General features: G+C 42.6%; 1 protein-coding gene across 2 annotated transcripts; it reads left to right on the top strand.

Annotated features, from left to right (window-relative positions):
- The first annotated feature begins 36,169 nt into the window (after nucleotides 1–36,169).
- On the top strand, nucleotides 36,170–116,912 carry LOC128698112 (lysozyme C-like). Of its 2 annotated transcripts, XM_070097654.1 has the most exons (6): nucleotides 36,193–36,261; nucleotides 66,356–66,457; nucleotides 68,782–68,924; nucleotides 103,091–103,252; nucleotides 103,369–103,444; nucleotides 115,743–116,912. In XM_070097654.1, coding segments are annotated over exons 2-6 (477 nt in total). In that variant the 5' UTR covers nucleotides 36,193–36,261; nucleotides 66,356–66,455; the 3' UTR covers nucleotides 115,837–116,912. The 2 variants fall into 2 exon arrangements, with proteins under 2 accessions (XP_053646206.2, XP_069953755.1); XM_053790231.2 differs by lacking the exon at nucleotides 66,356–66,457 and having other exon boundaries at nucleotides 36,170–36,261.
- Nucleotides 116,913–144,179: the final 27,267 nt, after the last annotated feature.

The raw sequence follows: 144,179 nt of genomic DNA on the forward strand, positions 1-144,179 counted from the left end.
TGTTATATCAGGCAGGGATCTCAAATAGTACACAAGAACATCGTTAACAAAAGTATTTTTAAAATTAACATCATGTTCAGCTGGCCCATATACTCCTACAAAACCAACCCGTTGAGTACCCCACTCACCTATGACGTGTACCACGCGACCCCCCCCCCTGCCTCCCAATGTTTCATCATGAACGGGCTGGTCACTTTTATCAACACAGCCACACCACCTTTCAAACGACTCGAGTGAGCCATATAAACATCATAACCATCTATCGCAAACGAACTTCCAACTTTATGGTTATGTTCTTGTACGAAACATATGTCTACTGCAAAGCAATGCAACCACTCATCAACCTGCACTTGCTTTCTGTTATTTTCCATACCATTAACATTTATGGATATACACCTAACTTTGCTAACGGTGGCTTTCCTCGAGGGACCACCACACCCTTTTTCCCTTTACGTTGACTAACGCCTAAGGCGTCACCTTTACCTTGTACATTCTCTGTTATATTACTCGCTGTCCTGGAACCACGCAACCCCCCACCAGTGACTTCCGACCACGTCTTCTTCCCAGAACGCTGTCCAGGGGTCAAGACATCGTCGGAGTCGGGTGGGGTAGCCACACGCTTCCTAGAAACAGCATCCTCAGCTTTATCAGTACCTGTAATGTTCTCCTTGTGAACTTCTACCACAAACAGTATGAACTCTCGGACCTTCTACCTCACTTACGTTAATTAACTGATCGACATCCTTTAACTGTGTTCTCTCCTCATCTGAACACTCCAACGCAGGCACACATGGCACAGAATCATACTCCTGCGAAGCTAAAAGGTCGCTCAATGTCGATACAATGTTAGCTTCCATGTCAGCATCCTCTCTTGCTTGAGGGCTCTCATGTCCATCATGTTCTACCACATCATGGTTGACCGTATCAGGTAGAGTCATGCAGGATGACTCCACGAGCATGGCCCGATCCACCTCATCACTCCACGATTTCAGGCACGGTAAGTCCTCGACTACTTCATCTGCCAGAATCCGACGAGGAGCCTCACCATCCGGACGACGACCACGTCCTGATGGCAGCTGGCGCTTAACGCATTGTGCAGCAATGTGATCCAATGCTCCACAAAGGCGACAAGTTCATCTCTGTCCAGGATACGTAACATACACCTGGGTACAGAACTCCTCTAGGTTTATGTACGAAGGTATTGGTTGGCGCAGGGACATTTTCAACGTGAAAGACCCTTCTTGTAAACCAGCAAAGTGGCCATCAGACCACCGACCCATAGTAACCTGGTGGATCGTCCCATAGTATTTGAAGGCGTCACATATGTCAACTTCGTTAGCCTCAAAAGGCACGTTTCGCACACGTACCCACGTGTGTACCCACGTACACACGTATTGTGAAACGTCGTGTAACTTAACTGTGACTGCTGGGGTGACTTGCTTGCTAATATCCTGATACTGGTTGACAATCTGCTCGTAAGTCTTGGTATCACAAAACTTGACAAAAATCCGGGATAGTCCATTTAAGGCGACGCCACACAGGGATTCACGCTGGATGCCATATATATCGCTGATGATCATCGTCACTCATTTCCTTGCTGTCATCTGTGTAGGACCCTACTTAAACAAGATGGGTCCTACACAGATGACAGCAAGGAAATGAGTGAGCTACTCAAGTCCCAATATGACTCAGTTTTTAGCAAGCCGCTAACCAGACTGAGAGTCGAAGATCAAAATGAATTTTTTATGAGAGAGCCACAAAATTTGATTAACACAAGCCTATCCGATGTTATCCTGACGCCAAATGACTTCGAACAGGCGATAAATGACATGCCCATGCACTCTGCCCCAGGGCCAGACTCATGGAACTCTGTGTTCATCAAGAACTGCAAGAAGCCCCTATCACGAGCCTTTTCCATCCTATGGAGAGGGAGCATGGACACGGGGGTCGTCCCACAGTTACTAAAAACAACAGACATAGCCCCACTCCACAAAGGGGGCAGTAAAGCAACAGCAAAGAACTACAGACCAATAGCACTAACATCCCATATCATAAAAATCTTTGAAAGGGTCCTAAGAAGCAAGATCACCACCCATCTAGAAACCCATCAGTTACACAACCCAGGGCAACATGGGTTTAGAACAGGTCGCTCCTGTCTGTCTCAACTATTGGATCACTACGACAAGGTCCTAAATGCACTAGAAGACAAAAAGAATGCAGATGTAATATATACAGACTTTGCAAAAGCCTTCGACAAGTGTGACCATGGCGTAATAGCGCACAAAATGCGTGCTAAAGGAATAACAGGAAAAGTCGGTCGATGGATCTATAATTTCCTCACTAACAGAACACAGAGTAGTCGTCAACAGAGTAAAGTCCGAGGCAGCTACGGTGAAAAGCTCTGTTCCACAAGGCACAGTACTCGCTCCCATCTTGTTCCTCATCCTCATATCCGACATAGACAAGGATGTCAGCCACAGCACCGTGTCTTCCTTTGCAGATGACACCCGAATCTGCATGACAGTGTCTTCCATTGCAGACACTGCAAAGCTCCAGGCGGACATCAACCAAATCTTTCAGTGGGCTGCAGAAAACAATATGAAGTTCAACGATGAGAAATTTCAATTACTCAGATATGGTAAACATGAGGAAATTAAATCTTGATCAGAGTACAAAACAAATTCTGGCCACAAAATAGAGCGAAACACCAACGTCAAAGACCTGGGAGTGATCATGTCGGAGGATCTCACCTTCAAGGACCATAACATTGTATCAATTGCATCTGCTAGAAAAATGACAGGATGGATAATGAGAACCTTCAAAACTAGGGAGGCCAAGCCCATGATGACACTCTTCAGGTCACTTGTTCTATCTAGGCTGGAATATTGCTGCACACTAACAGCACCTTTCAAGGCAGGTGAAATTGCCGACCTAGAAAATGTACAGAGAACTTTCACGGCGCGCATAACGGAGATAAAACACCTCAATTATTGGGAGCGCTTGAGGTTCCTAAACCTGTATTCCCTGGAACGCAGGAGGGAGAGATACATGATTATATACACCTGGAAAATCCTAGAGGGACTAGTACCGAACTTGCACACGAAAATCACTCACTACGAAAGCAAAAGACTTGGCAGATGATGCACCATCCCCCCAATGAAAAGCAGGGGTGTCACTAGCACGTTAAGAGACCATACAATAAGGGTCAGGGGCCCGAGACTGTTCAACTGCCTCCCAGCACACATAAGGGGGATTACCAACAGACCCCTGGCAGTCTTCAAGCTGGCACTGGACAAGCACCTAAAGTCTGTTCCGGATCAGCCGGGCTGTGGCTCATACGTTGGTTTGCGTGCAGCCAGCAGCAACAGCCTGGTTGATCAGGCTCTGATCCACCAGGAGGCCTGGTCACAGACCGGGCCGCGGGGGCGTTGACCCCCGGAACTCTCTCCAGGTAAACTCCAGGTAAACTCACCAACACATTAATCAATGCGCTGGGGATTGTGCCCTTTATGAGGTCAATGCAAACAGTATTAACTCTCCTTCGAAAACCAGTCACCATTGTTGTTGTCGTCGCAAAACTCCTCCACCAGGTGTCGGGACTGAGGAGAGACAGCTGATGACCGCTCAGCACAGCGTCTGAGCAGAGGCTTGCACTATTGAAAAATTGCAGCACAGTTTTATACAACACTTCGTAAAATTAAGTTAACACAGTTCGGTTGGCAGGAGAGGAAAAAATTTGGAGTGTTGCCCGTGGGATACTTCTCCAGCTCGAAACCATTCTCTGCTAAGAGCTAGCAGTGTTTATTATGTTTGTGGATTGAGTTTATCTCTTTTAATTGCCATATCTTGTATCTGCCAAGCAATCATGGTACCCAGTAGGCATACAAGTGATGCTGAAAGTGACTTGGAAAGGTTTAAGCTTTTAAGTCTAGGAGTTACGAAGAAAATCGAGATATTAGACAAGCTTAAGAGTGGCTCATGTGTGGTGGATATAGTAAGGGTCTATGGCCTTAATGAAGTGTCAGTTTGTACAATTAAGAAGAATGAGGTGAGTAGATGAGCTGTAATGAATAACCCAGGATCTCATCTCGTGAAAAAAATGACACGTAAATCACAAGAAGTCAATAAAACTGAAACCTTGTTGCTTGAGTGGATCAAACAAAAAACAAAGAAAGGTGTACCAGTTAATTTCATCTTAATTAGGGAAAAGGCCTTACAGTTATTTAACCCTTAAACGTAGACCTACGTTCTCTCACGAAGCGCTCCGAATGTAGATCTACGTTTTTTTTTTACATTCTTTCTTATGGAGAAAATCAAGGTTGGAGCGCTATGCGCGTAAACGTAGATCTATGTTTGGACAGTTTAAGGGTTAAATCAGTGTGTGAGAAGGAAGGAAGGCCTGAAAAAGAGTGTATGTTTAGCACAGGCTGGTTCCACAACTTTAAGTTGCATAAGAAGTTACATGTATTCATTTTTCTGCAGAAAGTGCTTCAACTGATTATTTATTTATTTATTTATTTAATTTATTTATTTATTTATTTTAATGTCTTTGCAAACAGTACATTGAGATTGTGTATATACAATAGTGGGTTGCAATGCAAAGAGAGCCTCTGTTATGCCTAGGCATTATACAGCAGCAAGTAATTTCCCGGCTGAATTACAGGAAATTATTTCTGAGGGTGGTTTTAAGCCACATCAAGTATTTAATGCTGATGAGACAAATGTTTTTTGGAAGAAAATGCCAACAAGAACTTATATTAGTCAGTAAGAGAAAAGTCCACCGGGCTTCAAGACAGCAAAGGACTGCTTCACCTTGCTCCTTTGCGGTAATGTGTCAGGTGATTTCAAGTGTAAACCCATGGTTATTTACCGCTCTAAGAATCCTCGTGCTTTGAAAGGTGTAGATAAAAACACCTTACTAGTAATTTGGAGGTCCAACCAATCAGCATGGATGACAGAGGAAATATTTATTGACTTGTTAAAGCATAACTTTATTCCTGAAGTCAAGTTTTACCTGCACAGCAAGAACCTTGCATTCAAGGCTCTCTTCATTCTTGATAATTCCTGGATGTGACCCTACATGTAAAAGTTGTATTTTTACCTCCAAATACAACATCTTTAATTCAACCACTGGATCAGGGAGTCAATAAGTCATTCAAGTGTAACTACACAAAAAAAGCTATAAAAAAACTAGTTGCATGAATGGACTCTGACTCCAACCTGGCTGTAAAAATTTGTGTGGACTGCCTCCAAGTGAGTCGCCTACCCTGGCAAGCTCTGTTGACACCGAGCTCTGAGGTGGGTACCTCAGCCTCACAAGTGGCTTATAGGACAGATTTTCACAAATGATTGATGTTGCAAGAAACTCGCCTGCACGCACGTATAAAGGACTAACTTACTTGGTGTTGCAGCATATATCCTGATCTTCAACTTCCCTAAGCTTAGCCTTAGCCCCTTTGGACTTCCCCTCAGAAACCACGTGCAACCGGGAGCCTGAATTCCTGCAATATTCAATCGTTATTAGTGACCTGCCTGCACCTCAGAAATTTCTATATCCAAGACGGTGTGTATCCCCTAGTATAGCTATGCAGACACGGACACTAGCTTCCAGACTGACAGGAGACACTGGTACTTACTGGGCATGCACTGCCAGCTGCACAAAGGGCCTACAGATCAACTCACAATTTCCCTAGACACTGGCCAGAAATCTACGAGATAAAGTGGAGGTCTTGTCTTACTGTATGGGCCTGATGGAGGTCATCTACGGTACATCGAGGTGCCTCTACCAGATTTCCCCAGGTCTCGAATGTGAAGACATGTGGGGGGCGCCGTCTGCTGATCACGGCACGTCTTGTCCATTTGGTGTCTGTCTTAAGAAGGACGCTATTGTGTCTTTTAGACCCACGCCTCTATTATTTATGCTTCTAGATATGAAGCCAAGAATTCTGTTAGCTTATTGCGAACACTAATGCACTGTTGTCTTGGTTTCAGATTACTGCTAACCAGAACTCCTAAATCCTTTTTGCAATCAGTAGTATTAAGATCTACACTATTCAGTTCATAAGTGGCATCATTATTGTCCTGTCCAACATTTAGAACTTTGCATCTGTCTATATTAAACTGCATCTGCCACTTCTCCGACCACTGTATCAATCTATTCAAATCATCCTGGAGTGCACTAATGTTCTCAATAGAATGAACTGGACGGCCTATTTTGGTGTCATCAGCAAATTTGCTTATGTCGCTGTTTATTCCCTCATCTATATCGTTTATGTAAATTGTGAACAACAATGGGCCCAACACTGACCCCTGAGGAACACCGCTTGTGACGTGCCCCCACTCTGATTTCTCCCCATTTATGCAAACTCTCTGCTGACTATTTGTCAACCATGCCTCTGCCCAGGAAAAAATTTCTCCTCCTATTCTGTGTGTCTTAAGTTTCCTCAAAAGTCTCTGATGTGGAACTCTATCGAAAGCCTTACTGAAGTCCATATACACAATATCATATTCATTAACATGATCTACCTCCTCAAACACCCTAGCAAAAAAAAAAAAAAATAGTAAATTCGTAAGACAGGAACGCCCCTTAGTAAAACCGTGTTGAGATTCATTTATCAATTTTTTCCTAAGATTGTGTACAATGGACTCTACCAAATAATTATCGAGCTTGTATAACCCATAATTTGAGTTGTTTACTGTATTCCTTTCATGTTTCAAGAGGGAAGATTCAATTATGTTTCTTTCCATGACAGAACTGTTTGGCCCATGATGACACTCTTCAGGTCACTTGTTCTATCTAGGCTGGAATATTGCTGCACTCTAACAGCACCTTTCAAGGCAGGTGAAATTGCCGACCTAGAAAATGTACAGAGAACTTTCACGGCGCGCATAACGGAGATAAAACACCTCAATTACTGGGAGCGCTTGAGGTTTCTAAACCTGTATTCCCTGGAACGCAGGAGGGAGAGATACATGATTATATACACCTGGAAAATCCTAGAGGGACTAGTACCGAACTTGCACACGAAAATCACTCACTACGAAAGCAAAAGACTTGGCAGACGATGCACCATCCCCCCAATGAAAAGCAGGGGTGTCACTAGCACGTTAAGAGACCATACAATAAGTGTCAGGGGCCCGAGACTGTTCAACTGCCTCCCAGCACACATAAGGGGGATTACCAACAGACCCCTGGCAGTCTTCAAGCTGGCACTGGACAAACACCTAAAGTCAGTTCCTGATCAGCCGGGCTGTGGCTCGTACGTTGGTTTGCGTGCAGCCAGCAGCAACAGCCTGGTTGATCAGGCGCTGATCCACCAGGAGGCCTGGTCACAGACCGGGCCGCGGGGGCGTTGATCCCCGAAACTCTCTCCAGGTAAACTCTCCAGGTATACTATAATCTGGGCAGCATCCCAACCCGGTGGGTGATTACATGCACTAACGTGGTTAAAGATAGCGTTCGACTCCTGCCCTGTCCTGACTGAGTATTTATGCTGGGGAATTCTGGTTTCCAGAAATTTACCTGTTTGACCGATATATGAGAGAGAACACTGAGTACACATGACCTTGTAAACCTCACCAACTTTGTTGGAGGATGTTTTTAATCAGTCCTTGTTCCACTGTCCCCGTGTTTTTGAAAGCCAGGTTTATATTGATCTTTTTTAATGCCTCCCACAGGCAAGCCAGATTCTCATTGTATGGTAAAACTAGTATATTTTTTCTGACCATCACTTCTTTAGGTTCAGTTCTGTAGAAAGTCTTTTTTGCTGACATTAGTGCCTTATCGACAAAATCCTTAGGATATCTTAGTTTTGTGGCAATGTTGAATATCTTGCTGATTTCGTCCTCTAGTACTCTGGACTGCAGATGCGCAATGCTCTCAGAAACATTGTGAGGAACACACTCCTTTTTACCCTGGTTTCGTGTTGGAATAGTAGTGAATGTATGATGACACATTGGTGGACTTCTTATAAACTGTGAATTTGAATTTCCTATCGACACGATGGATTAAAACATCTAGGAACGGCAGTGTTATTTATTTCATGTTCTGTGGTGAACTTAATGGAAGGTACTAAACCATTGAGTCTGGGAAGAAACTCATCAGTGTTGTGATCATTAGACCACAGGCAAAGAACATCATCTTCATATCTGAACCAACTAGGTTTATCTGGGAGAATGTCTTTAAGAAGTCTGGTCTCATAGAATTCCATATATAGGTTACTGAGTAAGGGGCTAAGGGGATTTCCCATTGCCATGCCTTATTTTTGAGCATAGAATTTCCCTTCAAACACGAATTTGCAATCAGTGACACAAAGCTTTATCACTTCAATTATTGTTTGGTGGGGAAAAGCATGGGGAAGTTTTCTAGTTTCTCTTCGAGGTACGAAAGCAAGTCAGGGGCAGGGACTTTGGTGAACATAGCTGTGACATCAAAGCTCACTAAAGAAAAGTCATGAGGGGCATTTAATTTCTGGAGCCTCTCAGTGAGGTCAACATTATTTTTAATATGTACGTCTGAGATCTTACCAACCATGGGAGTTAGAAGTTTAGCCAACCATTTAGATAGACTATATGTTGTTGAGCCTACTGAACTAACAATGGGACTGGCTGGGTATCCTGGCTTATGGGTCTTGATTACCCCACATAGATATGGTAGAATTGCTGACCTAACCCACAGATATTTAATTAATTCATCATTTCCTTTCAATAACGTTTTAAGGTGTTTATTAAAATGGCTGTTGACTTTTTCAGTGGGGTTTTTAATGAGCGGTTCATACGTTTCATTATCACTCTAAATATTCTGTTTTGTACATAATAACAGCCACCTTAGATTTATCACCTCGTGAGAAGTGCAAAGTCTGATCATTATTGAGTTCTTTGTAAGCTTTTGTGAATCTTAATGGGCAATTGGGAAACACTGGTTGGAGTAAAGTCCCATATACCACACCTTTGCATATATTAAAATCATCAGGGGTCAAATCACCGTGTTTTTCCAGGATGCAAAACGATTTTGCTAAATCTACGTAATTAACGTCATTAGTTGAGGGCGCAAAACTTAATCCGAACCCTAGTGCTGCCTGTTGATCACTGCTTAATTCCTTGCTAGAGAGGTTCATAACAAACTCCGGATTCGCATGTGTAGTCCAACCACTCTGTGCTATGAGATTATTTAACTTCCTAGTGTGATTGCGTTTAGTGTTTTGTCTTACTCTTCTAAGTCCCTATAAATATAATCAAGCAAGTAGTCGTGCCAACCTGGGGGAATCTTATTAAAGAATACCCTCTTGGTTTATCTCATTTCAATGAAAAGTGTCTTCTTTCCATGTCTTACTAATTCAATATTTTTAATGAGCAGTAACCTGTGTAGTTGATGGAACGGTGTAGTAGCTAGTCTGACCAACCTGTTCTGCAGGAGGGATTTCGGTAGGACCTGTTCTTAGGCACTTATTTAGAAATTCTAACTTATGAGCAACTTTGTAGGCTTTGAGTAGTGAGCGTTTGTAGGATGTGAAAATTTGTGTGGACTGCCTCCAAGTGAGTCGCCTACCCTGGCAAACTCTGTTGACACCGAGCTCTGAGGTGGGTACCTCAGCCTCACAAGTGGCTTATAGGACAGATTTTCACAAATGATTGGTATTGCAAGAAACCTCGCCTGCATGCACGTATAAAGGACTAACTTACTTGGTGTTGCAGCATATATCCTGATCTTCACTTCCCTAAGCTAGCCTTAGCCCCTTTGGACTCCCCCTCAGAAACCACGTGCAACCGAAAGCATTAATTCCTGCAATATTCAATCGTAATTAGTGTCCTGCCTGCACCTCAGAAATTCCTAAATCCAAGAGGGTATGTATCCCCTAGTATAACTATGCAGACTCAAACACTAGCTTCTAGACTGCTCTGAGACACTGGTACTTACCTGGAGTTTACCTGGAGAGAGTTCCGGGGGTCAACGCCCCCGCGGCCCGGTCTGTGACCAGGCCTCCTGGTGGATCAGAGCCTGATCAACCAGGCTGTTGCTGCTGGCTGCACGCAAACCAACGTACGAGCCACAGCCCGGCTGATCCGGAACTGACTTTAGGTGCTTGTCCAGTGCCAGCTTGAAAACTGCCAGGGGTCTGTTGGTAATCCCCCTTATGTGTGCTGGGAGGCAGTTGAACAGTCTTGGGCCCCTGACACTTATTGTATGGTCTCTTAACGTGCTAGTGACACCCCTGCTTTTCATTGGGGGGATGGTGCATCGTCTGCCAAGTCTTTTGCTTTCGTAGTGAGTGATTTTCATGTGCAAGTTCGGTACTAGTCCCTCTAGGATTTTCCAGGTGTATATAATCATGTATCTCTCCCTCCTGCGTTCCAGGGAATACAGGTTTAGGAACCTCAAGCGCTCCCAATAATTGAGGTGATTTATCTCCGTTATGCGCGCCGTGAAAGTTCTCTGTACATTTTCTAGGTCGGCAATTTCACCTGCCTTGAAAGGTGCTGTTAGTGTGCAGCAATATTCCAGCCTAGATAGAACAAGTGACCTGAAGAGTGTCATCATGGGCTTGGCCTCCCTAGTTTTGAAGGTTCTCATTATCCATCCTGTCATTTTTCTAGCAGATGCAATTGATACAATGTTATGGTCCTTGAAGGTGAGATCCTCCGACATGATCACTCCCAGGTCTTTGACGTTGGTGTTTTGCTCTATTTTGTGGCCAGAATTTGTTTTGTACTCTGATGAAGATTTAATTTCCTCATGTTTACCATATCTGAGTAACTGAAATTTCTCATCGTTGAACTTCATATTGTTTTCTGCAGCCCACTGAAAGATTTGGTTGATGTCCGCCTGGAGCCTTGCAGTGTCTGCAATGGAAGACACTGTCATGCAGATTCGGGTGTCATCTGCAAAGGAAGACACGGTGCTGTGGCTGACATCCTTGTCTATGTCGGATATGAGGATGAGGAACAAGATGGGAGCTAGTACTGTGCCTTGTGGAACAGAGCTTTTCACCGTAGCTGCCTCGGACTTTACTCTGTTGACGACTACTCTCTGTGTTCTGTTAGTGAGGAAATTATAGATCCATCGACCGACTTTTCCTGTTATTCCTTTAGCGCGCATTTTGTGCGCTATTACGCCATGGTCACACTTGTCGAAGGCTTTTGCAAAGTCTGTATATATTACATCTGCATTCTTTTTGTCTTCTAGTGCATTTAGGACCTTGTCGTAGTGATCCAGTAGTTGAGACAGACAGGAGCGACCTGTTCTAAACCCATGTTGCCCTGGGTTGTGTAACTGATGGGTTTCTAGATGGGTGGTGATCTTGCTACTTAGGACCCTTTCAAAGATTTTTATGATATGGGATGTTAGTGCTATTGGTCTGTAGTTCTTTGCTGTTGCTTTACTGCCCCCTTTGTGGAGTGGGGCTATGTCTGTTGTTTTTAGTAACTGAGGGACGACCCCCGTGTCCATGCTCCCTCTCCATAGGATGGAAAAGGCTCGTGATAGGGGCTTCTTGCAGTTCTTGATGAACACAGAGTTCCATGAGTCTGGCCCTGGGGCAGAGTGCATGGGCATGTCATTTATCGCCTGTTCGAAGTCATTTGGCGTCAGGATAACATCGGATAGGCTTGTGTTAATCAAATTTTGTGGCTCTCTCATAAAAATTTCATTTTGATCTTCGACTCTCAGTCTGGTTAGCGGCTTGCTAAAAACTGAGTCATATTGGGACTTGAGTAGCTCACTCATTTCCTTGTATCAATCGCATCTGCTAGAAAAATGACAGGATGGATAATGAGAACCTTCAAAACTTGGGAGGCCAAGCCCATGATGACACTCTTCAGGTCACTTGTTCTATCTAGGCTGGAATATTGCTGCACACTAACAGCACCTTTCAAGGCAGGTGAAATTGCCGACCTAGAAAATGTACAGAGAACTTTCACGGCGCGCATAACGGAGATAAAACACCTCAATTACTGGGAGCGCTTGAGGTTCCTAAACCTGTATTCCCTGGAACGCAGGAGGGAGAGATACATGATTATATACACCTGGAAAATCCTAGAGGGACTAGTACCAAACTTGCACACGAAAATCACTCACTACGAAAGCAAAAGACTTGGCAGACGATGCACCATCCCCCCAATGAAAAGCAGGGGTGTCACTAGCACGTTAAGAGACCATACAATAAGTGTCAGGGGCCCGAGACTGTTCAACTGCCTCCCAGCACACATAAGGGGGATTACCAACAGACCCCTGGCAGTCTTCAAGCTGGCACTGGACAAGCACCTAAAGTCAGTTCCTGATCAGCCGGGCTGTGGCTCGTACGTTGGTTTGCGTGCAGCCAGCAGCAACAGCCTGGTTGATCAGGCTCTGATCCACCAGGAGGCCTGGTCACAAACCGGGCCGCGGGGGCGTTGACCCCCGGAACTCTCTCCAGGTAAACTCCAGGTAATATATATATATATATATATATATATATATATATATATATATATATATATATATATATATATATATATATATATATATATATATATATATCATCATGCAGACTGGCCTGCATGATGAATTAATTAAGTAAAAAATAATTTGATTAACCTCTACTCACGATAAGATTTGACACGAAGCTCTACAGAGAGCGAAACATGACTGAATGAGAGTCTACAAAGCTAATGACTCGATGAAGCTCTAAACAGAGTGAAAAACTACTTGATAAAGTTCTACACAGACCGATACATGTGAGAAAGCTCCACACACTGCAAAAACTAACTCAGTAGAACTCTGCATAATCATGAATAGATAAAGCTCTACTAACTGAAACATGTCAAGCTCTACACAGAGTAACATATGATAAAGCTCTACACATAGTGAAACATGACTTTATATAGCTTTACACAAAGCAAAACTTAATGAAGCTCTACACAGAACCAAACATGAAGATAAAGCTCTACTGAGAAACATGATAAATTTCCTCACTGAGAGTAACATGACTTGAAAACTTTGTTTACAGTGCAATAAATGACTCTACAAAAGCTCTATATAAGGATAAACAAAACATAATCAAAACTTTACATAAAACATGACTTTATTACTTTACACGAAGATGATGCAATAAAGCTCTATAGAGAGTGAATCATGGCTTGATGCTCATCAAAGAGCTTTAGCTCTAACAGAAGAAGCATCTCTTGACAGAGCTCAATTCAGAAAGAAACAAAAAAAGAGAGGATGAATGCCAACATAGAGCTGTGTAAAGCTTGATAAACCACTACTCAGAGAGCAAGATAATTTTAAAAAGCTCTATAAAACGAAACATCTTGATAAAGCTCAATGTATGATAAAGCTTTTTCCAGAGAAAAACATGACGGAATAAAGTTCTATACAGATTTGTATAAAGAGCGAAACATGATTAAGATCTACGTAACGTGAAACTTGATAAAACTATACGTAGATTGAAACTTGATGAAGCTCTATGTTGAGTGAAACATGGCTTAATAAAGCTCTACGTAGAGTGAAACATGGTTTGATGAAGCTCTATGTAGAATGAAACATGATAGAGTGCTACGTAGAGTGAAACATCACTTGATAAAGCTCTACGTAGAGTGCAACATGACTTAATAAAGCTTTACACGTAGAGTGAAACATGACTTGTTAAAGCTCTACGTAGAGTGCAACATGACTTGATAGAGCTTTACACGTAAAGTGAAACATGACTGGATAAATTGAAGATTGAGACACTTATGCAGCATATGGGAATCTTTATTCAACACTTGTTCAACCTTTGGACGAAGACCTACTTCGACTAGTGGATGGTACCACTATGACCCCGCCTCCGCCTGCTTCACGTCACCTCACTACAGTATATAAGCCACGTCTACGGCCCTATGCTGTACATTCTACAAGATTGATGGACTGAACACATCGACTCCAGGCTGAGGGACTGATTACCTCATACTCCTCCTCTCCTTACGCCTTCCTCTTTGTATTGGACTGATGAAGCCACTGTGTGGCGAAACGTTTCCTGAATAAAGATTCCCATATGCTGCATAAGTGTCTCAATCTTCAACTTGTCGGTTTTTCAAACCATTCATCACAACTGTCAGACACTGCAGCATCATGGGATCTTGTTACAAAGAATTCTTCAACACTTGTTCAACCTTTGGACGAAGACCTACTTCGACTAGTGGATGGTACCACTATGACCCCGCCTCCGCCTGCTTCACGTCACCTCACTACAGTATATAAGCCACGTCTACGGCCCTATGCTGTACATTCTACAAGATTGATGGACTGAACACATCGACTCCAGGCTGAGGGACTGATTACCTCATACTCTTCCTCTCCTTACGCCTTCCTCTTTGTATTGGACTGATGAAGCCACTGTGTGGCGAAACGTTTCCTGAATAAAGATTCCCATATGCTGCATAAGTGTCTCAATCTTCAACTTGTCGGTTTTTCAAACCATTCATCACAACTGTCAGACACTGCAGCATCATGGGATCTTGTTACAAAGAATTTTTCAACACTTGTTCAACCTTTGGACGAAGACCTACTTCGACTAGTGGATGGTACCACTATGACCCCGCCTCCACTTGCTTCACGTCACCTCACTACAGTATATAAGCCACGTCTACGGCCCTATGCTGTACATTCTACAAGATTGATGGACTGAACACATCGACTCCAGGTTGAGGGACTGATTACCTCATTCTCCTCCTCTCCTTACGCCTTCCTCTTTGTATTGGACTGATGAAGCCACTGTGTGGCGAAACGTTTCCTGAATAAAGATTCCCATATGCTGCATAAGTGTCTCAATCTTCAACTTGTCGGTTTTTCAAACCATTCATCACAACTGTCAGACACTGCAGCATCATGGGATCTTGTTACAAAGAATTCTTCAACACTTGTTCAACCTTTGGACGAAGACCTACTTCGACTAGTGGATGGTACCACTATGACCCCGCCTCCGCCTGCTTCACGTCACCTCACTACAGTATATAAGCCACGTCTACGGCCCTATGCTGTACATTCTACAAGATTGATGGACTGAACACATCGACTCCAGGCTGAGGGACTGATTACCTCATACTCCTCCTCTCCTTACGCCTTCCTCTTTGTATTGGACTGATGAAGCCACTGTGTGGCGAAACGTTTCCTGAATAAAGATTCCCATATGCTGCATAAGTGTCTCAATCTTCAACTTGTCGGTTTTTCAAACCATTCATCACAACTGTCAGACACTGCAGCATCATGGGATCTTGTTACAAAGAATTCTTCAACACTTGTTCAACCTTTGGACGAAGACCTACTTCGACTAGTGGATGGTACCACTATGACCCCGCCTCCGCCTGCTTCACGTCACCTCACTACAGTATATAAGCCACGTCTACGGCCCTATGCTGTACATTCTACAAGATTGATGGACTGAACACATCGACTCCAGGCTGAGGGACTGATTACCTCATACTCCTCCTCTCCTTACGCCTTCCTCTTTGTATTGGACTGATGAAGCCACTGTGTGGCGAAACGTTTCCTGAATAAAGATTCCCATATGCTGCATAAGTGTCTCAATCTTCAACTTGTCGGTTTTTCAAACCATTCATCATGACTGGATAAAGCTGTACGTAGACTGAAGCATGACTTGATAGAGCTCTACGTAGAGTGAAACATGACTGGATAAAGCGCTACATACAGTGAAACATGACTGGATAAAACTCTACTTAGACTTAAACATGACTTGATAAAGCTCTACACACCAAGACATGACTTGATAAAGCTCTACACACCAAAACATGACTTGATAAAGCTCTACACACCAAGACATGACTTGATAAAGCTCTACACACCAAGACATGACTTGATAAAGCTCTACACACCAAGACATGACTTGATAAAGCTCTACACACCAAGACATGACTTGATAAAGCTCTACACACCAAGAGATGACTTAATAAATCTCTACAAAGCAAGATGCGATTTAATAAATCTACTCAACAAGGCATGACATGATACAGCTCTACACAACAAGACATGACTTGATAAAGCTCTACACACCAAGACATGACTTGATAAAGCTCTACACACGGAGGCCTGGCCATGGACCGGGCCGCGAGGGCGTTTTTCCATGGAATAACCTCCAGGTATCCAGGTAACACAGCAAGACATGACAATATAAGGATCTACACAACAAGACATGACAATATAAGTATCTACACAGCAAGACATGACAATATAAGTATCTACACAGCAAGACATGTCAATGCAATGATCTACACAGTAAGCCATGACTTGATGAAGCTCTACACAGCAAGAGATGAATTTATAAAGCTCTACACAGCAAGACATTACTTGATAAAGCTCTACATACCAAGACATGACTTGATAAAGCGCTACACAGAATGAAACGTAGCTTAATGAAGCTCTACGCAGAATGAAACTTAGCTTAATAAAGCTCCACACTGAGCGATAGATGACTTATTAAACCTCTACCCAGAGCGAAACTTGACTTTATCTATGTATACAGAGATAAAGCTCTACAAAGAATAATAAAAAACATGATAAGCTCTACACAGACTAATAAAAGCCTGTCATAAAGCTCTACAGAGAGTGATAAATATCTTTGACTAAGCTATGTGATATCAGATTTAGATTGAATTTTGCCACCGAAGTGGCTAGTTTATTGTGCAGGTCAAATCCATCCTGTGGACGGTAGCACAAGAGCATATGTATATGTATACACAAAAGGCCTAGGAACTAGGCCCCAAAAGGGTTAAGAGGTGTACATATGGGTTTTTATTTATCTACATAACTATAGTTCACTTATCTGTTATAAGCAAATTTAGGAAATTTGCTTAGTATATCTGGTATCTTATTTTCATTAATAAGATATCTTGACATGTCACATAGGTTATTATAGTGTCTGTCTCTGTATTCCTCAATAAGTGGACAATTAAGCACATAGTGTTTCAAGACAGTGAGCATATGCCTGATCACATAATTTGCATTTAGTTTTATCATCATCTGAGTGTCTCCCAAACTGCCAGAAGTACTTGTAACCAAGCCTAAGCTTGGCCACTACATCAGTCATTACTTGTAACCAAGCCTAAGCCTGGCCACTACAACATCAGTCAGTACTTGTAACCAAGCCTAAACCTGGCCACTACAACATCAGTCAGTACGTACTTGTAACCAAGCCTAAACCTGGCCACTACAACATCAGTCAGTACTTGTAACCAAGCCTAAACCTGGCCACTACAACATCAGTCAGTACTTGTAACCAAGCCTAAGCCTGGCCACTACAACATCAGTCAGTACTTGTAACCAAGCCTAAACCTGGCCACTACAACATCAGTCAGTACTTGTAACCAAGCCTAAGCCTGGCCACTACAACATCAGTCAGTACTTGTAACCAAGCCTAAGCCTGGCCACTACAACATCAGTCAGTACTTGTAACCAAGCCTAAGCCTGGCCACTACAACATCAGTCAGTCTGTTCACATTGCAAGTTGCTCCATAAACATACTTATCTACGTTCATGTTATCAGAGTGGGTTATAGATCTACTCAGGCTTCTAACTGCATGTTGTGGGAATCATTATATTAGTCAAGAGCCTTCAATGATGACATAGAATCAGTAATGATGATAGAGTCAAGCTCAGTGTCATAGGATTGCCATTAGGATTGCTAACAATTCAGTTTGCAGTGTAGACGCCCAGTTGTTAATGTTTATGCCTAACTCAACAATTTTATTATCGTTCTTAACTATGGAGGTGGCAACAAGAGCAGATGCAGCCTTGCCAGAAGACTCCTGTTTAGATCCATCAGTGTATATAACTTGTGATAAACCATACCATGGGCGGGGATAGAACCCGCGATCAGAGAGTCTCAAAACTCCAGATTGTCGCGTTAGACGTCGCGTTAGAGTTTTGAGATTCTCTGATCGCGGGTTCTATCCCCGCTCGTGGTATGGTTTGTTTGCAAACGTGTCATTACGATTTCTTGAGCCATGTCAGCTTGTGATAACTTATTACTACCAGCTAGGCGAGAAATTTTTTCTTGAACAGTTGCTTTAACAAGTAATTTAAGGAAGTGATTACTAGCAATGAGCTTCTTGGGAGGGACTTGCAGGTATGTGATATTAAATGAACACATCTTCCATGGAGGGGTGAAATGCTCTTGTTGCCTACAGTGATACAGTTCATGCAGGTTATAAAACTTAATGCAATTGCACGTTTTCACAATTCATTTAGATCTGTGTGTATTTACCTCTAGACACTTGGTAAGATTTATTGTGATAGTGGTTCATTTCTTAACATTCTAATACCGAATACAGTGTTAATCTCACCAATCCTATCACTGATACAAGAAATACTAAGATCCTTCCTCATATTTAGAACCTTTGTAGATTTGGGACACCTAAGAATAATTCTGAGAGCTTCATTCTGCATTAACTCCAAGGGTCGGAGAGAACTTTCTCTAGCTAATATCAACATGGGAGCAGCATAATCAATTAAGGACCCAACATAGGCTATGTACATCATTCTCAGGATTCTCACATTAGCACCATAGTTGGGGTTGTAGCCAGCAACAGCTTTGAGAGCATTTAGCCTAGCTTTGCATTTCTTATTTAGTTGTGGTATAGTGGATTTGTTAAAGGGTACATCTACACCAAGATATCTGTAAGTTTTAACGTAGCTAATGTTTTCACCCTGCAAATAGATGGGTGGGGGATGTCGTTTGCTTGTTAGTATCTTTGTTATAGAGGAAGATATTATGAGGCCTAGTCGATTACAAATTACTTGAACTTCATTAAGAATGGTGCTCATCTTCTTATGTCCTGGTGCATGGATCATGATGTCATCAGCATAGCTTATAGCTGTATGTTTAGGTGAGGCAGGTAGAGCATTTAGGAGAGCATTAATCAGAATTTTAAATAGCATGGGACTAAGGACTCCTCCCTGTGGTGTACCTAGGGACATTTCTTTCGACTCACTTCTAAAGCCCTGGTAGAGGACAGAGGATACTCTATTTGACAGGTATCCTATTATCCAGCAGAGTAAGTTACCACCAAAATTCATTTTGGCTAGTTCATGTAGTATAACGGTTCTGTTCGCAATATCAAATGCAGATTTTAGATCAAGAAAAGTGGTGAAACTAGTAGAGGTGTGTGCAGTGAGAAAGGTGGAAATACAGTTCTGCGATAACAGCAGCTTGCCTATATCGTCATTTTTCTTCTTATGGGTACAGTAGACTACTGGTAAAAAACTTGGTGCTATCGTAAAAGTATTGGATGGTGTTAACTTAGGTGTCCTGTAATATCAGGTGGTGTGGGTCGTAATTATATGATGATTAGCTCAATTGTTCATTAAGAATGTCCTAATTATCCATTGAACGAGTAAAGGATTCAGTGGCTACTTGAGTACATGTTAATGAAGACTCATCAGTGGGTGAAGGATTTAATAGTTCGTTAAAACGTTTAATGAACCATTGAGCCGTCGGTTTAATGGCTTGTCAGGAGCATCTTATAAGTTCAGTGAATGTAATATATATGTCGTGCCGAATATGAAAACTGGTCAATTAGCAAGAACTCATTGAAAATTAAGTCCTTTCTGAAATTTTGTTTTATACGTTTAAAGATATATTTTTTTCATTAATGTTGATGTAAAAAATTATAATTTTGCACCTAAAGAATCTTAGAAAACTTACCTAACCTTATTATAACAAGAACAATTTATTTTAGCCTAACCCAACTAAATATATTTTAGATTTGTTTACAATAATTTAATACTTACTAAACAAACACACAGTGAAATATATTTTTTTCGTTAGGTTCAGAATGATTTTGACGAAATTATTCAATACACAAATTTTCGCTTGTCCTATATGGCAAGATGAGCGTTGCTATTTAAGCCAAGATCGCAAGTTCTGCCTATTCGGCACGACATATATATATATATATATATATATATATATATATATATATATATATATATATATATATATATATATATATATATATATATACATATATATATGTTGTGCCGAATAGGCAGAACTTGCGATCTTGGCTTAAATAGCAACGCTCATCTTGCCATATAGGACAAGCTAAAATTTATGTATGCAATAATTTCGCAAAATCATTCTGAACCTAACGACAAAAATATATTTCACTGTGTTTATTTAATACTAAATTACTGTGAACAAATATAAAATATATTTAGTTGGGTTAGGCTAAAATAAATTGTTTTTGTTATAATAAGGTTAGGTAAGTTTTCTAAGATTCTTTAGGTGCAAAATTAAAAATTTTTACATTAACATTAATGAAAAAAATATATCTTTAAACGTATAGGAGAAAATTTTAGAAAGGACTTAATTTTAAATGAGTTCTTGTTAATTGACCCGTTTTACATATTCGGCACGACATATATATATATATATATATATATATATATATATATATATATATATATATATATATATATATATATATATATATATATATATCATAGAGGTACCAATCATGCAATAAATGTTATTTTCGATACTGTAGCAAGTCTAAAGCATCAGGGGAATCTTGCCTTAATTGCCACCAGAGATGTTCATAAAGCTTTTGATAGCTTATGGCATGATGGTCTTATATACAAACTCATTGACCTACCAGACCATAACTGGACTTTTCTCAGATTAATATATAATTTCTTAACTCAACGAAAAATCATTCCCACCTTTCATGGCAAGTCGACAGAGCCTTTTATACCGACAGCTGGTGTCCCACAAGGTTCTTGTCTAAGTCCAATTCTGTTCAACTTTTATGTGAATGACCTTCCTCAACCAGAGTTTAATGATACAATTGTGACACAGTTTGCAGATGATGTTATTCATGTCGTCTCATCAACTCCGGTAACAGGAAAATACAAGTATGAGAGAGTCGTAGAAAAAATGAATATTGAACTTCGTAGAACATCTAATTGGGAAAAGAAATGGAGAATTACGACTAATCCTGACAAGGTCCTTGTTAGCACGATAGGATGTTTTGCATCAACAATTGAAGATAAAGGGGGTATCTCCATCAGAGGTACACCTGTAGCCATTAGAAACCCTAACAAGATCTTGGGATATGAAATAGACAGGCTGCTCCACTCAACATCTCATGTAACTAAAAAGATCAATATAGCCAAAGCCGGTCTTAGCAGTCTCTTTCGATTCAATCAAGCCCCTCAATATGTCAAAAAACATCTGTATAAAATGATAATAAGACCAATACTCGAATACCCTTGTGTCCCAATGTCATTAACAACAAAGACCAACATGCTACGGCTACAAAGGGTCCAGAATAGAGCTCTTCGCTTCATTACCGATACCAGGAGGAGAGACAGAGTTAAAATGGCAGATTTACACATACAACAAGATATTACTGCCATAAATGTACGCCTCGACACCCTAAAAAAGAAACAACTCTATTCAATGCAAGAACTATACATGCCAGATAGAGAACATCCTATACAAGTGGTAAATACCACGGATTATATCATCAATACTCCTCCTCACAGGACTCAAAGAATAACTCTCCCACAAAGGGTCCGTCGTTTTATACATAAAGATGATTACCATCGACCCATGATATTGAGCAACCTCCCTGATGAAGAAGATTGGGTACCACCAGAACCCTTCTATGTATACTGAGAACATCATCGCCCCCAATTAGGGAGACATCTTATATAACTTTCTAATGTAAAAATTATGCTATTTACTATGGCTGGACACCACCTGTAAGAAGCCATTGTCTCGAAATTATAAACTGGCCAGAAAATTATCGCCTTCATTGTCGCATAAATATACGTTGTGCAATCGCAAAAAAAAAAAAAGCAATTGCAACTTGTATAATTACTACCAATTCAGAGTCATGTACTTATATATCTGTTATATCTATGTGACTCTGATGGATTAGTATTATGCCCCTTAAAGAATATCTTATCATTTCACGTACACTTTTAAATTACACCAAAGTGGTTGGGCCACTTACCTTTATATCCTACCTCTCACCCCCCTCCCACCCTTTTCCAATATTTCTATCCTTACCCATCCTTTTTCCTTACCCATCTTACCAAAGCTCTGGTCATAAGAAGAAGAAGATATATATATATATATATATATATATATATATATATATATATATATATATATATATATATATATATATACATATATATGTACTCACCTGATTGTACTCACCTAATTGTGGTTGCAGGGGTCGAGACTCAGCTCCTGGCCCCACCTCTTCACTGATCGCTACTAGGTCCTCTCCCTCTCTGCTTCCTGAGCTTTGTCATACCTCTTCTTAAAACTATGTATGGTTCCTGCCTCCACTACTTCACTTGTTAGGCTATTCCACTTCCTGACGACTCTATGACTGAAGAAATACTTCCTAACGTCCCTGTGACTCGTCTGAGTCTTCAGCTTCCAGTTGTAACCTCTTGTTTCTGTGTCCCCACTCTGGAACATCCTATCTCTGTCCACCTTGTATATTCTCCGCAGTATCTTGTATGTCGTTATCATGTCTCCCCTGACCCTTCTGTCCTCCAGTGTCGTCAGTCCGATTTCCCTCAACCTTTCCTCGTATGACATTCCCCTGAGCTCTGGGACTAGCCTTGTTGCAAACCTTTGTACTTTCTCTAACTTCTTGCCGTGCTTGACCAGGTGTGGGTTCCAGACTGGTGCTGCGTACTCCAGTATGGGCCTAACATACACAGTGTACAGTGTCTTGAACGATTCCTTATTAAGGTATCGGAATGCTATTCTCAGATTTGTCAGGCGCCCGTATGCTGCAGCAGTTATTTGGTTGATGTGTGCCTCCGGTGACGTGCTCGGTGTTATGGTCACCCCAAGGTCTTTCTCCCTGAGTGAGGTCTATAGTCTTTGTCCACCTAGCCTATACTCTGCCTGCGGTCTTCTTTGCCCCTCTCCAATCTTCATGACTTTGCATTTGGCAGGATTGAATTCGAGAAGCCAGTTTCTGGACGACATGTCCAGCCTGTCCAGGTCTCTTTGCAGTCCTGCCTCATCCTCATCAGATTTAATTCTTCTCATCAACTTCATATCATCTGCGAATAGGGACACTTCAGAGTCTATTCCTTCCACCATGTCGTTCGCATATATCAAAATAGCACTGGTCCTAGAACTGACCCCTGTGGGACCCCGCTCGTCACAGGCGCCCACTGTGATACCTCTTCACGTACCATGACTCGTTGCTGCCTCCCTGTCAGGTATTCCCTGATCCAATGTAGTGCCCTCCCTGTTATATGCGCCTGATCGTCCAGCTTCTGCACTAATCTCTTGTGGGGAACTGTGTCAAAGGCCTTCCTGCAGTCTAGGAAAACGCAATCAACCCACCCCTCTCTCTCGTGTCTTGCTTCTGTTACCTTGTCATAAAACTCCAAGAGGTTTGTGACACAGGATTTGCCTTCCATGAACCCATGCTGGTTTTCATTTATAATCTTGTTCCGTTCCAGGTGTTCCACCACTCTCCTCCAGATAATCTTCTCCATGACTTTGCACACAATATATGTCAGAGACATAGGTCTGTAGTTAAGTGCCTCATTTCTGTTTCCTTTCTTAAAAATGGGGACTACATTTGCTGTCTTCCATTTCTCAGGTAGTTGCCCAGTTTCAAGGGATGTGTTGAAGATTGTGGTTAGGGGCACGCACAGCATCTCTGCTCCTTCTCTTAGGACCCATGGGGAGATGTCTGGTCCCATCGCCTTTGAGGTATCAAGGTCACTTAGCAGCTTCTGCACCTCCTCCTCGGTTGTTCGTATGTCATCAAACACTTGTTGGTATATTCCCTCTTGATGTTCCCTTCTGTGCTGTCTTCCCACAGCCCTTCCTGTCTATACTGTAAAAACTTCCTTAAATCTCCTGTTTAGCTCCTCACATACCTCCTGATCATTTGTTGTGAGTTCTCCACCTTCTGTCCTCAATCTGATCACCTGGTCTTTGACTGTTGTCTTCCTCCTGATGTGGCTATACAACAGTTTCAGGTCAGTCTTGATTTTCGATGCTATGTCATTTTCATACTGTCGCTGGGCCTCCCTCCTTACCTGTGCATACTCGTTCCTGGCTCTGCGACTGATCTCCCTATTTTCGTGTGTTCTCTGCCTTCTGTACTTTTTCCATTCTCCATTGCACTTTGGTTTTGCCTCCTTACACCATCGGGTAAACCAGGGGCTCGTTCTGGTCTTCCCATTGTTTCTGTTGCCCTTGGAAACAAACCTTTCCACTGCCTCCTTGCATTTTGTTGTTACATATTCCATCATTAATTTACAGGCTTTCCTGCCAGTTCTCTGTCCCACGGAACCTCCTGCAGGAAGTTCCTCAACCCTATGTAGTCCCCTCTTTTATAGTCAGGCTTTTCCCATTCAACTCCTGTTACTCTCTCTCCACTTGCAACTCTACTATGTATTCAAAGCACAGAACCACGTGGTCGCTAGCTCCTAGGGGACTGTCATACGTGATGTCCTCAATGTCTGAACTGCCCAGGGTGAACACAAGGTCCAATCTTGCTGGTTCACCCTCCCCTCTCACTCTGGTAGTGTCCTTAACATGTTGGTGCATGAGGTTTTCCAGCACCACGTCCAACATCTTGGCTCTCCATGTTTCGGGACCCCCATGTGGCTCCAGGTTTTCCCAGTCAATCTCCCTGTGGTTGAAATCCCCCATAACCAGCAACTTGCTCTGCTGAAGTGAGCTCTTCTTGCCACCTCAGCAAGTGTGTCCACCATTGCTCTGTTTCTCTCTTCATATTCCTATCTTGGCCTCCTGCAGTTCTGTGGTGGATTATACATCACTGCAATGACCACCTTGTGCTCCCCAGACTGAAGTGTACCTACCATGTAGTCTCTTTCTCCCGTCTCGTCTATGCCTCCAATTTTCTCGAATTTCCATCTGTTTTTTTATGAGCAGAGCAACCCCTCCTCCCCCTCTGCCCCTTCTATCTTTCCTCATGATCTGGTATCCTGGTGGGAAGATTGCATCTGTTATTGTCTCTGTGAGTTTTGTTTCTGTAACTGCTATGATGTCTGGGGTTTTCTCATTGTGTGTGTGTGTGTGTGTGTGTGTGTGTGTGTGTGTGTGTGTGTGTGTGTGTGTGTGTGTGTGTGTGTGTGTGTGTGTCTGTGTGTGTGTGTCTGTGTGTGTACTCACCTAATTGTGGTTGCAGGGGTCAAGATTCAGCTCCTGGCCCCGCCTCTTCACTGGTCGTTACTAGGTCCTCTCTCTCCCTGCTCCATGACCTTTATCATACCTCATCTTAAAACTATGTATGGTTCCTGCCTCCACTACATCACTTGCTAGACTATTCCACTTCCTGACAACTCTATGACTGAAGAAATACTTCCTAACATCCCTTTGACTTCCAATGTGACCCCCTTGTTTCTCTGTCCCCTCTCTGGAACTTCCTGTCTTTGTCCACCTTATATATTTCTTGCAGTGTTTTGTATGTTGTTATCATGTTTTCCCTAACCCTCCTGTCCTCCAGTGTCGTCAGGCTGATTTCTCTTAACCTCTCTTCGTAGGACATTTCCCTTAGCTCTGGAACTAGCCTTTTTGCAAACCTTCACACTTTCTCTAATTTCTTGACGTGCTTGACCAGGTGTGGGTTCCAAACTGGTGCTGCATACTCCAGTATGAGCTTGAAGTACACGGTGTACAGAGTCTTGAACGATTCCTTACTGAGGTATCGGAAGGCTATTCTCAGGTTTTCCAGGCGCCCATATGCTGCAGCAGTTATCTGGTTGATGTATGCTTCTGGAGACGTGCTCGTTATTATATTCACCCCAAGATCTTTCTCCTTGAGTTAGAAAAGCTTGGAAGGAGGATGGAGGAGATGATAGCTGCAGAGAGCAGAAGTGGGAGCAACATGCCATAGTAGCAGAAGCCAAGGTACAGTGCTTACAAGAGGAATTGAGAAATTTGAAACAGCCTAAAGAAAAAAATAACAATACAGACATAGCATCAGGAACTTCTATATCAGACACAGACAAGGGGACTGGAGGGAGCAAAGAAGCTATACTGTAAGCAAAGGCCCTGTCAGACCCACACGGGACCAAGACAAAGACAGGGATCACACTAGGAACAAATGAGAGGTCGGAAGACATTGAGATATGGTGTATGCAAGGACTCTACCAGACACTTGCAGAGGCCAGGAACAGCTGAGCAGGAAAGACAGACCAATGAGCCTAGAGGCCTCAGCTAGGGAAGGGATTGAAGGAAGGAACGCTCCAAGGGAAGGATCTAAAACACCTCAGAGGACACAATGGGAGAAACAGTGGGAGGAAGAAAGGGAGAGATCAGTTTTTGTCTATGGGTTCCTGGAAGCCAAAGGGGAAACCTATGATGAAAGAAAACAGGAGGAGAAAAAAGCGATTGAAGGTATCATGAAAGTGATAGGCAAGGGCGACATGACCCTGGTGACAATTTTTCATAGAACTGGGTGGTTCTCAAGGAGAAGGAAATGGCCTCTCAAAGTAATTTTCAAGACAGAATCCATAATCCTTTAGGAGAAAGCATGGCTGAGAGACGAACCAGAGTTCCAGAGTGTGTACCTCGATCGAGACAGAACGCAAGAGGAAAGGATGATACTGAAAGAGAGAGTGAAAAAACGAAAAGAGTAATGAGAGGAAATGACAAAGAAAAGCAGAATAACCTAGACACAAGAGGAAAGGCAAACATGCCCCCCATAAACACCCGCAGAAGGACTCCAACCACGACAGCCCCAAGGCAACTGAACAATCTAAACCAACAATCACACCAATCCCTCTGTCCCCACGTCAACACCACCAACCCCACCCCTACAGCAACCCCTATAGGAACTCTGCCCCCACCCCCACTGCAACACCCCATAGGCCCCCGCCAGGGCTCCTGCTCTCCCAACCCCAATATTCTTCCAGGACCACAGTTTTAGAACAGAAGCTGTAGGTTTGGTACACGAATGCGGATGGATTAACGAATAAATACGAGGAGTGGTATGAAAGAATCAATGAGAAGTACCCAGACAACATAGCAGTCACAGAAACGAAACTCACTGAGACAATAATAGATGCAATCTTCCCACCAGGATACCAGTGCCTGAGGAAAGATAGAAGGGGCAGAGGGGGAGGAAGGGTTGAACTGCTTGTAAAAAAAAAAGATGGAAATTCGTGGAAATGGGAGGCATGGATGAGATTTTAGAAAGGAATGCATAGTAGGTACACTTCAGTCTGGGGAGCACAAGGTAGTCATTGCAGTGATCTATAACCCACCACAGAACTGCAGGAGGCCATGAGTGGAATATGAAGCGAGCAACAGAGCAATGGTGGACACATTGGCTGAGGTGGCAAGAAGAGCTCACTCGAGCAGAGCAAAGTTACTGGTCATGGACGATTTCAACTACAGGGAGATCAATTGGGAAAACCTGGAGCCACACAGGGGTCCCAAAACATGGAGAGCCGAGATGGTGGAAGTGGTACTGGAAAACCTCATGCATCAACATGTTAAGGACACTACTAGAGAGAGAGGGGAGGATGAACCAGCAAGACTGGAACTTGTGTTCACCCTGAGCAGTTCAGACATTGAGGACATCACATATGAGAAGCCCTTAGGAGCTAGTGACCACGTGGTTCTGTGCTTTGAATACATAGTAGAGTTACAAGCAGATAGGGTAACATGAGTTGAATGGGAAAAGCCAGACTAACAAAGGGGGGACTACACAGGTTTAAGGAACTTCCTGCTGGAGATTTAATGGGACAGAGAACTGGTAGGAAAGTCAGTAAACAAAATGATGGAATACGTAACAACAAAATGCAAGGAGGCAGAGGAAAGGTTTGTTCCCATGGGCAACAGAAATAATGGGAAGATCAGAACGAGCCCCTGGTTTACTCGACGGTGTATGCCGGCAAAAACTAAGTGCAATAGAGAATGGAAAAAGTACAGAAAGCAAAGAACACTAGAAAATAAAAAGATTAGTTGAAGAGCCAGGAACAAGTATGCACAGGTAAGGAGGGAGGTCCAGCTACAGTATGAAAATAATATAGCATCGAAAGTCAAGTCTGACCCGAAACTTCTGTATAGCCACATCAGGAGAAGACAACAGTCAAAGACCAGGTGATCAGGCTGAGGACAGAAGGTGGGGAACTCAGAAGAAACGATCAAGAGGTATGTGATGAGCTCAACAGGAGATTTAAGGAAGTATTTACAATAGAGACAGGAAGGGCTCTGAGAAGACAGCACAGAGGGGAACATACCAACAAGTGATGGGTGACATACAAACAACAGAGGAGGAGGTGCAGAAGCTGCTAAGTGACTTTAATACTTCAAAGGCGATGAGACCAGACATCTCCACGTGGGTCCTTAGAGAAGGAGCAGAGGTGCTGTGCATGCCACTAACCACAATCTTCAATACATCCCTTGAAACTGGGCAACTACCTGAGGTTTGGAAGACGGCAAATGTAGTCCCCATTTTTAACATAGGAAACAGAAACATGGCACTAAACTACAGACCAGTGTCTCTGACGTGTATAGTATGCAAAGTCATGGAGAAGATTATCAGGAGGAGAGTGGTGGAGCACCTGGAATGGAACAAGATTATAAACAACAACCAGCAAGGATTCATGGAAGGCAAATCCTGTGTCACAAATCTTCTGGAGTTTTGTGATAAAGTAACAGAAGTAAGACACGAGAGAGAGGGGTGGGTTGATTTCATTTTCCTGGACTGGAGGAAGGCCTTCAACACAGTTCCTCACAAGAGATTAGTACAGAAGCTGGAAATATAAACAGAAGTGCAGTATAATGTGATCCTTTATTGACAACGTTTCGCCCACACAGTGGGCTTTTTCAAGTCACAAACAGATCTACCTGGGGTGGAAGGTACGCGAGTATGTACTATAAATACTCGCGTACTTTCCACCCCAGGTAGATCTGTTTGTGACTTGAAAAAGCCCACTGTGTGGGCGAAACGTTGTCAATAAAGGATCACATTATACTGCACATGTGTTTAGATTTCCATTGTGTCGGTATTTTATACCATTTATTTCCATAGTACAGAAGCTGGAGGATCAGGCACATATAACAGGAAGGGCACTGCAACGAATCAGAGAATACCTGACAGGGAGGCAACAACGAGTCATGGTACGTGATGAGGTATCACAGTGGGCGCATGTGACAAGCGGGGACCCACAGGGAACCAGTGCTATTTTTGATATATGTGAATGACATGATGGAAGGGATAGACTCTGAAGTGTCCCTGTTTGCAAATGATGTGAAGTTAATGAGAAGAATTAAATCAGATGAGGATCAGGCAGGACTACAAAGAGACCTGGACAGGTTGGACACGTGATTCACCAACTGGCTTCTCGAATTCAACCCTGCTAAATACAAAGTCATGAAGATTGGGGAAGAGCAAAGAAGACTGCAGACAGAGTATAGCCTAGGTGGACAAAGACTGAAAACCTCACTCAAGGAGAAAGATCTTGGGGTGACCATAACACCGAGCACGTCTCCCGAGGCACACAACCATATAACTGCTGCAGCATACGGGCGCCTGGCAAACCTGAAAATAGCATTCCAATACTTTAGTAAGGAATCATTCAAGACACTGTACTCTGTGTACATCAGGACCATACTGGAGTATGCAGCACCAGTTTGGAACCCACACCTGGTCAAGCACGTCAAGAAGTTGGAGAAAGTACAAAGGTTTGCAACAAGGCTATTTCCGGAGCTCAGAGGAATGTCCTACTATGAAAAGTTGAGCGAAATCGGATATAGGACACTGGAGGACAGGAGGGTCAGGGGAAAAGTGGTAACGGCATACAAAATACTGCGTGGAATAGATAAGGTGGACAGAGACAGGAGGTTCCAGAGATGGGACACAGAAACAAGGGGTCACAATTGGAAGCTGAAGTCTCAGACGAGTCACAGGGATGTTAGGAAATATTTCTTCAGTCATAGAGTCGTCAGTAAGTGGAATAGTCTAGCAAGTGATGTAGTGGAGGCAGGAACCATACATAGCTTTAAGACGAGGTATGACAAAGCTCAGGAAGCAGAGAGAGGGAGGACCTAGTAGCGATCAGTGAAGAGGCGGGGCTAGGAGCTGAGTCTCGACCCCTGCAACCTCAATTAGGTGAGGTGAGTACACACACACACACACACACACACACACACACACACACACACACACACACACAGGAGCTAGGACTCGGGGCCAGGAGCTAGGACTCGACCCCTGCAACCACAAATAGGTGAGTACAAGTGTCTGTAATATACCACTGTGGATAAAATACTTGGATATATCCTGAATATTCCTGAGTGAGTTGTCTCTGAATTCATTAATTTTATCGCACTCCAGTACTTAATGACGCAAGGTGTGACAATAGTTCATCTAGCAATGTTTACATTTCGTAACTGTGTCGAAGGCCTTCTTGCAGTCCAAGAAAATGCAATTGCCCCCAACCCTCTCTCTCTCGTGTCTTCTGTTACCTTGTTATAAAACTCCAGTCTGTTTGTGACACGTGTATACTCATCTATTTGTACTCGCCTATTTGTGGTTGCAAGGGTCGAGTCATAGCTCCTGGCCCCGCCTCTTCACTGATTGCTACTAGGTCCTCTCTCTCCCTGCCCCATGAGCTTTATCAAACCTCGTCTTAAAACTATGTATGGTTCCCGCCTCCACTACGTCACTTTCTAGGCTATTCCACGGCCTGACTACTCTATGACTGAAGAAATACTTCCTAACATCCCTTTGACTCATCTGATTCTTCAACTTTTAATTGTGACCCTTTGTTTCTGCGCCCCATCTCTTGAACATCCTATCTTTGTCCACCTTGTCTATTCGTCGCAGTATTTTGTATGTCATTATCATATCTCCCCTGACTCTCCTGTCCTCCAGTGTCGTCAGGCCGATTTCCCTTAACCTTTCTTTGTAGGACATTCCCCTTAACTCTGGGACTAGTCTTGCTGCAAACCTTTGCACTTTCTCTAGTTTCTTCACGTGCTTGGCTAGGTGTGGGTTCCAAACTGGTGCCGCATACTCCAATATGGGCCTAACGTACACGGTGTACAGGGTCCTGAATGATTCCTTATTAAGATGTCGGAATGCTGTTCTGAGGTTTGCCATGCGCCCATATGCTGCAGCCGTTATTTGGTTGATGTGCGCTTCAGGAGATGTGCCTGGTGTTATACTCACCCCCAAGATCTTTTTCTTTGAGCGAAGTTTGTAGTCTCTGACCCCCTAGACTGTACTTCGTCTGCGGTCTTCTTTGCCCTTCCCCAATCTTCATGACTTCGCACTTGGTGGGGATGAACTCCAGGAGCCAATTGCTGGACCAAGTCTGCAGCCTGTCCAGATCCCTTTGTAGATCTAATAGTGCTACTAGGTCGTCTCTCTCCCTGCTCCATGAACTTTATCATACCTCATCTTAAAGCTGTGTATGGTTCCTACCTCCACTTCCTCACTAGCTAGGCTATTCCCCTTCCTGACTGTGTGTGTGTGTCTGTGCCATCCTGAATAGGTAAAACTTGCTATTTTGGAATAAATAGCAGCACAAAAATCATTCTGAACCCAACAAAAAAATATGTTTCGTTGTTTGTTTATTATTAAATTATTGTTAACTTATCTAAAATATATTAGTTGAATTAGGCTAAATTAAATTGGGCTTGTTGCAATAATTTCAGTTAAGTTTTCTAAGATATTTTGGAACAAAATTATTAATTTTTACACTAACATAAATGAAAAAATATATCTTTAAACATATAAGAGAAAATTTCAGAAAGGATCTAATTTTAAATGAGTTCTTGGCACGACGTATATATATATATATATATATTTATATATATATATATATATATATATATATATATATATATATATATATATATTTATATATATAGTAGGTTGGTAGACAGCAACCACCCAGGGAAGTACTACCGTCCTGCCAGATGACTGTGAAACAGAAACCTGTAACTCTTTTGCATGATGGTAGGATTGCTGGTTTCTTTTTCTGTCTCATAAACACGCTAGATAACAGGGATATCTTGCTACTCCTACTTACACTTTGGTCACACTTCATAGACACGCACATGCATATATATATACATACATCTAGGTTTTTTCTCCTTTTCCTAAATAGCTGTTGTTCTTTATTTCTTCTATTGTCCATGGGGAAGTGGAAAATAATATTTCCTCCGTAAGCCATGCGTGTCGTATGAGGCGACTAAAATGCCGGGAGCAATGGGCTAGTAACCCCTTCTCCTGTAGACATTTACTAAAAAAGAGAAGAAAAGCTTTATAAAACTGGGATGTTTGAATGTGCGTGGATGTAGTCCGTGCTGGTTGTCGTTTATAAGCTTAATGTGTGTATGTGTGTATGTGTGTGTGTGTGTGTGTGTGTGTGTGTGTGTGTGTGTGTGTGTGTGTGTGTGTGTGTGTGTGTGTGTGTGTGTGCCCAGGTCATCCTGCAGTTTGCTATAATCTTCTCGCTCCTTCATGTTATTAAGATTTTTTAGCTCACCTGGAACACTATTTATATGTCTCACAAATAGTGAGGGACCAAGAGCTGAACATTGATGAACATAGTAAAAGTAAATTCGCGTATTTATATAGTTTTCTTTCAATGTGACTCGATGCCCTTTTTTTTCCTCGGGTATTTAATAATCTTAAAAACGTAGTTTCAGTTCTCCCAGATGATTTCTGCAATTCTGTCTTATCTCAAAGACCTTCCTGCAGTTGAGGAAAATGCTTTCTGTCCATCCATCTCTTTCTTAAACGATCTTTATGAGCCTTCTGTAAGCCATCATTAGTTTTATGTGGCACTGTATGAGACTTTTGAAACCTGTTGATGCTTTAGGATGACGTTTGTACTCTCCTTGTTTGTCACTGTTCTCGTCTCCAGTGTTTAGTTGTAGAAATGAAGAAGTGGCTTGTTTGACTCTTCATTCTTTTCATTCTTGAGGGAATGCTGCTTGAATCATTATTCCTTCAGGAGGAATAATGAGTAGGCTAGTTCCACCAGCAGCCTCATATCGTCCTCACTATCGTTTCAATGTATGCTAAATCAGAGATGATTATTACTTACTGCTCTTATTTATGTCACTGCTGCACGCATTTTTGAAGCAATCATCCAACTGCCTTTCTTCCCATTACTGTCTACTAAACTCTCACGAACACGATCATCGACTATACCTCATTTCCACTAGTCTTTGTTTACATGATCTCGTCGACCCGGGTCCATAACATAGCCAAGAATGAAGAGTGAAAAGAGTAGTTGACAAGGTAATACAAAAAAGACACAAATATGAGAAAACTGGATGAAGAGTCACATAGTGTATATTCAGTAAAAGAACTCAGACACATAAAGTGTTAAATCCATAAGGATCATACTGCGCCTGAGGTATGTGTGCTACTAGGCTTGATACGAGGAACGTAAGGGGTATTTCTAGTTCTCAAGAAAATAGGAATTTGGTAATTATCCTAGTATACAAACCACCATCAGCAACTACTGAGGAATTCACAGATCAGCTAAGGAAGAGAGATAGTTATCTGGATAGACTAGAAAATCCCACACCAAATATTTTACTCCTTGGAGATTTTAATCTCCCTCATGTGAAATGGAAGATGGCACAACGTAATGTTATACCAAAAATATCTCCGGGAAGCACCCTGGTTCAACAGGTACATACCAGGGAACTAATGAGGCTTTGTGAAAAGTAATTCATCCAATTAGAAATGAAAATATCCTGGATTTGATATTCACAAACAACGAGGAACTGATGAGAGACATAACAGTTACAAAGACAATATACTCTGATCATAACATCATAGAAGTTCGAACGAGTATTAACTCATGGTTAGGAAACTGTGTCACTAATGTTAGTTTAATTTTAACAACCATAGAACTGATTGGGAAAAAATAAACCATGAGCTAGCAGACATACCCTGGGAATCAGACATGAGCACCCTAAATCCCCACCAGTGCCTAGAGAAGCTGAATGGAGAAGCGTACGAAGTATGTATGAAACATGTACCATTGAGGAAACCCAGAAGAAGATCAGATATAGAGAGAGAGCGTAGGAGATGGTACAGAAGAAAACGGGTTAATAAATTACTTAAAAACACAAATATGCTACAACAGAAGAAAGACAGGCTTAGCCGAGAGATCAGTGAATTAGAGCAAAAACTTAGGATGTCATACCTCACAGAAGAAGACTCGTATACTGACGACGAACAGGAAATGAGTGAAATCCTAAAAGAACAGTATGAATCGGTGTTCAACAACCCACTACATGACAGTAAGGTAGAAAATACAGAAATATTTTTCACTCCAGAAGAAGGCCGCGCAGACCAACTAACTGGCATTAGTACAAATCCCATAGTTTTCGAAAAAGAACTGGGAAACATGCCCACTCACTTAGCACCTGGACCAGATTCATGGAATGCTCTATTTATAAAGAAATGCAAAGTACCACTAGCACGAGCCCTCAGTATTCTTTGGAGAAAGAGTTTAGATCTAGGTGACATACCGGAGGCCTTAAAGAGTGCAGACATAACTCCTTTGCAAAAGGGAGGTGGTAGAGCACTAGCTGAAAGTTACAGACCAGTAGACCTAACTTATCACATAAAAATCTTCGAAAGAGTAATGAGATGGCAGATTATAAATTTCATGGACCAGCACAGCCAGCATAACCCGAACCAGCATGGTTTTAGGGCAGGACGATCATGTCTGTCAGAGCGGCTGAGCCATTATGACAGAATTACGGAGACGTTGGAAGACGACCAAAATGTAGATGTGATTTACACAGATTTTGCAAAGGCATTTGGCAAATGCGATCGTGGAATGATAGCACACAAAATAAAGGCCACGGGCATTACGGGGAAAGTAGGCATATGGATTCTCGGGTTCTTAACACACAGAACACAAAAAGTAGTAGTGAACAGGGCAAGATCCAGCATCAGCGAGGTCAAAAGCTCAGTGCCCCAAGGTACTGTCCTGGTACCTCTGCTGTTTCTCATCCTCATGGCAGACATAGATAAAAAAAACCCGGCACACTTTTGTATCATCATTTGCAGATGACACTAAAATAAGCATGAAAGTCACTATGGTAGAGGACACTGAAAAAGTACAGAAAGACATAAACAGGGTTTTCCAGTGGGCAGTGGAGAACAACATGACGTTCATTGGTGATAAGTTCCAGCTGCTTACGTATGGAAAGAATGAAGAACTCAAAAGGAACATTATATACAAAACTCAAGAGGGTCACCAAATAGAACGTAAGGAACACGTAAAAGATCTGGGAATAATTATGTCAGCGGACCTTTCTTTTAAAGACCATAAAAAGACAAAGATCACGACAGCCAGGAAGATGACGGGGTGGGTATTGAGAACTTTCAAAACAAGGGAAATAATACCGGTAGTGACACTCTTCAAATCACTAATGCTCCCTCGTGCTGACGGCCCCGTTCAAAGTAGGAGAAATATCGGAGCTGGAACAAATACAGAGATCGTTTACGGCTCACATTAAGCCTGTAAAGTACCTAAACTACTGGGAACACCTGCAAGTTTTGAACATGTATTCGTTGGAGCGGAGGAGAGAGATGTACATGATAATATATACCTGGAAGGTACTCGAGGGCTTGGTCCTAAAATCTGCACACTGCTATAGCAACATACTGGAGTGAGAGACATGGGAGGAAGTGTAAAATAAACCCAGTGAGGAGCAGGGGTGCGGTGGGGACAATAAGGGAACACTGTATCAACATCCGGGGTCCCAGACTATTCAACATCGTACCAGAAGATATCAGAAGCACTGCTGGAACAAGTGTAGAAGCCTTCAAGAGGAAACTGGTCAAGTATCTTCACCAGGTGCCAGACCAACCAGGCTGTGATGGATATGTGGGGCAGCGGGCCTCCAGCAACAACAGCCTGGTTGACCAGGCAAGAACCAGACGAGCTTGGCCCAAGGCCGGGCTCAGAGAGTAGATTAACTCTCAAAACTCTTCAAAGGTATATCAAAGGTATCAACAGCCGTTCACCAGCGTCTTCTCAAGAGGGCATTATCATATAGGTTTCACGATAACAGTGAACGGCACAACCCAAAGAAAAAAAATATTTGCTGACTATGCTGCACATCACAGTGCTGGCCATAAAAATACTAGCGCCATTCAGACACTTGGTATATATATGAAGCGGTAGGAAAGACACTTGTCAGTAACCTCAAGATATTCTCTGGGTGACACAACTACTCTTCTTCACTCCAACTTCGTATACATGAGGTGAGTGAAGATATTCAGTCGCTGTAATAACCAACAGGTGTCGCTTCTTGACTATCCCAAAAAGGGTACCGAAGGATGTTCCCTGTTTCTTTTTTTCCTTCCACCAACTTTTCACCTAATTTGCTGAAATGCTCAACACAACAAGGGATTTTCTATACAGTCGTATGTCATTGATGTCAGCTATGGTCTGTATACCTTGTACATGTACTGGTAGTAAAGAAAGATATTATATTATTATTATTATTAAAACACAGCATAAATATCCATTTGCCAATTTTATTAAGCAAATTGGTTTCCTTTTAATAACAAGTGAATGCTTCTTCAGATCAACTTCAAACTCTAAGTGTCTGTGTATATTAATAAGAAGTATTTTTGTATTGGTTTTGATCTGCGTGACTGACAGTCTGATCACATTGGGATATCCAAAAAAAATAGCAATAAAATGTTTTTCTCACAGTTTTGAGAATAATTTTCAATAGAGTGTATATGTGAAAAGTAAATTTAAAAAAAAAAAAGTCCGCAGATTTACACAGTTTCTCAATTTAACGAGGGAAGACTTTCCTGTTTTCTGATCACTGTCAGAAACAATGTCGTTCACTTTATCACCAATTTCTTGGCATATAGACAGACTGGTTATAAATGACCATAATTTTTAAAGGGGTGGACCGGTAAGCCAGCGGAAGGCCTCGGTCAGATGACCGAAAGCTCCAAAGGCGGGTCATCATCTGACTAAGACCCGCGTCAGGAAACATTTGTCCTGTTTCCTGACGAACCTTACCTAACCTAACCTCACCAATTTCATTTATTACTCGAGAACAGTTACTGGATCAGCTTCAAAATTTGGGCAGGATTGATGAGGCTACTCTCGTGGCTGCCTTAATTAACAAGTCTTACATAGGTTATTCCTGTGTTTATATTTTTGTCTTAATTACTGTTGAAAGGCTCCTATTTCATCATTTTCTCCTTGTTGCTGGTAACGGGATCTTGATCCAAGGAACTATACGTGTCTTCCCCTTGCTTGAATCGAATTTGAAATCTTCCCATTCAACTTGGCTATGACCCCTACGGGTTTAGTCCTTTCTTCAGATTATAACATAATTGTGGCTGATTCATTGTCTGTGACACTTGGTTTAACAGGTTTAAGAGGCGCCTGAGTTCCTCTGTCTCCTAATATCATGTTTATTTTTCCACTATAATCTACCTTGTTCATAATTACTATCGCATTTGCTGTGTCTCCTTTCGTAAGGTGAAGTCCAGGATCTTTCCTTAATTTATGGTATAACTTAACAAATCTTTAAGGACAATTGAGTTGCAGAAGTCTGAGCTTTGCTCAGACTTCCGTGGTTTGTACGTCGGTTTGTGGGGCGAGAAGTAACAGCCTGATTGATCAGGCCCTGATCCGCCACCAGGCCTGGTCACAGACCGGGCCGCGGGAGCATTGATCCACGAAACCCTCTCCAGGTATTCTCCAGGTATACTCCAGGTATACTCCAGGTATACTCCAGGTATGCTCCAGGTATGCTCCAGGTACACTCCAGGTATACTCCAGGTATACTCCAGGTATACTCCAGGTATGCTCCAGGTATACTCCAGGTATGCTCCAGGTATACTCCAGGTATACTCCAGGTATACTCCAGGTATACTTCAGGTATACTCCAGGTATACTCCAGGTATACTCCAGGTATGCTCCAGGTATACTCCAGGTATACTCCAGGTAAGGCTTTTTCCAATTTGCCTGTAATTAACTTCATTAATTTTTTTTACAGAGAATCTTGTAGACACAACCAGCATCATTTTTGGGGCGGAATTTTAATCAGATTTTTCTTTGTACCTTATCAAGATTTTAAATGTAACTTTGATTTTAAAATTCTTAAGTAGAGAAGGTATACAAAGAAGGTCTTCATGGTAAGGGAGAACCAACATATTCTTTGTTGAATATGATTGTTTGTCCGTCTTTTAGTTGTTAAATATATTTTTAGCAGTTAAGTATTTTGGATATTTTAGATCATTATATATTTTATAATTCTTAAGATTTCTTCATGTTTGAACTCTGGGCTGCAAATATCCAGTGCTCTCTAAGACATGGATCACAATACAAAAGGTTTAACTTATGATGTGAAGAATAATAGTGAACAGAAAAAGTTATTTGATGGTTTTCTGTATATTTTGAATTTAAAATCATGATTTAAATTAATAATTAAGATATTGAAAATAATGGGTTATTTTGTTTAAACAGCAGTAAAATTTATGGAATGAGCTAGACTATTTAATTCAACAAGGGAGTGGTTGTTGCAAGTACTGTGTCTTGTGGAACAGAGCTCTTCACCTTGGCAGCTTCCGATTTAACTCTGTTTATCACTACTCTTGAAGATTCGTCTGCCCACTTAGCCAGTTATCCCTTTAGCACCCATTTTGCGTGCTATTGCACCATAATCGCACTTGTCAATGGCTTCTGCAAACTCTTTGTGTACTACATCATCTGCATTCTGTTTGTTTTCCAGTGCATCTAAGACCATATCATAGTGGTCCAGTAGTTGCGAGAGGCAGGAGTGACCTGCTCTGAACCCATATTGGCCTGGATTGTGCAGGTTGTTGGGAATCCAAGTGGTTTGCAATCTTGATTCTTTGAACTCTTTCAAAGATTTTTATGATGTGGGACGTTAGAGCTATTGGTCTATAGTTCTAAGCTATTGCTTTGTTGTCGCCTTTATGGAGTGAGGCTATATCCGTTGTTTTTAGGGACTGTGGAATCTCACTTGAATCTATGCTCCTTGTTTTCCATAGTATACTTAGGGCCCGTGAGAGGGGTTTCTTGCAGTTCTTAATGAACACACAGTTTCACGAGTCTGGGCCTGGGGCTGAATGCATGGGCATGTTGTCAATGGCTTTATCAATGTCTAGTTCAGTTAGGGTTATGTTAGAAATTTGGCAAACATTGACAGGGTTTTGAGGCTCATTCAAGAAAAAATTATTTGGATTGTCGATCTTCAGACTAATTAGTGGCTCGCTAAACACAGAGTCGTATTGAAATTTCAGTATCTCACTTATTGCTTTGTTGTCATCTGTGTAAGTTCCATCTTGTCTGAGCAAGTGCCTTGTTTTTGGTCATATAAAAAGAAATATTTCGAATTTTTCAATTTTACTAATCGCTTTTAGCTTATCTCGACTCTCCTGGATCCTGTATGAGCCCCTTACCTAAGCTCAATATTTTCCACTTTCCTGGTTAGCGCTTCCTTCCGTAGTAGGGTCCACATTATTTAAGACAACTTTTGAACATATTTCATTTAGGACATGGTATACCTGGTCTCAGTTGATGCTCTTGTTGTTGAAGCTGAATTTGGTTAGTTTTGATGTCAGTTCTTTGTTTACGAAAGTTCTCATTGATGATTTATTAACTTTCCCATTTGAAGAAGTCGGCAATTACGATTTACAGTTGCCAATACATACAGTAATTGAGCTTATTTAACTTTATATGATGCTCCACATTTCATTCTGTGATAACCTTCTCTATGACTTTACATACTATACATGTCAGCGACACTTGTCTCTAGTTTAATGCTGCCTGTCTGTTTTCTTTGTTAATAATTGGGACTACCTTTACTATCTTCCACATCTCAGGCAGTTGTACTCCTTCTCTCAGGACTCAAGAAGAGATATTATCTGGGCCCATCGCCTTCGAGATATATTAGTTCATCTAGTAGTTTCTACAGCTCCACTTTTGTGTGCAGTGTGTCCAGCACTTGCTGGTGTACCCTACTGCCTCAGTTTGCTGGAAGTCTGTCTCCACTGCGAATATTGCCCTGCGCTGAACTCTTCACATATTTGCTCCCTTCCTTCCGTCCTCGGCCTAATTAGTTGGTCCTTGACTGTTGTTGTCTTCTTGATGTGGTTGTATAACAACTCTGAGTCAGATTTGCCTTTTGATACGAGGCCCTGCCTTGCTGGCTCATCCTCTCCTCTCTCTCTCTCTCTCTCTCTCTCTCTCTCTCTCTCTCTCTCTCTCTCTCTCACACACTCTCTGGTAGTATCCCTAACATGTTAGTGCATGAAGTTTTCCCGCACTGCCTCTAGCATTCGTCTTCCACATCTCTGGTTCCCGATGTGGCTTCAGGTTTTCCTAGTCAGTTTCCATGTGGTTGAAATCCCTTATGACGTATAACTTTGCCCTTCTGGCAACCTCAGTGTGTCCACCTTCGCTCAGGTGCTCAAACCATATTCTTGACCTAGACTCCTGCAGTTCGATTATGGGTTGTACATCATTGGTATCATCACTTTTGAATCCCGGTGCTCCTGCTTCTCGCCTGCTTCTCTTCTGCCCAGTCCTCCCATCTTCTGTGTGTGTTACTATTATCATTATTATTATTATTATTATTATTATTATTATTATTATTATTATTATTATTATTATTGTACCACTTGTGAAAGGCGCTTGTCGATAGACGCTTGACCTATGTGTGTGTGTGTGTGTGTGTGTGTGTGTGTGTGTGTGTGTTTGCACTCACCTATTTGTACTCACGTATTTGTGGTTGCAGGGGTCGAGTCTTAGCTCCTGGCTCCGCCTCTTCACTGGTTGCTACTGGGCCCTCTTTCTCCCTGCTCCATGAGCTTTATCAAACCTCGTCTTAAAACTATGTATGGTTCCCGCCTCCAAACATCACTTTCTAGGCTATTCCACTGCCTGACAACTCTATAACTGAAGAAATACTTCCTAACATCCCTTTGATTCATCTGAGTCTTCAACTTCCAATTGTGACCTCTTGTTTCTGTGTCCCCTCCCTGGAACATCTTGTCTTTGTCCACCTTGTCTATTCTGCGCAGTATTTTATATGTCGTTATCATATCTCCCCTGACCCTCCTGTCCTCCAGTGTCGTCAGGCCGATTTCCCTTAACCTTTCTTCATAGGACATTCCCTTTAGCTTTGGAACTAACCTTGTCGCAACCTTTGAACTTTCTCTAATTTCTTGACGTGCTTGATCAAGAGCGGGTTCCAAACAGGTGCTGCATACTCCTGTATGGGCCTGACGTACATGGTGTACAGTGTCTTGAACGATTCCTTACTAAGGTATCGGAACGCTGTTCTCAGGTGTGTGTGTGTATGTGTACTTACCTAATTGTACACACCTAATTGTGGTTGCAGGGGTCGAGACTCAGCTCCTGGCCCCGCCTCTTCACTAAGTGCTACTAGGTCCTCTCTCTCCCTGCTCTATGAGCTTTATCATACCTCGTCTTAAAACTATATATAGTTCCTGCCTCCACTACATCGCTTGCCAGACTATTCCACTTCCTAAACTGTGTGGCTGAAGAAATACTTCTTAACATCCCTTTGACGCATATGAGTCTTCATTTTCCAGTTGTGACCCCTTGTTTATTTCCCGCAGTATTTTGTATGTCGTTATCATGTCTCCCCTAACCCTCCTGTTCTCCAGTGTCGTCAGACCGATTTCCTTTAACTTTTCTTCGTAGGACATTCCCCTTAGCTCTAAAGCCAGTCTTGTTGCAAACCTTTGCACTTTCTCTAATTTCTTGATGTGTTTGACCAGGTGTAGGTTTCCAAACTGGTGCTGCGGCCTCCAGTAATGCCCTGACGTACACAGTGTATTAAGTCTTGAACGAGTCCTTACTGAGGTACCGGAACGCTATTCTCAGGTTTGCAAGGCACCAATATGCCGCAGGAGTTATCAGGGTTGATATGTGCGTTTGGGGACGTACTCGGTATTATACTTACTCCTAGATCTTTCTCCTTAAATAACAAAAAAAGGCACAATACCGTGACTGGAACGATACACAAATAACCCACACATAAAAGAGAGAAGCTTACGACGACGTTTCGGTCCGACTTGGACCATTGACAAAGTCACATTGTGACTTTGTCAATGGTCCAAGTCGGACCGAAACGTCGTCGTAAGCTTCTCTCTTTTATGTGCGGGTTATTTGTGTATCTTTCTCCTTGAGGGAGGTTTGCAGTCGTTGGCCTCCTAGCCTATATTCTGTCTGTGGTCTTCTTTGCCCTTCTCCGATCTTCATGACTTTGCATTTGGCGTGGTTAAATTCTAGGAGCCAGTTGCTGGACCATGCAGCCAGCCTGTCCAGGTCTCCTTGTAGACCTGTCTGGTCTGCATCTGGTCTAATTCTCCTCATTAACTTCACATCATCTGCAAATAGGGACACGTGTGAGTCTACCCCTTCTGTCATATCATTCACATATACCAAGAATTGCACTGGTCCTGGGACTGACCCCTGTGGGACCCCGCTCATCATAGGCGCCCAGTGTGATATCTCATCACATACCATGACTCGCTGTTGCCTCCCTATCAGGTATTCTCTGATCCATTGCAGTGCCCTTTCTGTTATATGTGCCTGTTCCTCTAGCTTCTGTACTAATCTCTTGTGAGGAACTGTGTCGAAGGCCTTCTTGCAGTCCAAGAAAATGCAATCAACCCACCCCTCCCATTTCTTACTTTAGTTACCTTGTCATAAAACTCTAGTAGGTTTGTGACACAGGATTTGCCTTCCACGAATCCATGCTGGCTGTAGTTTATAATCTTGTTCCATTCCGCTCCACCACTCTCCTCTTTGGTTTTCCCTTTCTACTCCTGTTATCCTCTCCACTTGTAGCTCAATGATATATTCAAAGCTCAGAACCACGTGGTCACTAGCTCCAAGGGGCTTTTCATATGTGATGTCCTCAATATCTGAGCTACTCAGGGTGAACACAAGGTCCAGTCTTGCTGGTTCATCCTCCCCTTTCTCTCTGGTAGTGTCCCTAACATGTTTTTGCATGAAGTTTGCCAGAACCACATCCATCATCTTGGCTCTCCATGTTTTGGGACCCCCATGTGGCTCCAGGTTTTCCCAGTCAATCTCCCTGTGGTTGAAGTTGCCTATAACCAGTAACTTCGCTCTACTCGAGTGAGCCCTTCCTGCCACCTCAGCCAGTGTGTCCACCATTGCTCTGTTACACTCATCATATTCCTCTCTTGGCCTCCTGCAGTTCTGTGGTGGGTTATACATCACTGCATTGACTACCTTATTTTCCCCTGACTGAACTGTACCTACTATGTAGTCCCTTTCTCCTTTCTCTCCCATTCCTTCCATTTCTTGATAACCCCACCGGTTTTTAATTAGCAGTGCAACCCCTCCTCCCCCTCTGTCGTTCTATCCTTCCTCAGGATCTGATATCCAGGTGGGAAGATTGCATCTGTTATTGTCCCAGTGAGTTTTGTTTCTGTGACTACTATGATGTCTGGAGACATCTCCTTGATTCTTTCATGCCACTCCTCACATTTATTCTTTATTCCATCGACGCTCGTGTACCAAACCTTTAACTTCTTTTCTATAACTGTCGTCTGGGGAGAAAGGTGGGTTAAGGGGAGCAGGTGCCCTGTTGGGGGACTATAGGGGGTTGCTGTGGGGGTGGGGGCAGAGGGCCAATGGGGGGTTTCAGTGGGGGTGGGGGTTGTGATGAGGGGGATGGGGGAGATGGTCTATGGGGGTTACAGTGAGGGTGGGGGTTGTGGTGAAGGGGATGGGAGTAGAAGGTACAGTGTGTGTGGGTTGCTGTTGGTTACTGTGGGGGTGGGGTTCATGTTGAGGGGGATGGGGGAGAGGGTGCATTGTGTGGGTTACTGTGGGTTTCTGTGGGGGTGGGGTTTGAGCTGAGGGGGATGTGTGGGCTACTGTGGATTTCTGTGGGGGTGGGGTTTGTGCTGAGGGGGATGTATGGGTTACTGTGGGTTTCTGTGGGGGTGGGGTTTGTGCTGAGGGGGATGTATGGGTTACTGTGCGTTTCTGTGAGGGTGGGGTTTGCGCTGAGGTGGATGGGGACAGAGGGTACAGTGAATGGGTTTTGGGTTAGGTTATTTGATTGCTTTGGGATTGCCATGGTTGAGTTCCTTCTGTGGGTGGTACTGGAGGGGGTTGTGTTTGTTCTTCCACTTGGGCCTGATTTTCCCTGCTCCCCATCTTCCTTGCCTCCCATTCCTCCTTGCAATGTTGCACCCTCTCTTTAAGTATCATCCTTTCTTCTTGTGATCTGTCCCAGTCGAGGTACACACCCTTAGGCACACTTTATCCTGCAGGATCCGGTTTTGAGCTGACTCTGCCTTGAAAAATCACTTTGGGTGCTTCTTTCCTCTTGCAAACCACCCAATTCTCTGAAAATTTGTCAGCTGGGTCATGTCGTCCTCTCCTATTGCTTTCATGATGTTTTCAATCATTTTTTCCTCCTGTTTCCTTGCCTCGTAAGTTTCTCAATCTACTTCTTGGAGCCCATAGACAAAAACTGCCCTCTACCTTTCGTCCTCCCACTGTACTTCCCTGAGCATGCTCTGATATGAATTAATTCCTGCCATTGAAGTATTGCTTCCTACTGTCTCCTCCCTATCCGGTGCCCCTGTGCTTATCTGTTCCTGGACATGGCAGTTGTCCATTAGAGCCTCTGTGTATAGCCTAGCTCGTTCATTTTCTTTGGTCCCCTCGTTAGTACCAGCTGTTCTCCCTGCCTTTCCCTGGGCCCCAATTGGGTCCGATAGAGTCATCGCATACAGTATATCTCCTTTGTTTCCTACAGTCCCCTCACCAGTGACTGGTGTAGTAGCTCTTGGTGTCATGACTGTACTGCCCTTTGGTTCTTTAGGCTGTTTCAGACTTTATAGTTCTACTAAGCTCTGCATCTTAGCTTCAGCTGCTGTGATTTGAAATTCTCATTTCCTGCTCTCCTCAGCTATTTTCTCTTCCATTTTCTTGCTGAGCTCTTCCAGCCTCCTCCCCCACTCCTCCTCTCTTCTTGTGAGCTCTGCCTCCCAGTCTTCTCTCCCGGGTCCACCCCTTGCTTTATCCACCAGTCCTCTGGTTCTTCATCCTGGTTTCTGGTGTCCCATTTTTTTTTCCACAGAAGGAAGAGCTTATGCCAAAAGTGCGTGTGTGGAGGGGGGTGTTTGTTGTGGGGAGGGAGGGAGGGGGTGTTTGTTGTGGAAGAGAGGGGGAGGAGGCAGTGAGGGGAAGAAAATAGTGAGTGGGAGGGGGGACAGCAGCAGAGGGAAGAGAAATGGGGGGAAGGCTAGGGGGGACAGGGGGAAAAGCAATGGAAGGAGGCTAGGGGGGACAGGGGGAAAAGCAATGTGGGGGAGGGGCGTGCAGCCAGCAGCAACAGCCTGGTTGAGTAGAAGGGTAGGGAGGATGAGAAGGAAGATGAACAGGGAGAGAAAGTGGGAGAGGAGAGAAAGAGAGATAGAGAGTGAGTGTGTGTGAGTAAAAGAGTGTGGGTTTGAAGGTGTGGGGTAGTGTTGATGAGAATGTGAGTAAGGGAGTGTGAGTTAGAAAGTGTGATTGAGAGAGTGTGATTGAGAAATTGTGAGTGAGAGAGTCTGAGTAAGTATAAGAGTAAGTATAAGAGTATGAGGGAGTGTGAGAGAATGTGAGAGGTGTTGGGTAGTGTTGATGAGAGTGTGAGTAAGGGAGTGTGAGTGAGAAAGTGTAAGTGTGAGGGTGTGAGGGAGTGTGAGAGAGTGTGAGTGAGAGAGGGTGAGAGAGAGAGTTAGAGAGAGAGAGAGAGAGAGAGAGAGAGAGAGAGAGAGAGAGAGAGAGAGAGAGAGAGAGAGAGAGAGAGAGAGAGAGAGAGAGAGAGAGGGTGAAGGGAGTGTATGTGAGGGTATGTGAGATGTATCCTTTAGGGTAGGGACTACAAGTGTTTGTGTGAGAATTTATGGCCCTCTTGTGTGGCATGTACACATGTACGTGTGTGCGGGTTACTATCCTTCCACCCGAGCCGAGGAGCGAGGGGAGGGGGAGGAGGTGTGTGTGTGTGTGTACTCACCTATTTGTGGTTGCAGGGGTCGAGTCTTATCTCCTGGCCCCGCCTCTTCACCGGTTGCTACTGGGTCCTCTCTCTCCCTGCTCCATGAGCTTTATCAAACCTCGTCTTAAAACTATGTATGGTTCCTGCCTCCACTACATCACTTTCTAGGCTATTCCACTGCCTGACAACTCTATAACTGAAGAAATACTTCCTAATATCTCTCTGACTCATCTGTGTCTTAAACTTCCAATTGTGACCTCTTGTTTCTGTGTCCCCTCCCTGGAACATCCTGTCTTTGTCCACCTTGTCTATTCCACGCAGTATTTTATATGTCATTATCATGTCTCCTCTGACCCCTCTGTCTTCCAGTGTCGCCAGGCCGATTTCCCTTAACCTTTTTTCATAAGACATTCCCCATAGCTCTGGAACTAACCTTGTCGCAAACCTTTGCACTTTCTCTAGTTTCCTGACGTGCTTGATCAAGTGCGGGTTCCAAACAGGTGCTGCATACTCCAGTATGGGCCTGACGTACACTGTGTACAGTGTCTTAAACGATTCCTTATTAAGGTATCGGAACGCTGTTTTCAGGTTTGCCAGGCTCCCATATGCTGCAGCAGTTACCTGGTTGATGTGTGCTTCCGGAGACATGCTCGGTGTTATACTCGCTCCAAGATATTTCTCCTTGAGCGAGATTTGCAGTCTTCGGCCACCTAGCCTATACTCTGTCTGTGGTCTTCTGTGCCCTTCCCCTATCTTCATGAATTTGCATTTGGCGGGATTAAATTCGAGTAGCCAGTTGCTGGATCGGGTGCCAAGTCTGTCCAGGTCTCTTTGAAGTCCTGCCCAGTCCTCATCTGATTTAATTCTCCTCATTAACTTCACATCGTCTGTGAACAGGGACACTTCTGAGTCTAGCCCTTCCATCATGTCGTTCACATATACCAAAAATAGCATTGGTCCTAGGATCGACCCCTGTGGGATGCGGCTCGTCACAGGTGCCCACTGTGATACATCATTACGTACCATGACTCGTTGTTGCCTCCCTCTCAGGTATTCTCTGATCCATTGCAGTGCCCTTCCTGTTATATGAGCCTGATCCTCTAGCTTCTGCACTAATCTCTTGTGAGGAACTTTGTCAAATGCCTTCTTGCAGTCCAAGAAGATGTAATCAACCCACCCCTCTCTCTCGTGTCTTACTTCTGTTACTTTATTATAAAACTCCAGAAGGTTTGTGACACAGGATTTTCCTTCCATGAATCCATGCTGGTTGGTGTTTATACTTGTGAGGGAAAAGTTCAATAGATATGAGTAGCAATGGAGTATATAGTAACAATAGTTTCATTGCCGGCTACTTGTTAAGGTAGGGTAAGTCCAGCTCCTGCTATTCCCCCCCCCCTTTTTTTCCCCCTCCCCGAAAGTGATAGTTTGCTTGCCGGCTACTTGTTAAGGTAAAGTAAGTCTAGCTCCCGCTATTCCCGCCTTTTTTCCCCCACCCCGAAAGTGATAGTTTGATTGCCGGCTGCTTAAGGTAGGGTCAGTCTAGCTCCCACTATCCCTTCCCCTCCTTCTTCCCCCCCTCCTCCGAAAGGTGACGTGTGGGGCTCCGGTCCAAACAGCAATCACTAGACTCAAAGCTCCAAGCACTACTGTAAGTACATGCCTGCCTTGTATTCTAGTGGATTTATTGGTTGAAAGCTTCACTTTTGACCAATAATAAACTTAGTCCTTTCAGTCTTGCTCTAAGTTGACTGTTGTAATAATCACCACGTCTTTTAGGTATTGTACTTATCATGGAGAGTGATTTCTTAAGCAGTGGGTAATCTGTCTATCTTTCCAGCTTGGATGACAGAGAGGGTCACCTGCCAATCAACGAGTAGAATTGATGGAGATGGACTAACGTCCTGAGACTTCCCCTTTTTGGATTTAATTACCTGTGCACCTGTATGAAGTAGCAGGATATAACCCCTCATCATTGCAGTGGAAAAAAACCTGCTTTCCTGTCATCTGGACGGATTATTGACGGCTAGAAAATCTGTGAAGAACGAGCCGGTGGATTGTCATCAACACCTGCGACCCCCCCCCACATCATCGGCAACGGCTACGATTTCAACAACACACAGTGTCACCAACACCAGACACCCAAGTTTTATATTAGCGTTGAATTCAGTTATCATTTATATTTTTCATTTTTCATTTTCTTTAATGTAGGATCAATATTTCATATTTAAGTGTTTTATATTTTATATTTTCTAAATAATAAAGTGTTTATGTTTGTCAGTTTTTATTCTTTTTCTATACATTAATTTTCCTGAGGAGGAGCCAGCTTTGGTAATACTGTCTGAAGTTGTTACATCTCGAATCTACCATTGGAACTTCAACGCCGCATACCACATGAGTAATCATTCTCTATGGTAGGACTACAGTACAGGTATTTAAAAGATTTTGTGATTGTTATAGTCTCAATTTATTGTAAGTCAAGTCAGGCAGGATAATATTCAATTCTGCCACCTTTTTGTTTGAGCTTGAAACAATTTGGAGGATTAGACTCTAGGGACCCGAGATTTTCCAGTGACAATTTGTTTCATTGAGCTCTTTATTTTATCAAGGGAAGTGTCGTAGGACACTCTTGATTTGTTCATGAGAAGATTGGATGATCAAGTGACCCCATTCTACTTAGTGTTTGCTCGGAGCCGGCATAGAACCCTTCATTTTAATTAATACATATTGTTTAATTGAAGTAGCGATCGAGCCCTCTGGTTTATTTACAGTTTGAGCGGAGCAGGAATTGAACCCTCCGTTTTCTTTAATATCCGTTTCATTTCCCCTGATAGTTTAAGTTATTCTTGCAAGCATGGAGGAATACCAGTTTTGGATGAATGCTGGAAGTAAGTTAGGAATAACAGGGAAAAATTTAGAATCTTTCATTAGTGCTAAGATCCAGGAAAGACTTGAAAGAGAGAGAATTGAGAGAGAAGAGAGACAGTTAGAAAGGGAAAGAGAAGAAGAAAAGGAGAGAGAGAGAATTGAAAGAGAAGAGAAAAAGGAGAAAGAGAACCTTGAAAGACAGGAGAAAAAGGAGAGAGAGAGAATTGAGAGAGAAATCCAAGAAAGACGGTTAGAAAGAGAAAGAGAAGACAGAAAGGAGCGTGATAGACTTGATCGTGAAGAAAGAGCTAGAGAACGTGAGGAACAGGCCTTTGTCCTGCAGGATCCGGTTTCGAGCTGACTCTGCCTGAAGATCACTTTGACTGGACGCTTTTTTCCTCTCGCAAATCACCCATTTCTCCGAAAATTTGTCAGCTGGGTCATGTCGTCCTCTTCTATTGCTTTCATGATGCTTGCAATCGTTTTTTTCCCTCCTGTTTTCTTGCTTCATAAGTTTTCCCTTCAACTTCCTGGAGCCCATAGACAAAAACTATCTCCCTTTCATCCACCCACTGTAGTACCCTGAGCATCCTCTGAGACGAATTAGTTCCTGCCATTGAAGCATTCCTTCCCTCTGTGTATGTGTGTGTGTGTCTGTGTGTGTGTGTGTGTGTGTGTGTGTGTGTGTGTGTGTGTGTGTGTGTGTGTGTGTGTGTGTGTGTGTGTGTGTGTGTGTGTGTGTTTGCCGTCTCCTAATTGAACACTGTGTCTTTTGTCCACTTTCCCTTCAAGCGAACACTGTGTCTCTTTCTTGAACACTATGGTCTCTTAATTTAACACTGTGGTCTTTTAATTGAACACTATGGTTTGTTAATTGAATACTATGGTCTCTTAATTGAACACTATGGTCTGTTAATTGAACACTATGGTCTCTTAATTGAACACTATGGTCTGTTAACTGAATACTATGGTCTCTTAATTGAACACTATGGTCTGTTAATTGAACACTATGGTCTGTTAATTGAACACCATGGTCTCTTAACTGAACACTATGTATCTTTCTTGAACTTATTCTCTTGATAAATTACGTTGATCTGCATTAGGAATGTTTTTAATTTATATTTTTACTCATGGTTGCTATCTAACATATTCTTGGGCTGCTGATTGTAAATATCTAAACCAGTTTGCACTACCACCAAAGGATTTTGAATAAAATGCAAATTAATGATAATAAAAAATATGAATTTTTAATAAATGGTTAATTTATTAAAATTAGGTAATCAATCATGGAAAAGCACATTCTGTTAATTTTAAGAACATATGAATTCCAAATCAATACAAATCAAATCAAATGATTTTATTATAAAATATGTTCCTAATGAACCACTTTGATTTTCGCTTGTGCTGTGCATCGAGACCATTACGTTTCAATGACCAGCAGTAATCCACCATCATGCTGACATTCCAATTGCCCTGGTATCGAGTTTCCATGTTGCAAATATCCTGATGGAACCGCTCTCCTTGTTCCTCACTGTAGTCCCAGCAATTGTTGGGAGTGCATCTTCACACTCATTCTAGACCCAAGTCGTTGGAAACTTGAAATCAGGTCTTGGATCCTTTTTTCATATTCGAGGGAGCGTCTGTTTCCCAGGAAGTTGTGGACAATCTGCTTGAATGAAAACTAGGCATTCACCTCGGCACCTGCTAATACTTCATCAAAATACTTGTCATTCATCAATTCCCAAATCTGAGGGCCAACAAAGATTCCTGCCTTTAGCTTGCCTTCGCTTATACCAGGAAACTTTTACTCCCGGTACTTGAAAGCAGTTCCATTCTTGTTCATGGCCTTCACACAATTTTTCATAAGCCCTAATTTGATGTGGAGAGGTGGCAGCAGAATTTTCCTGAGGTAAACTAGTGGCAGTTTATATGTTGTGATTTCCGGGTAAGAAGCTAGTTCTTGGTGGCCAGTCTTTTTCTTCATAGTGCTGCTGTCTGCCCTTCTATCCCAAAAACACAGACAACAGAGACACTCGGTGTATCTGCCTTGAAGACCTAGTAGGAGAGCAATAACTTTTAAATTACCACAAATGAGAGAAATGTGATTCTTTTAATTGATTGCAGATATTAGTGTCTTCATATTTGCGTAAGTTTCTGACATTTGGACACTATGGCCAATTGGCACAGATGCAGCAGTGTTGCCATTGTATAGAAGTACAACCTTTAAACTTCTTTTAGAAGAATCAATGAAGAGTTTCCATTCATCTGCTTTGTATGACATCCCCATGTGTTCAATAAGGCCAGAAATATTTGAACAGAAAACTAAAGATTCCTCTTTGTCAAAGAACTGAGTGAATTCCGCTTCATGATAACGGTACCAAGCGAATGTTGTTCCAGGAGCTAGAAGCCTGTGTTCTTTCAGTAGAGAGTCAATTAACTGTTCACTTTCTTTTGGATGGTTAAGGTCTCTCACCAGGTCATTGAGCTCACCTTGATTGAAGGGTTTGGGATTGTCATTTGTTGGTGGTTCATAGTCTACTTCCATCTCCTTAGAATCCCTAGTATCAGACTCTGATGAAATTTGTCATGTCTCAGGTGGCACAGGTACAGGAATATCTTCAGAGTGTGGAACAAGCCTTATTGGTGAAGGAATATTTGGGTATGTTATGCGATCTTTAGTCTTCTTGTTGAATCCAGCTACTTTAGTCATACAAAAGTAGAAGTCATCACGGTGGTTCATCTGCTCCCGCTATACCATTGGTACTCCAAAGGGCATACATTTAAGTTTTCCAACTTACCACATTTGGAGCTTACTGATGCAACTCTTGCAAGCTTTGTGTGGTGCAGATGGTTTGTCGTGGTCTCCAAGTTTGCTGCAAAAATAAACAAAGTAGCAGCGCTTCAATAAAGGAGTAATGTTGCTCCGGGAATCTGAAGGGTTGAATTGCCCGCAGACATAGCACAATATGGTACTGCCCTTGATACTGGCCATGTAGTCACAAACTGTAAGGCTGGAGGTGATGTCCTGGTAGTCAGTAAATGTAGGGCTGATAGTGCTAGACATAATGGTGAAGCTGAGGTGCTGTCCTGGGAGACAGTAATGGTGAAGCTGGAGATACTTCTGGGAGACAGTAATGGTGAAGCTGGAGGTGCAGACAGAAGATGGGAAGCTGGAGATAAAGACAGTAATGGTGAAGCTGGAAATTTTGTCCAGGTAGTCGGGAATTATACGGGGAAGGAATAGGATATAAAGGACCTCATAGAGGACAGGAGCCATTTAGGGAAAAAAGTGTAGTGAAAGATAAGATAAAACCAATATTGCAAACCAGAAATACCGCAGGGCAAACAAGAGGACTCCAATAGCAATAGTGAGGATAAATTACTGGTGGGAGCTCCATTGTTGGTGCTAAGGAGGATAGGAATAAGACAGGGAAACATGCACCAACAGGGAATACAGTCACAGAAACCCAAGGCAAACGGAAACCAAGCCTGTGCACATACTATGCACTTGGTATCTGCTGGCATGGGAAATCTGGAAAAACAGATGGGACATGCAACTATGACCACCCTAGAAAATGTCATGCCCATGACAACAGGAAAATGCAAACTCCCTTCCTGTAAGCTTTTTCACCCTGAAATGTACCTCTTCAGTACAGGAAAGACTGTGCTATAACTTAAATTGCCAGGCATACCATCTAAAGGGGACAAAAAGATACAAAACATCCAGGCCATGGGAAAACCTTTCAAGAGGGAGAGGTTTTTTTGCCAGGAAGGAAAAAAAAACTGGCAGGAAATGGCAGAAATCGTACACCAAATCCATTCATTCCTGGAGTGGAACCACAGTCGATGGCCTCCACTCCAAACCAACAGATACAGATACTAATGCCGGAAAAAAAAATCCCCCCCCAGTACCAACAATACCACCAGTCCGATAACATTCTTCTTTGCAAATATACAGGGTCTAAAGCCAGCAATAAACAACAAAATACCTTTCATCCGACTGCTTGCAGAGGCAAAGGCAATTTCGCGGCTTTCACTGAGACCCACATAAAGGATCACTTGGACAACGAAATATGGATCCCAGGTTACAACCTATACAGATGTTGAACAGGCAAAAGGGGGGGGTTGGCCTGTACATTGCAGTCACTTGTTTACAGAACTGCTTAATGCCTCAAATGACGTAGTGGAAGTTTTAGCAGTAAAGGTCGAGAACCAAAACCTAGTCATTGTGGTAGTCTACAAGCCTCCGGATGCAACATCCCAGCAATTCCAGGAACAGCTGTTAAAAATTGACCACTGTCTGGAAAATCTTCCAGCTCCTGCACCCAACATCTTGCTCCTGGGGGATTTCAACTTAAGGCACCTAAAATGGAGGAATATAGCAAATAATATTGTTGCAGTAATAACACCAGGAGGCAGCTCTGATGAAAACTCACACTCACACGAGCTTTTAAATCTCTGCACAAAATTCAATTTAAACCAGCAAATAATAGAGCCTACTAGACTGGAGAATACACTAGACCTCATCTTCACTAACAATGATGATCTGATAAGAAATGTCACCATATCAAAAACAATATACTCAGATCACAACATAATTGAGGTTCAGACATGTATGCGTGGAGCCTCAGACCGACAAAATGAGACTAGTGACGAGGGAGCATTCACCAAATTCAACTTCAATAACAAAAACATAAAGTGGGACCAAGTAAACCAAGTCCTAACCGATATAAGCTGGGAAGATATACTAAGCAACACAGACCCAAACTTATGCCTAGAACAGATTAACTCGGTGGCACTCGATGTATGCACAAGGCTTATTCCTCTGAGCTTTGGTAAGATGGGTAAGGAAAAAGGATGGGTAAGGATAGAAATATTGGAAAAGGGTGGGAGGGGGGTGAGAGGTAGGATATAAAGGTAAGTGGCCCAACCACTTTGGTGTAATTTAAAAGTGTACGTGAAATGATAAGATATTATTTAAGGGGTATAATACTAACCCATCAGAGTCACATAGATATAATAGGTATATAAGTACATGACTCTGAATTGGTAGTAAATATACAAGTTGCAATTGCTTTTTTTTTTTTTTTTTTTTTGCGATTGCACAACGGATATTTATGCGACAATGAAGGCAATAATTTTCTGGCCAGTTTATAGAAGTTCGAAACAATGGCTTCTTACAAGTGGTGTCCAGCCATAGTAAAGAGCATAATTTTTACATTAGAAAGTTATATAAGATGTCTCCCTAATTCGGGGCGATGATTTTCTCAGTATACATAGAAGGGTTCTGGTGGTACCCAATCTTCTTCATCAGGGAGGTTGCTCAATATCATGGGTCGAGGGTAATCATCTTTATGAATAAAACGACGGACCCTCTGTGGGAGAGTTATTCTTTGAGTCCTGTGAGGTGGAGTATTGATGGTATAATCCGTGGTATTTACCACTTGTATAGGATGTTCTCTATCTGGCATGTATAGTTCTTGCATTGAATAGAGTTGTTTCTTTTTTAAAGTGTCGAGGCGTACATTTATGGCAGTAATATCTTGTTGTATGTGTAAATCTGCCATTTTAACTCTGTCTCTCCTCCTGGTATCGGTAATGAAGCGAAGAGCTCTATTCTGCACCCGTTGCAACCGTAGCATGTTGGTCTTTGTTGTTAATGACATTGGGACACATGGGTATTCGAGTATTGGTCTTATTATCATTTTATACAGATGTTTTTTGACATGTTGAGGGGCTTGATTGAATCGAAAGAGACTGCTAAGACCGGCTTTGGCTATGTTGATCTTTTTTGTTACATGAGATGTTGAGTGGAGCAGCCTGTCTATTTCATATCCCAAGATCTTGTTAGGGTTTCTAATGGCTACAGGTGTACCTCTGATGGAGATACCCCCTTTATCTTCAATTGTTGATGCAAAACATCCTATCGTGCTAACAAGGACCTTGTCAGGATTAGTCATAATTCTCCATTTCTTTTCCCAATTAGATGTTCGACGAAGTTCAATATTCATTTTTTCTATGACTCTCTCATACTTGTATTTTCCTGTTACCGGAGTTGATGAGACGACATGAATAACATCATCTGCAAACTGTGTCACAATTGTATCATTAAACTCTGGTTGAGGAAGGTCATTCACATAAATGTTGAACAGAAGTGGACTGAGACAAGAACCTTGTGGGACACCAGCTGTTGGTATAAAAGGCTCTGCCGACCTGCCATGAAAGGTGGGAATGATTTTTCTTTGAGTTAAGAAATTATATATTACTCTGAGAAAAGTCCAGTTATGGTCTGGTAGGTCAATGAGTTTGTATATAAGACCATCATGCCATAAGCTATCAAAAGCTTTATGAACATCTCTGGTGGCAATTAAGGCAAGATTCCCCTGATGCTTTAGACTTGCTACAGAATCGAAAATAACATTTATTGCATGATTGGTACCTCTATGTGTTCGAAAGCCAAATTGAAATGACCTTCTCAAGAACCTTTCCAGTGACTTCAAGTAAAGATATAGGTCTATAGTTCCCAGGTTGGTGTATGTCTTTATTGAGCTTACCAAGAAAGATCATCTTAGCAGTCTTAAAAACAACTGGAAAATGTCCTGAGGCCAAGATGACATTGAAGATATTCACCAAAGACTGTTTACAATTTCTGGGTAGGAACTTTATTTGTTTCATTGTTATTCCAGAGAGGCCAGGGGCTCTATTGCGCATTCTTCCAATAACTCATTTTAAATGGTAATATACAACTTTCTCATTTACTTATGTTATATGAAAAGAGAAAAGTAACGTTTCCGCATACATATAATATATATATATATATATATATATATATATATATATATATATATATATATATATATATATATATATATATATATATATACAATATGGCACAGAAGATTTAAGAGATACATTGTTGATATAAAGGTGACATGTACGGTACATGTTGTTACGTGTGTATCACCGATTATAAGGCGAAAATCTCATCCAGCTCCTCAGAGCTGGGGCGTGTGCCCAAAATGCAGCATGCATTACCCCTTTGAACAGCCGCACTGAGCCGCTGGAACAGAAAACTATCTGCCCTGGGATCCCTAGTTACCCTGATGAGTCTTTTTCCCAGCTCCTTAAGGAAATTAGATGCACTCTTTCCCCATGAGCCAAGGGTCTCTGAGCCTATGGGAACAAACATATAATGATGGGCAAGTTCTTCATATTTTCTAGACTTTTGGGACTCCCTAAAGCTGGCAGCTGCCCCTCCTTCCTCCCTGGTGTATTGGAGATAGGTATCAGCCAAGGTAGATGCACATGTATAGTCCCACACCACCTGCTTCCCATCTGTCCAGGCTTGAAGGGTGATACCATCTGGACGCTTCTGGCTGCCGTCAGATCTGCATAGTTGGGGTGGCTCCCTTACTGCTGGGCATCCAGCTGTTGTGAGGCTCCTCTTGATAATGTTATTAACCTCCTCATGTCTTGCAATCTTTCCCTCGGATTTACGGCACATAAGACTATGGTACCCGAATCGGTCTGCTGCTTCACTGCCACAAATACACCTGTGTTCGGCGAGAATAGGGGCGGCAAGTCGAAGGGCAACACCGATGCGGATGGTCTGTGGGTCGAGGCGTGTGCCAAGGCTGGAGTTGGGAACAGCCAACAGAAAGTCCCCAGCATGAGGGGCTCTCACTGCCAGCAGGCGGGCTCTATCCTTCCCTGACACACTCTGAAGCATCGTTGAGGCTATATTTTCCACTATTGGACCATCCCAGTGCGATTGTTTGTAGTTGTTGGGGGGAGCAGGTCTGGTTTCTGAGCCCGTTAGATTATCCCAGATCATTGCTCCGTCAATGAATTTTTGGTCCTGGGCTCCAATCTTGTCCCTAAGATGTTCAGGGAGAATCGCTGCTACAAGCTCTCTGGATGCAACACAAGAGGACAGAAAAGCAGGTAACGCAATCTGTGATGACTTGCGAACACCAATGCCTCCTAGTCTGACTGGAAGTGTAGCTTGGTTCCACTGCCCGTCTTCTAGAGTAAGGTTAAGTACTTTCGTAAAAATCTGCCTCAGAATATATATATATAATATAGGGAGGTACCACCTCTAGAACTGTTATGGGGACCCTCATCCTCAGAGAAAAGAATAAACTTGCTTCAGGGAAAACTCAAGATTCTCCCTGAAGCTGTTTGAGAATTTTCTCCTACCACCCCCTATATTATGTATATATATTTTATTTAAAGACAAAATACATTGACAAAACATTCACAAAAATATGATACAAAGTAAAACAACATAGGTAACTCAGAGCTACATCTCGAATACTTCGTCCAGCTCCCCTGCGGTGGGCCGCATGCCCAGAATGCTGCAGGCATTTCCTCTCTGGATCGCAACACTGAGTCTCTGAAAGAGGAAGCTGGTCGCCCTGTGGTCCTTGGTTTCTATGATGAGCTTTTCACCCAGCTCTTTGAGGAACTTTAGAGCACACTTGCCCCATGCTCCAAGGGTCTCCGACCCTATTGGAATGAAGTTATAGCAAGGGGGAAGGTCTTCATATTTTCGGATCTTCTGGGTCTCCCTGTGGCTGGCAGCTCCACCCCCTTCCACTACAGAGTATGGCAAGTAGGTGTCTGCCAATGTGGCAGCACAGGTGTAGTCCCAGGCAATCTGCTTTCCATCCTTCCAGGGTAGCATAGTGGCTCCATCAGGACGCTTTTGACTTCCATCAGACCTCTGTACTTTTTTTTTTTTCAACAAGTCGGCCGTCTCCCACCGAGGCAGGGTGACCCAAAAAAGAAAGAAAATCCCCAAAAAGAAAATACTTTCATCATCATTCAACACTTTCACCTCACTCACACATTATCACTGTTTTTGCAGAGGTGCTCAGAATACAACAGTTTAGAAGCATATACGTATAAAGATACACAACATATCCCTTCAAACTGCCAATATCCCAAACCCCTCCTTTAAAGTGCAGGCATTGTACTTCCCATTTCCAGGACTCAAGTCCGACTATATGAACATAACCGGTTTCCCTGAATCCCTTCACTAAATATTACCCTGCTCACACTCCAACAGATCGTCAGGTCCCAAGTATCATTCGCCTCCATTCACTCCTATCTTACACGCTCATGCACGCTTGCTGGAAGTCCAAGCCCCTAGCCCACAAAACCTCCTTTACCCCCTCTTTCCAACCCTTTCGAAGACGACCCCTACCCCTCCTTCCTTCCCCTATAGATTTATATGCTTTCCATGTCATTCTACTTTGATCCATTCTCTCTAAATGACCAAACCACCTCAACAACCCCTCTTCTGCCCTCTGACTAATGCTTTTATTAACTCCACACCTTCTCCTAATTTCCACACTCCGAATTTTCTGCATAATATTTACACCACACATTGCCCTTAGACAGGACATCTCCACTGCCTCCAACCGTCTCCTCGCTGCTGCATTTACCACTCAAGCTTCACATCCATATAAGAGTGTTGGTACTACTATACTTTCATACATTCCCTTCTTTGCCTCCATAGATAACGTTTTTTGACTCCACATATACCTCAACGCACCACTCACCTTTTTTCCCTCATCAATTCTATCATTAACCTCATCCTTCATAAATCCATCCGCCGACACGTCAACTCCCAAGTATCTGAAAACATTCACTTCTTCCATACTCCTCCTCCCCAATTTGATATCCAATTTTTCTTTATCTAAATCATTTGATACCCTCATCACCTTACTCTTTTCTATGTTCACTTTCAACTTTCTGGTGGCTAAAGCTCCCGCTTCACACACGGAGGGCCCGGGTTCGATTCCCGGCGGGTGGAAATTCCGACACGTTTCCTTACACCTATTGTCCTGTTCACCTAGCAGCAAATAGGTACCTGGGTGTTAGTCGACTGGTGTGGGTCGCATCCTGGGGGACAAGATTAAGGACCCCAATGGAAATAAGTTAGACAGTCCTCGATGACGCACTGACTTTCTTGGGTTATCCTGGGTGGCTAACCCTCCGGGGTTAAAAATCCGAACAAAATCTTATCTTATCTTATCTTATCTTCGCAATTTTTCTTTAGAATCTCCCATAAGCACAGTATCATCAGCAAAAAGTAACTGTGTCAATTCCCATTTTGAATTTGATTCCCCATTATTTAATCCTACTCCTCTCCCAAACACCCTAGCATTTACTTCTTTTACAACCCCATCTATAAATATATTAAACAACCATGGTGACATTACACATCCCTGTCTAAGACCTACTTTTACCGGGAAGTATTCTCCCTCTCTTCTACACACTCTAACCTGAGCCTCACTATCCTCATAAAAGCTCTTTACAGCATTTAGTAACTTACCACCTATTCCATATACTTGCAACATCTGCCACATTGCTCCTCTATCCACTCTATCATATGCCTTTTCTAAATCCATAAATGCAATAAAAACTTCCCTACCTTTATCTAAATACTGTTCACATATATGCATCAATGTAAACACTTGATCTACACATCCTCTACCCACTCTGAAGCCTCCCTGCTCATCCGCAATCCTACATTCTGTCTTACCTCTAATTCTTTCAATTATAACCCTTCCGTATACTTTTCCTGGTATACTCAGTAAACTTATTCCTCTATAATTTTTACAATCTCTTTTGTCCCCTTTCCCTTTATATAAAGGGACTATACATGCTCTCCGCCAATCCCTAGGTACCTTCCCCTCTTTCATACATTTATTAAACAAAAGTACCAACCACTCCAACACTATATCCCCCCCTGCTTTTAACATTTCTGTCATGATCCCTTCAGTTCCAGCTGCTTTACCCCCTTTCATTCTACGTAATGCCTCACGTACCTCCACCACACTTACATTCTGCTCTTCTTCACTCCTAAAAGATGGAATACCTCCCTGGCCAGTGCATGAAATTACCGCCTCCCTTTCTTCCTCAACATTTAAAAGTTCCTCAAAATATTCTCGCCATCTACCTAATACCTCCCTCTCCCCATCTACTAACTCCCCTACTCTGTTTTAAACTGACAAATCCATACTTTCCCTAGGCTTTCTTAACTTGTTTAATTCACTCCAAAATTTTTTCTTATTTTCATTAAAATTTCTTGACAGTGCCTCTCCCACTCTTTCATCTGCTCTCCTTTTGCACTCTCTCACCACTCTCTTCACCTTTCTTTTACTCTCCATATACTCTGCTCTTCTTATAACACTTCTGCTTTGTCAAAAACATCTCGTAAGCTACCTTTTTCTCTTTTATCACACCCTTTACTTCATCATTCCACCAATCACTCCTCTTTCCTCCTGCCCCCACCCTCCTATAACCACAAACTTCTGCCCCACATTCTAATACTGCCTTTTTAAAACGATTCCCACCCTCTTCAACCCCCCCCCCCCACTGCTCATCTTTGCAATAGCCCACCTTTCTGCCAATAGTCGCTTATATCTCGCCCGAACTTCCTCCTCCCTTAGTTTATACACTTTCACCTCCCTCTTACTTGTTGTTGCCACCTTCCTCTTTTCCCATCTACCTCATACTCTAACTGTAGCTGCAACTAAATAATGATCCGATATATCAGTTGCCCCTCTATAAACATGTACATCCTGGAGCCTACCCATCAACCTTTTATCCACCAATGCATAATCTAACAAACTACTCTCATTACGTGCTACATCATACCTTGTATATTTATTTATCCTCTTTTTCATAAAATATGTATTACTTATTACCAAGTTTCTTTCTACACATAGCTCAATTAAAGGCTCCCCATTTACATTTACCCCTGGCACCCCAAATTTACCTACTACTCCCTCCATAACATTTTTACCCACTTTAGCATTGAAATCCCCAACCACCATTACTCTCACACTTGATTCAAAACTCCCCACGCATTCACTCAACATTTCCCAGAATCTCTCTCTCTCCTCTACACTTCTCTCTTCTCCAGGTGCATACACGCTTACTATAACCCACTTTTCACATCCAATCTTTATTTTACTCCACATAATCCTTGAATTTATACATTTGTAGTCCCTCTTTTCCTGCCATAGCTTATCCTTCAACATTATTGCTACTCCTTCTTTAGCTCTAACTCTATTTGAAACACCTGACCTAATCCCATTTATTCCTCTCCATTGAAACTCTCCCACCCCCTTCAGCTTTGTTTCACTTAAAGCCAGGACATCCAGTGTCTTCTCATTCATAACATCCACAATCATCTCTTTCTTATCATTTGCACAACATCCACGCACATTCAGACTTCCCACTTTGACAATTTTCTTCTTCTTATTCTTTTTAGTAATCTTTACAGGAAAAGGGGTTACTAGCTCATTGTTCCCGGCATTTTAGTTGACTTTTACAACACGCATGACTTACGGAGGAAAGATTCTTATTCCACTTTGTTATGGGGCTATAGGACCCAACATGTATTTATAAGTAACAGTTACTCTGGAATACCTAATTATATTGAATTGATGGGGACTCAGTTCTAAATGTCATAAGGGCTGATCAACCTTATGACTGAGAGGCAGCTGGGTCAAGCCTATTTTTCTCAATATAATAGGTTATACTATAGACACATAAACACACAATTTAAATATGTAGTTTATAAAGTTGTATTTCTTTTTGTAAAAGTAAAATTAAGGGTGGTAGAATTGTGGTAACAGGAGAATTGTGCTTGGCAACAGTCTTTTGTTTTGGTGGGAGGAGCTTAGCTAGTCTTTCTCTCTCTCCCTCTCACTGAGGCTCTCTCTCTATGGCTGACCTTCAACCTGGCAGGATCTCTGGGTCCTTCTTTCTACCTTTTGGGACATTATGTGTGCTCCAGGGGTGAGTTTTTATAATTTAAGTTGTGGCCACCATACCCAGGGTGACTAAAGTGTGTCAAAACACTGGTTAGCCCAGAGTTATGTCAAGAAGAGAGAAGGACAAAAGTTGTTGGAATACACCATGTGGAGAACAGCTATGGAGTGTGTAGATCTTTGTTTTGAAAACGTGAGGCTGTAATTGTATATTCTGTACATATCTATTGAGAATACAGTCATATTTTTATAGTAGTAGTTTACATAACCTGTGAAGATGGCTGGTGAAAGGATATCAGAGACACTCAGGATGATCAGCCATAATGTAAGTATTACCCCTAGACAGATAAGGCCATTAAGTAAAAAGCTACCCCACACTAGAATATGTAGTGAGAACCTTACTATCAAAGCAATAAAGGACAAACCAACATAACATGGAAGCTTGACCGGGAGAGTTATTTGACTGCTAAAATAACTCAAAACATTCTTTGAACTATATGTGCTGGTATGGGGTAACAACAGTTGCATGTTTCTGGTAGAAGATTTACCAAGGTGGGTCAGTGGAAGTGTTGTTTTCATATATTAGTTTACAGGTTGTTTTTCTCCTAAGGTGGGGGAAAGGTTGAGTAACACATTTTTGTTGTGGTTATGGTAAGTGCTATGTGCATAGTTTACATTCAATTTGTGTTATTTTATGTGCCTGTGGGAAAACTTTGTCCACTGATACTGTAAGAGGGAAGCAAGTGTTTAAAGATAAAAACTATGTCAGAAGACGAGTCTTCAGATTTTTTAGGCTTCAGGGAAGAAGGTAATAATTCATCAGTAAACATGCCTGTTAACAGTGAACATGAGGAATCACCTACTCCAGGTGATATGGAAATGGAGAGAATGAGACTTAAATTAGCAGTACTAGAGGCTGAAATTAAATTAATGAAAGCTAAGGAGGAAGAACGTCAAGATTAGGAGGTTCTGAACAAGAGCCTGAATAGTACTTTAACATAACTAAAGCTGCAAATTTTGTCCCTAAGTTTACAGAGAGTGACCCAGATAGATATTTTTCTTTTTTTGAGAAGACTGCTTTGGAGCAAGGATGGCCCAAGCAGAAGTGGGCTACCCTAGTTCGCACACAACTTGTGGGTAAAGGATTCCAGAGAGTAGAGACTCTGGAGGGGCAAGATTTTTCTGATTATGATAAGATTAAAGAGGAAGTATTGCTTGCATACCAAATGATACCTGAGAAATATAGACAAAAGTTCAGGAATCAAAAATTTCAGGATGGGCAGACCTTAACTGAGTTTGGGAATGAGAAACTGTTCCTTTTTAAGAAATGGGTTTGTTCTAAAGGAGTTAATAAAGACTATAACAAATTAGTAGATCTGATGGTTCATGAGGAATTGTACAATACAATCCCTGTTGACCTCAGAGAATATTTGGAGGACAAAAACCCAGATAATCTTTCAGAAGCACTGGATCTAGGTGACCGATTCTTGGCTCGCAGGGAACTGGTAAGTAAAAACAGTCATGCTGCTTCTGAAAATTTCCCCACTCATTCTAAACCTTACTCCAAGTCCTATGGTCATAAAGGTAAGTGGGACAAGAATTTTCAGGGACAATTGAAGGCTGAGGTGCCCTTTAAAATAGAAGGAAAAGGTAAGTCAGCTGGAGTTCAAAGTTTACCTAGACAATCAGATAATGTTTCGGGTCCTCGAGTAAACAGTACCAGTCCTACACCAAATGGTAAAAATACCTTTAAGAGTTTTATCTGTTACTACTGTAACAAAACTGGACACACACAAAAGTTTTGCTGGTCAAGGCGGCGAGATCAGGAAAGGGAGGAACCACCCCAGAGGACTCTAACTGCAGAGATACATCCAGTTGCCTGCATTAGGTCTTCAAGGCAAGGTGAGGAGGAACCTTTGGATCTAGACCCCAGGATGTGTATATTTTCTAGTAGGTCCACAGTTGGTTTGCAAAAGGATGTAGGCAGAGTTGAGAACATATTGTCCTTGAGAGATGGATGTAGCACCTACTCTTTGCTACGTGCTGGAGTGCTACCAGTGTCTAAGGATACCTATACTGGGGTAGATATATTGTTGAAGGGTATTACGGGTTCAACCATAAGGACACCGGTACACAAATTATGGGTAGAATCTACATACCAAGTTGGCTATCTCCCTGTAGGTATCTCAGATGAAATTCCCTTCGAAGGGGTCGACCTCTTATTAGGGAATAATGTTATGGGCCTGTTAGACAGTGAGGAACAACTAGTTTGGGGGAAACCAAATCCCAAATGTTGGGAGGAAATGGCTAGGAAAACCCTGCCAGACCTTCTCCCTGATGGTTCCACCATGAGAAGTATGGCTCATGATCATGCTACCAACAGTCTTCATGATATTTCTCATGAGGATGGTGAGGGCTTAAGTTTGGTAACTCTGCTTTCTGATGTTGAACTGCAGTCAACTGAAGAAAAGGATGTTCCAGCCAGAGCTGAGCATGATTGGAGAATGGATCAGTTAAATAGTGTGAGAGAGGCTGCACCTGCTAGGGTGCAATTAATTTCTGTGCAGGAAAATGTCGCTGTTGCTGAGGAAGAGATTTTACAGTTAAATAAGTGTTTTCATTTCAGGGAGGAAACTCTTACAAAGAATTCACCTCTGTTTGCAGTATCGATGGAAGGAGAACAAGGGTTTTGTCCCCAGGTGGTGATGTCCAAGGTTTCCAGGCATTTCTTCTGGTCTCAGCTGTGGGAGACTGTCAGAGAGCATATTGAGACCTATCATGTCTTTCAAATTATAGGGAAACCTAGTCGAAGTATTAAACCTGTTCCCCTTCAGTCTATTTCAGCACCAGGTGAACCCTTCAGCAAGCTGGTAGTAGATGTACTTGGTCCATTCCCAAGGACCAAACTGGGAAATGATTATTTACTCACAAATATTTGCTCCACTACCAGGTACCTGGAAGCAGTCCCTCTGCATAAGATAACTGCTCATGTAGTCTTAAGGGTTTTGATGAGGTTCTTTTTTCATGTTGGTTTTCCTCAAGCAGCACAAACAGATCAAGGGCCTAACTTTACCTCAAAGTCTTTTAGAAATGTTTTGAAGGGACTAAAAGTAGAGCCTCAGTGTTCAACTGTGTATCACTCTCCATCTCAAGGGGAAATAGAGAAATTACATCAAACCCTCAAGACATTGATGCAAGCCTATGGTATAGACAATACTAACAACTGGGATGAGAGGATCCCTTTCTTTGTATTTGCTGAGTGGGGAAGCACTCTGGAATCTCTGAGCTATTGGCTTGGGGAGGATGGTGATGCTCCCCCCTCGGAGCTTTTTCTCAGTTTCAGACACTGTTTGGCTCGTATGAGGTGGATGGTACCAGTGAACGTGCTCATCAACCAGACCAGGATGATGATGTGGGACCATAATGTGGACCATGATAATCTGGAGGCTGGAGAGGAAGTGCTGATACTGGAGCCAATTCATGTGAAAATCTGTATGGCATGTTGCTGTGAGCTGAACATGTTGTGGGGGAAGTTCCCAGGGGTTAGATATAAAACCCACACCCCCAAGCAAGAAAAGAATGAGTATAGTGTACACAGTAACAGGTTAAAGGGTTTGAAGTTATGTCAAAAATTCAGAGAGACCAATGTTTTAATGGAATGTAAAGGGCTGCAAAACAATAATCTGTATGAAATACCAAAAGTGTATTTAAGAAATAACATGTGTTTAAAAGATTTTGGGAAATGCATGCTTGGTTTTAATGAGAAAAATGTTGGAGAGTTGGCTCAGCCACCTTGGAACTTTATAAAAGTTTGGAATGTCAGTAATGGGAAAAAGTTGAAACTCCGTGAAGAAATTGTTAAGGAAGCTGAGCCAATTCAACAATTTTTGTGTGGGAAAAATCTGTATGAAAAATTGGAGATGGAGGAAGAAGTGAAATTCTTCCAACACCAGTTTGTAGTGCTTAGTGAGAGTCGGTGGGCATTCCCATGCTTCATGTTGCCAAATTAGATGGCACCTTGGGCATAAACACTGACTACCACAAAGTACATTTAACAACTAAGGTTTACGGATTAGAAAGATTGATACTTATGCACTAAGAGATGCAAACATTTTAAATAAACTAAAATATAGGGCAGGAAGATGTGATTTCCATGGCCTGTGTTCCAGTACCATTTTAATGTGTATAATGCAAATTGTGTTCATTGTGTGCTTAAAATTTGTGTGTGAGATGGAATGTGATGGTATTTGTGTAAACTTGATGTATCCAACCTGGGTGCAAAGAGATGTCTTTGGTGTTTGTTGTTGCACTGCGAGAGGTTGCAGAACTGTTACTATCTATGAACAACCTTCAAAGTTTAAATGTCAACATTTTACCACAGGAAAGAAAATTTTCATTTTGGTGCTGGCTATTCAGCATTTGTACATGTCTCAGGATCTCTTCATCCTGTTCCTGTGTATAGTGACTAAAATCAGACTCTTAAAATGGGCTTTGTTCCTACAGCCTTTTAATTTGGAAGTCAAATATATAAAAGGCTCAGAGAATGTGGTTGCTGATGCTCTCTCTAGATGTTTCATGTAGATGCATGGTGCGTACTTTGTACATAGTGTTTGTTATGTGCTGACCTTGTTGTTTTTGCAGTGGTGGACTCTCGGCGAGCCTGAGTACTCCCTACCAGCCATCTGACTGTGAAGGAGTCGAGTCGGAGCCAAAAGTGTGACGAGGGTCAGGGTGTACGTAAATGTGAGTTGAGGCAGTGGTTGACAACCTTCGGTAACATGAGACGTTCAGGAAGGTATGTGATGTTGTGTCTTGGTGTGCTCTATATACAAAACGGCCCGACGATTTGCCTTTGTGGTCCCTTGGACCCCTCCATGTTCTACGACAGCCTCCTCTTCATAAGTTTGGAGGATCTGTGTGGAGTGGGACCTCGGAAGATGGGCTTGAGTGCTTGACCATGTTAAGGATCGTGAGTGTTGACTGGAAGTCTCACTGTTTGGTTTGGCCACCAAGTGAGAGACACCGTGACATGTTTTGTGAAGTTTCCTGCCTGGTGTACACTTGACTGCTCTGGGTTTGGCTCTACTCTCGTCACGTGATCAGGAAGATGCCACCCTGGAGTACCAGTTGCTTGCTGGATTACCGTAGCAGAGGCACAGGCCTGTTGGTGCGGGCTTTCACAGTGGGCATTGTGTGCAATTTTTGCATTGTAATGTGTATTGTTTAAAAGTCACTAAAATTGTAAATAGTTACACCCTTGAGTATATGGGCATGGTTAAAATGCTTTTCTATAAAAAATTCTGCAATCTGTTGTAAATAACAGTAAAGTGAAGAGTAGTTATGGTGCTGGGAAAAATGTAGCATTTCTAGTAGTCTTGTTTACCGCCTTCAGACTTAAGCAATATACTTTTTACTAGCCGTATCCTGAGGGACACGGCTAGCTTTTGTGAGACTTCGTCTGGAGGTGGGGATGTTATGGGGCTATAGGACCCAACATGTATTTATAAGTAACAGTTACTCTGGAATACCTAATTATATTGAATTGATGGGGACTCAGTTCTAAATGTCATAAGGGCTGATCAACCTTATGACTGAGAGGCAGCTGGGTCAAGCCTATTTTTCTCAATATAATAGGTTATACTATAGACACATAAACACAATTTAAATATGTAGTTTATAAAGTTGTATTTCTTTTTGTAAAAGTAAAATTAAGGGTGGTAGAATTGTGGTAACTGGAGAATTGTGCTTGGCAACAGTCTTTTGTTTTGGTGGGAGGAGCTTAGCTAGTCTTTCTCTCTCTCCCTCTCACTGAGGCTCTCTCTGTATGGCTGACCTTCAACCTGGCAGGATCTCTGGGTCCTTCTTTCTACCTTTTGGGGCATTATGTGTGCTCCAGGGGTGAGTTTTTATAATTTAAGTTGTGGCCACCATACCCAGGGTGACTAAAGTGTGTCAAAACACTGGTTATGTCAAGAAGAGAGAAGGACAAAAGTTAATAAGATACACCATGTGGAGAACAGCTATGGAGTGTGTAGATCTTTGTTTTGAAAACATGAGGCTGTAATTGTATATTCTGTACATATCTATTGAGAATACAGTTATATTTTTATAGTAGTAGTTTACATAACCTGTGAAGAGGGCTGGTGAAAGGATATCAGAGACACTCAGGATGATCAGCCATAATGTAAGTATTACCCCTAGACAGATAAGGCCATTAAGTAAAAAGCTACCCCACACTAGAATATGTAGTGAGAACCTTACTATCAAAGTAATAAGGGACAAACCAACGTAACACACTTCCCCATGGATATAGAAGGAAAAAAATAAGACCAAGAACTATTAAGATAAAATCAAAGAAAACTCAGATGAGTGTGTATAAATAAACGTGTACATGTATGTGTAGTGTGACCTAAGTGTAAGTAGAAGTAGCAAGACATGCCTGTAATCTTGCATATTTATGAGACAGACAAAAGACACCAGCAATCCTACCATCATGTAAAACAATTACAGACTTTCGTTTTACACTCACTTGGCAGGACGGTAGTACCTCCCTGGGTGGTTGCTGTCTACCAACCTACTATATATATATATATATATATATATATATATATATATATATATATATATATATATATATATATATATATATATATATATATATATATATATATGTACACCGAAAAAAAATACCATAGAGTCAATAAAAAAGTTCATGCAGACCAGCGTTATCAACTTATTGAGGAATATTGAGATAGTGTGATATGTGATATATCACTATGCATTATTAATATTAAATAATATACCAAATAATTAAAGCGAATATCATAAATTACCTTGTAAGAGATAAAATATAGATTGTACATTAATATCTAGATTTAATCATTTTAACCTTTTTAGGGCCTAGTTCCTAGACCTGTTACATGTCCTTGTTCTCCTGCACTGCCTTTCACACCGTGGAAATGTGGAACTAATAACTAACGCATCAGAGGGAAAATCTAAATAAATTTATTCTCTATTTTGCTCGTGATCAAAGTCTAACACACACTCTTGCTCTCTCTCACACGCAGGATGTTGGCGTGCTCCTGGTTGTTGGTGACAGCCGTGTTGACGGCCCTGGTGGGGACGTCCTCGGGAAAGGTCTACAGAAAGTGCGAGTTAGCTAGCGTGCTGGAGCGGCAATTCCGCTTGCCAAGATATGTCATTAAAAAATGTACGGATTCCCAAGTTCAGTCTTTTTTTTTTTTCATTATGTATATGGAGACACGCACAGACACACACACACATTGACTCACTCACACATACAGACACATAAACCGAACTGGTCACTTAGACCAAACTATCTTAAATACTGAAATTTTTCAGGATTTTCTTCTTCATTGTGATAGATATTTTTTCATAAAAAATTACGTAAATATATTTTGGAACCAAACCCAACTTAGAAACCTCACCTAACGTAACCTGACTTAATGTAATTTTTCTAGCCGAATTCTACTCAGTATCATAGGTAAACTTAAATTTATTTAATATGTGATAAAATCAATAAGTTTTTTTTCCGTTATGTTCAGATTGATTTTCCAAAAGTTTATGGTATTAGAAAATGTTCTCTCTGCTTAATCGGCACAAAATATACTTGATTACTTTTTTGGGCCTAACTCGCCGGTCAGGCTTATTCAGGACGACACACACACACACACACACACACAGGAGAGATAGGGGGGATATGATAACGACATATACAATTCTAAGGGGAATCGACAAGTTGGACAGAGACAGGATGTTCCAGAGATGGGACACAGCAACAAGGTGTCACAGTAGAAAGCTGAAGACTCAAATGAATCGCAGGGATGCTGGGATGTATTTCTTCAGTCACAGAGTTGTCAGGAAGTGCATAGTCTGGGAAGTGATGTAGTGGAGGCAGGATCCATACATAGCTTTAAGAAGAGGTATAATAAAGCTCATGCAGCTGGGAGAGTGACCCAGTAGCGGCCAGTGTAGAGGCGGGGCCAGGAGCTAGGACTCGGCCCCTGCAACCTCAACTAGGTGAATACACACACAGACACACACACACACACACACACACACACACACACACACACACACACACACACACACACACACACACTCACACACATAGGAGAAGAGTGGTGGAACACCTAGAAAGGAATGATCTAATCAACAGCAGCCAACATGGTTTCAGGGACGGGAAATCCTGTGTCACAAACCTACTGGAGTTCTGTGACATGGTGACAGCAGTAAGACAAGAGAGAGAGGGGTGGGTGGATTGCATTTTCTTGGACTGCAAAAAGGCGTTTGACACAATTCCACACAAGATATTAGTGCAAAAACTGGCGGACCAAGCAGAGATAACAGGGAAGGCACTACAATGGATCAGGGAATACTTGTCAGGAAGACAGCAGCGAGTCATGGTACGTGGCTAGGTGTCAGAGTGGGCACCTGTGACCAGCTGGGTCCCACAGGGGTCAGTCCTAGGACCAGTGCTGTTTCTGGTATTTGTGAACGGCAGGACGGAAGGAATAGACTTCGAGGTGTCCCTGTTTGCAGATGATGTGAAGTTGATGAGAAGAATTCATTCGATTGAAGACCAGGCAGAACTACAAAGGGATCTGGACAGGCTGCAGACCTGGTCCAGTAATTGGCTCCTGGAGTTCAATCCCACCAAGTGCAAAGTCATGAAGATTGGGGTAGGGCAAAGAAGACCGCAGACGGAGTACAGTCTAGGGGGCCAGAGACTACAAACCTCACTCAAGGAAAAAGATCTTGGGGTGAGTATAACACCAGGCACATCTCCTGAGGCGCACATCAACCAAATAACTGCTGCAGCATATGGGCGCCTAGCAAACCTCAGAACAACATTCCGACATCATAATAAGGAATCGTTCAGGACCCTGTACACTGTGCATGTTAGGCCCATATTGGAGTATGCAGCACCAGTTTGGAACCCACACTTAGCCAAGCATGTAAAGAAACTAGAGAAAGTGCAAAGGTTTGCAACAAGACTAGTCCCAGAGCTAAGAGGTATGTCCTACGAGGAGAGGTTTAGGGAAATCAACCTGACGACACTGGAGGACAGGAGAGATAGGGGGGACATGATAACGACATACAAAATACTGAGAGGAATTGACAAGGTGGACAAAGACAGGATGTTCCAGAGATTGGACACAGTAACAAGGGGACATAGTTGGAAGTTGAAGACACAGATGAATCACAGGGATGTCAGGAAGTATTTCTTCAGCCACAGAGTAGTCAGGAAGTGGAATAGTTTGGTAAGCGAAGTAGTGGAGGCAGGATCCATACATAGCTTTAAGCAGAGGTATGATAAAGCTCACGGTACAGGGAGAGTGACCTAGTAGCGACCAGTGAAGAGGCGGGGCCAGGAGTTTGGACTCGACCCCTGCAACCTCAACTAGGTGAGTACAACTAGGTGAGTACACACACACACACACACACACACACAGCCTTAAGGCACCCCTGTTTAAGCAGTCACTCTATCCCCTTCATTCCCTCCACCCTTCACTCCTATCTCCCATCCTATCACTATCTCTCTCTCATCCTCTCTCTTTCTCCCTCCCTCTCTCTCTCCCTCTCTCTCATCCTCACCTTCCATCCATCTTCCCTCTCTCTTACCCATGCTCTCTCTCCCTCTCCTACTCTCTCTCATCCTCTCTCTCTCTCTCTCTCCCTCTCTCTAATCCTCACCTTCCATCCATCCTCCCTCTCTCTCACCCCCTCTCTCTCATCCTCACCTTCCATCCATTTTCCCTCTCTCTCACCCCGTCTCTCTCTCCCTCTCTCTCTCTCTCTCATCCTTTCTCCCTCTCCCTCTCTCTCATCCTCACATTCCGTCCATCTTCCCTCTCTCTCACCCCCTCTTTCTCTCATCCTCACCTTCCATCCATCTTCCCTCTCTCACCCTCTCTCTCTCTCTCTCTCTCTCTCTCTCTCTCTCTCTCTCTCTCTCTCTCTCTCTCTCATCCTTGTCTTACATCCACCTCCCCTCTCCAGAGTCTCTTCATCCCCCTCTCTCTCCCTCTAACCTCTCACACACTCCCTTTCTCCTCCCTCCCTATTCCCTCTTGTAACTCCTAAAACTCTTCTTGATACTGCCCCCTACTCCCACCCCATGTCCTCCCCCGGCTGTACCTCCCTACCCCTCCCCCTATCTACAACACCCAGCCTCACACAAACACCCTTTCTGAAAATACATAAACTTCGTTCTGTGGCACAATGGTTAAAAAAACAAGGCCGAGAGCCAGGGGTATGGCTGACGAAGCTGGGAAGGATGACTGGGAGGCAAAGCCCAAAAAAAGGAGGCAGACTGGGGAAGGAAGCTAGAAAAGCTTGGAAGGAGGATGGAGGAGATGATAGCTGCAGAGAGCAGAAGTGGGAGCAACATGCCATAGTAGCATAAGCCAAGATACAGTGCTTAGAAGAGGAACTGAGTAATCTGAAACAGCCTAAAGAAAAAAAATAACAGAACAGACATAACATCAGGAACTTCTACATCAGACACAGACAAGGGGACTGAAGGAAGCAAGGAAGCTATACTGTATGCAAAGGTCCTGTCAGACTCCAAGGGGGCCAAGGCAAAGACAAGAAGCACACTAGGAACAAATGAGAGGTTGGGAGACATTGAAGGAGCTAGGATATATACAGGGACAATACCAGACTCCTGAAGGGGCCAGGAACAGCTGAGCAGGAAAGACAGACCAATGAGCAATGGGGCCTCAGCTAGGGAAGGGATTGAAGGAAGGAACACTCCAAGGGAAGGAACTAAAACAACTCAGAGAACGCAATGGGAGACACACTGGGAGGAAGAAAGGGAGAGATCATTTTTTGTCTATGGGCTCCAGGAAGCTGAAGGGGAAACCTACAAAGAAAGAAAACAGGAAATAAAAGCAATTGAAGGTATCATGAAGGCAATAGGCGTGAGTGACATGACCCAGGTGGCAAATTTTCGGAGAATTGGGTGGTTCACAAGGAGAAGGAAGCAGCCTTTCAAAGTAATTTTCAAGGCAGAATCAACTCGAACCATGATCCTGCAGGAGAAAGCACAGCTGAGAGACAAACTGGAATTCCAGAATGAGTACCTCGATCAAGACAGAACGCAAAAGGAAAGGAGGATACTGAAAGAGAGAGTACAAAAACGAAAGGAGGAATGGGAGGAAATGACAAAGAAAAGCAGAATAACCCAGACACAGGTGGAAGGGCAAATACACCCCCCAGAAACACCCACAGAAGGACTCCAACCATGACAACCCCAAGACAACTGAACAATATAAGCCAACAATCACACACTGATCCTTCTGTCCCCACCCCCACACCACGAACCCCAACCCTACAGCAACCCTCTATGGGAACTGTGACCCCACCACAACCCCCCGTAGGCCCCCGCCAGGGCTCCTGCTCTCCCAACCCCAATATCCTCCCAGGACCACAGTTTTGGAACAGAAGTTGAAGGTTTGGTGCACGAATGTGGGTAGAATAATGAACAAATATGAGGAGTAGCATGAAAGAATCACTGAGAAATCCCCAGAAATCATAGCAGTCACAGAAATGAAACTCACTGAGACAATAACAGATGCAATCTTCCCACCAGGTTATCAGATCCTGAGAAAAGATAGAAGGAGCAAAAGGGGAGGAGAGGTTCCACTGCTCGTAAAACACCAATGAAAATTTGAGAAAATGGGAGGCATGGACGAGATTGGAGAAAGAGAATACATAGTAGGTACACTTCAATCTGGGGAGCACAAGGTAGTCATTGCAGCGATGCATAATCCACCACAGAACTGCAGGAGGCCAAGAGAGGAATATGAAGAGAGTAACAGAGCAATGGTGGACACACTGGTTGAGGTGGCAAGAAGAGCTCACTCGGGCAGAGCAAAGTTACTGGTTATGGGCGATTTCAATCACAGGGAGATCTACTGGGAAAACCTGGAGCCATACTGGGGTCCCAAAACATGGAGAGCCAAGATGGTGGATGTGGTACTGGAAAACCTCATGCATCAACATGTTAAGGATGCTACCAGAGAGAGAGGGGAGGATGAACCAGCAAGACTGGACCTTGTGTTCACCCTGAGCAGTTCAGACATTGAGGACATCACATATGAGAGGCCCCTCCGAGCTAGTGACCACGTGGTTCTGTGCTTTGAATACATAGTAGAGTTACAAATGGAGAGGGTAGCAGGAGTTGAATGGGAAAAGCCAGACTATTAACAAGGGGACTACATAGGTTTGAGGAACTTCCTGCAAGAGGTTCAGTGGGACAGAGAACTGGTAGGAAAGTCGGTAAACGAAATGATGGAATACGTAACAACAAAATGCAAAGAGGCAGAGGTAAGGTTTTTTCCCAAGGGCAACAGAAATAATGGGAAGACCAGAACGAGCTCCTGGTTTACCCAACGGTGTAAGGAGGCAAAAACCAAGTGCAATAGAAAATGGAAAAAGTACAGAAGGCAAAGAACACTGGAAAATAAGGAGATTAGATGAAGAGCCAAGAACGAGAATGCGCAGGTAAGAAAGGAAGCCCAGCGACAGTAGGAGAATAACATAGCATCGAAAGTCAAGTCTGACCCGAAACTGCTCTAAAGCCACATTAGGAAGAAGACAACAGTCAAAGACCAGGTGATCAGGCTGAGGAAAGAAGGTGGGGAACTCACAAGAAACGATCACGAGGTATGCGAGGAGCTCACAATGAGATTTAAGGAAGTATTTACATAGAGACAGGAATGGCTCTGAGAAGACAACACAGAGGGGAACACCAACAGGGAATATACCAACAGGTGTTGGATGACATGCAAACAATGGAGAAGGAGGTGCAGAAGCTGCTAAGTGACTTCGATACCTCAAAGGTGAGGGGTCTGGACAACATCTTCCCATTGGTCCTTAGAGAAGGAGCAGAGATGCTGTGCATGTCACTAACCACAATCTTCAGTTTCAAGGAATCTTTCAATCCCTTGAAACTGGGCAACTACCTGAGGTATGGAAGATGGCAAATGTAGTCCCCATTTTTAAGAAAGGAGACAGAAACAAGGCACTAAACTACAGACCAATGTCTCTGACCTGTATGGAGAAGATTATCAGGAGGAGAGTGGTGGAGCACCTGGAACGGAACAAGATTATAAACAACAACCAGCACAGATTCATGATAGGCAAATCCTGTGTCACAAACCTTCTGGAGTTCTATGACAAGTAAAAGAAGACAAAAGAGAGAGAGGGGTGGGTTGATTGCATTTTCCTGGACTACAGGAAGGCCTTCGACACAGTTCCTCACAAGAGATTAGTGCAGAAGCTAGAGGATCAGGCTCATATAACAGGAAGGGCACTGCAGTGGATCAGAGAATACCTGACAGGGAGGCAACAACGAGTCATGGTATATGATTAGGTATCACAGTGGGCGCCTGTGACGAGCGGGGTCCCACAGGGGTCAGTCCTAGGACCAGTGCTATTTTTGATATATGTGAATGACATGATGGAAGGGATAGACTGAAGTGTCCCTGCTCACAGATGATGTGAAACTAATGAGAAGGATTAAACCGGATGAGGATCAGGCAGGACTACACAGAGACCTGGACAGGCTGGACACGTGGTCCAGCAACTGGCTTCTCGAATTCAACCCTGGCAAATGCAAAGTCCTGAAGATTGGGGAAGGGCAAAGAAGACCACCGACAGAGTATAGGCTAGTTGGACAAAGGCTGCAAACCTCACTCAAGGAAAAAGATCTTGGGGTGACCATAACACCAAGCACATCTCTGGAGGCACACATCAACCAGATAACTGCTGCAGCAAATGGGCGCCTGGCAAACGAGAGAATAGTGTTCCGATACCTTAATGAGGAATCGTTCAAGACACTGTACACTGTGTACGTCAGGCTCATACTGGAGTATGTAGCACCAGTTTGGAACCCGCGCCTGGTGAAGCACGTCAGGAAATAAGAGAAAGTACAAAGGTTTGCAACAAGGCTAGTTCCTGAGCTCAGGGTAATGCCCTACGAAGAAAGGTTGAGGGAAATCGGACTGACGACACTGGAGGACAGGAGGGCCATGGGAGACATGATAACATCATACAAAATATTGCATGGAATAGACAAGGTGGACACTGACATGATGTTCCAGAGAGGGGACACAGAAACAAGGGGTCACAATTGGAAGCTGAAGTCTCAGACGAGTCACAGGGATGTTAGGAAATTTTTCTTCAGTCATAGAGTCGTCAGTAAGTGGAATAGTCTAGCAAGTGATGTAGTGGAGGCAGGAACCATACATAGCTTTAAGACGAGGTATGACAAAGCTCAGGAAGCAGAGAGAGGGAGGACCTAATAGTGATCAGTGAAGAGGCGGGGCCAGGAGCTGTGTATCGACCTCTCCAACCACAATTAGGTGAGTGCAATTAGGTGAGTACACACACACACATATGCACGGGAGCAACAGCTCGTTTTCGCTCGTGAATCTTTAGTAGTTAGTTGCCAAACAAAGCCACTGCCAGGGTCATCGAAAGTTGACAGTGTCAGTGAACAACCCGAGAAGTGATACACGATCTGTGCCAACCAGAAAAGGCAGGTGAAGGATACAGACACATGAAAACAATTTGAATCAGTGCCAAGAGAGAGTGGAATGGCCATAGGCCTAGTGTTGGTGTAGGTGGTATTGCCACATCCCAATACCAAAATTCAAACAGAATAAGTGTGACCCAAGCCAGGGAGATAAAAGAAAAGGGTAGTTGAGTTAGTGACTCCAGTGTATAGTGCATACAGTGACAGAGGAGTTAGTGAATACAGTGTTTAGTGAATACAGTGAATACAGTGGTCAGTCGTCACGTGAGGTCACAGACCCTGAGCTGCTTTGGGGATTAGCGTGGACGGTTACAAAGCATGGCTTGCTTCTGCAGTGTTTTAAAAACTGAGGTTGGAGAGTTGAAGGAGGAGGTCTTGCTTCTCCAGGAGGAGATTAGTAGGCTGAAGGTCCACCTCAATGGGTCTGGGAGAGAGTGTGAGGTGGCTGGAGTTGTGGGGAATGAGACTTCTAGCAGTGAGGTGCAGTCTGTCTCTCGCTGTGATGAGGCTGTAGTTGGGGAGGTAGCAACGGCTACCAGCAGTGAGGTGCAGCCCAGCACCTGCTACAAGTGGCGAGTTGTTCACAGTAATGGGAGGCGCATCAGAGTAAGGAAAGTTAAGAGTGAAGATCTGAAGGTAGGAAATCGCTTCTCTGTTCTCCAGGATGAATGTACTTCAGTGGCCAGTGAAGGTAAGGGTACTACTGCCCCTGCTAATGAAGGTAAGCGCATTCTTGTGGTTGGTGACTCTCAGGTAAGATATATTGACCGTGCTTTTTGTAATAGGAATAAGAAGATGAGAGATAGAGTGTGCTTCCCTGGAGCTGGTGTTGGGGACATTGTCAACAGGCTGGATAATATCATGTCAGGTAATGGGAACAAGCCCATTATCTGTCTCAGTGCTGGTGGAAATGATATTGGGAAGGGTAGGAGAGAAGAGCTGCTAGATAAGTACAGGTCAGCTATAGATTTCATTAAGTCTAAGGGAGGGATCCCAATCATATGTAGCATCTTGCCTAGAAGGGGAGTAGGAAATGAATGGTTGTCTAGGGCAATTGGTGTAAATTGCTGGCTAGACAGATACTGCAAGGAACTTGCAATCCCATTCATTGACAACTGGAACAACTTTTATGGCAAACATGATATGTATGCAAGGGATGGGGTACATCTCTCTGGGGCTGGGGTGGTAGCACTTGCAGACTCGATTGAGAAGGCCATTGGTGAAATGCCTATGATTTTAAACTGATGGAAGATAGAGGTATGGGTGTGTGTGGGAAACAAGCAGGTTGCAACACTAGGGTTGGAAACAGTAAATGTATAAAAGGCATTCAGCATGAAGTTATAAATAAAGACAATAGAACAGGTCAGCAAACAAAGGGGGACACCAGAGGGCAGCAAGGGACTAGCTCCCTTAAGGTTTACTATACTAATAGCAGGAGTGTTAGAAATAAGATAGATGAGCTAAGATTTATTGCAAGTGCAGGAAACATAGATATTATTGCTATAACAGAGACCTGGCTCAATCTGAAAGATAGAGAGATGCCCTCTGAATGTCACATACAAGGCTATAAATTATTCCACACTGACAGGGTCAACAGGAAAGGTGGTGGAGTAGCGATGTATGTCAGAGACAACTTAAATTGTTGTGTTAGACAAGATATTAAATTAGAAGCGTCAGCCACTGAATCTGTTTGGTTACAGCTTCTCGAGGGCCGAGAAAAACTAATTTTGGGTGTGATTTACAGGGCCCCAAATCTTGATAGGGAGTGCAGTAAACTTCTATGGGACGAAATTCGTAAGGCATCTACATACGAAAATGTTGTGCTAATGGGAGATTTCAACTATAGACAGATTGACTGGAGCAATTTGACAGGAAATTTAGAGTCGGGTGACTTTCTTGACACGATCCAGGATTGTTTTTTAAAACAGTTTGTGACAGAGCCAACTAGGGGAAATAACCTCCTTGACTTGGTTCTTGCCAGTAGGGAAACACTAATTAATAATCTTGAGGTTAATGATGAGCTTGGGGAGAGTGATCACAAATCACTCAGTTTTAATATATCATGGAATTCCCCTAATAATGACAATCAAGTCTCCGTCCCTGACTTTCGCTTGGCTGATTTCATAGGACTGAAAAATTACTTAGGTGGGCTGAACTGGAATGACCTGACTAAGGGTCAGGTAGGTGGTGATGGTTGCCGATATGATGCTTTCCAGGGCATAGTTCTAGCTGCTCAGTCAAATTATGTTCCAAATAGGGAAATCAGATCAAACAAAAATGATCCTAAATGGATGAACAATAGATTAAAATATCTGATTGGTCAAAAGAGAGGCATATATAGGCAAATCAAAAGAGGAGAGGGGCAATTAAGAAATCGATATATTCAGTTAAAGAGAGAAATAAAAAAGGGAATTAGAAAAGCAAAAAGAGATTATGAGGTTAAAGTTGCAAAAGAATCGAAGACTAACCCAAAAGGATTCTTTCAGGTATACAGAAGTAAGATCAGGGACAAGATAGGCCCACTCAAAAGTTCCTCGGGTCAGCTCACTGACAGTGATAAGGAAATGTGTAGAATTTTTAACACATACTTCCTCTCAGTTTTTACACAGGAGGATACCAGCGATATTCCAGTAATGATAAATTATGTAGAACAGGACGATAATAAACTGTGCACTATTAGGGTCACAAGTGACATGGTCCTTAGGCAAATAGATAAATTAAAACCTAACAAATCCCCAGGCCCTGATGAACTGTATGCAAGGGTTCTAAAGGAATGTAAAGAGGAGCTTAGCACACCTTTGGCTAATCTTTTCAACATATCACTACAAACTGGCATGGTGCCAGATAAGTGGAAAATGGCAAATGTGATACCTATTTTCAAAACAGGTGACAGGTCCTTAGCTTCGAACTATAGACCAATAAGCCTAACCTCCATAGTGGGAAAATTTATGGAATCAATAATTGCCGAGGCAGTTCGTAGCCATCTTGAAAAGCATAAATTAATCAACGAATCTCAGCATGGTTTTACAAAGGGGCGTTCCTGCCTTACGAATTTATTAACTTTTTTCACTAAGGTATTTGAGGAGGTAGATCATGGTAATGAATATGATATTGTGTATATGGACTTCAGTAAGGCTTTTGACAGGGTCCCACATCAGAGACTATTGAGGAAAATTAAAGCACATGGAATAGGAGGAGAAATTTTTTCCTGGATAGAGGCATGGTTGACAAATAGGCAGCAGAGAGTTTGCATAAATGGGGAGAAATCAGAGTGGGGAAGCGTCACGAGCGGTGTTCCACAGGGGTCAGTGTTGGGCCCCCTGCTGTTCACAATCTACATAAACGACATAGATGAGGGCATAAAGAGCGACATCGGCAAGTTTGCCGATGACACCAAAATAGGCCGTCGAATTCATTCTGACGAGGACATTCGAGCACTCCAGGAAGATTTGAATAGACTGATGCAGTGGTCGGAGAAGTGGCAGATGCAGTTTAATATAGACAAATGCAAAGTTCTAAATGTTGGACAGGACAATAACCATGCCACATATAAACTAAATAATGTAGATCTTAATATTACGGATTGCGAAAAAGATTTAGGAGTGCTGGTTAGCAGTAATCTGAAACCAAGACAACAGTGCATAAGTGTTCGCAATAAAGCTAATAGAATCCTTGGCTTCATATCAAGAAGCATAAATAATAGGAGTCCTCAGGTTGTTCTTCAACTCTATACATCCTTGGTTAGGCCTCATTTAGATTATGCTGCACAGTTTTGGTCACCGTATTACAGAATGGATATAAATTCTCTGGAAAATGTACAAAGGAGGATGACAAAGATGATCCCATGTATCAGAAACCTTCCCTATGAGGATAGACTAAGGGCCCTGAAACTGCACTCTCTAGAAAGACGTAGAATTAGGGGGGATATGATTGAGGTGTATAAATGGAAGACAGGAATAAATAAAGGGGATGTAAATAGTGTGCTGAAAATATCTAGCCTAGACAGGACTCGCAGCAATGGTTTTAAGTTGGAAAAATTCAGATTCAGGAAGGATATAGGAAAGTACTGGTTTGGTAATAGAGTTGTGGATGAGTGGAACAAACTCCCAAGTACCGTTATAGAGGCCAGAACGTTGTGTAGCTTTAAAAATAGGTTGGATAAATACATGAGTAGATGTGGGTGGGTGTGAGTTAGACCTGATAGCTTGTGCTAACAGGTCGGTTGCCGTGTTCCTCCCTTAAGTCAATGTGACCTGACCTGACTAGGTTGGGTGCATTGGCTTAAGCCGGTAGGAGACTTGGACCTGCCTCGCATGGGCCAGTAGGCCTTCTGCAGTGTTCCTTCGTTCTTATGTTCTTATGTTCTTAAGAGGAGCCGGAACGGGAAGCATCGTACAGCGCATGAGTGAAGCAGTGCAGACCTGCCAGACGTAACGTATAGCCTTTTTGTGGTTGCTGGGGTATTGGCCCTGTATATTACTGATAGCTGAGGGTCACAAACCCTGCTCTGGAGAGCTGAATATCATACTTAGGGCACTAATCACTGACAGATGAGTAGAACTGGGGAAAGGGAACAAGGGTGGGGACCAGAGGCACTGTAGTGCACGTGCAGGCAGTAAGGTTGGACAATTAACACTAACATTGTTTAAGAGATAAGATAAGATAAGATTTCGATCGGATTTTTAACCCCGGAGGGTTAGCCACCCAGGATAACCCAAGAAAGTCAGTGCGTCATCGAGGACTGTCTAACTTATTTCCATTGTGGTCCTTAAATCTAGTCCCCCAGGATGCGACCCACACCAGTCGACTAACACCCAGGTACCTATTTGCTGCTAGGTGAACAGGACAACAGGTGTAAGGAAACGTGTCGAAATGTTTCCGCCCTCCGGGTTCCTCCGGGTACCTACACGTGTAGGTACACAGGGATTTATTCAGCAAGTAAGTATAGCTCCAGGTATACACAAATAGGTGCACAGGTGTTAATAAGAAAGTATAGATCCAGGCATACACGAGTAGGTGCACAGGTGTTTACTCAGTAAGTATAGCTTCAGGTATACACGTGTAGTTGCAAAGGTGTTTACTCATTAAGTAAGTATAGCTCCAGTTATACAAGAGTAGGTGCACAGGTGTTTACTCATTAAGTAAGTATAGATCCAGGTATGCACGAGTAGGTGCAAAGGCATAGGCAGGGTACTGCCGGTACAGGCTCTCTCGGTACATAGGCAGGGTACTGCCGGTACAGGCTCTCTCGGTACATAGCAGCATGCACGTCGAGAGTCTAGGATAGGCCCATAAGCCTGGCAGCGAGATTATCCCTCCCTCTCCTCCTTCCTCACCCCTCGCTTGACTTGGGTGGCAGGATAGCAAGGCATGGGTCCATGCGAGAGATGAGACGTCTTGTTCTGTTCTTCACTCTGTCAAGCAGTTGCAGATGAGAGGGGGAGGGGCAGGCAAACCAAGAAAGTGGAGCATACTCAAGGTGTGAGCGTACTTGTGCCTCGTACAGAATCTTGTAACCTCTACTGTCAAGCAGATGCGAGATACAGCGAAGTGCTGTAAGGTTCCTGGCTGCCTTGTTTGCAAGATTTACAACATGGTACTTCATGCTCCTCCTCCTCCTATACCTCCCCCACCTCCCCTCCCTTCATCCCTACCTACCTCCCCTCCCCCTCCCTCCCTCTCTCTTTCCCTCCCTTCCTCCTGCTCCTCCTCCTATACCTCCTCCATCTTCTCCCCACCTCCCCCCCCTTCCTACCAACCTCCCCTACCTATCTCTTTCCTTCCCTTCCTCCTCCTGGTCCTCCTCCTATACCTCCTCCATCTTCCTCCCACCTACCCTCCATTCTCCCCCTCCCTCTCCCCTCACCTAGGCCTGCAAGAACACTACCCAACCCACATGCTCCACACACTCTAACACTCCCCTCCCCCCTCTCTCTCTCCCTCTCTTTCTAACTCACACTCAACCACACTATCTCTCTCTATCCTCCTTCTCTTTCTCTAACCCTCTAGTTCACACTCAAACACACTCTCTGTCCCTCTCTATCATCCTCCTCCTATACCTCCTCCATCTCCCCCCTCACCTCCTCTTCCTTCTCCTCCTCCCTCTCCCCTCGCCTCCGAGGCCTGCAAGCACACTAAAGGCTGATCTTCCCCAACTCACATGCTCCACACACTCTGACTCTCCCTTCCCCCCTCTCTAACTCATACTCAACCACACTTCCTATCTCTCTTCATCCCACTTTCTCACCATCATCTTCCATCTCATCCTCCCTACTCCTTCTACTCCCCTCCCCCCATTGCTCTTCCCCCTGTCCCCCTTAGTCTTTCCCCTCATCTCTCTTCCCTCTGCTGCTGTCCATCCTACAGCTCACTAGCCTTTTCCCCTCCCTATCTCCTCCATTCTCCCCAAAACAAACACCTCCCTCCCCCCACAACAAACATCCCCCTCCACAGCACTTTTGGCATAAGCTCTTCCTTCTGTGAAAAAAAAAACATGGGAGACCAAAAACTTGGACGGAGAACCAGAGGACTGGTGGATGAAGCAAGTGGTGGACCTGGGAGAGAGGACTGGGAGACAGAGCTCATGCGAAGAGAGGAGGAGTGGGGGAGGAGGCCGGAAGAGATCACAAAGAAAATGGAAGAGAAAATAGCTGAGGAGAGCAAGAAATGGGAATTACAAATCACAGCAGCTGTAGCTAAGATACAGAGCTTAGCAGAAGAACTAAAGAGTCTGAAACAGCCTAAAGAACCAAAGGACAGTACAGCCATGACACCAAGAGCTACTACATCAGTCACCGATGAGGGGACAGTAGGGGACAAAGGAGATATACTGTATGCAATGAACCCATCGGACCCAAGGGGAGCCTGGGAAAAGGCAGGGAGAACAGCAAGAACTAATGAGAGGACTAAAGTCAATGAAGGAGCTAAACTATACACAAAGGCTCTAACAGACAACTGCCATGTCCAGGAACAAATAAGCAGAGGGACACCAGATAGGGAAGAGACAGTAAGAAGCAATGCGTCAATGGCAGGAACTAATATGAATCAGAGGATACTCAGGGAAACAGAGTGGGAGGATGAAATGGAGAGGGCCATTTTTGTCTATGGGCTCCAAGAAGTAGATGGGGAAACTTATGAGGCAAGGAAACAGGAGGAGAAAAAAACGATTGAAAGCATCATGAAAGCAATAGGAGAGGACGACATGACTCGGCTGACAAATTTTCAGAGAAATGGGTGGTTTGCGAGGGGAAAAAGACATCCAGTCAAAGTGATTTTCAAGGCAGAGTCAGCTCGAAACCAGATCCCACAGGAGAAAGCATGCCTAAGGGACAATCAGGTGTTCTGGAGTGTGTACCTCGACCGAGACAGAACACAAGAAGAAAGGATGACACTGAAAGAGAGGGTGCAATGTCGCAAGGAGGAATGGGAGGCAAGGAAGGTGGAGAGCAGGAGAAATCAGGCCCACATGGAAGAACAAACACAACTCCCTCCAGTACCACCCACAGAAGGAACACAACCATGGCAATCCCAAAGCAACCAAACAACCTAACCCAAAACCCACTCACTGCACCCTGTGCCCCCATCGCCCTCAGCACAAACCCCACCCCTACAGAAACCCACAGTAACCCACACATCCCCCTCTGCATAAACCCCACCCCCACAGTAACCCTCAGTAATCTGTACATCCCCCTCAGCTCAAACCCCACCCCCACAGAAACCCAGAGTAACCCACACAATGTGCCCTCTCCCCCATCCCCCTCACCACAAACCCCACCCTCACAGTAACCCACAGCAACTCACACACTGTACCCTCTATCCCCATCCCACTCACCACAACCCCCTCCCCCATTGTAACCCCCATAGGCCCTCTTCCCCCATCCCCCTCACCACCACCCCCACCCCCACTGAAATCCCCCATAGGCCCTCTGCCCCCACACCCCACACCCCACACCACAGACCCCACCCCCACGCCAACCCCCTATAGGCCCCTGCTCCCCCTAACCCACCTCTCTCCCAAGACCAGAGTTATTGAAAAGAAGTTGAAGGTTTGGTACATGAACGCAGATGGAATAATGAATAAATGTGAGGAGTGGCATGAAAGAATCAAGGAGTTGTCCCCAGACATCATAGAGGTTACAGAAACGAAACTCACTAGGATAATAACAGACGCAATCTTCTCACCCGGATATCGGATCCTGAGGAAGGATAGAAGGAGCAGGGGGGAGGAGGGGTTGCACTACTAAAAAAAAACCCGGTGGGGTTATCAAGAAATGGAAGGTATGGACGAGATTGGAGAAAGTGATTACATAGTAGGTACAGTTCAGTCAGGGGAATACAAGGTAGTCATTGCAGTTATGTATAATCCACCACAGAACTGAAGGAGGCCAAGAGAGGAATATGATGAATGCAACAGAGCAATGGTGGACACTCTAGCTGAGGTGGCAAGAAGGGCCCACTCAAGTAGAGCGAAGTTACTGGTCATGGGCGACTTCAATGACAGGGAGATTGATTGGGAAAACCTGGAGCCACATTGGGGTCCCAAAACATAGAGTGCCAAGATGATGGATGTGGTGCTTGTAAATCTCATGCACCAACATGTTAGGGATACTACCAGAGAGAGAGGGGAGGATGAACCAGCAAGACTGGACCTCGTGTTCACCCTGAGTAGCTCAGACATTGAGCACATCACATATGGAGCTAGTGACCACATAGTTATGAGCTTTGAATACATCGTGGAGCTAAAAGTGGAGAGGGTAACAGGAGTAGAAAGGGAAAAGCTAAACTATAAAAGGGGGAACTACACAGGAATGAGGACCTTCCTGCAGGAGATTCAGTGGGAACAGGAGTTGGTAGGAAAATCAGTAAACGAAATGATGGACTTTGTAACAACAAAATGCAAGGAGGCAGAGGAAAGGTTTGTTCCCAAGGGTATCAGAAATAATGGGAAGGACAGAACGAGCCCTTGGTTTACCCGAAGATGCAGGGAGGCAAAAACTAAGTGCTCTAGAGAATGGAAAAAGTACAGAAGGCAAAGGACTCAGGAGAATAAAGAGATTAGTTGACGAGCCAGAAACGAGTATGCACAGATAAGGAAGAAGGTGCAGCGGCAGCATGAAAATGACATAGCATCGAAAGTCAAGTCTGACCCGAAACTACTCTACAGCCACATCAGGAGGAAGACAACAGTCAAGGACCAGGTAATCAGGCTGAGGAAAGAAGGTGAGGAGCTCACAAGAAACGAACAGGAGGTATGTGAGGAGCTCAACATGAGATTTCAGGAAGTATTTACAGTGGAGGCTGAAGGGACAATGGGAAGACAAAACAGTGGTGTACAGCAACAAGGGATATACCAACAAGTGTTGGATGAATTACACACAACTGAGGAGGAGGTGGAGAAGCTCCTAAGTGACCTTGATACCTCAAAGGCAGTGGGACCGGACATCTCTCTGTGGGTCCTTAGAGAGGGAGCTGGGACACTACGTGTGCCACTAACCAAAATCTTCAACACTTCCCTTGAAACTGGGCAACTACCTGAAGTATGGAAGAAGGCAAATGTAGTCCCCATCTTTAAGAAGGGAGACAGAAATGAAGCACTAAATTATAGACCAGTGTCACTGACATGTATAGTATGCAAAGTCTTGGAAAAGATTATCAGGAGGAGAGTGGTGGAGGATCTGGAGCGGAAGAAGATTATAAACGACAGCCAGCACGGACTCATGGAAGGCAAATCCTGTGTCACAAACCTACTAGAGTTTTACGACAAGGTAACTGAAGTAAGAAATGAGAGGGAGGGGTGGGTTGATTGCATTTTCTTGGACTGCAAGAAGGCCTTCGACACAGTTACTCACAAGAGATTAGTACAGAAGCTAGAGGAACAGGCACGTATAACAGGAAGGGCACTGCAATGGATCAGAGAATACCTAACAGGGAGGCAACAGTGAGCCATGGTCCGTGATGAGGTATCACAGTGGGCGCCAGTGACGAGCGGGGTCCGACAGGGGTCAGTCCTGGGACCAGTGCTATTCTCGGTATATGTGAACGACATGACGGAAGGGATAGACTCAGAAGTGTCCCTGTTTGCAGATGAGGTGAAGTTAATGAGGAGAATTAAATCAGACACTGACCAGACAGGACTACAAAGAGACCTGGACAGGCTGGATATGTGGTCCAGAAACTGGCTCCTAGAATTTAACCCTGCCAAATGCAAAGTCATGAAGATTGGAGGAGGGCAAAGAAGACTGCAGAGTATAGGATATGTGGCCAAAGGCTGCAAACCTCACTCAAGGAGAAAGACCTAAGAGTGAGTATAATACCGAGTACATCACCAGACGCACACATTAACCAGATAACTGCTGCGGCATATGGGCGCTTGGCAAACCTGAGAATAGCGTTCCGGTACCTCAGTAAGGAATCGTTCAAGACTTTATACACTGTTTGGAACCCACACCTGGTCAAACACGTCAAGAAATTAGAGAAAGTGCAAAGGTTTGCAACAAGGCTAGTTCCAGAACTAAGGGGAATGTCCTATGAAGAAAGGTTAAGGGAAATCGGTCTGACAACACTGGAGGACAGGAGGGTGAGGGGAGACATGATAACGACATACAAACTACTGTGTGGAATAGACAAGGTGGACAGAGACAGGATGTTCCAGAGATGGGACACAGAAACAAGGGTCGCAATTGGAAGCTGAAGACTCAGATGAGTCAAAGGGATGTTAGGAAGTATTTCTTCAGTCATAGAGTAGTTAGGAAGTGGAATAGTCTGGCAAGAGATGTAGTGGAGGCAGGAACTGTACATAGTTTTAAGACGAGGTATTGTAAAGCTCATTGAGCAGGGGGAGAGAGGACCTAGTAGCGGTCGGTGAAGAGGCGGGGCCAGGAGCTGAGTCTCGACCTCTGCAACCACAATTAGATGAGTACAATTAGGTGAGTACACACACACACACACACACACACAGGACAGGACAGGAGAGATATGGGGGACATGATAACGACATACAAAATGCTGAGAGGGATTGACGAGGTGGACAAAGACAGAATGTTCCAGAGATGGGACACAGCAACAAGGGGACACAGTTAGAAGCTGAAGACACAGATGAATCACAGGGATGTTAGGAAGTATTTCTTCAGTCACAGAGTAGTCAGGAAGTAGAATAGTTTGGGAATCGATGTAGTGGAGGCAGGATCCATACATAGCTTTAAGCAGAGGTATGATAAAGCTCACGGCTCAGGGAGAGTGACCTAGTAGCGACCAGTGAAGAGGCGGGGCCAGGAGCTTGGACTCGACCCCTGGAACCTCAACTAGGTGAATACAACTAGGTGAGTACACATTGTTCCTAGTAGCGATCAGTGAAGAGGCGGGGCCAGGAGCTGAGTCTCGACCCCTGCAACCACAATTAAGTGAGTACAATTAGGTGAGTACATCGCACACACACACTCACACTCACAACGCTTTCAACACAGTTCCGCAGAAGAAATTAGTACAAAAGCTAGAAGAATAACAGGAATAACAGGAAAGGTACGTTGTTTCCTTCATGACAGGAAAAAAAAACAACGAGTGATGGTACTTGACGAGGTGTCAGAGTGGGCGCATGTGATGAGCGGGGTTCCACAAGGGTCAGTCCTCGGCCTTGTACTGTTTATGGTATATGTGAATAACATGACGGAAGGATAGGGGTGTCCTAGTTTGCAGACAATGTAAAGCTAATGCCGAGGACCAGGTAGGACTACAAAGGGATTTGAACAGGCTTCAAATCTGTCATGGAGTTTAACCCCATCAAGTGCAAAGTCATGAAGCTTTGGGAACGCCAAAGAAGACAGGAGAAGTACGTGCTTGGGGGACAAAGACCGCAAACCTCATTCAAAGAAAAGGATCTTTTGGTCAGCAACACACCGAACACATCCCATGGGGTGTACATCATCCAAATAACTGCTGCAGCATATGGGGACCTGATAAACCTAAGAATAGAGTTTCAACATCTAAGCAAAAAGTTATTGAAGACACTGTGCAACGTGTACATGAGGCCATGTTGTAGTACGCACCACAAGTACTGAACCCACAAATTGTCAAACACATGAAGAAATTAGAAAAGGTTCAGAGGTTTGGAACAAAACTAGTCCCAGAGCTAAGGGATATGTCCTATGAAGAGAGGTTAAGGGAACTCAGCCTGACGGCACTAGAGGAAAGGAGCAATTGGGTGGACATGATAAGGAAGTATAAAATACTAAGAGGAATTCAAAAGGTGGACAGGGATGGAATGTTTCAGAGATGAGTCACAGCAGCAAAGAGACAACTGGAAACTGAAAAATGCAGATGAGCCACAGAAATGTTTGGAAATATTTCTTCAGTCACAGAGTTGTCAAGAAGTGTAACAATCTAGAGAGTGAGTGATGTAGCGAGGTAGAATCTCTTCTCCAAGAGCTTTATCGTACCTCTTAAAGAAGAGGTACGATAAAGCACTTGGAGAAGAGAGTGGACCTAACAGCTATCTCCGAAGAGGCGGAGCCAGGAGCTGTGACTCGTGCCCTGCAATCATATATAGGTGATTACATATAGGTGAGTACACACACACACACACACACACACACACACACACACACACACACACACACATGTATATATGCATAAATATGAATATATATATATATATATATATATATATATATATATATATATATATATATATATATATATATATATATATATTATTATCACACTGGCCGATTCCCATCAAGGCAGGGTGGCCCGAAAAAGAAAAACTTTCACCATCATTCACTCCATCACTGTCTTGCCAGAAGGGTGCTTTACACTACAGTTTTTAAACTGCAACATTAACACCCCTCCTTCAGAGTGCAGGCACTGTACTTCCCATCTCCAGGACTCAAGTCCGGCCTGCCGGTTTCCCTGAACCCCTTCATAAATGTTACTTTGCTCACACTCCAACAGCACGTCAAGTATTAAAAACCATTCGTCTCCATTCACTCCTATCAAACACGCTCACGCACGCCTGCTGGAAGTCCAAGCCCCTCGCACACAAAACCTCCTTTGTCCCCTCCCTCCAACCTTTCCTAGGCCGACCCCTACCCCGCCTTCCTTCCACTACAGATACACTCTTGAAGTCATTCTGTTTCGCTCCATTCTCTCTACATGTCCGAACCACCTCAACAACCCTTTCTCAGCCCTCTGGACAACAGTTTTGGTAATCCCGCACCTCCTCCTAACTTCCAAACTACGAATTCTCTGCATTATATTCACACCACACATTGCCCTCAGACATGACATCTCCACTGCCTCCAGCCTTCTCCTCGCTGCAACATTCATCACCCATGCTTCACACCCATATAAGAGTGTTGGTAAAACTATACTCTCATACATTCCCCTCTTTGCCTCCAAGGAGAAAGTTCTTTGTCTCCACAGACTCCTAAGTGCACCACTCACCCTTTTCCCCTCATCAATTCTATGATTCACCTCATCCTTCATAGACCCATCCGTTGACAAGTCCACTCCCAAATATCTGAATACATTCACCTCCTCCATACTCTCTCCCTCCAATCTGATATCCAATCTTTCATCACCTAATATTTTTATCTTCATAACCTTACTCTTTCCTGTATTCACTTTTAATTTTCTTCTTTTGCACACCCTACCAAATTCATCCACCAATTTCTGCAACTTCTCTTCAGAATCTCCCAAGAGCACAGTGTCATCAGCAAAGAGCAACTGTGACAACTCCCACTTTATGTGTGATTCTTTATCTTTTAACTCCACGCCTCTTGTCAAGACCCTCGCATTTACTTCTCTTTCAACCCCATCTATAAATATATTAAACAACCACGGTGACATCACACATCCTTGTCTAAGGCCTACTTTTACTGGGAAATAATTTCCCTCTTTCCTATGTACTCTAACTTGAGCCTCACTATCCTCTTAAAAACTCTTCACTGCTTTCAGTATCCTACCTCCTACACCATACACCTGCAACATCTGCCACATTGCCCCCCTATCCACCCTGTCATACGCCTTTTCCAAATCCATAAATGCCACAAAGACCTCTTTATTTTTTTTTTTTTTTATTATCACACCGGCCGATTCCCACCAAGGCAGGGTGGCCCGAAAAAGAAAAACTTTCACCATCATTCACTCCATCACTGTCTTGCCAGAAGGGTGCTTTACACTACAGTTTTTAAACTGCAACATTAACACCCCTCCTTCAGAGTGCAGGCACTGTACTTCCCATCTCCAGGACTCAAGTCCGGCCTGCCGGTTTCCCTGAATCCCTTCATAAATGTTACTTTGCTCACACTCCAACAGCACGTCAAGTATTAAAAACCATTTGTCTCCATTCACTCCTATCAAACACGCTCACGCATGCCTGCTGGAAGTCCAAGCCCCTCGCACACAAAACCTCCTTTACCCCCTCCCTCCAACCCTTCCTAGGCCGACCCCTACCCCGCCTTCCTTCCACTACAGACTGATACACTCTTGAAGTCATTCTGTTTCGCTCCATTCTCTCTACATGTCCGAACCACCTCAACAACCCTTCCTCAGCCCTCTGGACAACAGTTTTGGTAATCCCGCACCTCCTCCTAACTTCCAAACTACGAATTCTCTGCATTATATTCACACCACACATTGCCCTCAGACATGACATCTCCACTGCCTCCAGCCTTCTCCTCGCTGCAACATTCATCACCCACGCTTCACACCCATATAAGAGCGTTGGTAAAACTATACTCTCATACATTCCCCTCTTTGCCTCCAAGGACAAAGTTCTTTGTCTCCACAGACTCCTAAGTGCACCACTCACTCTTTTTCCCTCATCAATTCTATGATTCACCTCATCTTTCATAGACCCATCCGCTGACACGTCCACTCCCAAATATCTGAATACGTTCACCTCCTCCATACTCTCTCCCTCCAATCTGATATTCAATCTTTCATCACCTAATCTTTTTGTTAGGTGATGAAAGATTGAATATCAGATTGGAGGGAGAGAGTATGGAGGAGGTGAACGTATTCAGATATTTGGGAGTGGACGTGTCAGCGGATGGGTCTATGAAAGATGAGGTGAATCATAGACCTCTTTAGCCTTATCTAAATACTGTTCACTTATATGTTTCACTGTAAACACCTGGTCCACACACCCCCTACCTTTCCTAAAGCCTCCTTGTTCATCTGCTATCCTATTCTCCGTCTTACTTTTAATTCTTTCAATAATAACTCTACCATACACTTTACCAGGTATACTCAACAGACTTATCCCCCTATAATTTTTGCACTCTCTTTTGTCCCCTTTGCCTTTATACAAAGGAACTATGCATGCTCTCTGCCAATCCCTAGGTACCTTACCCTCTTCCATACATTTATTAAATAATTGCACCAACCACTCCAAAACTATATCCCCACCTGCTTTTAACATTTCTATCTTTATCCCATCAATCCTGGCTGCCTTACCCCCTTTCATTTTACCTACTGCCTCACGAACTTCCCCCACACTCACAACTGGCTCTTCCTCACTCCTACAAGATGTTATTCCTCCTTGTCCTATACACGAAATCACAGCTTCCCTATCTTCATCAACATTTAACAATTCCTCAAAATATTCCCTCCATCTTCCCAATACCTCTAACTCTCCATTTAATAACTCTCCTCTCTTATTTTTAACTGACAAATCCATTTGTTCTCTAGGCTTCCTTAACTTGTTATATATATATATATATATATATATATATATATATATATATATATATATATATATATATATATATATATATATATATATATATATATATATATATATATGCACGGAATTCGCAAGAGTAGGCGAAATATACACAAACACTTATCTCTGGCAGGATCCATACATAGCTTTAAGCAGAGGTATGATAAAGCTCATGGTTCACGGAGAGTGACCTAGTAGCGACCAGTGAAGAGGCGGGGCCAGGAGCTCGGACTCGACCCCTGCAACCTCAACTAGGTGAGTACACACACACGTGGGAATGCTTTATTTACAGGGAGGAAAGTCAGGGTATTTCTCCAGAATGGTCTGTAATATAGCACTGTGGATAAAATACTTTGCCATTTCTTGAACATTTCTTAGTTGTCTCTAAATTCATTAATTTTATCGCACTCCAGTACATAATGACGCAAGGTGTGACACTAGTCCATCTGGCAAAGTTTACATTTCGTCTGGTCTACATCTGATGGTGGTGATTTAACCTGCCAAAGCAGCGTCAGCGTGCGTCGTTGTGCTCCGGGTTTTCTCGTGTTTTCACGGTCGCTCTTACGTGCTAGAACTTTAATTTGTGTCATCAATCCTATACGATACATCCCTCTAGCGCCTGGAACCAATCTTGGGCGGAAAACATTATATACTGAGTCAAAAAAGGAGAATTAGTGTGCACTACCTAGCAGAGTTTACTGCCAGAGGGGAATCATAGGCCTGTGTCACGTGTGAAAAAATAATAATAATTGAACTTTGTGTCAGAGGAAAGAAAGTCTCCCTGAAAACATTGAGTATACATAGTGTATAGTGTATACTACAGTGGCTCCCTAGTATATTGATGATAAAGGCTAAAGTGTCATTTGAAAACAGGTGAATTTGTAAATGAAGTGATAAGCCTATAGAGGCAGGTGCCAGAAGTCGCCAGAAACTTACCACAGGTCAGCTGTTTTTAATAATCTTCCTGGCTTGCTAGTGTACTCTCATATAATCTAGTGATACCAGTGAATAGCAGAATACAGTGTTGTAGTAGCAACTAACCAGTATTATAATGGTACTTAGTGGAGAGGAGTGACTTTCATTAGTTTCTTTTTTCTTGAAATACCAGACGTATACTATGAATTTCATATAACCTGTAGTTACCAGCGGTCACATTATACACAACCAGAAGCAAATATTACTACAGAAAAAGTGTCCTTCCTCCAAAATTTGCACCAGTCAACTATAGTGATAATATAGCATTTATTGTGGTGGAGACAGAAAAAAAAATAGAAAAGCTAGATACAGCGATTGATAAACAAGGGTTGAGGTCGACCGTTCGTCATTGTAGGAGTTGCCAGCAGTCACCGGCTCTTCAACACGCAACTTATACTTTTGTATCAATCAAATCACATATTACTCGGGTAGATAATTTCCAGTAGATCCTTCATGTGTTAGCTCAAATCACCGACCAGTATGTTTTAAATAAGTGACCCACTGATCAGATCAGATCGACTGGTCAGAACCCTTGACTGGTCCGAACCCTTGACTGGTCCGAACCCTGGACTGGTTTCAAACGGTTTCGTTGGACAATAAAGCAGACTGTAAAGGGATGAGGTTTTAGGCGCCCTTATAAACACAAACATTAAATATATATCAGGAACGTGCACGGTAAGCTGTCCAATATACAAAAACAGTTAGAAACAGAAATACAAATAGCTAGAGCTTCATTTAAGGAGGTTATTAATAGAATATTCAAGAGGTTGCTAGTAGAATTGCAGTAAATCAACCATTCAAATCATTATGAAGCTGTGTGTAGTCTGTGGTCAGTCAAACAAACGGGCTTCCACATGCATAAATTGTCATTTTTGTGGAAATTGGTGTCACGCCCCTTGTGCAGATATCCAAGAACTAGCTACAAGCAGTATTAAAACAGGGAAGTGTTTTTGGGTATGCCCAAATGAGATAAATCTGTGGACTAAAATCACAAGGGTATTAAAAGAGGTCAACATCAAAGCTGCTTTCATAGAAAACCTGGAAGCTTTCTACAACAGATGGGAACATAAAAAGTCTGGGCTGAATGGTACTGCCCTTGATACTGGCCATGTAGTCAGAAACTGTAAGGCTGGAGATGATGTCCTGGTAGTCAGTAAATGTGGGGCTGATAGTGCTGTCCTGGGAGACAGTAATGGTGAAGCTGGAGGTGCTGTCCTGGGAGACAGTAATGGTGAAGCTGGAGGTGCTGTCCTGGGAGACAGTAATGGTGAAGCTGGAGATGCTGTCCTGGGAGACAGTAATGGTGAAGCTGGAGATGCTGTCCTGGGAGACAGTAATGGTGAAGCTGGAGATTTTGTCCAGGTAGTCGGGAATTATACGCAGGAAGGAATACATATAAATGACCTCATAGGGGACAGGAGCCATAGTAGGGAAACAAGTGTAGTCAAAGATAAGATAAAACCAATATTGCAAACTAGAAATACCGCAGGAAATAGCAAACAAGAGGACTCCACTAGCAATAGTGAGGATATATTACCAAAAACAACTGGTGGGAGCTCCATTGTTGGTGCTAGGGAGGATAGAAGTAAGACAGGGAAACATGCACCAACAGGGAATACAGTCACAGAAACCCAAGGCAAACGGAAACCAAGCCTGTGCACATACTATGCACTCGGTATCTGCTGGCATGGGAAATCTGGAAAAACAGATGGGACGTGCAACTATGACCACCCTAGAAAATGCCATGCCCATATGACAACAGGAAAATGCAAACTCCCTTCCTGTAAGCTTTTTCACCCTGAACTGTGTACCTCTTCAGTACAGGAAAGACTGTGCTATAACTTAAATTGCCAGGCATACCATCTAAAGGGGACAAAAAGATACAAAACATCCAGGCCATGGGAAAACCTGGGTAGCCACAGCCACTCAAGAGGGAGAGGTTTTTTAGTGCCAGGAAGGAAAAAAAACTGGCAGGAAATGGCAGAAATCGTACACCAAATCCAGTCATTCCTGGAGTGGAACCACAGTCGATGGCCTCCACTCCAAACCAACAGATACAGATACTAATGCCGGAAAAAAAATCCCCCCCCAGTACCAACAATACCACCAGTCCGATAACATTCTTCTTTGCAAATATACAGGGTCTAAAGCCAGCAACAAACAACAAAATACCTTTCATCCGTGGACTGCTTGCAGAGGCAAAGGCAATGTTCGCGGCTTTCACTGAGACCCACATAAAGGATCACTTGGACAACGAAATATGGATCCCAGGTTACAACCTATACAGATGTGACAGAGTGAACAGGCAAAAGGGGGGGGGGGTTGGCCTGTACATTGCAGAGTCACTTGTTTGCACAGAACTGCTAAATGCCTCAAATGATGTAGTGGAAGTTTTAGCAGTAAAGGTCGAGAACCAAAACCTAGTCATTGTGGTAGTCTACAAGCCTCCGGATGCAACATCCCAGCAATTCCAGGAACAGCTGTTAAAAATTGACCACTGTCTGGAAAATCTTCCAGCTCCTGCACCCAACATCTTGCTCCTGGGGGATTTCAACTTAAGGCACCTAAAATGGAGGAATATAGCAAATAATATTGTTGCAGTAATAACACCAGGAGGCAGCTCTGATGAAAACTCACACTCACGCAAGCTTTTAAATCTCTGCACAAAATTCAATTTAAACCAGCAAATAATAGAGCCTACTAGACTGGAGAATACACTAGACCTCATCTTCACTAACAATGATGATCTGATAAGAAATGTCACCATATCAAAAACAATATACTCAGATCACAACATAATTGAGGTTCAGACATGTATGCGCGGAGCCCCAGACCGACAAAATGAGATTAGTCACGAGGGAGCATTCACCAAATTCAACTTCAATAACAAAAACATAAAGTGGGACCAAGTAAACCAAGTCCTAACCGATATAAGCTGGGAAGATATACTAAGCAACACAGACCCCAACTTATGCCTAGAACAGATTAACTCGGTGGCACTCGATGTATGCACAAGGCTTATTCCTCTAAGAAAAAGGAGGAGTAGATGTAAAATAGAAAGAGACAGGCGCTCCCTTTACAGGCGACGGAAAAGAATAACAGAGCGGCTAAAAGAGGTCAATATATCTGAAATGCGTAGGGAGACACTGGTCAGAGAAATAGCAAGCATCGAACTTAAGCTAAAAGAATCCTTTAGGAGTCAGGAATCGTGGGAAGAACTAAAAGCCATAAATGAAATCGAAAGAAACCCAAAGTATTTCTTCTCCTATGCCAAATCAAAATCGAGAACAACGTCCAGTATTGGGCCCCTACTTAAACAAGATGGGTCCTACACAGATGACAGCAAGGAAATGAGTGAGCTACTCAAGTCCCAATATGACTCAGTTTTTAGCAAGCCGCTAACCAGACTGAGAGTCGAAGATCAAAATGAATTTTTTATGAGAGAGCCACAAAATTTGATTAACACAAGCCTATCCGATGTTATCCTGACGCCAAATGACTTCGAACAGGCGATAAATGACATGCCCATGCACTCTGCCCCAGGGCCAGACTCATGGAACTCTGTGTTCATCAAGAACTGCAAGAAGCCCCTATCACGAGCCTTTTCCATCCTATGGAGAGGGAGCATGGACACGGGGGTCGTCCCACAGTTACTAAAAACAACAGACATAGCCCCACTCCACAAAGGGGGCAGTAAAGCAACAGCAAAGAACTACAGACCAATAGCACTAACATCCCATATCATAAAAATCTTTGAAAGGGTCCTAAGAAGCAAGATCACCACCCATCTAGAAACCCATCAGTTACACAACCCAGGGCAACATGGGTTTAGAACAGGTCGCTCCTGTCTGTCTCAACTATTGGATCACTACGACAAGGTCCTAAATGCACTAGAAGACAAAAAGAATGCAGATGTAATATATACAGACTTTGCAAAAGCCTTCGACAAGTGTGACCATGGTGTAATAGCGCACAAAATGCGTGCTAAAGGAATAACAGGAAAAGTCGGTCGATGGATCTATAATTTCCTCACTAACAGAACACAGAGAGTAGTCGTCAACAGAGTAAAGTCCGAGGCAGCTACGGTGAAAAGCTCTGTTCCACAAGGCACAGTACTCGCTCCCATCTTGTTCCTCATCCTCATATCCGACATAGACAAGGATGTCAGCCACAGCACCGTGTCTTCCTTTGCAGATGACACCCGAATCTGCATGACAGTGTCTTCCATTGCAGACACTGCAAAGCTCCAGGCGGACATCAACCAAATCTTTCAGTGGGCTGCAGAAAACAATATGAAGTTCAACGATGAGAAATTTCAATTACTCAGATATGGTAAACATGAGGAAATTAAATCTTCATCAGAGTACAAAACAAATTCTGGCCACAAAATAGAGCGAAACACCAACGTCAAAGACCTGGGAGTGATCATGTCGGAGGATCTCACCTTCAAGGACCATAACATTGTATCAATCGCATCTGCTAGAAAAATGACAGGATGGATAATGAGAACCTTCAAAACTAGGGAGGCCAAGCCCATGATGACACTCTTCAGGTCACTTGTTCTATCTAGGCTGGAATATTGCTGCACACTAACAGCACCTTTCAAGGCAGGTGAAATTGCCGACCTAGAAAATGTACAGAGAACTTTCACGGCGTGCATAACGGAGATAAAACACCTCAATTACTGGGAGCGCTTGAGGTTCCTAAACCTGTATTCCCTGGAACGCAGGAGGGAGAGATACATGATTATATACACCTGGAAAATCCTAGAGGGACTAGTACCGAACTTGCACACGAAAATCACTCACTACGAAAGCAAAAGACTTGGCAGACGATGCACCATCCCCCCAATGAAAAGCAGGGGTGTCACTAGCACGTTAAGAGACCATACAATAAGTGTCAGGGGCCCGAGACTGTTCAACTGCCTCCCAGCACACATAAGGGGGATTACCAACAGACCCCTGGCAGTCTTCAAGCTGGCACTGGACAAGCACCTAAAGTCAGTTCCTGATCAGCCGGGCTGTGGCTCGTACGTTGGTTTGCGTGCAGCCAGCAGCAACAGCCTGGTTGATCAGGCTCTGATCCACCAGGAGGCCTGGTCACAGACCGGGCCGCGGGGGCGTTGACCCCAGGAACTCTCTCCAGGTAAACTTCAGGTAAACAGAGAATCAGTTTCAATTAAACTGTCAATCTTAGATACATGGACACATTTGAGTGCAAAGAGTATGGAAACAGTTTTGTCTGAAGGGTAGATGCCCAATTATTAATGCGTGCTCCAATTTCTTTAAGAAAGCCATCACTGTACGACAACAGCAGCACTACCAGCTGTACCAGTGGATTGGTGAACAGAACCATCAACGTAAATAATTTGCAAGAGTGTGTGTTGTGTGACTAAGTTATCAATACAGCTTGAGGCATCATGTTTGGCTTCAAGGCGAAGTTTTGGTTGTGATTTAAGAAGTAGTTTGGGGGGAAATGGAGAAATGGTAGTTTGGAATGGGGTAATATCCCATGGAGCGGTGAAGTGCCGCTGTTTGCTTACTTGACATAGATCATGTATCTGATTCATGCGGAGGTCGGTACCAGTTTTTTTCGATCCATCTGGAGGGGTGGTCACCAGTGCTGAGGAAAGTTTGAAGGGCTTCTGTGTAGGGGTTTGAATGGGCTTGCCTGAGCATATTAACCCCAATTAGGATATTTCTTTCAGTAACACGATCTCTGATGCTTGGGATATCAAGTTCTTTTTGCATATTTAAAATTTTGGCAGTGCGAGGGCATCCTAAAATGATCCTCATTGCTTCGTTCTGCAGTTTTTCCAGCCCTCCAAGCTTCCAGTCAGACACAAGAGCAAGTAGTGGCGCAGCATAATCAACCAATGATCTAATATAAGCAAGGTACATCATTTTCACAATTTTAACATTTCCACCATACCTGGAGTGAAACCCTGCCACAACTTTAAGTGCTCTCAGTCTTTCTTTGTATTGGGGACAAAGTCTCGTTACAACAGGTCCAAGCAGTGGAACTTCAAAGCCTAGATACTTGTATCTGCTTACATATTCTAGAACAGATCTGACGAACTGTGCCTCTCTGTCTAGGAGGACGCCTATTGAGTATCTTTGTTTTATCAGTAGATATTATCAACCCCAGGTCCTGACACGAGGCTAGTACATGGTTAAGGATGTTTTGGGTGTTGGAGAATCCGGTGGTGAGAAACTCGTGTACAAGAGACTGTATTCATTTATAACGGCTCAAAACATACTCAACCCCTGCCAGTTTGGATTCAGGAAAAATAAAAGCACTAATGATGCAATCATAAAAATGCTAGATCTGCTTTACACAGCATTGGAAAATAAGGAATATCCACTAGGAATTTTTATTGACCTAAGAAAAGCTTTTGACACAGTAAACCACGAAATCCTACTCCACAAACTTGACAACTACGGTATAAGAGGCCATGCGCTTGCTTATTTCAAATCTTACATTACTAATAGGTATCAGTACGTCACCATTAAAGACACAGCATCAGCAACACGGCCACTTGATACTGGAGTTCCGCAGGGAAGTGTCCTTGGTCCCCTGCTCTTCCTCATATACATCAATGACCTTCCAAACGTATCCCAACACCTGAAACCCATTCTCTTTGCTGATGACACGACTTATGTCATCTCTCACCCTAATCTTGCCACCCTCAACACCATTGTGAATGAGGAGCTGATTAAAATATCGACTTGGATGACAGCCAATAAACTTACGCTTAACACTGACAAAACTTACTATATTATGTTTGGTAGCAGAGCAGGAGATGCACAAATTAACATTTAGCTTGACAACACTCTAATTACCAGAAATAATGGGGGAAAATTCCTAGGCTTATACCTTGACAACAACCTGAATTTCAGCACCCATATCCAGCATATAGCCAAAAAAGTATCCAAAACGGTTGGGATCCTCTCCAAGATACGATACTACGTGCCGCAAAATGCCCTTCTCACACTATACCACTCACTTATTTATCCATACCTCACCTATGCTATTTGTGCTTGGGGATCAACTGCAGCAACACACCTAAAGCCAATAATAACCCAACAAAAAGCTGCAGTAAGAATAATCACTAAATCCCATCCCTGGCAGCACACCCCCCCACTCTTCAAAAATCTAAACTTACATCCACACTTACTACTGTGCAATCTATATCTACAGGGCCTTAAACTCTAATATCAACCTTGACCTAAAACGCTTTCTTGATAGTTGTGACAGAACCCACAGGCATAACACCAGACACAAACATCTCTACGACATTCCCCGTGTCCGACTAAACCTTTACAAAAATTCAATGTATGTCAAAGGCCCTAAAATCTGGAATACCCTACCTGAGAACTCTAGAACTGCAGACACATTCATCACCTTCAAAACTACCATTAGAAAACATCTTATCTCCCTGATACACCCCGTCAACTAACTACACGAATACCACCTGGTGGTTCACACTTACACTCGCTCACTCATTTGACCATAAACAGAAATATTAATCTCAGTCTTAAAATAATGAATCCTGTGATACTCCAATACTGAAACTATATACTGTGCCAAAACAAAAGCATTCACATTGCTAAACTCATAAACTAGTATTTAGTCACTTAGCCATAATACCAACTTACCTCATAATTTGTAATATTTTACAATTAAGAATAAATCTAAGTATGCCCGAAATGCCTAGCCATGCTAAGCGTTCTAGTGGTACACTCTGTAATCACAATTTTACTACATGTAAACCAAACAATAACCAAATTTCTGTAAACTCAGCATTGTAATCCTTATAGAGAATAAACTTTGAATTGAATTGAATTGAATTATATCATCAGCAAAACTAATCATGTGTACGAATGGTATATAATACCGACAAGATGAGAGTAAGACACATGTGCAACATCTGGGTATCTTTATTGTAGACGTTTCGCCATCCAGTGGCTTTATCAATACAAATTCCAGGACATAACTTGAAGACAGTAGAACTATGTACAGAAGATGAGGTAATCAGTCCCTCAACCTAGGAGTAGGTGCGAACAGCACCATAGTCGTGGCCCGGTGGCCTGGTGGCTAAAGCTCCCGCTTCACACACGGAGGAGGGCCCGGGTTCGATTCCCGGCGGGTGGAAACATTTCGACACGTTTCCTTACACCTGTTGTCCTGTTCACCTAGCAGCAAATAGGTACCTGGGTGTTAGTCGACTGGTGTGGGTCGCATCCTGGGGGACAAGATTAAGGACCCCAATGGAAATAAGTTAGACAGTCCTCGATGACGCACTGACTTTCTTGGGTTATCCTGGGTGGCTAACCCTCCGGGGTTAAAAATCCGAACGAAATCTTAACCACTCCAACACTATATCCCCCCCACCAGCTTTTAACATTTCTGTCATGATCCCGTCAGTTCCAGCTGCTTTACCCCTTTCATTCTACTGCCTCACGCACCTCCCCCACATTCACATCCTGCTCTTCTTCACTCCTAAAAGATGGTATACCTCCCTGGCCAGTGCATGAAATTACTACCTCCCTTTCTTCATCGGTGGTCTGGTGGCTAAAACTCCCGCTTCACACACGGAGGGCCCGGGTTCGATTCCCGGCGGGTGGAAATTCCGACACGTTTCCTTACACCTATTGTCCTGTTCACCTAGCAGCAAATAGGTACCTGGGTGTTAGTCGACTGGTGTGGGTCGCATCCTGGGGGACAAGATTAAGGACCCCAATGGAAATAAGTTAGACAGTCCTCGATGACGCACTGACTTTCTTTGGTTATCCTGGGTGGCTAACCCTCCGGGGTTAAAAATCCGAACGAAATCTTATCTTATCTTATCTTATCTTCCTCAAAATATTCTCGCAATCTAACCAGTACCTCCATCTCCCCATCTACTAACTCCCGTACTATGTTTTTAACTGACAAATCCATTCGTTTCCTAGGGTTTCTTAACTTGTTTAACTCCAAATTTTTTTCTTGTTTTCGTTCAAATTTTTTGACAGTGCCTCTCCCACCCTATCATCTGCTCTCCTCTTGCAGTCTCTCACCACTCTCTTCACCTTTCTTTTACTCTCCATATACTCTACTCTTCTTATAACACTTCTGCTTTGTAAAAACCTCTCATAAGCTAACTTTTTGTCTCTTATCACACCCTTTACTTCATCATTCCACCAATCACTCCTCATTCCTCTTGCACCCACTCTCCTATAACCACAAACTTCTGCCCCACATCTAATACTGCATTTTTAAAACCATTCCAACCCTCTTCAACCCCCCTCCCCCACTACTCTTACTTGCACCAGCCCACCTTTCTGCCAGTAGTTGCTTATATCTCACTCGAACTTCCTCCTCCCTTAGTTTATACACTTTCATCTCCCTCTTACTTGGTGTTGCCATTTTCCTCTTGTCCCATCTACCTCTTACTCTAACTGTAGCTACAACTAAATATTGATCCGATATATCAGTTGCCCCTCTAGAAACGTGTACATCCTGGAGCCTACCCATCAACCTTTTATCCACCAATACATAATCTAACAAACTACTTTCATTACGTGTTACATCATACCCTGTATATATATATATATATATATATATATATATATATATATATATATATATATATATATATATATATATATTTTTGTGTGTGTGTGTGTGTGTGTGTGTGTGTGTGTGTGTGTGTGTGTGTGTGTGTGTGTGTGTGTGTGTGTGTGTGTAAAATTCAATTCTCTTATGAAAAACATTAATTTAAAAAAAATATTTTGTAAAATAAAAATCACCAATTTTGGAATTAATTAAAATTAGTAAAGTCTAGGGAAATTTCGTGACAATCTAAAGACTGAAATTTATCTGTTTTATAGTGATTTATGTGGCAATATTGATGCTTGTGCTGATGTTTATGTTGATCGTTGTGTTGATGTCTGTGTTGATGTTTATATAGATGATTTCACTCTGATGTAACATCTCTCCCTCCTTTATCTTACCACTTACGAAACTACAACCATCATCACAATCACCATCATAACTCCAACACTGCTATCACACAATTTACCACACACACACCTCACCACCACCACAACAATAACAACAACAACAACAACAGGGGTATGCATCGCAGAGTTTGAGTCCAGGTTCAACACAGCAGCTATCAACCCATACAACTATGACGGTAGCAAGGACTATGGTATCTTCCAGATCAACAGCATGTACTGGTGTTGGGATGGTACCAGAGGCGGGAGAAACCTTTGCGGGATACGTTGTAGAGGTGAGAGAGATATATATATATACGCACCTGTATATGAACATTTGTGTGATCTGGTTCTTGACCTGGTAGGTGAACTGTTGCTTAACCAAGTGGATGACTTTCTATTCTTGCTACAGATCTGTTGAGTGACAACCTCTCGAAAGACGTCTCCTGTGCCCTGAAGATCCTCAATGCCCAAGGATATTCAGCTTGGTGAGTAAATACATATATACATTCATTTATATATTTTTTTTTTTCAACAAGTCGGCCGTCTCCCACCGAGGCAGGGTGACCCAAAAAAAAAAAGAAAGAAAATCCCCAAAAAGAAAATACTTTCATCATCATTCAACACTTTCACCACACTCGCACATTATCACTGTTTTTGCAGAGGTGCTCAGAATACAACAGTCCAGAAGCATACACACATAAAGATACACAACATATCCCTCCAAACTGCCAATATCCCAAACCCCTCCTTTAAAGTGCAGGCATTGTACTTCCCATTTCCAGGACTCAAGTCCGACTATATGAAAATAACCGGTTTCCCTGAATCCCTTCACTAAATATTACCCTGCTCACACTCCAACAGATCGTCAGGTCCCAAGTACCATTCGTCTCCATTCACTCCTATCTAACACGCTCACGCACGCTTGCTGGAAGTCCAAGCCCCTTACCCACAAAACCTCCTTTACCCCCTCTCTCCAACCCTTTCGAGGACGACCCCTACCCCGCCTTCCTTCCCCTATAGATTTATACTTTCCATGTCATTCTACTTTGATCCATTCTCTCTAAATGACCAAACCACCTCAACAACCCCTCTTCTGCCCTCTGACTAATACTTTTATTAACTCCACACCTTCTCCTAATTTCCACACTCCGAATTTTCTGCATAATATTTACACCACACATTGCCCTTAAACAGGACATCTCCACTGCCTCCAACCGTCTCCTCGCTGCTGCATTTACCACCCAAGCTTCACACCCATATAAGAGTGTTGGTACTACTATACTTTCATACATTCCCTTCTTTGCCTCCATAGATAACGTTTTTTGACTCCACATATACCTCAACGCACCACTCACGTTTTTTCCCTCATCAATTCTATGATTAACCTCATCCTTCATAAATCCATCCGCCGACACGTCAACTCCCAAGTATCTGAAAACATTCACTTCTTCCATACTCCTCCTCCCCAATTTGATATCCAATTTTTCTTTATCTAAATCATTTGACACCCTCATCACCTTACTCTTTTCTATGTTCACTTTCAACTTTCTACCTTTACACACATTCCCAAACTCATCCACTAACCTTTGCAATTTTTCTTTAGAATCTCCCATAAGCACAGTATCATCAGCAAAAAGTAACTGTGTCAATTCCCATTTTGAATTTGATTCCCCATAATTTAATTCCACCCCTCTCCCAAACACCCTAGCATTTACTTCCTTTACAACCCCATCTATAAATATATTAAACAACCATGGTGACATTACACATCCCTGTCTAAGACCTACTTTTACCGGGAAGTAGTCTCCCTCTCTTCTACACACCCTAACCTGAGCCTCACTATCCTCATAAAAGCTCTTTACAGCATTTAATAACTTACCACCTATTCCATATACTTGCAACATCTGCCACATTGCTCCTCTATCCACTCTATCATATGCCTTTTCTAAATCCATAAATGCAATAAAAACTTCCCTATCTTTATCTAAATACTGTTCACATATATGCTTCAATGTAAACACCTGATCTACACATCCCCTACCCACTCTAAAACCTCCTTGCTCATCCGCAATCCTACATTCTGTCTTACCTCTAATTCTTTCAATTATAACCCTACCGTACACTTTTCCTGGTATACTCAGTAATCTTATTCCTCTATAATTTTTAGTCTCTTTTGTCCCCTTTCCCTTTATATAAAGGGACTATACATGCTCTCTGCCAATCCCTAGGTACCTTCCCCTCTTTCATACATTTATTAAACAAAAGTACCAACCACTCCAACACTATATCCCCCCTTACTTTTAACATTTCTGTCATGATCCCATCAGTTCCAGCTGCTTTACCCCCTTTCATTTTACGTAATGCCTCACGTACCTCCCCCACACTTACATTCTGCTCTTCTTCACTCCTAAAAGATGGTATACCTCCCTGACCAGTGCATGAAATTACTGCCTCTGTTTCTTCCTTAACATTTAAAAGTTCCTCAAAATATTCTCGCCATCTACCCAATACCTCCATCTCCCCATCTACTAACTCCCCTACTCTGTTTTTAACTGACAAATCCATATTTTCCCTAGGCTTTCTTAACTTGTTTAACTCACTCCAAAATTTTTTCTTATTTTCATTAAAATTTCTTGACAGTGCCTCTCCCACTCTATCATCTGCTCTCCTTTTGCACTCTCTCACCACTCTCTTTACCTTTCTTTTACTCTCCATATACTCTGCTCTTCTTGTAACACTTCTGCTTTGTAAAAACCTCTCATAAGCTACCTTTTTCTCTTTTATCACACCCTTTACTTCATCATTCCACCAATCACTCCTCTTTCCTCCTGCCCCCATCCTCCTATAACCACAAACTTCTGCCCCACATTCTAATACTGCATTTTTAAAACTATTCCAACCCTCTTCAACCCCCCCACTACTCATCTTTGCACTAGCCCACCTTTCTGCCAATAGTCGCTTATATCTCACCCGAACTTCCTCCTCCCTTAGTTTATACACTTTCACCTCCCTCTTACTTGTTGTTGCCACCTTCCTCTTTTCCCATCTACCTCTTACTCTAACTGTAGCTACAACTAAATAATGATCCGATATATCAGTTGCCCCTCTATAAACATGTACATCCTGGAGCCTACCCATCAACCTTTTATCCACCAATACATAATCTAATAAACTACTTTCATTACGTGCTACATCATACCTTGTATATTTATTTATCCTCTTTTTCATAAAATATGTATTACTTATTACCAAATTTCTTTCTACACATAGCTCAATTAAAGGCTCCCCATTTACATTTACCCCTGGCACCCCAAATTTACCTACTACTCCTTCCATAACATTTTTACCCACTTTAGCATTGAAATCCCCAACCACCATTACTCTCACACTTGATTCAAAACTCCCCACGCATTCACTCAACATTTCCCAAAATCTCTCTCTCTCCTCTACACTTCTCTCTTCTCCAGGTGCATACACGCTTATTATAACCCACTTTTCACATCCAATCTTTATTTTACTCCACATAATCCTTGAATTAATACATTTATAGTCCCTCTTTTCCTGCCATAGCTTATCCTTCAACATTATTGCTACTCCTTCTTTAGCTCTAACTCTATTTGAAACCCCTGACCTAATCCCATTTATTCCTCTCCACTGAAACTCTCCCACCCCCTTCAGCTTTGTTTCACTTAAAGCCAGGACATCCAGCTTCTTCTCATTCATAACATCCACAATCATCTCTTTCTTATCATCTGCACAACATCCACGCACATTCAGACTTCCCACTTTGACAATTTTCTTCTTCTTATTCTTTTTAGTAATCTTTACAGGAAAAGGAGTTACTAGCCCATTGTTCCCGGTATTTTAGTTGACTTTTACAACACGCACCTAAAGGCAGTTCCTGATCAGCCGGGCTGTGGCTCGTACGTTGGTTTGCGTGCAGCCAGCAGCAACAGCCTGGTTGATCAGGCGCTGATCCACCAGGAGGCCTGGTCACAGACCGGGCCGCGGGGGCGTTGACCCCCGAAACTCTCTCCAGGTAAACTCCAGGTAAACGCATGGCTTACGGAGGAAAGATTCTTATTCCACTTCCCCATGGATATAAAAGGAAAATTAATAAGACCAAGAACTATTAAGATAAAATCAAAGAAAACTCAGATGAGTGTGTATAAATAAACGTGTACATGTATGTGTAGTGTGACCTAAGTGTAAGTAGAAGTAGCAAGACATGCCTGTAATCTTGCATATTTATGAGACAGACAAAAGACATCAGCAATCCTACCATCATGTAAAACAATCACAGGCTTCGTTTTACACTCACTTGGCAGGACGGTAGTACCTCCCTGGGTGGTTGCTGTCTACCAACCTACTACCTGGCAGATTCCCACCAAGGAAGGGTGGCCCGAAAAAGAAAAACTTTCACCATCATTCACTCCATCACTGTCTTGCCAGAAGGGTGCTTTACACTGCAGTTTTTAAACTGCAACATTAACACCTCTCCTTCAGAGTGCAGGCACTGTACTTCCCATCTCCAGGACTCAAGTCCGGCCTGCCGGTTTCCCTGAATCCCTTCATAAATGTTACTTTGCTCACACTCCAACAGCACGTCAAGTATTAAAAACAATTTGTCTCTATTCACTCCTATCAAACACGCTCACGCATGCCCGCTGGAAGTCCAAGCCCTTCGCACACAAAACCTCCTTTACCCCCTCCCTCCAAATTTTCCTAGGCAGACCCCTACCCCGCCTTCCTTCCACTACAGACTGATACACTCTTGAAGTCACTCTGTTTCGCTCCATTCTCTCTACATGTCCGAACCACCTCAATAACCCTTCCACAGCCCTCTGGACAACAGTTTTGGCAATCCCGCACCTCCTCCTAACTTCCAAACTACGAATTCTCTGCAATATATTCACACCACACATTGCCCTCAGACATGACATCTCCACTGCCTCCAGCCTTCTCCTCGCTGAGACATTCATCACCCATGCTTCACAACCATATAAGAGCGTTGGGAAAACTATACTCTCATACATTTCTTGGGTAGCTTTATGTAGAGACCATGAAGTCCAAATTGATTAGCTACCGCCCTGCTGCTAAAACACTTGTGTTTGGTAATTATAGGGGTGGCTAGGCGGACAGCTACACAAATCCAAAAAATCTGAGGGTCGAAGTAAGTGCCAATGAGGAATTAGGGACAGGCAAAAGTGGTATAAACCTTGGTAATAAATACCGACAAGTTGGTTTAGAAAGACACGTAAGCAAACACTACAACATATTTATTAGAAAACGTTTCGGTCCTGGGACCTTGATCACTTCTAACATACAGAGGTAGAAAGACATTATATATATAGGCGGAGAGTGAGATGTGACGCACGTGACCTGAGGAATGTCATAAGAACATAAGAATGGAGGAACACTGTAGAAGGCCTACTGGCCCATGCGAGGCAGGTCCTTATCAAAACAACCTCTACCTATGATGAGGACGGGTAGACGATGAAATCATGTGACTCCTGTGTTGTTGGGTTGGTGCTGCTTAAGTATCATGTATGCCAATGTTTTTGAAATTTTGTAGTTTCCAGTGTTGCGTTCTATAGTGTCGGTGACGGCGATTAGTGAGGCTTCTAGGCACCGTCGGCGTCTGAGGTCTGGTTCGGTGAGAACGAGTTGTGCCTCGTTCCAGTTCATCAAATGCCCCGTGGATAAAATTTTGTAGTTTCCAGTGGAACGAGGAACGAGGCACAACTCGTTCTCACCGAACCAGACCTCAGACGCCGACGGTGCCTAGAAGCCTCACTAATCGCCGTCACCGACACTATAGAACGCAACACTGGAAACTACAAAATTTCAAGAACATTGGCATACATGATACTTAAGCAGCACCAACCCAACAACACAGGAGTCACATGATTTCATCGTCTACCCGTCCTCATCATAGGTAGAGGTTGTTTTGATAAGGACCTGCCTCGCATGGGCCAGTAGGCCTTCTACAGTGTTCCTCCATTCTTATGTTCTTATGACATTCCTCAGGTCACGTGCGTCACATCTCACTCTCCGCCTATATATATAATGTCTTTCTACCTCTGTATGTTAGAAGTGATCAAGGTCCCAGGACCGAAACGTTTTCTAATAAATATGTTATAGTGTTTGCTTACGTGTCTTTCTAAACCAACTTGTCGGTATTTATTACCAAGGTTTATACCACTTTTGCCTGTCCCTAATTCCTCATTGGCACTTACCTCGACCCTCAGATTTTTTGGATTTGTGTAGCTGTCCGCCTAGCCACCCCTATAATTACCGAACACAAGTGTTTTAGCAGCAGGGCGGTAGCTAATCAATTTGGACTTCATGGTCTCGTCGGCCATACATCGGAAGGGAAGTATGCTAGACATGAAGAGGTCAGTGATATCAAGCGAAGTCTCACCACAACACGATGTCCAGCAGATTAGAAGCCTCAGGTACTGAGATCGATGAGATCTGATGGAGTCACCACACTACCCTGGGAAGATGGTATGTAGATTAAATCTGCACTGGCTGACACTGGCCTACAATACAGTGGACCCTCGACTAACGCTATTAATCCGTTCCTGAGAGCTCATCGTTAGTCAAAATAATCGTTAGTCAAGTTAATTTTCCCCATAAGAAATAATGGAAATCAAATTAATCCGTGCAAGACACCCAAAAGTATTGAAAAAAAAATTTTAACACATGAAATATTAATTTTAATACACACAAACTGAAGAAGACATGCACAGCTACATGACACTTACCTTTATTGAAGATCTGGTGATGATTGATGGGATGGGAAGAGGGAAGTGTGTTGATGGTCTTAGTGTTTAGAAGGGGAATCCCCTTCCATTAGGACTTCAGGTGGCAAGTCCTTTTACGGGGTTACTTCCCTTCTTTTAATGCCACTAGGACCAGCTTGAGAGTCACTGGACCTCTGTCGCACAACATATCTGCCCATAGAGGCCTGTACCTCCCGTTCCTTTATGACATTCCTAACGTGTTTCACAACATTGTCAGTGTCACCATTAAACACTTGTTCAGGTTTCAGTCCTTCACTGTCTATGTACTCCTTGAATTCCTGCACATATTTTTCAGCTGCTTTTTGGTCCAAACTGGCAGCCTCACCATGCCTTATCACACTATGTATGCCACTACGATTCTTAAATCTCTCAAACCAACCTTTGCTGGCCTTAAATTCACTCACATCACCACTAGTTGCTGGCATTTTTCTAATTAAATTGTCATGCAACTTCCTAGCCTTTTCACATATGATCGCTTGAGAGATGCTATCTCCTATCTGTTTTTCGTTTATCCATACCAATAACAGTCTCTCAACATCTTCTATCACTTGCGATCTCAGTTTCGAAAACATAGTTGCACCTTTGGCAAGAACAGCTTCCTTGATTGCCGTTTTCTTGGCCACAATAGTAGCGATGGTTGATTGGAGTTTTGTGTACAGCCTGGCCAGCTCGGAGACATGCACTCCACTTTCATACTTAGCAATGATCTCTTTCTTCATATCCATAGTAATTCTCACCCTTTTTGCTGTAGGGTTGGCACTAGAAGCTTTCTTGGGGCCCATGGTGACTTATTTTGCAGGTGCAATCACTAAAAAGGCTGTGATAATATGAAATGTTCCGATTGTATGCTTGGAAGCAACCGCGGTGGCTGGCTGGCTTGTAAACACTGGCCAGAAGTGGATGCGTCTCAGACGGAAGGAATAGTGTTGATCTAGTATTTTAGCGCTAATCGAGGCAAAATTTTTGCGATAAAATGTATCGCTAGTCAGATTTATCGTTAATTGATGCCATCGCTGGTCGAGGGTCCACTGTACTTTGAAACTAAAGGGAGTGGTGCTGCCAGTTTCAGGAAAACCCAGATCAACAAATACAGTGGGCTGGCACCATTCTATAACTTGGTCCCAATAGGACCGGCATTCCTCGGAACATGGGAAAAGTATTCTCTCAGAGTCCTTAAGAGATGGATGACACACTCATCATATAATCCAAGGACCCTAATGAGACTCATTGCTGCAATCCAGAGAGGAAATGCCTACAGTATTCTGGGCACATGACCCACCGCCAGGGAGCTGGATGAAGGATTTGAAATGTAGGCTCTGATGCCATGTTTTCCTTCTCAATGTATCATTGTTTTAAAATATTTTGTTTTCCAATAAAGTTGAAACAGCATATAGAGGATGGTACGAGAAGAAAATACTCAAGCAGTTCCAGAGAGAAACCTCCTGTGCTTTCTCTGAAGTACGTTCAATTTCTTCTCTTAGGATGTGGGTCCCCAGTCAGTTACAGAGGTGGTACCTACCTATATGTAAGAGGGGCTATAAAAAAAAAGTGCCTAGGTGTCAGCCAAGTGGCTTGGTGGTAAAAGCTCTTGCTTCACACGGTGGATGTCCGAGTTCGATTCCCGGCGAGAGTTGAAACAGTGGGCGTGTTCCCTTACACCAGTTGTCTATGTTCACCCATCAGTATAAAATGGGTACCTGGGTGTTAGTCGACTGGTGTGGGTCACATCCCGGGACGAAATTGATCGAATTTGCCCGAATTGCTCTGCATAACAAACGGCTTCTAAATAGTATACATTGCACATGTACTTCTAAAAATAAAGATATTATTATTATTATTATTATTTTATTTTTAAGTACTCTTGGTCAGCTACAACGATCCCAGCGCCTCTGCTACTTCTCGAAATATTTTTGGAAGTCTTCTTTCCTAACGACGTCTAATGTAGTCTGCGATTCTGCTTGACTCTCCTCAACTTCGTTAGAATGCCACCTCTTGAGAGCCATTTTTATTTCTGGGAAGAGAAAGAAGTCACAGGGGAGTAGGGAGGGGGGGGGGGAATTACGGCCTTATTTTTGGCCAAAAAACGATGGTCTTTCTGGTCTTGAGTAAGGAAGCTGGGCACAAATTTCGCAGCCACTCTCTTCATATTCAGATCTCCAGACAAAATGTTTAGACACGACCCATCAGAAATTCTGACAGCTGTTGCAGTGTTCTTAATACTCTGACGATGATCTTCGTGAAGAGTCTTTCTCAGTATTTCAATGTTGGTGTTCGTTTTTTTTAAGTTGGTGGCCGACCAGAAAGTTTATCATCTTCAACTGACATTCATGCTGTTTTGAATCATGAAAACTAATTAAAATGCTGGAGTATACCTGGAGAGAGTTCCGGGGGTCAACGCCCCCTCGACCCGTTCTGTGACCAGGCCTCATGGTGGATCAGAACCTGATCAACCACGCTGTTACTGCTGGCCGCACGTAATCCAACGTACGAACCACATCCCGGCTGGTCAGGTACTGAATTTAGGTGCCTGTCCAGTGCCTGCTTAAAGACAGTCAGGGGTCCGTAGCTTAGTCGCCAAATGCTTGCTGAAACATCTTGTGAGTTACACTTTTCGTTTCACTCAGAAACAGAATTTGCACACAATTTTACACACAATGTTCTTCCTTTTAAAGATTCCATTCTGTTATACAGAAAATCGTAACAACGCTCTGGCAACACGTTAAAAAAAATCCAATATAACCTGAACAGAATGACCGACCGCACTGACACTTGCCAAACTTCTTAATGAAGGAGTGTACTGTGTAGTGTGAATTATGCTGCATCTGTATTTCACCCAGGAAACACGCAGAAATTCAAACTGTGTTTTAGTAAAGCCCATCAATAGTAAAAGTTTGACTCCAATCAGAAAAGGCATTCTTGAGGAATTGATCTGGTTCCAAGGATTTTCATATTTTTTTAGGTATTTAGTAAAATTGTAAATTTGCTACTAAAGAAAAAACAAATGTCACTATTTATTCAATAAAATTGACAAGTCGGAACTTATGGCACCTACTGTTGAAGAAACCAAGACAGTGGTGAGAATTTGAAGCCGATCAGATAAGTCATTCTCCAGTTGCGGAACAGATTCCAAAGATTAGAGGTTTTTATATATTTTATTTTGCATAAAAAAATGTCATCAGGCAAACGAACATTAATATGTACTATCCTGGTCATAAGACGCAAACTAAAATATATATTTAAAGTGTTTTTTACACAACATCGTCAGATCTGGTGGCCTGGTGGCTAAAACTCCCGCTTCACACACGGAGGGCCCGGGTTCGATTCCCGGCGGGTGGAAATTCCGACACGTTTCCTTACACCTGTTGTCCTGTTCACCTAGCAGCAAATAGGTACCTGGGTGTTAGTCGACTGGTGTGGGTCGCATCCTGGGGGACAAGATTAAGGACCCCAATGGAAATAAGTTAGACAGTCCTCGATGACGCACTGACTTTCTTGGGTTATCCTGGGTGGCTAACCCTCCGGGGTTAAAAATCCGAACGAAATCTTATCTTATCTTACACTTTTTCGAATTCCACTCTGCATCTTCGTGGTATTTTTCCTGAACTTTTTTGAACGTATGAAGCTCCACCGCTGAGGATTTTGTCAGTTATCGAACCATTGCTGGATGTTGGAAGTTTGATCCTCTTCACCGTACAAAAGTGTTGAAGATTTGAAGTTGATTGAATTAGGCTTTTCTGAGTTATGGGTTAAATAAAATAGAGAAATGGCAAGAAGAGAGAAAAAAATAAAAAAAAATCTGGCATCCTCATAAATGTACCCCTCGGAAATACTATTAATAATAATAATAATAATAATAATAATAATAATGTAAAGTAAAAGGACACAAGTGCAACTAATGTGACATTTATTGTGGCAACGTTTCGCTCTCCAGGAGCTTTATCAAGCCATTACAAACAATACATGGACACAGAGGGTATATAAAGGCTCAGAGTGAGGTGAATACTAGTGAGGTACCATTTCGATGTTCACTAGTGGTAGTAGTAGTAGTAGTAGTAGTGGTAGTGACAAAAGTAATACAATATGGTAGAGCAATTAATTCGTACATGAGTAAAAGGATATAAAAGCTATTACTTGGGTAACATAAAAATAGGTTGGACAAATATAAACTGGAATGAGGCAGCTTGTTTCAGTGGAGCATACCGAATTTGTAGTCCTGAGTTTCTTGACGAGGAATGTACTTACATTCACCAAACATTCACTGAGTTACAATTTCCTTCTTTTTTCATCAAAGACTGCAAGAAAAGAGCTCTTCAGATCATCAATTCTCCACGCATCAACACCGCTCCCAACAAAGTTATAATTCTTCCCAACAGCCAGGTTGCACTAAACGTCTCAAAAGTACTTTCACAAGCTAACACCAGAGTCGCCATCGCTTCTACCACTTCAATAAAGGATCTAATCAGGACAAAACCCAAGCACCACGAACCAGTCAATGCAGGAGTTTACACTATACCCTGTGGAGGCTGTGACAAGATCTACGTAGGTGAAACAGCAAGAAACCTCGACACCCGCCTCAATGAACACATATACGCATGTAGGAACGACAACTTAAACAACGCCTGTGTACAACACCGAAATTCCACCAATCATCTTATGAAATTCAGAGACGCCCAATTAGTGATAAAAGAAACTAATTTCCGCACACGCAAGTGCCTTGAATCAGCACTGATCGCTGTTTCGAATACAATTAAACAAAACAACGGCAGCTTCACCATCTCCGAAGTCTTAGCAAGAATCCTCCTGAAAACAGTAAACCCTGCCATCACATAGTCTCTCCTGTTATACTACACAAAGTACAGAGAGTGAACACTGAAACAAGCTGCCTCATTCCAGTTTATATTTGTCCAACCTATTTTTATGTTACCCAAGTAATAGCTTTTATATCCTTTTACTCATGTACGAATTAATTGCTCTACCATATTGTATTACTTTTGTCACTACCACTACTACTACTACTACTACTACTACCACTAGTGAACATCGATATGGTACCTCACTAGTATTCACCTCACTCTGAGCCTTTATATACCCTCTGTGTCCATGTATTGTTTGTAATGGCTTGATAAAGCTCCTGGAGAGCGAAACGTTGCCACAATAAAATGTCACATTAGTTGCACTTGTGTCCTTTTACTTTACATATTGTCGGTAATTCTACCAACTTTATTACAATAATAATAATAATAATAATAAAAATAATAATAATAATAATAATAATAATAATAATAATAATAAAAATAATAATAATAATAATAATATAATAATAATATAATATAATATATAATAATAATAATAATAATAATAATAATAATAATAATAATAAAAATAATAATAATAATAATATAATAATAATAATAATATAATAATAATATAATATAATATACAATAATAATAATAATAATAATAATAATAATAATAATAATAGTCTGGTATTTTTTCCATTTTTTTGTCTTCCAATATTTTATTTTTGTATTATAATTTTGACAGTAGTAAATGTTTGGAGGTCATACGGCGGATGGAGCGTGTGATGTAATCTTATATTTATGGAAAGCAGGAGATAACTCCAGTTACTTGGATCAAGTGCCCTTCTCCTCTCCCACTAAGAGCATGTTGCATTTCATCTTGCAACAGCAAAGCAAGATAGGACAAGCGATATTTGACCAAGGATAACATAATAAAATTAAACTGATTTATTTCTAATGGAGTCCTTACGAAATATATAACTATAGATGTATTGATTTCAGTGTGTATACTCCATGAATGTATATACTCCATGAATGTATATACACTGAGAGATATAATGTATATCTGTCGGTGCCTAACCTCCTAATTAACAATGATCAAATAATAATTAAGGTAAAGTTTAATGTTATTTCCGTTGACATTTATGTAACGATTATTCTTTCTGTCTGTACAGGGTTGCCTACAACAACAAATGCCGTTATCGTAACCTTGATGTATACATGGCAGAGTGCTGGGGTGCTTCTGGAAGAGGATACAATAATCTGTAAAGGGATGGTGCTGAAGAGACTCTTCTGTGTCTAACATGGCGAAGCTTCCCATTGGACCTGAGGTTTACACTCTCCACCAGTTCGTTTACATCACTGCTACCACTTCCAGCTACCCCAGACCCACTGATTTTTCAACCCCTGTACTTTTAGTTACAGCATGAGGGAGTAATTCCAGGAGGTCTGGTCTGGAACCGAGGGCCGGTGAACCCAGGACACGACATGTTAGATACAGGTGACTTTCTTATAACCCACAAGATGTGCATTATTATAATGAACCACGTCAGTAACTTATTGTACAAGTACAGGTATGTTAATATCGAATGATAGCGGTAATAAGGCACACATATACAATATATTTATTGAGAAATTTTCGCCACTAGTAGTTATAAGGAGTGATAAAAACACCAATGGAAATAAATGGTATAAAATACCGACACAGTGGAAATATAAATACATAAACAGTATAATGTGATCCTTTATTGACAACGTTCCGCCCACACAGTGAGCTTTATCAAGTCACAAACAGATCTGTTTGTGACTTGATAAAGCTCACCATGTGGGCGAAACGTTGTCAGTAAAAGATCACATTATACTGCTTATGTGTTCATATTTCCAAAACCACCAAGTGCGAAACGTTTTTTTCAATAAATGTCCTGACTGTGGATGTGTGTATCTGATTGGCACAGTTAATATCTTATTAAACAAACATACGACCCTGGGAACAAAACTGCCCATGTCGTCTAGTATCTCTGTTAGTTAACAGTGTGTGTCTTTAAGCACTGGTGCTGTTACTTGCTATCTCAGTGATGCTTAACTTTAATAACAGCAATGTTAACAGTTATAGTTATTAATATAAACACAGTGGCAAAGGCTAAGAATGCAATAAAGTCAAAACATATAAATTGACAATGTTTGGTTTCAATATAAATATTTATTCAGTCTTAGAGTGAGGAAGTTAACATACTTCTCTTGTATTTAAGTACTAATAATATAACTTAATTGTCAGTGGAAACTGAAAATATAATGATATAGCAAAGGATGTATTAATAAATAGTGACATTATTTACATGATCTGTCTTTTGTTTGGCCCAAGATATGAGTAAATATAAATTATCTTACCAATCTAAAGTATTTCCCAACTTGTCACATTACAGGGAAGCACTAAGCCAGTAAGAGTTATTCAACACCTTGGGTAACAAGAGTAAACACAAACAAACACACACACAATCACAAACGCACAGAATAACACACACACACAAACACACTGAGCTTCCAATACATAGCAGAGTTGCAAGTGGAGAGGGAAGCAAAAAGGACAGGACGAATGAAGCCAAACTACAAGAGAAGGGACTAAACAGGCATAAAGAATTTCCTGCACGGGGTTCAGTGGGACAGAGAACTGGCAGGGAAGTCAGTAAATGAGATGATGGAATATGTGACAACAATATCCAAGGAAGCTGAGGAGAGGTTTGTACCTAAGGGTAACAGGAATAACGAGAAAATCAGGATGAGCTCTTGGTTCACCAGAAGGTGTAGAGAGCCAGAAATGAGTATGCACAGATAAGAACGGAGGCCCAACTACAATACGACAATGACATAGCAGCAAAAGCCAAATCTGACCAGAAGCTGTTGTACAGCCACATTAGGAGGCAAACAACAGTCAAGGACCAGGTAATCAGGATGAGGAAGGAAGGACGGGAGATCACAAGAAATGACCGCGAAGTATGTGAGGAACTCAAAATGAGATTCAAAGAAGTGTTCACAGAGGAGACAGAAGAGTGTTTAGAAAGACGGAGAGATGGGGTACACCATCAAGTGTTGTTCACAATGCATACAACTGAGGAAGAAGTGAAGAGGCTGCTAAGCGAGCTAGATACCTCAAAGACAATGGGGCCGGATAACATCTCTCCATGGCTTCTGAGAGAGGGAGCAGAGGCACTTTGTGTACCTCTAACAACAATCTTCAACACATCTATCGAAACAGGGCGACTACCTGATGTATGGAAGACCGCAGATGTAGTCCCAATTTTTAAAAATGAAGACAGACACGAAGCATTAAACTACAGACCAGTGTCACTGGCCTGTATAGTGTGCAAATTCATGGAGAAGATCATCAGGAGAAAAGTGGAGGAGCACCTAGAAGGGAATGAGCTTATCAGTGATAACCAGCACGGTTTCAGGGACGGGAAATCCTGAGTGATTAACCTACTGGAGTTCTATGACAGGGTGACAACAGTAAGACAAGAGAGAGAGAGAGAGAGAGAGAGAGAGAGAGAGGGGTGAGTAGATTGCATTTTCTTGGAATGTAAGAAGGCGTTTGACATAGCTCCACACAAGAGATTAGTGCAAAAGCTGGAGGACCAAGCAGGGATAACAAGGAAGGTACTGCAATGGATCAGGGAATACCTGTAAGGAAGATAACAGCGAATCATGGTACGTGGCGAGGTATCAGAGTGGGAGCCTGCGGGGTTCCACAGGGGTCAGTCGAAGGACCGGTGCTGTTTCTGGTATTTGTGAACATGATATAAGGAATAGACTCAGAAGTGACCCTGTTTACAGATGATGTGAAGTTGATGAGAACAATTCAATCGGACGAAGAACAGGGAAAACTACAAAAGGATCTGGAGACTGCAGGCCTGGTCCATAAACTGGCTCCTGGAGTTCAACCCCACCAAGTGCAAAGTCATGAAGACTGGGGAAGGGCAAAGAAAACCGCAGACGGAATTCAGTCTAGAGGGCCAGAGACTACAAACCTCGCTCAAGGAAAAGGATCTTGGTGTGAGTATAACACCGGGCACATGTGAGGCGCACGTCAACCAAATAACTGCTGCAGCGTACAGGCGCCTAGCAAACCAAAGAACAGCATTCGGACATCTCAATAAGGAATCGTTCCGAACCCTGTACATACCTGGAGTTTACCTGGAGAGAGTTCTGGGGGTCAACGCCCCCGCGGCCCGGTCTGTGACCAGGCCTCCTGGTGGATCAGAGCCTGATCAACCAGGCTGTTGCTGCTGGCTGCACGCAAACCAACGTACGAGCCACAGCCCGGCTGATCAGGAACTGACTTTAGGTGCTTGTCCAGTGCCAGCTTGAAGACTGCCAGGGGTCTGTTGGTAATCCCCCTTATGTGTGCTGGGAGGCAGTTGAACAGTCTTGGGCCCCTGACACTTATTGTATGGTCTCTTAACGTGCTAGTGACACCCCTGCTTTTCATTGGGGGGATGGTGCATCGTCTGCCAAGTCTTTTGCTTTCGTAGTGAGTGATTTTCGTGTGCAAGTTCGGTACTAGTCCCTCTAGGATTTTCCAGGTGTATATAATCATGTATCTCTCCCTCCTGCGTTCCAGGGAATACAGGTTTAGGAACCTCAAGCGCTCCCAATAATTGAGGTGTTTTATCTCCGTTATGCGCGCCGTGAAAGTTCTCTGTACATTTTCTAGGTCGGCAATTTCACCTGCCTTGAAAGGTGCTGTTAGTGTGCAGCAATATTCCAGCCTAGATAGAACAAGTGACCTGAAGAGTGTCATCATGGGCTTGGCCTCCCTAGTTTTGAAGGTTCTTATTATCCATCCTGTCATTTTTCTAGCAGATGCGATTGATACAATGTTATGGTCCTTGAAGGTGAGATCCTCCGACATGATCACTCCCAGGTCTTTGACGTTGGTGTTTCGCTCTATTTTGTGGCCAGAATTTGTTTTGTACTCTGATGAAGATTTAATTTCCTCATGTTTACCATATCTGAGTAATTGAAATTTCTCATCGTTGAACTTCATATTGTTTTCTGCAGCCCACTGAAAGATTTGGTTGATGTCCGCCTGGAGCTTTGCAGTGTCTGCAATGGAAGACACTGTCATGCAGCTTCGGGTGTCATCTGCAAAGGAAGACACGGTGCTGTGGCTGACATCCTTGTCTATGTCGGATATGAGGATGAGGAACAAGATAGGAGCGAGTACTGTGCCTTGTGGAACAGAGCTTTTCACCGTAGCTGCCTCGGACTTTACTCTGTTGACGACTACTCTCTGTGTTCTGTTAGTGAGGAAATTATAGATCCATCGACCGACTTTTCCTGTTATTCCTTTAGCACGCATTTTGTGCGCTATTACGCCATGGTCACACTTGTCGAAGGCTTTTGCAAAGTCTGTATATATTACATCTGCATTCTTTTTGTCTTCTAGTGCATTGAGGACCTTGTCGTAGTGATCCAATAGTTGAGACAGACAGGAGCGACCTGTTCTAAACCCATGTTGCCCTGGGTTGTGTAACTGATGGGTTTCTAGATGGGTGGTGATCTTGCTTCTTAGGACCCTTTCAAAGATTTTTATGATATGGGATGTTAGTGCTATTGGTCTGCAGTTCTTTGCTGTTGCTTTACTGCCCCCTTTGTGGAGTGGGGCTATGTCTGTTGTTTTTAGTAACTGTGGGACGACCCCCGTGTCCATGCTCCCTCTCCATAGGATGGAAAAGGCTCGTGATAGGGGCTTCTTGCAGTTCTTGATGAACACAGAGTTCCATGAGTCTGGCCCTGGGGCAGAGTGCATGGGCATGTCATTTATCGCCTGTTCGAAGTCATTTGGCGTCAGGATAACATCGGATAGGGTTGTGTTAATCAAGTTTTGTGGCTCTCTCATAAAAAAATCATTTTGATCTTCGACTCTCAGTCTGGTTAGCGGCTTGCTAAAAACTGAGTCATATTGGGACTTGAGTAGCTCACTCATTTCCTTGCTGTCATCTGTGTAGGATCCATCTTGTTTAAGTAGGGGCCCAATACTGGACGTTGTTTTCGATTTTGATTTGGCATAGGAGAAGAAATACTTTGGGTTTCTTTCGATTTCATTTATGGCTTTTAGTTCTTCCCGCGATTCCTGCCTCCTAATGGATTCTTTTAGCTTAAGTTCAATGCTTGCTATTTCTCTGACCAGTGTCTCCCTACGCATTTCAGATATATTGACCTCTTTTAGCCGCTCTGTTATTCTTTTCCGTCGCCTGTAAAGGGAGCGCCTGTCTCTTTCTATTTTACATCTACTCCTCCTTTTTCTTAGAGGAATAAGCCTTGTGCATACATCGAGTGCCACCGAGTTAATCTGTTCTAGGCATAAGTTGGGGTCTGTGTTGCTTAGTATATCTTCCCAGCTTATATCGGTTAGGACTTGGTTTACTTGGTCCCACTTTATGTTTTTGTTATTGAAGTTGAATTTGGTGAATGCTCCCTCGTGACTAATCTCATTATGTCGGTCTGGGGCTCCGCGCATACATGACTGAACCTCAATTATGTTGTGATCTGAGTATATTGTTTTTGATATGGTGACATTTCTTATCAGATCATCATTGTTAGTGAAGATGAGGTCTAGTGTATTCTCCAGTCTAGTAGGCTCTATTATTTGCTGGTTTAAATTAAATTTTGTGCAGAGATTTAAAAGCTCGTGTGAGTGTGAGTTTTCATCAGAGCTGCCTCCTGGTGTTATTACTGCAACAATATTATTTGCTATATTCCTCCATTTTAGGTGCCTTAAGTTGAAATATCCCAGGAGCAAGATGTTGGGTGCAGGAGCTGGAAGATTTTCCAGACAGTGGTCAATTTTTAACAGCTGTTCCTGGAATTGCTGGGATGTTGCATCCGGAGGCTTGTAGACTACCACAATGACTAGGTTTTGGTTCTCGACCTTTACTGCTAAAACTTCCACTACATCATTTGAGGCATTTAGCAGTTCTGTGCAAACAAGTGACTCTGCAATGTACAGGCCAACCCCCCCCCCCTTTTGCCTGTTCACTCTGTCACATCTGTATAGGTTGTAACCTGGGATCCATATTTCGTTGTCCAAGTGATCCTTTATGTGGGTCTCAGTGAAAGCCGCAAACATTGCCTTTGCCTCTGCAAGCAGTCCACGGATGAAAGGTATTTTGTTGTTTGTTGCTGGCTTTAGACCCTGTATATTTGCCAAGAAGAATGTTATCGGACTGGTGTTATTGTTGGCCTATATTGGAGTAAGCAGCACCAGTTTGGAACCCACACATAAAGAAATTAGAGAAGTGCAAAGATTCGCAACAAGACTAGTTCCAGAGCTCAGGGGACTGTCCTACTAAGAAAGGTTGAGGGAAATCAGACTAACGACACTGGAGGACAGGAAGGTCAGGGGAGACATGATAATGACATACAAAATACTGCATGGAATAGATAAGGTGGACAGACAGGATTTTCTAGAGAAGGGACACAGAAACAAGGAGTCACAATTGGAAGCTGAAGATTCAGACGAATCACATGGATGTTAGGAAGTATTTCTTCAGTCATAGAGTCGTCAGAAAGTGGAATAGCCTAGCAAGTGATGTAGTGGAGGCAGGATCCATACATAGCTTTAAGACGAGGTATGACAAAGCTCATGAAGCAGAGAGAGAGAGAGAGAGAGAGAGAGAGAGAGAGAGAGAGAGAGAGAGAGAGAGAGAGAGAGAGAGAGAGAGAGAGAGAGAGAGAGAGAGAGAGAGTGAGAGAGAGGACCTAGTAGACAGAGCCTCATGGAAATTTAATAGCGAGGAGCAGAAAAAACAGTATCGGTGATCAGATACTGATTTGATTACCAAGGAAAAGCCAAGTCATCCGAGGTCAATCACTGTGCCAATCATTCCTATCACTTCCTCTTAAGATTTTGTTAGTAGCATTCTTGTATCATGTATCCCCTTGTTCTCTTCCCGAAGGTCGTCAGGTTTAGTTCCTTCAACCTTCCCTCAATATGGATTCTACTCAGTTCTGGAACAATTTCGTTTGCTATCCTTTTGAATTTTTCTCCTTCTCGAAAACGCACGATCTTGCATTTGCTTGGGTTAAACTTGAGAATCCACTTCTTGGAGCACATCTACAGTCTGTTGAGGTCGCTGGAGTTTATCACAGTCTTCTGTTTTTATTCTCACTACCTTTTCATAGCAAACAATGACCCATAGGAACCAGTTCCCTCTGGTAGGTAATTCAATCAGTGTTATGACCACTAATAATAAATGTTTCTAACACTGATCCTTACAGAACCCCACTCGTTACTCTCTCCCATTCGGATGTCTCATCCCTTACTGTTACTCACTGCCTTTTGTCACTTAGGTCCTCTCTTATCCACAACATCACTCTGTCTTTTAGCTCAGCTTATTCCTTTATTTCTTTGAACTAATCTCTAGTGTGGTACTATAACAAATGTTAATTCTACAGAAAAAGCAAACAGAATCCCCAAACCTTAACTTTCTTTATTACGGTGACACTGTCACAGAAATTCAGCAGGTCTTAAGACAGGATTTTCCATACCTAAATCTATGTTGGTTGTCAATAAAAAAGTTAAAGATACTGGTTTGTCATTCTGAGCCTCATGTTAGTCCCATTTTCTATATACTGGAACTATATTTTCCATTTTCCAGTTTTCTGACAGCTATGCCGACTGGAGAGATCCAATATCTCCAATCATGTTATCTCAGGAAAAAGAAAGCTGGTTGGTACTCCCTGTGGAAACGATTAATGGAAAAATATATTGATAACCAAGAGAGGAAGAGTCAAAGACTACTACCATTAGCAACAACACTAGGACTTCATCCCCCTGGCTACTACCATTAGCAGCAATACTAGGACTTCGTCCCCTGGCTACTACCATTAGCAGCAATACTAGGACTTCGTCCCCTGGCTACTACCATTAGCAGCTACACTAGGGCTTCATCCCCTTGGATACTACCATTAACATCAAAACTAGGCCTTCATCCCTTGGATACTACCATTAGCAGCAACTCTAGGACTTCATTCCCTGTCTACTACTACCAGCAGCAACATTAGGACTTTGTCCCCTGACTTCTACCATGAGCAGTAACACTACGACTTCATCACCTAGATACTACAATTAGCAGCAACACTAGAACATCATCCCCCTGGAAACTACCATTAGCAACAACACTAGGACTTCATCCTTTGGATACTATCATTAGAAGCAACAATAGGACGTCATCCCCCTGGAAACTACCATTAGCAACAACACTAGGACTTCATCCTTTGGATACTATCATTAGAAGCAATACTAGGACGTCATCCTTCTGGAAACTACCATTAGCAACAACACTAGGACTTCATCCTTTGGATACTATCATTAGAAGCAACACTAGGACGTCATCCCCCTGGAAACTACCAGTAGCAACAACATTAGGACTTCATCCTTTGGATACTACCATTAGAAGCAACACTAGGACGTCATCCCCCTGGAAACTACCAGTAGCAACAATAGGACTTCATCCTTTGGATGCTACCATTAGAAGCAACACTAGGACGTCATCCCCCTGGAAACTACCAGTAGCAACAATAGGACTTCATCCTTTGGATACTACCATTAGAAGCAACACTAGGACGTCATCCCCCTGGAAACTACCATTAGCAGCAACACTAGGACTTCATCCCCTGACTACTACCATGAGCAGCAACGCCAAGACTTCATCCCTTCGGATACTACCATTAGTAGCAACACCAGGACTTCATCCCCTGACTACTACCATTAGCAGCAACACTAGGATTTCATCCCCCTGGATACTACCATTAGCAGCAACACTAGGATTTCATCCCCTGACTACTACCATTAGCAGCAACACTAGGATTTCATCCCCCTGGATACTACCATTAGCAGCAACACTAGGACTTCATTCCCTGACTACTACCATTAGCAGCAACACTAGGACTTCATTCCCTGACTACTACCATTAGCAGCAACACTAGGACTTCATCCCCCTGGATACTACCATTAGCAGGAACACTAGGACTTCTTCTCCTAGCTTGAAGTTACGTTTGTAACTCTTCAAATGAAATTATGATCTTTTTTTAAGTTTTAATGGAGACTTTTAAACTTTGGGTTATAATCTCTTCCGTCTCTTCTAGGCTATCAAGGGCCATCAGTTTTTTTTTTCACAGTGAAGGCCACTGAAGGACTGCTTCATCTCCTTATATTGAATGAGGACTTTCTTGATCTTATTCGCCTCTGAGTAGACTCACATGCTGTAGGCCTATTGCCGTAGGCTCTCTTCTCTTCCTTGTTGTTCCTTACAAGGAAGATTTCGAAACAGTTCCGGCTCGTACTATTTGGGTCCTTCTCTCTGGTGTTGCTATTGGATGATGTCTTTGTTTTTTGGTAGCATAACTCTAGTCTTTGTCTACCATTTCTTGATTCTTTCATCGGATTCAAACCTGAATGGAAACTCTAACTCAACATTTTTTTTCCTTGATGTTCATGTCTGTCCCTCTGTGACAGACTTTTTTTTCTGTTTTCCTCACACCTGTGCTCAGTTGGATGTAAATTCACTTTTTGCCTTAAAGAATAAAAAGGCAAAATACCGTCACTGGAACAGTACACAAATAACCCTCACATACTAGACTTGAAACTAATTACGACGTTTCGGTCAGACTTGGACCATTAGCTCTTTACTCTAATTAACAGTTCAAGTCAGATCGAAACATCGTCCTAAGTTTTATGTATACCATTTGTACTACCTTGTTGTTCTTATTTCTCTTCCTCTGTGCATTTGTGATCCTCAGTTACTAGACTCGGGAAAAATCCACTCTTCCTGATTTCATAAACTCTGCCTATTGTCACACTAAACGGACTCACTTCTCCTGAGAAATCTCCTGTTCTTTGCCTTGCGTGTTTTCCATCATATGAATATTCCCATCTCAAAAGTCTTGCTCATACTTTTGATCCTGTCACTTATGATTCCGGTGTCTTCGATTTCCTCCTCTTCTAATCCTCACTAATACCTTGAAACCTGCCCCTCCCATTCTGAGAGACTTAAAGAGCACAAAAGCGTCGCCTTGTCTACATTAACAGGGCTCTGTCCTGACATTCTGAAGATCACAATCATCCCATTAACTAGTCCTCTGCTAATTCTGAAGTTCACAGTCATCCCATTAACTAGTCCTCTGCTAAAACTATCTACCCTTCCTGTCTTAAGACACCATCTTTGAAGTTGTCTTTAAAGGTATCTTTTCTAACTTGAATCTTAGTCTTCGTTTTGCTTCTGCAGATGCCTGTCTTTATACATTGTCAAATGCTTTAATCATCAGAACACTCGTGACTTAACCTGACCTTTGCTTCCTCCAGCCTTGACCTGTCTTCTGTGGTTTCTTTGCCTTCACCACCTTCCGACATTTCTCTTTCTTGTTACTTATTTATCCAAGTTTTGGGTCCGTTGGTCTACTGTAGTTCCTTTCAGTCCCGTGTGAAACAGGTGACTGAGTGTTGCGATTCATCACCCTTAACCCCTGGAAATGAAATTCTCTCTCATCATGGACCAGAAGATCTGGAGTGCTCTTCTACTGGTAATTCTTTTACTACTACTACTATTAATTCTATTACTACCACTAACAATACTATGACTACCACTATAAATACTATTACTACTATAACTACTACTACTACTAGTGCTAATAGTACAGCTACTACTATTAAACAGAAAGCATTTCCATCTAGTAATCCTCACACCAGTCGTTACCATAGCTAATATCAGTGACGCCATATTATTTGGTGTGGTGTAGTTGAAACAATCTAGAAAAGCTAAATACAGTGATCTATAAGCGCCCAAAATGTAGAATGTTAGAGGTGATAACGACCACCAGTTCCTCAACACGCTGTAGAACATGCCAGCAGTCACCAGCTCACCAAACACGCAAGTCAAATAATAAGTGATACTACTACTACTACTACTATTACTACTACTAGTACTACTACTACTACAACTACTACTACTACTAGTACTACTACTACTACTAGTACTACTACTAGTACTACTACTACTACTATTACTACTACTAGTACTACTACTACTACAACTACTACTACTACTACTAGTACTACTACTACTACTAGTACTACTACTAGTACTATTACTAGTACTACTACTACTAGTACTACTACTACTACTAGTACTATTACTAGTACTACTACTACTAGTACTAGTACTACTACTAGTACTACTACTACTACTACTACTACTAGTACTACTACTACTACTACTACTAGTGCTACTACTACTAGTACTAGTACTACTAGCACTACTACTGCTACTACTAGTACTACTACTACTAGCACTACTACTGCTACTACTACTACTACTAGTACTACTACTACTAGTACTACTACTACTACTACTAGTACTACTAGTACTACTACTAGTACTACTACTACTACTACTAGTACTACTACTACTACTACTACTAATAATAATAATAATAACAATAATAATATGATCTATAAAAATTATAGATATCTAACTACAGTATTACCAACATATGCAAATAATACATAAAATACATATGTACAAAAGACTATATACAGTGGACCTTCAACCAACGGCATTAATCCGTTGCAGAGGCCTTGCCGTTGGTCGAGTTAATTTTCCCCATAAGAAATAATGGAAATAGAATTAATCCGTTCCTGACACCCCAAAGTCTGATTTTTTTTTTTTGCATGAAATATGCATTTCCTTATATGGAAAGGAATGGGACATGCAAAATAAACAATAATTAAATGCTACTTACCTTTTTTTGTGGAGTTGTTGATGAGTGATGTGCCAGCAGCAGGGAAAATTCAGGATTGTCTATTGCTTGGAAGGAGAATCCCCTTCCAGAAGGACTTCAAGTACCAAGTCCTTTGGTGGGGTTACCTCCCTCCTTGGTTTTTTAATGCCACTAGGACCAGCTTGAGAGTCACTGAACCCCTGTCGCACAAAATAGCTGTCCAGAGAGCTTTGTTTCTCACGTGCCCTTAGAATTTCCCTAAAATGGGACACAGGAGTGTCATTGTACATGTTGCCAATGCAGCTTAAAACTACGGTGACTGGATAAAATTTTTCGATAAATGCTTGCACTTTGTAAACACTGAACACATTTCCCTAATCCTTGATGAAGTTATCTTCCTCCGTCTCTCTTCATCCTGCTCTGAAGAACATTCCTGAGATGTGATCTGTTGCTGTTGCTCGTGAAGCTCTTGCAAGTCTGCAGTGGTTAGTTCTTCGTCGTTCTGCACCAACTCTTCCACATCCTCATCACAAGCCTCCATCCCCAAGGATTTCCCCAATGACACAATAGCTTCCACTAATGGTATAGCCTCCTGAGGGCCCCAATGGAAATAAGTCACTCTGTCTGACTTTTTTGGGTTATCCTAGGTTCTCTTACACATATGCTGCTATGTATGATAATTCTATGAAACTGCATTTGTGTATACCTGGAGTTTACCTGGAGAGAGTTTCGGGGGTCAACGCCCCCGCGGCCCGGTCTGTGACCAGGCCTCCTGGTGGATCAGCGCCTGATCAACCAGGCTGTTGCTGCTGGCTGCACGCAAACCAACGTACGAGCCACAGCCCGGCTGATCAGGAACTGACTTTAGGTGCTTGTCCAGTGCCAGCTTGAAGACTGCCAGGGGTCTGTTGGTAATCCCCCTTATGTGTGCTGGGAGGCAGTTGAACAGTCTCGGGCCCCTGACACTTATTGTATGGTCTCTTAACGTGCTAGTGACACCCCTGCTTTTCATTGGGGGGATGGTGCATCGTCTGCCAAGTCTTTTGCTTTCGTAGTGAGTGATTTTCGTGTGCAAGTTCGGTACTAGTCCCTCTAGGATTTTCCAGGTGTCTATAATCATGTATCTCTCCCTCCTGCGTTCCAGGGAATACAGGTTTAGAAACCTCAAGCGCTCCCAGTAATTGAGGTGTTTTATCTCCGTTATGCACGCCGTGAAAGTTCTCTGTACATTTTCTAGGTCGGCAATTTCACCTGCCTTGAAAGGTGCTGTTAGAGTGCAGCAATATTCCAGCCTAGATAGAACAAGTGACCTGAAGAGTGTCATCATGGGCTTGGCCTCCCTAGTTTTGAAGGTTCTCATTATCCATTCTGTCATTTTTCTAGCAGATGCGATTGATACAATGTTATGGTCCTTGAAGGTGAGATCCTCCGACATAATCACTCCCAGGTCTTTGACGTTGGTGTTTCGCTCTATTTTGTGGCCAGAATTTGTTTTGTACTCTGATGAAGATTTAATTTCCTCATGTTTACCATATCTGAGTAATTGAAATTTCTCATCGTTGAACTTCATATTGTTTTCTGCAGCCCACTGAAAGATTTGGTTGATGTCCGCCTGGAGCCTTGCAGTGTCTGCAATGGAAGACACTGTCATGCAGATTCGGGTGTCATCTGCAAAGGAAGACACGGTGCTGTGGCTGACATCCTTGTCTATGTCGGATATGAGGATGAGGAACAAGATGGGAGCTAGTACTGTGCCTTGTGGAACAGAGCTTTTCACCGTAGCTGCCTCGGACTTTACTCTGTTGACGACTACTCTCTGTGTTCTGTTAGTGAGGAAATTATAGATCCATCGACCGACTTTTCCTGTTATTCCTTTAGCGCGCATTTTGTGCGCTATTACGCCATGGTCACACTTGTCGAAGGCTTTTGCAAAGTCTGTATATATTACATCTGCATTCTTTTTGTCTTCTAGTGCATTTAGGACATTGTCGTAGTGATCCAGTAGTTGAGACAGACAGGAGCGACCTGTTCTAAACCCATGTTGCCCTGGGTTGTGTAACTGATGGGTTTCTAGATGGGTGGTGATCTTGCTTCTTAGGACCCTTTCAAAGATTTTTATGATATGGGATGTTAGTGCTATTGGTCTGTAGTTCTTTGCTGTTGCTTTACTGCCCCCTTTGTGGAGTGGGGCTATGTCTGTTGTTTTTAGTAACTGAGGGACGACCCCCGTGTCCATGCTCCCTCTCCATAGGATGGAAAAGGCTCGTGATAGGGGCTTCTTGCAGTTCTTGATGAACACAGAGTTCCATGAGTCTGGCCCTGGGGCAGAGTGCATGGGCATGTCATTTATCGCCTGTTCGAAGTCATTTGGCGTCAGGATAACATCGGATAGGCTTGTGTTAATCAAATTTTGTGGCTCTCTCATAAAAAATTCATTTTGATCTTCGACTCTCAGTCTGGTTAGCGGCTTGCTAAAAACTGAGTCATATTGGGACTTGAGTAGCTCACTCATTTCCTTGTTGTCATCTGTGTAGGACCCATCTTGTTTAAGTAGGGGCCCAATACTGGACGTTGTTCTCGATTTTGATTTGGCATAGGAGAAGAAATACTTTGGGTTTCTTTCGATTTCATTTATGGCTTTTAGTTCTTCCCGCGATTCCTGACTCCTAAAGGATTCTTTTAGCTTAAGTTCGATGCTTGCTATTTCTCTGACCAGTGTCTCCCTGCGCATTTCAGATATATTGACCTCTTTTAGCCGCTCTGTTATTCTTTTCCGTCGCCTGTAAAGGGAGCGCCTGTCTCTTTCTATTTTACATCTACTCCTCCTTTTTCTTAGAGGAATAAGCCTTGTGCATACATCGAGTGCCACCGAGTTAATCTGTTCTAGGCATAAGTTTGGGTCTGTGTTGCTTAGTATATCTTCCCAGCTTATATCGGTTAGGACTTGGTTTACTTGGTCCCACTTTATGTTTTTGTTATTGAAGTTGAATTTGGTGAATGCTCCCTCGTGACTAGTCTCATTTTGTCGGTCTGGGGCTCCACGCATACATGTCTGAACCTCAATTATGTTGTGATCTGAGTATATTGTTTTTGATATGGTGACATTTCTTATCAGATCATCATTGTTAGTGAAGATGAGGTCTAGTGTATTCTCCAGTCTAGTAGGCTCTATTATTTGCTGGTTTAAATTGAATTTTGTGCAGAGATTTAAAAGCTCGTGTGAGTGTGAGTTTTCATCAGAGCTGCCTCCTGGTGTTATTTCTGCAACAATATTATTTGCTATATTCCTCCATTTTAGGTGCCTTAAGTTGAAATCCCCCAGGAGCAAGATGTTGGGTGCAGGAGCTGGAAGATTTTCCAGACAGTGGTCAATTTTTAACAGCTGTTCCTGGAATTGCTGGGATGTTGCATCCGGAGGCTTGTAGACTACCACAATGACTAGGTTTTGGTTCTCGACCTTTACTGCTAAAACTTCCACTACGTCATTTGAGGCATTAAGCAGTTCTGTGCAAACAAGTGACTCTGCAATGTACAGGCCAACCCCCCCCTTTTGCCTGTTCACTCTGTCACATCTGTATAGGTTGTAACCTGGGATCCATATTTCGTTGTCCAAGTGATCCTTTATGTGGGTCTCAGTGAAAGCCGCGAACATTGCCTTTGCCTCTGCAAGCAGTCCACGGATGAAAGGTATTTTGTTGTTTGTTGCTGGCTTTAGACCCTGTATATTTGCATAGAAGAATGTTATCGGACTGGTGGTATTGTTGGTACTGGGGGGGGATTTTTTTTCCGGCATTAGTATCTGTATCTGTTGGTTTGGAGTGGAGGCCATCGACTGTGGTTCCACTCCAGGAATGACTGGATTTGGTGTACGATTTCTGCCATTTCCTGCCAGTTTTTTTTCCTTCCTGGCACTAAAAAACCTCTCCCTCTTGAGTGGCTGTGGCTACCCAGGTTTTCCCATGGCCTGGATGTTTTGTATCTTTTTGTCCCCTTTAGATGGTATGCCTGGCAATTTAAGTTATAGCACAGTCTTTCCTGTACTGAAGAGGTACACATTTCAGGGTGAAAAAGCTTACAGGAAGGGAGTTTGCATTTTCCTGTTGTCATATGGGCATGACATTTTCTAGGGTGGTCATAGTTGCATGTCCCATCTGTTTTTCCAGATTTCCCATGCCAGCAGATACCTGAATAAACTTACTTACTTACTTACTTACTTACCCCAACCTCTTCAAAATCCCTCTGTTCTACACATTCTGGCCACAGTTTCCTCCAAGCAGAGTTCAAGGTCCTCTTAGTCACTCCCTCCCAAGCTACCTATAAGGTTTACATAACTGAGGATACTGAAGTGATCTTTCCAAAACTCTCGTATGGTCAACTGAGTGTCTGAGGTCATTTCAAAGCACTTTTGAAACACTGTTTTTGTGTAGAGTTTTTTGAAGTTTGAAATGAACTGCTGGTCCATGGGCTGGAGGAGAGAAGTTGTATTGCAATTTCCTCTTGCAAGTCGTGAGGATGAGCAGGAGCATTGTCCATTACCAGGAGGCACTTGAGTGACAATTTGTTTTCCTGGAAGTATTTTGTCACAGTGGGGCCAAACACACCATAAAACCAGTCTAAGAAAAATACCCTAGTGACCCATGCCTTACTGTTTGATCTCCATAGCACACACAAATTACCCTTGACGATATTGTTTTTCTTGAACACTCATTAATATCAGCCTGTCTTACATAGGCTTATGTCCTAGGAGTGCCTTTTCCTGTAGGTCCTGTTTGGCATTTTCTTCCAAAACAGGCCTGTTTCATCACAATTAAACATTTGTACAGGTTTTAAGTTTTCAGTCTCTATGTATTCCTTAAAGTCCTTCACATATGTTTCAGCCGCATTTTTGTCTGAACTGGCTGCCTCACCATGCCTTACCACACTGTGTATGCCACTACGAATCTTAAATCTCTCAAACCTGCCTTTGCTGGTCTTAAATTCAGCAGCAGCAGCACTATTTTGAAGCATTTTCTTAATGAGATCATCATGCAACTTCCTTGCCTTTTCACAAATTATAGACTGAGAAACACTATCATCTGATAATTGTTTTTTGTTTATCCATACCAATAACAGTCTCTCTACCTCTTCAACTACTTGTGTTCTCTGTTTTGAAAACATACTTGAACCTTTCACAACAACAGCTTCCTTGATTGCCTGTCTGTTCGCCAAGATAATATTGATGGTTGAATGTGATTTGTTGTATTGCCTTTCCAACTCAACCATATGGACTCCACTCTCGTATTTTTCAACGATCTTCTTCTTCATTTCCATCGTAATTCTCACCCTTTTTAACTCAGGCTTGGCACTAGAAACTTTCTTGGGACCCATGGTGGTTTATTTAGCGGTTACAAGCACTAGAAACAGTGTAATAATCCAAAATATATGGTAGGCACAGGTGGAAACCGACCACAACAGCTTGTAAACAATGGCACACTGACACTTGGAGTGGCTGGGCCCGCTCAGGCCTGTAGACAGCCTGTACTGTCAGCACAGACAGCCTATGCCGTCTGCCAGCTTAGTTCATATTTTGCGGCATTTAAGTGCTGCCCTCTGTAGGCTTACCCAGGTCGGTGGGATGCTGGGCCCATTCGGCCTCACTTCCCGGCCGACCGACTTGAGAGGTACAAGTGCTCCTCCACGGACAGGCTATCAGTCATTCGCTCACATTGCCCGTTGTGTACTCACTCCTATTCAATTAAATCCAAACTAGTCCACGGCCATATCATTGCTACCTACCCTACCTCCATTGGCACTAAACCATTGTTCACCAGCAAAAACAGTAATAACAGGCCGCGCTCGCACGTTCCAGACAAACGTCATTGGTTAAGTTCTTTGTTGTCGGTTAAGGCATTTTTTCTATGGCAAAAAGCGCCGTTAGCTCTTGGGAGTTAGCGTGGGTTGTTACCAAACACCATGGCTTGTTGTAGTGTTTTAGAATCTCAGGTTCAAGTGTTGAAGAAGGAGATTCTACTTCTTCAGGAGGAAAATAGGAGGCTGAAGCTTCGCATAGATAATTTTGGGAGTGAGTGTGAGAAGGATTTAGCTGGTAAGGAGGAAATGGTCACCAGCAGTGATAGTGGCAGCCGCTTTAAGTGGCAAGTGGTTCACAGTTCAGGAAGAAGGAAGATAAGGAGAGTTAATAGAGAAGATGTGAAGGTAGGAAATCGATTTTCTGTTCTCCAAGACGAGTGTACTTCAGTCGTTAGTGAGGTTGAAGGTACCACTGACTCTCCTGCTAATCAAGGTAAGAATATTTTAATAGTAGGCAATTCTCAGGTAAGATATATGGACCATGCATTTTGTAACAGAGACAGAAAGGTCAGACAGAGTGTGCCTTCCTGGAGCTGGTGTTGGTAACATAGTCAGCAGGTTGGATAATATTATGGCAGGTAATGGGAACAAGCCCATTATCTGTCTTAGTGCTAGGGGTAATGACATTGGGAATGGCAGGAGAGAGGAGCTGCTGGATAAGTACAGGTCAGCCTTAGAAGTAGTTAGGTCTAAGGAAGGGATCCCAGTCATATGTAGCATCTTGTCTAGAAAGGGAGTGGGCAATGAATGGATGTCTATGGCAATTGGTATAAATTGATTGCTAGACAGGTACTGCAAGGAACTTGCAATCCCATTCATTGATAACTGGGACATATTCTTTGGCAAACGCTGTATGTGTGCAAGGGATGGGGTTCATCTCTCTGGGGATGGATTGGTTGCATTACTCAATTCAATTGAGTGGGTAATTGATGACTTGTCTAGGAATTTAAACTGATAGATTATACAGGTATGGGTGTTTGTGGGAAACAATCAGGCTGCAGCATTAGGGTTAAAAACAGCAGTTATTACCGGGATACCTCAGGGATATGTTTAAAAGACAATATTCAAAATAAAGTTGCTAGTAATGCAAATCAATTGATCAACAAAGAAAGAAAGATAGTAGAGGGCAACGAGTGACTAGCTCCCTTAAGATTTACTATACGACTAGTAGGAATCTAAGAAATAAGATAGATGAGCTAAGATTACTTGCAAGTGCAGGTAATATAGATATTATTGGTATAACAGAGACCTGGTTCAACCTGAAAGATAGAGAAATGCCTTCTGAATGCAACATACAGGGTTAAACTATTCCACACTGATAGGGTCAACAGGAAGGGTGGTGGAGTGGCGATGTATGTCAGAGATAATTTAAATTGTTGTCTTAGACATGATATAAGATTAGAAACATCGAACACAGAATCTGTTTGGCTACAGTTTCTCGAGGGGCGTGACAAATTAATTTTGGGTGTGATTTATAGGCCCCCAAACCTTGATAGGGAGTGCAGTAAGCTGTTATGGGACGAAATTCATAAGGCATCTAGATATGAAAATGTTGTGATAATGGGAGATTTTAACTTTCGACAAAATGATTGGAACAATATGACAAGAAATCTTGAGTCTAGTGACTTTCTTGATACGGTTCAGGATTGCTTTTTAGAACAGGTTGTGACAGAACCATCTAGAGGAAAAAATCTGCATGACTTGGTTCTTGCCAACAAAGATTCACTAATTAATAATCTTGAGGTTAATGATGAGCTTGGGGAAAGTGATCACAAATCACTTAGTTTCAATATATCATGGAATTACCCAGATAACTGCAATCAAATCTCTGTCTCAGATTTTCGCTTGGCCGACTTCATGGGACTGAAAAATTACCTGGGTGGGCTAAATTGGGATGTCCTGACTATGGGTCAGGTAGGTGATCTTGGTTGCCAATATGACGTTTTTCAGAGCATAGTTCTAGCTGCCCAGACAACTTTTGTTCCGAGTAGGGAAATTAGATCTAGCAAAAATGATCCCATATGGATGAACAATAGATTAAAACATCTCATTGGTCAAAAGAGAGGCATATATAGGCAAATCAAAAGAGGGGATGGGCAGTTAAGAAATCAAAATATTCAATTAAAGAGAGAAATAAAGAAAAGAATAAGTAAAGCAAAAAGGGATTATGAGGCTAAAGTCGCAAGGGTTTCAAAGACTAACCCAAAAGGGTTCTTTCAGGTATACAGAAGAAAGATTAGGGACAAGATTGGCCCACTTAAGAGTAACCTAAGTCAGATCACTGACAGTGATAAGGATATGTGTGAAATTCTCAATACCTACTTCCTCTCAGTTTTCACCCAGGAAAATACTTGCAATATTCCTGAAATATTAGATTATGTAGAACAGGATAATAAACTATGTACAATTGCTGCAACTAGTGACATGGTCCTCAGACAAATAGAGAAACTAAAACCTAACAAATCCCCAGGCCCTGATGAACTGTTTGCAAGGGTGTTAAAGGAATGTAAAGTGGAACTTAGCATACCTTTGGCTAATCTTTTTAACATATCACTACAAACTGGCATAGTGCCTGATAAGTGGAAAATGCCAAATGTAATACCTATTTACAAGGCAGGTGCCAGGTCCTTGGCTTTGAACTATAGACCAATAAGCCTTACCTACATAGTGGGAAAATTTATGGAATCAATAATTGCCGAAGCAATTTGTAGCCATCTTGATAGGCACAGATTGATTAATGAATCTCAACACGGTTTTACAAAGGGGTGTTCCTGTCTTACGAATTTACTAACTTTTTTCACTAAGGTGTTTGAGGAGGTAGATCATGGTAATGAATATGATATTGTGTATATGGACTTCAGTAAGGCTTTCAATAGAGTTCCACATCATGGGCTATTGAGCAAACTTCAGGCACACGGAATAGGAGGATAAATTTTTTTCTGGGTAGAGGCATGGCTGACAAATAGGCAGAAGAGAGCTTGCATAAATGGGGTAAAATCAGAATGGGGGCACGTCACAAATGGTGTTCCTCAGGGGTCAGTGTTGGGCCCGTTGTTGTTCACAATTTACATAAACGACATAGATGAGGAAATAAATAATGACATTAGCAAATTTGCTGATGACACCAAAATAGGCTGTCCAATTCATTCTAATGAGGACACTAGAGCACTCCAGGATGATTTGAATAGACTGATGTAATGGTCAGAGAAGTGGCAGATGCAGTTTAATATTGACAAATGCAAAGTTCTAAATGTTGGACAGTTAAATAACCATGCCTTGGTTAGGCCTCATTTAGACTATGCTGCTCAGTTCTGGTCACCATATTACAGAATGGATACAAATGCTCTGGAAAATGTACAGAGGAGGATGACAAAGATGATCCCATGTATCAGAAATCATATGAGGATAAACTGAGGGCCCTGAATCTGCACTCTCTCGAAAGGCATAGAATTATGGGGATATGATCGAGGTGTACAAATGGAAAACAGGAATAAATATAGGGGATGTAAATAGTGTGCTGAAAATTTCCAGCCAAGACAGGACTCGCAGCAATGGTTTCAAGTTGGTAAAATTCAGATTCAGGAAGGATATTGGAAAGCATTGGTTTGGTAATAGAGCTGTGGATGAGTGGAACAAACTCCCGAGTACAGTTATTCAGGCTAAAACGTTGTGTAGTTTTAAAAACAGGTTAGATAAATACATGAGTGGATGTGGGTAGGGGTGAGTTGGACCTGACTAGCTTGTGCTGCTGGGTCTGGTGCCGTGCTCCACCCTTGAGTGGAAGTGACCAGACTGGGTGGGTCATTGGGCTAATCCGGGGGGGAGGGTCATTGGGCTAATGCGGAGGGGACATGAACCTGCTCCGCATAGGTCAGTAGACCTATTGCAGTGTTCCTTCTTTCTTATGTTCTTATGTTCTAGACGAAATTGCTGTTACTTATGCCGCCGTTAGTTGAGGGTCGACTGTATATCAAACGGCAGCATTTTTACCAACATATAAAATAGAATATACTTTTATAGTAGGTTCATCTGGCCAGCCTACCCAGCAGAACTGTTCAAGTGTACCAAGAGGAGGGATTGCTGTATAGGATTGAAACTAAAATACATAAAATTTGTTGAAGAATTGAGACACTTATGCAACACATGGGAATCTTTATTGAAGAAACGTTTCGCCACACAGTGACTTCATCAGTCCAATACAAAGTAGAAATGGGTAAGAACTGATGAAGCCACTGTGTGGCAAAACGTTTCTTCAATAAAGATTCCCATGTGTTGCATAAGTGTCTCAATTCTTCAACTTGTTGGTTTTCAAAACCATTCATCACATCTGTCAGACACTGCAACGTCATGGGATCTTGGTACAAAGACTTCAATGCTTGGCCAACCTTTGGACGACGACCTACTTACACTAGTGGCAGGTCCCACTGTGATCCCGCCTCCTCCTGCTTCACCTCATCTCACTGCAGTATATAAGCCCTATGCTGCACTTCCTACAAGAGTTAGTTAGTTATGTTTAATATGTTTATGCACCCCATACCCATCCTGTGGGCGGTAGTCAAAAGATTACAGAGGTACATAATGGGTCCAGGGACTGGGCCTCAAAGTTTTGATAGCTGAGCAAGTTACAGAGGTAATGAATTCACAATTTACAAAGGTAATGAACTCACAATTTACAAAGGTAATGAACTCCAGGTAGGTCTAGTCACAATCATGACAAGTTACAAAGGTATTTACAGATTACAGAGGTACACAATGGGTCCAGGGACCGGGCTCCAAAGTTTTGATGGCTGAACTAGGTACAAGGTAATGAACTCACAAGTTACAAAGGTAATGAACTCACAAGTTACAAAGGTAATGAATACTGTAAGAATGGTTACTTACGTTTATACATGGCTGCAATCATGAACAAATTTTAGAGTAATGAGCAATTCACACTTCCACACCTGGTCACAACTGTAGTGAGTTATTGGTGCAAATGTTGATTGCTGAGTCTCTCTGTCTCACACACACACACACACATACATACAAATTCATACACACACACACACATAAACACACACACACACACACACACACACACACACACACACAAACTCATACACACACACGCACACACACTCATACACACACACACACACTCATACACACACACACTCATACACACACACACTCATACTCTCACACACACACACACACACTCACACACTCATACACATACACACAAACACACACACACACACACACACACACACACACACACACATGCACATATGTGGTAATGCTTTATTTACAGCTAGCAAAGTCAGGGTATTTCTCCAGAATGGTCTGTAATATACCACTGTGGATAAAATACTTAGCCATTTCTTGAACACTTCTGAGTGAGGTGTTTCTAAATTCATTAATTTTATCGCACTCCAGTACATAATGAGGCAGGGTGTGACAATATTCCATCTGGCAAAGTTTACATTTCGTTTGGTCTACATCTGGTGGTGGTGATTTAACCTGCCAAAGATACTTGTAACCCAGCCGGAGCCGGGCGGTAGTGACATCCAAGAGTCTGCTTATTTTGTTGGATGCACCATAGACATGTGGCTCCTCCTGCATGATAGAATGATGATAGATGGACTCACTGGTGTCAATCTCCCTGAGCCTTAAGTCCATAAAATTCAGCTGAAGTTCTTTTCGTATTATTGTTCTCAAACTACTACCTGACAAGCCAAGATTGTAATCTACTCCCTCTTTGAAAGCATACAGCTTAGCCAATTTATCAGTTCTATCATGCATCTGAAGACCAATGTGAGATGGAATCCACAGCATGTGCACTCTGACTCCACTGTCCACAATCCTACGATACCTGTGTCTGGCTTCTGACACAAGCATGCCACAATTTATGCTTAATGAGTTGAGAGCATTTATGGATGACAGAGAATCAGTTACAATTAAACTGTCAATCTTTGATACATAGATGCATTTCAGTGCAAGGAGTATGGCAAACAGTTCTGTCTGAAGGGTAGAGGCCCAATTATTGATGCGTGCTCCAATTTCTTTAAGAGAGCCATCACTCTGTACGACAACAGCAGCACTACCAGCTGCACCAGTGGATTGGTGAACAGAACCATCAACGTAAATAATTTGCGAGAGTGTGTGCTGTGTGACTAAGTTATCAATACAGCTTAAGGCCTCATGTTTGGCTTCAAGGCGAAGTTTTGGTTGTGATTTAAGAAGTAGTTTGGGGGGAAATGGAGGAATGGTAGTTTGGAATGGGGTAATATTCCATGGAGCGGAGAAGTGCAGCTGTTGCCTTACTTGACATAGATCATGTATGTGATTCATGCGGAGGTCGGTTCCAGTCTTTTCGATCCATCTGGAGGAGTGTTCACCAGTGCTGAGGAAAGTTTGGAGGGCTTCTGTGCAGGGGTTTGAATGAGCTTGCCTGAGCATATTAACCCCAATTAGGATATTTCTTTCAGTAACACGATCTCTGATGCTTGGAATATCAAGTTCTTTTTGCATATTTAAAATTTTGGCAGTACGAGGGCATCCTAGGATGATCCTCATTGCTTCGTTCTGCAGTTTTTCCAGCCCTCCAAGCTTCCAGTCAGACACAAGAGCAAGTAGTGGCGCAGCATAATCAACCAATGATCTAATATAAGCAAGATACATCATTTTCACAATTTTAACATTAGCACCATACCTGGGGTGAAGCCCTGCCACAACTCTAAGTGCTCTTAGTCGTTCTTTGTATTGGCGACAAAGTCTTGTTACAACAGGTCCAAGTAGTGGAATATATATATTATATAATATATATATATATATATATATATATATATATATATATATATATATATATATATATATATATATATATATCCTGTCCAACAGAAAATCGTCTGTGTTGTTCCAGGGACATAGAAGTGTAACTAAAGACTTTGAATTAGGAACCCCACAGGGAGGTGTGCTCAGTCCCACACTGTTCAATATTCTAATTAATGCATTACTTAATGCTATGCCTAGTCAGCCCCATAATTATGTGATTAGTTTTGCTGATGATATAATGATTCACACCACCGGATTCTCCAACACCCAAAACATTCTTAATCATGTTTTAGCCTCGTGTCAGGACCTGGGGTTGATAATCTCTACTGATAAAACAAAGATACTCAATAGGCGTCCTCCTCGACAGAGAGGCACAGTTCGTCAGATCCAATTGCATGATGGGTCTCTTCTAGAATATGTAAGCAGATACAGGTATCTAGGCTTTGAGTTCCTACAAGAGTGATGGACTGAACACATCGATTCCAGGCTGAGGGACTGATTACCTCAAACTTCTCCTCTCCTTACCCATTTCTACTTTGTATTGGACTGATGAAGCCACTGTGTGGCAAATCGTTTCTTCAATAAAGATTCCCATGTGTTTCATAAGTGTCTCAATTTTTCAACTTGTCGGTTTTCAAAACCATTCATCACATAAAATTTGTATATATCAAACTACAATGTATATACCAACATAAAAAACAAAAAATATTTTTTTATATTAAGCTCATCGTAGCCAGCCTACCCAGAAGAACTTTTCAAATAATGGAAAGTAACTGCTTTCAGTGGACCTTTCAACTAGCTAGGAGAAATGCCAAGTGTGCCTGGAGTTTTAAATGACCAGCATCATGAAAATCTATGTAGTCTGCAGGAAGAGTAACAGACAAAGTCATGCTTGAATTGAATGCAATCTATGGGGTAAATGATCCCATGGGTCATGTAGATACATGTGAGATACACCTGTGGGAGAAAATTATATCTATATTGAAAGACAAGAGCACCAACAACAAAATATCCTTCTTAGAAAATATGACAGCCTTGTATAACAGCTGAGAGAATACAATGGGTGCATCAGATGGAGTTGTGTTGGAGGACAGTGCACCAGAGGGTGCTGGTGATGTACTGGAGGACAGTGCACCAGATGGGGCTGGTGTTGTCCTGGAGGACACTGCACTGAATGGAGATAGTGGTCCTGGTGATGAAAGAGGTAAAGAAAACATTGTACAATTTCAAGAAGTACAAAGTAGCAATACTGCTGGAGATGGAACAAAAGGGGATGATGCCTTAGGAAATGGTGTTGACACACAACCAGTAAAAACTGGTAGAAGCACTGATGTCCATACAGGGGCTGTAGGCCGTGGGGAAACAGAAAAAATGAACCAGTAGGGATTGCAGGTATTGTATATCAGGAAACAAAAGGTGGGACATGCACTTCTTTTGGGTATCCCCCAAAAAACTGCACCCACATGACAACAGGTGGGTGCAAGTTGTAAAGGCTTACTCAGCCCTGTAACAACTTCAGACAGTATTACCAAGGCTGGCTCCTCCTCAGGAAAATTAATGAATAGAAAAAGAAATAACAATTCACAAAGATGAACACTTTATTATTTATTAATGCAAAGATTAAACATTGAAATATGAAGGTGTATCCTACTTGAAAGAAAAATGAAAAATGAAATGGAAAAATGACATTTGAATTCAACGCTAATATATACAGTTATACTGGGGTGTCTGGTGGAGGTTGACACCGTCTTGTAGAATTTTTAGCCGTTACTGATGATGTGGGGGGGGGGGGTCACAGGTGTTGGTGACAACCCAATGACTAGTTCTTCACAGAGTCTATAGCCTTGAATAGTCAGTCCAGATGACAGGAAGGCAGGTTCTTTACCACTGCAAAGATGAGGGGTAGTGTCCTGTACAATTAATCAGGTAGGTAGATTATAAGGTGACGTCACAAGACCGTTTTCAGTCCGTCTCCTTCAACACTTCTCGTTGGTTGGCAGGTGACCCGATCTGTCATTCCAAGCTGGAATGAGAGACAGGTTACCCACTGCTTAATAAATCACTCTCCATGATAAGTGCAAGATACTTAAAAAAGGTGGTGATTATCGAAAAGTCTTATGTGGAGCTTAAAACTGAAAGGACTAAGTTTATTATTGGTCAAAAGTGAAACTTTCAACCAATATCCACTAGAATAGGAGCAGAGGCTTTTACTTACAGTTGTGCTGGGAGCTGTGAGTCCAGTGATTACTGTTTGGTCAGAGCCCCACACGCCACCTTTCGGGGTGGGTGGGGAGAAAGGAGGGGGGGGTGGATAGCAGGAGCTAGACTGACCCTACTTTAACAAGCAGCTGGCAATCAAACTATTGTTACCATATACTCGCTCGCTACTTCTATCTGTTGAACTTTTTCCTCACACTCCTCTATACCAAGACTTATAGTCAAGGAGTATAAGTAGAATAGGCGAGGAAAAAGTTCTAATACGAAGTCGCATAAGGCAACAAATGAACTGACTGTCACGACTTAACCAGTCAGAGAAATAATTGGATGAACCATTGATATACAAAATATGAAACTTAAAAGCTTGGAGTGCCAATGTCCACCTTAAGAGGCGACTGTTGGTTCCCTTAAAAGTTTCTAGGTATATCAACGGTTTGTTATCCGTTTCTAAAATAAATTCTTTTCCCCAGTAAATAAAATTTAAGTTTGGAGATACCCCACACAAGGGCCAAACATTCCTTTTCTATGGTGGAGTATCTCATTTCTGCAGGAAGGAAGTTTTAGATTTAATAAATATACAGGATCTAGGAGTGTGTGTATTTTGTGCAGTAACCACCTGACACCTATTGCAAGAACTATACTTCTTTGTAACCTGAGAGTACATGCTTGGCCAAAAATAAGTGTGCTTGAGTTTATGCCACATCTTGCAATGGGCCAAGTGTTTGGTCACTGGCAAATCATGAGCCATTGAAGAACAGTCTCTCGACATGGTTTAGGAACAACAAGTAGGGAATAATCTATCGCTGAAGAATGAGATTTAAATACAGATTTATATAAGATACCATTAATATATTCAAACTTATGAGATACGTATCTCCCGTGGATAACTTTGTTGTTAAAAGTTTGATTATGACAATCCCGAAGTGAAGGGCAGTCGCGCTGTGAATTGACAAAGTCATCCTTGGACATAAAATCTGGGCAAATAAAAGGACTTACTGTGGGAGAAGAGGAGGTAGGAGAAGTCAGGGTTATGGTCTGAGCCCTAGTCAAGACATTGAGAGTGCCGGAGGCAATACCCTTACTTTCACCTGACGAGTGGACAGGTGATCCTGCTACCTCACTATCGAGAGCAGTATCATCTGTTTCCACCCCCAAATGAACAGTACGAGACAATGCAGCTTCCGGCGCGGAATTGTTAAGGGGCTTATTTAACTTGCAAGGAAGAGGTGCTGGAAAACTTAGATCCACGGGTGGTGATGAAAGATCCACCTCTGAAGGAAGAACGGCACCTTTAATGTTACCCACTATTACAGAACAAGTAACTGGGGCTAATACCGCATTAGTCCAACCGGTGAACCATTTAGTTTTCAAGTAACAACGTATTGTAGGGAAAGTATTTTCATGACCCAAGTAATCTGAAAGAATAGAGGACACACGAGAGGTTTTAAAGTAAGGGAACAGTTTGTCCAAAATTACGATGCACGTACATCCAGTGCCACGTAATATGTCTCGAAACTTTTATACCATTAACTGCTCCTGGTCATTATAGTCTTTAAAACATCTTGCAACTTTTTCTATTTTCTTGGAAGGACAATCTGGACGTTTATGTCCGATACCACCAGAGATACCACCACACTGATGACATGTTGGTATAATAGCTGGTGACTTTGTTTCTACTGTAGGCTTCTTAATCTTTGGTTCAGGTGAACCATTGCCCTTAGGGTTCGATCCCTTTAGGTCCTCATAAGAATTGTGAGCCTCAGCATACATGTCAGCGGCCTCAGCAACTTCATCAGATTTAATCAGGTTACGTTCTCTAACGAATGTTCGTATTTGGTGGAGAAGAGCTGTCAGGAACTGGTCAGCAACCATGAAGTCTCTAAGAGATTCATAACTGATCAATTCCTGAACTCTCCATCCAAAAGTCGAACAAACGAAAGAGTGCTACCTGT

The sequence above is a fragment of the Cherax quadricarinatus genome, chromosome 58 (assembly GCF_038502225.1).
Source record: "Cherax quadricarinatus isolate ZL_2023a chromosome 58, ASM3850222v1, whole genome shotgun sequence".
Classification (NCBI taxonomy): domain Eukaryota; kingdom Metazoa; phylum Arthropoda; class Malacostraca; order Decapoda; family Parastacidae; genus Cherax; species Cherax quadricarinatus.

Coding starts and splice junctions, on each gene's coding strand:
- LOC128698112 (XM_053790231.2), top strand. Junction 68,925..103,090: donor AAGATATGTCATTAAAAAAT/GTACGGATTCCC, acceptor CAACAACAACAG/GGGTATGCATCGCAGAGTTT. Junction 103,445..115,742: donor GCCCAAGGATATTCAGCTTG/GTGAGTAAATAC, acceptor CTGTCTGTACAG/GGTTGCCTACAACAACAAAT.